This window comes from Podarcis melisellensis, assembly GCF_964234715.1.
Source record: "Podarcis melisellensis genome assembly, chromosome: 13".
Taxonomy (NCBI): domain Eukaryota; kingdom Metazoa; phylum Chordata; class Lepidosauria; order Squamata; family Lacertidae; genus Podarcis; species Podarcis melisellensis.
The window spans coordinates 5591185-5732307 of record NC_138545.1 but is presented as its reverse complement, the minus strand read 5'-3'; the positions used below and the strand labels follow the sequence as shown (position 1 = coordinate 5732307).

Genomic DNA, 141123 nt, shown 5'->3' with positions numbered 1-141123 from the left:
TTCCCCTTTTTGTTTTGGAGCCCCCATGGTGGGCGGAGCCACAGGCAAAAAAAAAATAAAGCATGAGAAATGAAGTGTGGCTCACGCACCTTTTGTGCAGCAGGCTATGTTGCAGCCACACAAAGTTCGTTGTGCACAATCATGCACATAACTTTCCACCCAGACAAGGAAAAGGCTCAAAGATCGTTTCAGCCAAGCCAAAGCATTCAAGGAGGGTGCTGAGGAGTGGTGTGGCCAGAGGTGCAGCAGGGGGGGGAGGGTACTGGGCCCCACATTTCTCCTGGGAGTGATGCAATGGCTCAGGCACCAACAGGCTCCACACAGCTGAAAAAAAGCAACGCGGGCCTGCAGGGCGCCAGAGTGGAATGGGGCTCGGGCACTGGGATTCTGGCATGCCCTGTCTCATCCTGCAGCACCTCGCCCTGCCCCTGCAGGTGTCTCATCCCCTCATGCGCAGCACGCATGTGCAGGGCGCATGAGCCACCCCAAGCCACTAGCTATGGCATCACTGGGTGTGGCCTGGGAAGAGTACTGAGGGCCGGAAAGATAGGGCTAAGGGCCAGAGGGACCCAGCCCTGAGGCCTCTCCCTTCACTTACAGAGTGCTGAGTGGGCAACATTACATTTCCGTGCCCAGGTGATGCTCAGTGCCAAGTTGTTTCACCTGGACTTTCAATATTCAAAGGGTGTTCCAATTTTTGTGGAATCGGAAGGAAACGCAAAACTCACATGAAGGGGCAGAAGGATTACACTCACAATTCAAACAGCAAATATTCATTTTCTAAATTTTATTTTATTTATAACCCTCTTTTCCCTTTCCCATTTGTTAAATGTGCAAATAAAACATTAATTTATAAAAAAAAACTCAAATAAGAAAGAAAATAAAACAGAACAACAAATATTATTGCCTTTCAGTTTAGTAGCACAAACACCTGGTGCAGTGAGGTGCTGGGCACAACTGCTAGAAGCCAGCATGGGGCACATAAAATATTGACTGGCTGTATTATCTGGCCATCACGCTTCCTTACTTTCTGGTGATAAGGCCACGGCACTGGATGCCTTTTTCTGCCCCAGGCAGCCTGCCAGCTGCCAGAGGGATCAGTATTTTGTTAGCAGATAACATGCAAAACAGAAAGGCTGCCAGGTCCCTCTTCCTCCTCCCCCCTCATCTCCAGTATGCCTCTTGTTTTGGCTGTCAACCAAGGATTCATAGTACTGTACAGCTTAAAATGCACCCCTTGCTCCCTGAAACTTGAAACGGGTAATTGTGGCTCCTATGCCTCCCATAACTCTCTGGCGGGCAGAAAATTCAGTAAGTACCACTGAACATTCAACCATTGTTACTAGATTTACTAGCCTGCTCACCCACAAATAAGCCTGCTTATTTACAGCTGTTACGAACAAAAATTTAAAAGAACACAGTCTGCCATACCTAGTCACCTGGAGCAGATTCTTCTTCACCACGAGCAAGCAAGGAGAGCAGCTATATCCAAGCTTGACATAACTCTGCCCCTTGCTGCCCTGAAAACTCTCGCGAAACAATCTCACATCCTTTTTGCCAACAATGGAAAGCAACTAGTGTAATAATTTCTGTGTCTAAATAGTTGCTTTAAAAAAACTTTATGATATTTTTTTTCTGTTCTTGAATATTTCTGGACAGGGTGTCTCCTGCTCATGTTCCTGTACTATATACTGATGCCTTGATTTATATGTTATGTAATAGTTTATTTTGCGTAATTGTTATGCCACCCGGGAGAGCTGCCTGAATGTACTTGTATTAGTGCTGCGCCTACAAGGTTTGGGTATTAAAAGGGTGCTGCAAGAGGACGCTGACAGCCAGAAACAAGTTGCAGTGGGAGGACTCAAGGGGTGCAAAGAATAATTCCAGAATGCCCAGAAAATAAATGCAGGTAGCCTAATCAATAAATATATCATTGCAAAAAAAGTAAAAATGGGGACTTGGTACTTTCTCAGTTGTCCTGCAGCTTTTGCATTCACTGGTCAGGAAGGTGGAGGCAGTTTAAGTGCTTAATGAACTTTTTGCCAGAATCATTCCTGCAGTAAAATTGCTAAAGACTATTCAAAACTGAAAGCTAAAATTCAGAGGGGTTTGAACTATTCATGGGCTGGGGGGAGGGTCACCCCCACCCCCAGCCTATATATGTGATTTCCTTGGGTTAAGATATGGGGAGAAGCATAAATCAGAATGCTTTTGTCTCTTTTTTTTTAGTTTTCCACAATTATAACAAATATCACATAACAAAACAACAAACAAAAACATGCACTTAACTACATGCAACACAGTTGCCAGCTAAAGCCCTAAAATGTTGCTATTGAATGAAAACGGCAAGTTTGTTTGTTTTTGAAGTTTGTGCTCCGTTTGTGCAGGTGTGGAACTCCCCCTACCCCACACTGGAAACAACAGGGGCAAGCTGCAGACACATAGGCTCAACATGTGCCGGACCTCCACAGAGCCCAGTGCAGTGCTCTCAAGGGCATGTCCTACTGGACCACTGACAGCTGTTTTATTGCCCCAGGGCAGACTTTGCCAATGAGGGCGCCAGGTTGGCAAAGCCTGCCCTAGAGAGACTCTCTAGGCTCTCTTCGATACAGAAAACTGGTGGGCATGAACACATGGAACACCAGTGGGTGTGACATCAGCATGCACAATGTTGGCCATTCAGTAACAGCTTTTTTACACGTCATATATGTCTGTTCCTGCTAGCACTCTAAAAAGGCCTCTTAAATTTTTCCAGCGGCTTTAGCCTGAAAGCTTCAACCGAGGCACCGTAAAACACACACCACCACCACCCCGCAGTTCTCCAGCTGCAGCCAGGGAGATAAAGGCTCGGCGGATGTAATTTTCCACTCGCCTTTGTTTAGCCTGAATTATCCATTCTTGCGTCGACACATGGTCAGGAAGGGAGCAAAAGCAGGCCTCTGGTGGCCCGTTTCCCCCTCCGGATACAAAGGCACAAACACACACAAGCATCAGCGTTATGCTCTCCGAACAAAGGAGCTCTGGCTGGCTTTGTAGCCGCCTTTTGTAATCCTGAACAGTGGGACCCCCCTAACGGCTCCCTCTCTCTATTCTCTCATTCCTTACGCCCGAAGCCACAAAGCGCCAGCGGTAATTGCACTCTCCATTGGTCCTCTAATGCGCACCCACGAGCGCCCTGGGCCTCTCGCTGACCTCTTTCTTACTGGGTGGATGGAGAGCCCTCCTGCGTAGCCACTCATTCAAAGGAAGGTATTACCAACTGCTGAAGAGGGGAACTAGACTGACCAGAGGAAACGTACTCTGCAAAATCTGCCAAGGTGGGGATTTTAAAGATGATTTTAATGCTTTATTGTTTTGTCGCTTGTTGTTTGCCAGCCTGGGCCCCTTTGGGAGGAAGGGCAGGATATAATTTTAATAAATATTTCTTTATCCCTGGGGCTATTCCGGGGGGAATTGCATTTCTGCTCCATAAGCAGCCCACTGATTCCTGAAATCATTTAGGAGAAAATGTACTTCCAAATAAAAAGTTTTAAAAAGTAGACATTTCTGTCCCTTGCTGCAGTGTTTCAGATTTCACAGAACTCTTCATCAGGGATAGAGAGAAACCCAGCATTGAAAAAACATAAATGGAGATAAAACCACTGCTCAGTTTCACAGTGCTCACATGCTCTATATGTCAAAGAGGATGGAAAACAGGGGTAATAAAATAAGCTTCCAACAGACTGGTGGGGAGCCAGAGAGGATGAAGAGAAGACTTCTGACTTTTTGCTCTATTGCAGCCAGTAACACATGCCCCAAATATCCAGGAGAGTTGGCTGGGATTTAAAAAAAAAACCCACCGGGAAGTATAGGAAAAAGGCTGTGCTCAGCTGCAATCAGGGAAAAGCTATTCAGAATCAGGAAGCCCTTTAATGCAGCTGCCTGTAAGAGGGACAAGAGAGACTGATTCAGCAAACCACTGAATGGAACAGGGAGGAAATGACTGCTGTATAATGACTACCACACATGAGTCCACTTGAAACAAAAGTGCAAGCCAGGGGTTCAGCTGGCGGGGGGGAGGCGGACTGACAGACGGACCCTGCAGTGTAGGGACAGAATGGCTTGGCTCCTGAATAAGTGAAAAGAGGGTCTCATGAAGGCTGAGGTGGAGAGTGGAAGGGATAGTGGACTTTTCTTCCCTTTACAGTTACAGGTAAACAGGAGTCTGCTTAAAGATAACCAGGGATTCAGGCTTGCAAAGAACCAGTCTACTGTGGGAAATATGAAGTCCTTCAGAGCCCAAGTAAGGAAAGTGCCTTTCACCCCATTTCAGCACACAGAATTACTCACACTGGGATGTTTTGAGAGATGGGCTAACAGAAAATTCCGTTGGCTAGTAACTTGTGTTGACCTATTTGAAAGGCTGCCTTGACGAATTATGCAGATATGTCTTTGTTTTACAGTGTCAATAATATAGCCATTGAGTTCCCTATAAAATATGCATTGGCACTAATTGAGCAACTTTGAAGTGTACTGGAATGCATGTTGTGGTTAATCATTTAACTGCCACTAGAGGGAACTATTGCATACGTGCTGCAATAACGCTTAAGCAGGACAGCAGCTACAGTAACCCATCCTGCTTAACGTAGCCTTCCTCAAGCTCGTGCCCCTTTGCCCCAGGATTTCCCCACACTTGCCCCTTCCCCTCTTCCCTGTCTCAGGAACATGTGGCCAAAGGACCACAAGTCCTGGTCCTGAGCTCCCCAAAATATCAGCTATAAGGATACCTGAGCATAGGAATCTTTACTCCTGGTCAACATATTTAAGTCAAACTTCCCCTCAAGAGTGAAGCATGGGAGGTAGAAACTGCAGCTTGCAGATCTTCAACTAAAAACACAGCATGCTGAGAGGTCCTGGGGCTACTGCAAAGGGAAGGTCGGCTGGTCCCTTCTCACGTCCAAGGCTGCAATTCTGCTTTGCTCCCTCTCACAGCTCTGTCTCTGCCCTTTGCCGCCTCAGCCTGGCAGGCTGTCAACTGTAATAAGAGCAAGCGGAACTCCCTTCCGGCAAGTGTGGGCCAAATTCTTTCCATAACCAGGTCATCTGCTCCAGCCTGATGGTCGGCCATCATGTCGCTCCTCTCTCATTCAAAGCTCTTATGTAACACTCCCCAGCCAAGCTCACAAGGCAGCTGGAAAGAGCAGCTGCTGCGAGGGGGGAGGAGCCATCTCACAGAAGCTCCTCCCCCTTGCCGCATAGCCGAGGGTTATTTCCACACAGCGAATTTCCAGAGCAGAGGCGGCAGCCTATAAAAGGCAGAAGGGAACATTGTGTTCTTTTGGCTCACTCTACAAGTTCAAGGAACTGACAGCTCCTCCCTGACGCCGCCCGCAGCAACATGTTAATTTCGTCTCCAAACAAAGAGGAGCGATATAATGAAAGCAGTGACGGTGCAAGGAGCAAAACATTTCCTATGAGTCACAGACGCCAAGGAAACTGGCAGGGGCTTTGCCTGCACAGATGGGCACCCCAGAATTAATTGCACCCTGTCTGGATAGATTTGGGGGGAACAGAAAATCATCTCTTCACCCACTCCAATTTCCAAAGGGGTATCTGTATCTACAATGCATCACTGAGCAGCAAACAGAGGAACTTCACTCCGTGGGGCTACCAATCCAAATGCCACATTAAATTCCGGACATTTCTCAAACTTTGGTCTCCAGCTTTTCTTGGACTGCAACTCCCATCATCCCTAACTAGCAGGACCAGCGGTCACGGATTATGGAAGCTGTATTCCAATAACAACCAGAGACCAAATTTTGAGAAACAATTAAAGAATAGAAGCACGGGGTCTAATATTAGTCATCCTCAGAAGTATATGACATGACTAACTTAGATCCATTTATTTTACTGGGTCTATTCTGAGGAGAACTCAGCTGGACACAATCTATTATGTCACACTGCAGGAGCAACCAGTCTTATGATCACCCCTCCTCTTTTTATACCACTGGACTTCCAACAGTTAAGACTTCAAAACACCCAATTTGTTGTGCTTCTGGTTTCTCCAGTTTTGGGAATATGCCGCCCCCTGCTGGATCCACCCAGCCTCTCCAAAGCCCGTGTGCCAGCAGCAGACAGCCTGTTTCTACATGAGTGCCCCGCCCAAATTTACAGAGTCTGACTGAGCCACAGTGTCCCAGAACAGCTCAGCAAAACTGGGGCAGAGCTTCAGCCGGGGCAGTGAGAGATGCTGGGAAATCGCAGGCTGCACGTGGATCAACACTCCGAGATTGGAAGCCCCGCCCAAGAACTCGCGCCCAGGAGCAGTCACTGCTGCACCACACCCAACCTTCCCAATGGCCTTTCCCCTACTGTACACTCTGCTGCTGAAGTGAGGGGAGGCGAGGGAGGGGTTTTCTGTGATTCTACCAGCTTGAACTACAAATCTCTGAAGTCAGCAGGGATATATGTAATCCCACCCACCCAAAGTACCGCCTGTTTCTGGCCACCGGCAGAGCTTTTTTCACCACACAGGACTCCGACTGGTTCAAGGCTAGCTGTCCCAAATGAAGTCTGAAGTCTGTAGCAGCGAAAGCAGAGCAAGGTTGGCTTTTGCTACCAGCTATTTAGCTTTGACAATGGATATTCTGTCCTCCGTGCCCAGCTCCTGGCATTCACACTTGTTTTGGATGGCTTATGAAGATGCCCTTTGGAGTTTCACTCACTGGGCAGTCTCATCTGCATGAAGTCCCTTCCAGTTCCCTGCTCCAGCCTAACTTTTAAACAGTACTGAGAGAATCAAGCAACTCCAACTGGGCCAACTTCTTGGAAGGAACTATCGCCTGCAGGAACCTGTCAAGCTAGCAAAGCTGTTTTCAGGCCAGGATGTTTGCCGTTCCTTCTTTCGGAACACAGCTGACGTTTAAATCTGGGGTTAGTGGCTGCTGATTATAATCGTTTCTGCAAAAGGGACCTTGACCTGCTGGGATGCCTGGCACTCAGATGTTCTCACAGTAATCCAGCCGCTGCGCTCTGCTCTCTGGAGCCCGCTCCCCTCCCTCAGAAGTTAAGCTCCACTTCAGCTGTTCCCTTTTGGTGGCACATTTTGCCTGTCCCAGCAGCACGCCACATAAAGCAGCACTTGTCAGACCTCACCACTCATGCATCTGACTCATTTTCTGGGTCATCTGATGATGAAGGAAACTCATATTCCTGGGGGGGGGGGAAATATCTCTTTGGGGGGGCAGTTATTTGAGAGATAAATACAGCTCTTAGTGTGGAAGCAGCAAGCAGCTCAGGACACTTTCAGAATAATGATGGGATGAATGTGTGTGTTTTCTTAATCAACTTCGTTTTAAAAAGGTGTTTAAAAAGATGAAGGGGGGGAGAGACTCACTGCAAAAGGGTATGACGGGAAAGGAAGAAAACATCAGCCTCAAACAATCATCCTTTTAAGCAAAATGTATAGGGGAATAGAGGGGAAGCAGAAATGGCATTCAGAGACACCAACCTGCTCTGCCAGAAAACACTTCCCACCAGCTCTTTGGAGGAGGGATTTAAATCCTCTGCCTTCTTCCACTGAAGTGCCTTGGCTGCTTCAGAGGAGAAAGAAGCTGCAGAACATCAACAACCAAGCCCCTGCCACGCAGCAGCAGGAGAAAGGGACGGAAGGAGCCCTGCAGTGCAGCAGTCTCTTCTAAAGGATTTATGGGCGGGGGTTATTCTCTCTTTTGCTGGATGATTTGTTATTTTTCGACCTCAAAGTTAAATCATAAAACCCCAATGCTCTGCTAGTGAACGGCAATCTCTCAATACTTCAAAGAAACCTACTAATAAAACATGGAAGGGGAGGAAATCCACAGTGAAGAATGTTCTGAGGGATAGCTGGAAGTTCAGACATCTCCTCTCCTCAAATTGGTTTGAAGGTTTCATCAAGCAAGAGCCACAAACCAGCTCCTGCCCAATTTTCACTTCCAGAAGATCTGAGCATGAGGAATATTCCCAGAAGACGGTCTCAGCTCTTATTTGCTCACCACCTACAGCTCTCTCTGAACTGCAGAGCAAGAAAAAGCATTGAGGACTTGGGGCTCACTGAAAGGTCTGGGAGAACCAGAGATGGCAGCCATGCTGGAGGCTATGCAGGTACGGACCTGATCAGTTCCTAGGAGGACCCCACGTGAAAGTGGGATTTAAGGAGAATACTTAAGTATCCAGCAATATAAAGCAAAGCATGGGTCTCTGAGTGCTGGATTTGGCAAAGTAGTGAAGATCTTAAAATTCAGTTAAATCTAAAGATCTCTCACTGGTGGGCTTTTGGCTACCAAACAGTTACATCTGCCTTGCTCCTTACTTCCTCTGTTATCAGGCTGAGCTGTGCTTCCCCCCTGTAGACCTCTGTGCTCTGAATTTTAATAAGAATATTGTTTATTTAATTTTACATGCAAATGCATACTAGTTACGTCTGCTAAACAGAAAAACTACTGTATTTAATAGAATTGGTAGCTCATTGCATGTGCATGTGACAAACTTTTCACTACATATTCAGCCACCTCCTGCACCCCAGGGATCGTGCTCAGTTGGACAACCTTAGTACTGTACAGCTAAACAGGTGAAGCTTGATGATATAATGATTCACCCTCCCAAGGAATATTACATGAACACAAAACCCCAAGCAGCCTGCAGCTCTCTGCAAGGTGCGCCTTCATCTCAGCACTTATTACATAACTGCCGCCGAGGAACTGTATCGTACTGGGTATTGGTTGGCGCTGGCAGAGTTATCTAATCACCGAGTTCTTACGAAAGACGCATGCAGGCACGTCTGCCTGCCCACTTCCAGATAATGCTATTTTTCAGGGTATTCAGAAGAAAAATTGACCGCAGCAGACCACTCGCTCAAAGGAAAAGCAGTTAGGATTACAATATCTGGCACGTCAGCAGCTCAGAGCTTTTTCAACATTTTGGAGAGACGGAAGAGGGACTTCTCGAGACTTCCGTGCTAAGCCAAACACAGTGGCCAAGGTGGAAAAGCTACTGATGCTCCTATGAGATCTCGCAAAGCAGCAGAAACGTCATCACAAAGGCTGCTTCAGTTTTTACACACGCCTCATAGGACTTCATGTCCTTTCACCAATACAGGAAAGCCCAAGCGCCGTGTATTCACAACCGGACTGTGATACACCTAAGTGCTCTGGCATAACTATGTTCTCATCTCAGTGCCATGTTCCTGCGCAACTTGGCATCTTCCTGTTCCGCCCTTATTTCATTGCATCACCTCAAGCTTCATGGCAAGCTGTTCCTAGCCAAAGACTTCTTCCTAACTTTTGTTCTGTAAAACCCCACCCATTTCCCATCCTGAGTCTCCCACTCTCTACTTCAGACCCATCTCCCAGTACCCAAAAGTGTTCCTCTCATCACCTCGCAAAAGGCAAGCTTCCAACAACTACTACCCCTGACACTCTATTCACGTATGCCTATTCATTTTGCCATTGAACTCTCTTGCCAAATACTTCCCTGTTGCTTTATTTCAGTGCTGAACACCTTTTTATGGCTCCCACTGAGTGTTTTGCTGGAGTCAGCTGTTTCCTCAAACCAATACCCTCCCCGCAATTCAATCTCTTTCTCTCTCTATGTCACCAGAAGTGTAAAACAAAGTAAACGAGGATTTTATTGATATATTTATTGAACACAAGTTAATAAAATAAAACAAATTTGTTCAGACTAAAATAACAGGGAATCACTTCACGGACACCAGCTCAAGAAGTAGACATTTACAACCGGGAATTAGCTTTAATTAGTCACAAAATCTGTTGAAGCCAGAGTTATATATAAAAAAACACCCTTCATATTCCTGCACCGCAGTAGGCTGGATGATCATCAGGGTCCCTTCCAGCTCTACAATTCTATGATTATATGACTACTAGCCCTCCCCACAAAGATTTGTTCAGTACACGCCCACAATCGCCTCTTTCCCAACTCTTTCTATGCCAGCCTTCCCGAACTCAGTGTCCTCTAGATGTTTTGGACTACAGTTCCCATCAGCCCAGCCCATGAAGCTGGGGCTGATGGTAGTTGTAGTCGACAACATCTAGCTAGTGTCACGTAGAGAAGTTTCTTCTTTGCTCTCCAGCAGTGTTTCTTAAACTTGGGTGCCCAGCTGTGTCTCAACATCAGTGGTCAGGCCAAGTTGCTGACCCACATAAATTCCCCCTTTAAATCCCTGCCCAGGCCCCATCCTATACTGTAATTGGAGCCTCTGGTTCAAATCACCCTTCTGGTTTTTTATTCACACTCGTTTTATTTGCTTTCCCCTTTCTTTTGCTCCTCATGTCTCATCCCCACTCAACTTCTTCCTCTGTCCCTCCCTGTTTCCCTTCCCACCCCCCCTTCTTCTCCCTCTCCCCATAATCCTAAACCTCCTGCTTCCCTCCCATTTCCTTTCTGCTCCTCCCTCTGCCACTCTCGCCCTCCCCAACTCCCTATGTGGCATTGCTTCCCCAAAGCTTTTTCCCCACCCACCAACCCTCGCCCCTCCATTCCTACACCCCACACTCCTTCAACAACCCGACCCACCATCAACCCTAACCCCCTCCAGTCTCCCTCCCTCCCAGACCTCCTGCCTTTTCATCCTCTTCACCCCTCCCCTCTCGATACCTCTCCTCAAAACCCCACCCACCCAAAAGAAAACCTCAACCTCGTAATATTGATTCACAGGAGTTTTTAACGAGGGCGACAAACCCCCGATATCGAAATCCCCTCAAAGACCTCAAAGACCCCTCCCCTTAATTCCCAGCCCTCTCTCCTTTCCCCCTCCTTCCATTAACCATCCCGCTGGACACCCCTTCCCTTATCCCGAGGCTGAATTTTATATTTTTTAAAAAATATACATTAAGTTTAGTCAGTCCCTTTATCTCACTGTGTAACCCAGAGGGACTCACAGCCAGCCAGCCCAATTCCTTTCCCCCTCCGCCCTCCACAACCGCCCCTTTCCCCCCCCCCGCTCCCCTTCTCTGCCCACTGTGAGCCCCCAACACCCACCACCAATATTATAATTTTTACTGCCATTATTGTTGTTATTACAATATTATTTCCCACACAGGCGCGGGCTGCCCCCCCACCCCTTGAGAACGCGCCCCCCCCCCCGCCCCTCATTCACTCACCTCAAGCGCGCAGACCCACCGTCCCGTCTAAAGGCTTCTGCCAACTGAGCCTTGCCAAGGGCGCGCGTCCCTCAGCACCATGCACCGGTCCGCGTGAGCCTGCCGCCGGCCTGCCACGCCCCCCCACCCGCTCCTGTCCAATGGCCGCCGCCGCCGCCGCTCTCCCCGCCCACCGCCCGCCCCGCATTGGCCTCTCCTCCCCGGCCCCGCCGCTGCGCGCGGCGCCTCATTGGCCAGACGGCGCCGCAGCATGCACAGGCCCGCGTGACAGCGGGGCCGTGACGCGCCTCCCCCGGCCTCGCCGCTCCTCGCCTCCCCGCCCCCTTCCGCCTCTGATTGGTTCGCTCGGCGGCAGCATGCAAGCGTCCGCGTGCTCTGGACGCGCCCTGGGCGCGATCCCATTGGCTGCGCTGGCGGGGCGCGCTCCTTATTGGGTCTCCGGCAGCCAGCCTTCCGCGAGCGGGGGTACACGTGCGGAGGAGGCTCACGCGGACGCCGCTGCTGTGCTTGTTTACAATGTGCAAGGGGCGAGGGGCGGGGCGAGGGGCGGGGCTTCAGGTGGAAAGCCGTTGGCGGGAAGGGGGCGGGTCGGAAAATGCTGAGGCGGCTTTGCCAGTTTTATGAGGAGATTTAGAACGCCCTTTTCTTATACTGTATATTTTGAACTACGTGTGTGTGTGTGTGTTTGTGTATACATATATATTCAATGCAGGTTTTGGTGTCCTCGGGTGTCTTCCCGTGTAAAAGTTGGGGTGTCTTTTACACGGGAAGACACCCGAGGACACCAAAACCTGCATTCCTGTACCCGTGAAAATCTACGAAAGCATATATATTCAATATATATATATTGAAGGTAGCCATATTGGACTATAATAAAAATTTCTCAAGGTTATTAGGACCTGTTGTATATGTCATTATTATTATTACCTGTATTGGTTTTGAAGGAAGGTGAGGGCAGGTGACCTCACCTAGGCCCGAAGTCACCCCCCACCAAAGCAGGCTCAAAGCTTCTCAAAATCATTTTCTCAGCAGCTAAGCATCAGAAACATTCCCCTCTGCTGTAACAAAAGATAGAGAACAGTCCATTGTTTCTCAGACCTTTCTCCTGCCTTCTGGCCTTGCTAAAGAACCACATTGCAACTTGCTTTCTGTCCGGGAACCATGCCAGAACAAGAGATTGAAACAGATCTGAACACTCTGAAACCCCTTTCCTGGGAAGGGCGCCAAGAGTCCACAATAGTCCCAAGACAGCTTTCTGTTCATGCTCAGAGGAACTCATGGGGCAGGACTCTGGAAGGAGGAGAAAGGAGGAGGGAACTGGAAAGGGAAAGGGAACTGTGCTTGTGCACAGGACTGTGAACTTTGTGCATGCTTTTTGTGACTTATCACACTTGCTCCTTCTACCAGTTCATGGATGGTAGAAATAAAAGCCTTTTCTCCGAAACTATTCCTTGAGTGTCTCTTGACTCCCACTTCCCTTTCCCAGGCGCAATATTTTTCCCACCCGAGGGCAAAGCCTCATAAGGCTACAGTATTCCAATACTGTAGTAAAAAAATAATAATGTGTTGATTCTTGCTGGCGGCTACATGCTTACCATACACTTAAAGTATTATCCCCCCCCCCAGTAAATAAATAAATAATCCTGCACTTTGCTCCCACGCATGGCTACAATTCTTCCCCGGCAACCTTAAAAAAATACAGTTCCCAGAATTCTTGGGAGGGTTTTTTTTTCTTTTAAATATATGGTTGCTACTCTGCTCAAGAGTCTTTTGCGACAGTGCTATACATTTAAAGCAATTTCATGGCTTAGCAACCCTGAGAACTGTAGTTTGCTAAGGGTGCTGAGGGTTGTTTGGAGACGTATCTGTCCCCCCTCCCAGAGCTACAGTTCCCAGAGTCCCCTGGGAAAAGGGATTGATTTGTTAAACCACTGTAGGAATAGGGGTCTACTAACAACTCTCAGCACCTGCAATGAACTACGTTTCCCAGGGTTCTTTGGGCCATGGCCATTTAAAACAGGGTGATGCTGCATTAAATCACTGTAGGATCACATTCACCCGGTGCTATACCAGCTGCACTGGCTCCCGGTGGAGTACAGGATCAGGTTTAAGGTGCTGGTTTTAACCTTTAAAGCCCTATACGGCCTAGGACCCTCGTACCTACGGGACCGCCTCTCCTGGTATGCCCCACAGAGGACCTTACGGTCTTCAAACAAAAACATCTTGGAGGTCCCGGGCCACAGGGAGGTTAGGCTGGCCTCATCCAGAGCCAGGGCTTTTTCGGCTGTGGCCCCAATCTGGTGGAACGCTCTGTCCCAAGAGACTAGGGCCCTGCGGGACTTGACATCTTTCCGCAGGGCCTGCAAGACGGAGCTGTTCCACCAGGCCTTTGGCTAGGGCACAGCCTGACCCCCTCCTTTGGCAATCCCCACAGAACTCTAGCTCAATGGTTGGCATTAATCTGATTTGAATTGATTTTATAATGAAATGATTTTAGAATGTTGTATCATTTTACTGTTGTCAGCTGCTCTGAGCCCGGCTTTGGCTGGGGAAGGCGGGATATAAATAAAATATTATTATTATTATTATTATTATTATTATTATTATTATTATTATTATATTTATATTTATATATTGCAGACAGGGCCTTAATTCCAGCTCTTCCAGTGAAATCCTATACAGGTTTACACAGAAGTGAGCTCCACTGAGTTCAGCAGCAGCAGGTTTCTGGCAGAAGATGCCACATGCATAGCAAAAGAAACATTACGCTCCCTTCCTTCCAAGCTGCACATCAGCACCCATTTTCACATTGCCCTGGAGCCTGTGCAAAGGGCAGGTCCAGAAAGCCTGGTGGGATGAAGGCTCTGGGATTTAGCCCCATTCAGAGGAGTTTGCATCTGAAGAAACCTGCTGTGTGGAGAAGGATTGTCACTGTTTTTGAGATCCCTGTGCTTCTAGTGGCTGCATTTCAAGCAGAAATTCAGAAGATGCTCCATTAGATGTGTGGCTAGGTTGTGGGTTGGCAAACTAAGGGCCGTGGGCTGGATCTGGCCCAATTGCCTTCTAGATCCGGCCCACGGACGGTCAAGGAATCCAGGCAGCCAGCATAGCGTGCGCCTGCCATGGTTTATGCGACTCAGCCAGGCTTGGGGGTCAAAAGCGAGGTAGGCGGTTGCTCGAGACAAGCCCCTTCTCCATCTGTTGCGCATGCGCGCAGCAATCTTTTCTTCCAGGGTGGGGAAGAGGGGAAAGGAGCCACAGTTCGGATTTCCACCATGGAGCTGCCGGTGACTGACCTCAGGAAGGGCAGCTGTGGCGGCAGGGACGCCTGCTGGTGTCTGTGGTGGTGATGCTCCCCGCCATAGGAAGCGGGGAGCGCCTTGGCGACTGTACTCCAAAGCAGTTATGCGCTCTGCAGGGGAGGCCGCTTGTTACCTACATGGTGTGAGCCATGGAAAGGTAAATAGCTGCCGCCTCCGCCTCGTCTTCCCTCATGCGGGGGGGGGGGAACGTTTTTGCTTGAGCTTGAGCGTGACCAACGGTGTTTCCCTTCACCCACGCATGAACGCGCACTTTCCAGGGCTGACGGGAATGGCGCGCTCACCTCAGCCCCCCACCCCGCCTTACGAGAGAAATAATAACTGTCAATGTATAAAACGCAAAGGAAGTAGCGTGGGTGTATGAGGGAACACATCCTTCAAAAAAAAATCATATTTGGGCAACGTTGGGGTTGGTCCTAGTAAGGGTTTTTGTCAAAAATGCAGGTCATAATCATGGCAACACATAGTCCGGCCCCCCACAAGGCTGAGGGACAGTGGACCGGCCCCCTGCTGAAAAAGTTTGCTGACCTCTGGGCTAGGCGATGCTTCCATTTCAGGGCTTGATTTGCAAGGTCACTGAGAGATTGTAAACCAGGCATTTGCAACAGGTTGTGGTTAGTTATAATTTACTAGGTTTAAATAGGTTTAAATTTACTTAAATTTATTTAATTTAAATATATTAAACTTAAAATTATTTAAATTTTATTTAAATAGGTTTAAATTTACTGGATTAAATAGGGGGAAAGGCTTGCACTTTGATGCCCAAAGTGCAGACACTTAGAAAGAAGCCTGCATGTGTGAAGGGTACTGATTCCACAATAAACACTCTCTTCGAAGCATCCACAGCTTGTCTGACATACATCTGTGAAATGGGCAGGTGATAGGAGAAGCAGATGGCAGTCCTAAATGTGCAGCCCAGGACAAATGTGGAGCGGAACACATCTTTCGTTTCCAGAAATGTCACTGCAGTTTTTCTTAAGGTGTCAAAGTGAAGGCTTAATTAAAAAGAAAATCTGTCCCCCACCCCATTTCTTCATTAACTCATAAACTCACAGTCCAGTATGCTGGTGGTGCATCATGTTAGGGTTTGCTCAAGAATATACACAGGAGTAGACATGCATGTGTACGCAAGCAAATGTTTGCCCAGCCTGGAGACGTGGGCACCACTCACATTTTCCATGTTTAAGTGTAAGAGAAGTTCCTAACCCTTATGGCTGTGCAGTGGCATTTGAACAATTCTAATGATGCACCAAAAAGGGATGCGGGTGGTACGGTGGGTTAAACACAGAGCCTAGGGCTTGCTGATCAGAAGGTTGGCGGGTTCGAATCCCCGCGACGGGGTGAGCTCCTGTTGCTTGGTCCCTGCTCCTACCCACCTAGCAGTTTGAAAGCACCTCAAAGTGCAAGTAGATAAATAGGTACCACTCCGGCGGGAAGGTAAACGGCGTTTCCGTGCGCTGCTCTGGTTCGCCAGAAGCGGCTTAGTCATGCTGGCCACATGACCTACAGACAAACGCCGGCTCCCTCGGCCAATAAAGCGAGATGAGCGCCGCACCCCCAGTTGGTCACGACTGAACCTAATGGTCAGGGGTCCCTTTACTTTTAATGATGCACCAAAGACCCTGAAATTATGGCTGATAATGGAGATTAAATCCAGTTGCGAGTGGGGAAGACAGCACCAAGTCCCAAATGATCTTTTTTGTTTTAAACTATGGGTTCTTCCTCCAGAGGTGCTGTTGGGTAATTTTAGATGACAGCCTGTGGTCCCTTAGAACAGGCACCCCCAAACTCGACCCTCCAGATGTTTTGGGACTACAATTCCCATCATCCCTAACCACTGGTCCTGTTAGCTAGGGATGATGGGAGTTGTAGTCCCAAAACATCTGGAGGTCCGAGCTTGGGGGTGCCTGCTTTAGAAGGTAATAGGGCATTGTTTCGTTTATTTCAAAATCCAGTCCTGTTGCATTTGGGGGCCCTCCTGCACATTCCCCAGATCTAGGTAAAGGGTAAAGGGACCCCTGACCATTAGGTCCAGTCGTGGCCGGCTCTGGGGTTGCGGCGCTCATCTCGCTTTATTGGCCGAGGGAGCCGGCGTACAGCTTCCGGGTCATGTGGCCAGCAGGACTAAGCCGCTTCTGGCGAACCAGAGCAGCGCACGGAAATGCCATTTACCTTCCCGCCGGAGCGGTACCTATTTATCTACTTGCACTTTGAGGAGCTTTCGAACTACTAGGTTGGCAGGAGCTGGGACCGAACAACGGGAGTTTACCCCGTTGCGGGGATTCGAACCGCCTTCCTTCTGATTGGCAAGTCCTAGGCTCTGTGGTTTAACCCACAGCGCCACCCGTGTACCCTCCAGATCTAGACACCTGCCCTAATGCTCTGTCTGGATGATACCACTTCCCTGCGGTTCAGTTCCTTATCCAACCAGTCCCTTGGCTCCTTCAAAAAGCACGTTGAACTCCTCCCTGGCCCCATGGCCTGGCACTTAGCTGCTTTTGCTCACCTTGGCAGATAACATGCCACATATCCAGTTTAGGGACCAGCTTATGGCTGCAGTTGGCAACTTCTCCCTGCCCGGGCGAATCACAGCACAGAAAGATGGGTCAGGAGGTGAGGACATTTTGTTCCCGTCAGACTGGAATGTATTAATAGCTGAGCTCCGGGGCCTAGATGTCCTCATCCTCCCACATCAGCTGCAAAAGCAGTTCGGAAGATGCCTCAGCGACACTTTTTTGCAGCTCACACCCACTTCGTAAAGAGAGACAAAAGGCCCACATCCATGCACCAAGGAGACCGATATATCCCCGTCTCAAATTTATTTTTCTTCTCCCTGTTGCCTCTTACCCAACTTGGCCTGAATACAGGCAGCGGTTTCCTGCCCAACACAAGGTGTTAATTAATTCAACAATCAAGGATTATCGTGTTATCACCAATTACTATCGTCACGAAGCTATTGCGCACCAGCAATTATTAGTTTATTTATCCAACCCTTTGCTGTAAGGTAACAGGGAAGAATGCATGTCAAAATCTGCTCTGCCGCAGGAACTGTCAAACCAAATTGGACCAAAGATCTTCGAACTAAACTAAACTAGTGGTTTAGAATGATTAGAGCTGTAATCTTGATTCAAAATGCCCCCCACATGCGATCCAAATCTCCCCCCCTCTTCCTCGTAACTGTAAAGCAGTGGTGTCCAAACTTTTTTTCAAAGAGGGCCGGATTTGATGAAGTGAAGGGCCGTGAGGGTCCTGACCAAAGGGCCAACCAAAGTTGTTGACCTTTTTTATGATTTTTACCTCCGGAAATAAACTGCCACAGGGACCGAATTAGGCCCCCAAAACGGACTTTGGACATGCCTGATATATGGGGTGGGGTTAAAAACCCAGAATTAGAAATTAGCCCCCTCCCCCCGCAGGGTCACAGGTTCAACTTCCCACCTTGAGCAAAAGATCCCTGCGTGGTAGGTTGGAGTAGATCAGGGGTAGGCAACCTAAGGCCCGGGGGCCGGATGTGGCCAAATTGCCTTCTTAATCCGGCCCACAGACGGTCCGGGAATCAGCGTGTTTTCACATGAGTAGAATGTGTCCTTTTAGTTAAAATGCGTCTCTGGGTTATTTGTGGGGTATAGGAATTCGTTCATTTTTTTTCAAAATATAGTCCGGCCCCCCCACATGGTCTGAGGGACGGTGGACAGGCCCCCTGCTGAAAAAGTTTGCCGACCCCAGAACTAGATGACCCTTGTGGTCTCTTCCAAGAATTCTGATTCTATGAAATTACTGAGCACCATTTAGAAATCGAAGGGTTTTCTGGTTTCAGAATTCCCAATCAACACTGGCAACTTTCAGTGTATGTTAGTGCAGAAAATAGTCTGAAGAACCCATTTGAACTCATTTTGATAGCTGCATGTTTTAAAACTCCCAAGAACTCCTTTGTTTGGTGAACTCCAGAAAAAAGGTCATATAATACGGATGCAAAAACTAACAGCAGTTCCGAAGCAGCAACCGGGACCAAGATAATGTGTTGCTGTCTAACAGGCACTGAGGAAATGTGTTTTACTGCAATAGTAGAAATTAAATATTAAAAGTATTTGTTAAATTGTAATGTTTATAATCGGGGACGCAGGTGGCGCTGTGGGTTAAAGCCTCAGCGCCTAGGACTTGCCGATCGAAAGGTCGGCGGTTCAAATCCCTGCGGCGGGGTGCGCTCCCGCTGCTCGGTCCCAGCGCCTGCCAACGTAGCAGTTCGAAAGCACCTCCGGGTGCAAGTAGATAAATAGGGACCGCTTACCAGCGGGAAGGTAAACGGCGTTTCCGTGTGCGGCTCTGGCTCGCCAGAGCAGCGATGTCACACTGGCCACATGACCCGGAAGTGTCTCCGGACAGCGCTGGCCCCTGGCCTCTTAAGTGAGATGGGCGCACAACCCCAGAGTCTGTCAAGACTGGCCCGTACGGGCAGGGGTACCTTTACCTTTACCTTTAATGTTTATAATGGCTGCACGCAATTTTGTTACAGGTTTTCTTTTTCCTATGCCAGGTCCTTAATATCATAATTGATTTTATTTATTCACTATCTCCCTAAAGGGGTGGGTGCATCTATTAAGGAAATGCTTTGTAAACTCAAGTAAATCAATACTTAACTGAGGTTCTGTCCCCCTAACATGAAGCCTGCCACCCCCAACATAAATCCTGGCCACACCCATGCAAAAAGGCAAGCCACATGGTTCAGGGGAAAATGCCAAAGTGTTTCTTCCTTATCAGGCACCTCCCCTCCCAGAAAGTGCTGCAAAACACACCACAGATGTCCCACTGGCAGATATTTGCTTGCAGCAAGTTGAATCTGTGCCACAATTTTTCAGTGTTCCTCCAGATACCTTTTGGTGTTCTGCTCTAGACTTGTGTTTTCATCCAAGCAAAGATGGGGACACCAAACCATAATGTAAACATTAAGGTAAAGGGACCCCTGACCATTAGGTCCAGTCGTGGCTGACTCTGGGGTTGCGGCGCTCATCTTGCTTTACTGGCCAAGGGAGCCGGTGTCCAGCTTCCGGGTCATGTGGCCAGCATGACTAAGTCGCTTCTGGCGAACCAGAGCAGCGCACGGAAATGCTCACCCCATCGCAGGGATTCGAACCGCCGACCTTCTGATCGGCAATTCCTAGGCTCTGTGGTTTAACCCACAGCGCCACCCGCGTCCCTAAATGTGCCTCATCCCAAATTTGATAACGAGCGCCTACTTCAATGGGAGACTAACATAAATCTAATGCTTCAGTGAAAATCAAAAGGTGGGCCTTGTTCAGACCATCACGTGTCACGCTGGCTTTCCCCCCGTAATCGATTAGCACAAACTTCATGACTGGCAGCAAATGTGTATAAACCAGGGGTAGGCAACCTAAGGCCCATGGGCCACAAGTGGCCCACAGGGGTCGTTTAACCGGCCCACGAGCCACCCCAAAACCAAGCCACCCTCTCGGCAAGTCCCCACGCGCTGCGCTAAACCGGCGCAGCGTGGGGACTCGCTTTCCGCAGCGCCAGAAATAGCATCTGCGCAGACGCCGGAAATCACGGGCGCCCGCGCAATCAAGCCCATGGAGGGATCTCCGCTGGAGTGAACCAGCCCAGGCGAGGTAAATCTTTCCGCCCCTGGTATAAACCCTCATGTTTTTGTATTCTTTCTCCTGCTCCTGGATTAGCCTGGCGGCAGAGTCTCACTGCCAAGCCCAAATCATTTCACAAAATGTCCTTTTGTTTACTTGACTCCTGTTTCAAACTGTATTCCCCTTCTCCCGTATTTTACAGCAAAATCAAAAACTTGCCATAGGGGGGAATCCAATTGCTGCTGCTTCATCAGGGCCGTCCACTAACAGAAAAAAAGAGGGTGGCTTTTGCTGGTTCCTACTGGAGTACATAAGGGACACGGGTGGCGCTGTGGGTTAAACCAGAGCCTAGGACTTGCCGATCAGAAGGTCGGCGGTTTGAATCCCCGCGACGGGGTGAGCTCCCGTTGCTCGGTCCCTGCTCCTGCCAACCTAGCAGTTTGAAAGCACGTCAAAGTGCAAGTAGATAAATAGGTACCGCTCCGACAGGAAGGTAAACGGCGTTTCCGTGCGCTGCTCTGGTTCGCCAGAAGCGGCTTAGTCATGCTGGCCACATGACCTGGAAGCTGTACACCGGCTCCCTTGGCCAATAAAGCGAGATGAGCGCTGCAACCCCAGAGTCGGCCACGACTGGACCTAATGGTCAGGGGTCCCTTTACCTTAATAGAGTACATAGAGGTAACCTTTTCTTAAAAATAAAACATAACAAAACAAAAAAAAACCCACACCCCTCAAATATATCCAAAGTCTTTGCACACAACAAAGGGGCAACAGCTGGATATGAAACCTTTAGACTTCCAACAGCTTGGTGCTATGTCGCCAGCCCACCCATGAGGCAAGGTAAGGAAACTGCCTCGGGCGGCAGGATCCACAAGGGCAGCAGATTGGCTTTCAAGGAATGCATTGCCCACTGCTGCTGCTGTGATAGCAGTGAATAGGGGCACCACTTCTGTTTTCCTTCCACCCCTAGAGAGCAGATGGCGAGGGTTGACCTCTAGGATATCCTGGGCTCTGCACAGAGGGCCCCCTTCTCCCACACAACAGACTTTGATTCCCATGCAAACCATCGTATAAGGTTGATTTTACTCTCGCTCGCCGCTGTAGATCTTGACTTACCCCTTCTTCCCTGGGGGGGGGGGGGAGATAGGCCTATTGAGATTTGCACCCAGTGCCAAAATGTCTCGAGACGGCCCTGCTAACTGGACGAGCAAAGGTTGACACACACTTGCATGCCATTTTCATGCCCTTGAAAAGCACGGAAAGGATTGCGTATACTTCTGGGTTTTTTAATGTGCGGTTACCGTATTTTTTGCACCGTAACACTCACTTTTTTCCTCCTAAAAAGTAAGGGGAAATGTCTGTGCGTGTTATGGAGGGAATGCCTACGGGTGGCATGCCTACGGATTTTCCTCCTCTAAAAACTACGTGCGTGTTATGGTCGGGTGCGTGTTATAGAGCGAAAAATATGGTACTTATTACTGATTTTCTTTCAGCCAAGTTATGAGATTCCTTCTGCTGCCCCAGCGAGTGCAGCGGCCAGCCCTTTTTCAAGACAAGACAAGCAAGACAAAGAATAATAATTGGGCGTTCTCCACAGGACATTTATTGTACTATTTTTTTCCCCCCTTCCAAATTTCAGGTATTTTTCACAGCATAGTCATTCCCGGTCATGTCTGTAACAAGTCCAACCCCTTTCCCGCATAACCCAGGCCTGCTGAGGAAGAGGGAAGAGGAGGGGGAGTGGGCAGCAAAGCAAACGACCTTTCCTCACCCCCCCTTGTGCCCTGATCTACCCTACCCCTTAAAATACCCCTTTTCTACCTTTAAATCGTCCCCTTTCCCCACCAGAAGTTTTCTCCAACTAAAAGGGCTGAATCCAGGGAGCTGGAGAGCAGCAGTGACACCTGCTGTCCAGCTGGAGAATTGCAGCCCCTTCTCTTTCCATACCCTAAAGAAACACACCCTTTTCCACAGCATATATGGAAGACAGATGTGTCCAGGACCTCCGCTGCTGTCTGTTGTTCAAAGAGCAACCTCAAAAGCTTCCCCCTCCTCCAAGTGATAGCGCCCCCCTCCCCACGACCGTGGGCTCTCCCTCTTCCCCAGCAGTTCACAATATCCAAGCATCCCCCCTAAGAGAATTGCCAGCAACAGGAGAGAAGGTGCCAGTCATCTAACCTCCTAGCTCCCTTCGTTTCCCTCCGTTGTCGGGAGCTAGGATGTTAATTAGGCTTCTAAGCCTCCCCCCCCCCCACAAACACACGGTGCAAGTTCTGCCCCAACATCTCGCTAGCAAGATGCCCCTTGCCAAGTTTTCCCTCCGAACTGGCAGGGGGCACCCGATTCGCCAAGCCGCGATGGTGATTCTGCGAAACGCCGGCTCCTCTCTTAGTTCCCTCTTGAAATTCCTTGGCCTCGAGAGAGAGAGAGCGCGATCCAGAACCTCTCCTAGTTCCCTCTTGAAATTCCTCGGCCTCAAGAGAGCGATCCGGAACACAGAAGTGGATAAGGGATAATCTTTTTAAACATTTGCCCCCCCCCCACTCTACTTGGGAGAAAGAGGAGGGGGGAAGAGGAGAGGGGAGGGGGAAGATGTACCAAAAAAAATAAAAAAAGAGAGAGTCACACATCGCCGACATTATAAACAGGCCAAGAAATATGGCAGTTTGTGCTAAACAGGAATTCGGGGGGGGGGGGAGAGTTCACTCGTCACAATATCACAATTACGACATTTGCAAAGCGAAACTGGCTGATCTTGGGTGAGGATGGGGAAGTGGGGGCAGAGAGGAGGCGTTTCCCTCCCCACCCCTCACAAAAAACAGCCTGTATTCAAGCCAGCCTCCTCCCTACTCAAGTCTCTCCATCCACACACACACACACACAAATACACACAACACACACCCCTCCCTTGCTAGTAGTTCCATTCAGAAGTTGAGAGAGTAGACACAGAAAAACTATTTTGCTATAGCGCAAAACTGGCCCAAATAGAATTTCCCAAGCATGGGGAAGAAAGATATTTTCTTGCTCCGAGGATTATTAAACAGCAACGCTCCCCGCAATCCCCGTATCACTTGACGTCGAATCTGCTAGTTATCTGTGCTTTCAACACAACACTTAAACACACTTCTGAAAGGAACCAAAGGCAGAACCCTAGCTTGCTTGTTACCCAGACACGAATGAAGATACCCCAATTCCCGGCAAATAGGCAGTGATTGCAAGAAGAGGAGGACTGGGGAGTCATATTTTGGGGTGTGGGCAGCTATCCTGCTTCCCCGATTTCAATAACCTCGGCTCCTTTACCGGGCAGGTCTGGAATGTACACGTTATATTACCTTGTATACTCGTATTTTTATTATTATTATCAAAAAAAGAGAGGCAGTTTTCATTTAGGACATCTATGGCAGGAAAATCGTCCGCCTCTCCCGTAAGTGGCGGGAGGAGGCGAGGAGAGGGCTGTTGTGGGATTCCCAAAACAGAGCTGTTCCCTGCACCGGGGGGGGGGGGGGAGAGGGAATTATAAGGTATAGTGTTGGTTACTTCGAAGACACAGCACACAGCACAACTCCAGGAATGTTACAGAAGATCACGAAGGGTAGAGGTTCTTCCCCGCCACGGAAGGGGCTGGGATCAAAAGAGAGAGCAGGCAAAGAAATTCCCGACACCCTAACACACCGCAATCTAGTCCAATGTTACAGCGGTTTCAAGAGGCAAAGGGTCTTGGGCTGTAAAAGATAGTAGGCTGGGCAGGAAAATCCACAACCCAAGACTGTTGCAACATTAGTATCCGGATGACATATTTTAATTTTTTGCATGGGGAGGAAGTGCGGTGGGCAGAGCGCCTTAGGAGTTTCTGAGCCCAGCTAAGTTGGGAGAAGGGTTAAGGATCACTGGGAGTTATTGGTCCTTGAAGATTTCAGTTAAAAACCAAGACACTGAAAAAACACTGTCAGAGAGAGAAAGAGAGAAGTTGGGGCTTGGCAGGAGAAGAGGAAGGGGGGAAAGATTCCATGACACATGGAAAGTCTAGTAATAAATCTACAAACAGACAAAATATATTATATTATATATATATATATATGTATAAATAACAAATCAGGCTATTTACAAGACACCCACACGCAATGCACACCCACACACACACACCGGAGGGGAGGAGGGGGTTCGGGAGGGTGTAAGGGGCGTATGGAGGGAGGGGAGGCGGGGGGGGGGGCGGCTGGAAGATATGGCTGAGATCTAGAGGAGGGGGAATGCTTTGCCCCTCACGCTGCTCCCGGCCGTTGCTCCTGGATGAGAAATGGCTCCATAAATTCCATTAAGTGCTGAAGTAAACTGCAAAAGGAGGAAGGGGAGAGGGTAAGGGGAGAAAGGACTGTTAATAACCTCACGAGGTTCGGCCGCCCCCAAACTATATCACTCCAACTCAGCTGTTATCAATAAATAAATATATCTGTGCAGCAGAGTTGGTCCAGGAAGCCGGGACGCGGTTGCTAAGGTAACCCACCTCCCAGAACACACACACACCCAGAGGGATGGAGTTACAGATAGGTAGCCGTGTTGGTCTGCCATAGTCAAAACAAAAAAAATTCCTTCCAGTAGCACCTTAAAGACCAACTAAGTTAGTTCTTGGTATGAGCTTGGTATAAATCTGACATCAGGAATCACAAGACAGAGAAACCAGTAGGAGAACACTTCAATCTCCCAGGACATTCTATACAAGATCTCAAAGTAGCTGTTTTACTACAAAGGAATTTCAGAAATAGACTGGAAAGAGAAGCTGCTGAATTGCAACTTATTACCAAACTTAAAACCATGGAGAGACCTGGTCTGAACAAAGACATTGGATTCTTATCTCATTATACATGACAAAGCCATTTTTCACCTTCTCACCCCTTGCTTTTTCCTGTAAGACCTATTGCAGTCGTTAAAGAGTCGTCAACAGGCTCATCACAGCTACCTGCCAATCACCCATTCCCACCACCCTTCTGAGTAATACCCCTCCCCACCTTCTCACTATATAGAAGGGTCTGGTGACTTCTGTTTCAGTGTATCTGAAGAAGTGTGCATGCACACGAAAGCTCATACCAAGAACTAACTTAGTTGGTCTTTAAGGTGCTACTGGAAGGAATTTTTTTTTGTTTTGACAGAGGGATGGATGCTACCACCTTCCAAAGGTGGTCCTTGACTGGAGGAAGAAGCCAGAACGGCCAAGCCAAGTTCCCACCGCCATTCAAGTCTCCTCACCTCTCCCCATCCCCTGCCGACATTTGTGTAACCCTTTCAAAGAGAGCACCAACATGCAACTCCTTGTTGCAGCTCTTTTCACAACCACCCTGTAAGGTATGTCGTTGTCTTGACTGTACTAGCTAAAGAGGTGCCTTGCTGCATCAGAGTTTGGATTTGATATCCCGCTTGATCACTACCCGAAGGAGTCTCAAAGCGGCTCACATTCTCCTTTCCCTTCCTCCCCGACAACAAACACTCTGTGAGGCGAGTGGGGCTGAGAGACTTTAGAGAAGTGTGACTGGCCCAAGGTCACCCAGCAGCTGCAGGTGGAGGAGCAGGGAATCGAACCCGGTTCACCAGATCACGAGTCTACCGCTCTTAACCACTACACCACACTGGCATCAGTGTGGGTTCTTAGGATTCCTGCAGCAGCCAACCTAGTTCCTCTGAGAAGCCTTCCAGCAGGATACGGACCTCACGCCTAAAGGCTAGGCCCTAAACAATATCCACACCGCTCCAGAGCCCTTCTAGAGACCCCAGCAGATGTCAAGGCAATAAGCAACTATTTTAAAAGACAACTGAAGGGAAGTATTTAATGTTTGATGCTGTATTGATTTTAATGTTGGAAGCTGCCCAGAGTGGCTGGGGAAAGCCAGCCAGATGGGCGGGGTATAAATAATAAATTATTATTATTATGAACACGGTCGCATCCAGATTTATGAGCCACCCACATGGCGGCGAACGAGACATCCTTACAATTCAGGAGACACGAAGAAAGGCAAAGTGTTGCCTTAAAGAAAATGACTGGAGTCAGCAGTCTGCCTGAAAACCAAACTCCCTCAGCTCAATTTCTGCACTCTCACGGGGAGCTGAACTCTGCACATGCTCTTTTCTTTTTTGACTGCTTTACTTGCTCCAGCACTGAATGCTGGCATGGGGAAAACAGGCGCAAGCCTCGCTCTGATGGAAGAGTTTGCTCTGTAGAGAACAGACTAGCAGCCCTGAGCCTTTTCTCAAAAGCAGCAATGCTTTTTAAAAAATAGAAACTTTTCCCCCTGTGGCTGTGCAATCCTGTCCGCCAGAGTTGGGGACCCGGACCCAGAACGAGCCCAAATGACTGTAAAGACAAGACAACCCGTCCCACCCCAAAAATATGGCCTTCGCTACGAGAAGGGGAAACTCACCGATGATAACGATCAGGATAATGGTGCATATCACCCCCAGGATTATCATCATCTGCAATTGGGAGAGAAGAGGGAGGGGGAAGCGAGAGCATGAGCTGGGAAAAGCTGCAAGGAGATGCAACCGGTCTCTGGGAACAAGCAAGGGCAGGAGCAGCTGAACCCCACTCCCTGCCTATGGGGACCTTGCAAGTTACTACAGGAGAAGGACCCAGAGCAATATTGGAGGAAGGGGTGTTCTAGGACCATGGGGAAACTGTCAAGCTCCCTTCTTATTTTTGCTGTTGTATGATGGCTGTTGTTTATGTGATCTTCTTGTATTTACAGTACTGAAATGTTGATATATACTGTATATATACACTGTATTTTTCGCTCTATAGGATGCACTTTTCCCCCTCTAAAAATTAAGGGGAAGTGTGTGTGAGTCCTATAGAGCGAATGCAGGCTGTGCGGCTAAGCCCAAAGCCAGAACAGGGAGACGGAGCGCTGACATCTGAAGACTGAAACACCGATTCTTGGGGGCTGGGCAATGCTGAGCCTTCTCATTCCCAGTTAAGACTTGCACGGCCGTTTCGGCAAGGAAGGGCTTTTAGCACCGCATTCAAAGGGCGCCCATGTGCCTGCTGCTCTTTTCAGGTTACCTTTAGATTCTTCCACCAGTACTTGCGCTTGAGCTTGGCTGCACTGGTTTCGAACTGGGAGGCCCCCGCCTGCAGAGCGTCGGCTCGGTCGTCCAGCTCCGAGAGCTTCTGATCCCTCTCGAGAACCTTGTCCACATTCACTCGCATGATGTCCACGACCTGGAATAGGAAGAGAAGCAGGAGAAAGGGCGGCTATTATTATTATTATTCATTTATTTGGATTTATATGCCGCTTTCCCCTCCAAGATGTGCAAGGTTCAGCACGTAGTTCTCCTCCTCACAACGACCCTGCGATGTTGTGACAGGCCCAGGGTCCCCTCTCCCTGGGTGAGGCCACCTCATGGCCGACTGGGGGTGCAAACCCTCCTCTCTCCCAAATTGCACTCTTCAGTGCAGATTGTGATTTTATCATGTGAACTGCCCCACCCTCCGGCCCTGGGATTCTTCATAAGGAAGCTATGCCTGGAGGAAGAACTGTGAGGGGAGAGACTTCATCAGGCAAGGCCTCCTTCCACCTGCCTTGCCCTACCCTCCAATCTCTGCTTCTCATTTTGTATTGTATTACGTTGTGTACTGTGGTTTGCTCTTGTTTTATTGATTGGATTTCAGAAACTACTTGTTGTGACTGTTGAGTAGATTTCTGTTTAATTTGGAAATGCTGATATTTAATATTATTCTATATTGTTTTAATGAATGTTGAACATTATTTTATTTGCATATTGTATATTGTATTGTGCATATTGTCTTATTTAGATGATGTTAGCCGCTCTGAGCCTGGCTTTGGCTGGGGAGAGCGGGATACAAATAAAAATTTACTATTATTATTATTATTATTATTATTATTATTATTATTAATACATCCAGCTGTCCTTTGTCAACAACAAATTGTTGCTGTTTTTTGTGTTTAATAATAATAATTATAATTATTATTTATACCCCGCCCATCTGGCTGGGTCCCCCCGGCCACTCTGGGCGGCTTTCAACAGAATATTAAAATACAATAGTCTATTAAACATTAAAAGCTTCCCTAAACAGGGCTGCCTTCAGATGTCTTCTAAAAGTTTGGTAGTTTTTTCTCTTTGACATCAGGTGGGAGGGCGTTCCACAGGGCGGGTGCCACTACCGAGAAGGCCCTCTGCCTGGTTCCCTGTAACTTGGCTTCTCGCAGGGAGGGAACCGCCAGAAGGCCCTGGGCCTCAGTGTCCGGGCAGAACGATGGAGGTGGAGACGCTTCACCTATATATGCTATATGGTAAAAAAAAAAACCTTCAAAAAATTGGGGGGGGGGGCAAAGTTACAGGGAAGCCAAGTTACAGGGAAGCAGGCAGAGGGCCTTCTCAGTAGTGGCACCCGCCCTGTGGAACGCCCTCCCACCAGATGTCAAAGAGAAAAAGGGCCAAGAGAATGGGGCCCTAAGCTGTAGCTTGTCTAGCTTATACGTAAATCCGGCACTGATTACGCCACACAGCTGCCAGTACAGCTTCACACTTCCTCCTGGAGACCACTGTAAAGACGAGAGGACCACAAGCTTCTGTCGATCACAGGGAACTCTGTAGGAAGACAGAGAATAGGCCAGTCCAATCTGCCCCACCCCAAGATCTCTCACACAAGCACATGGGCTGAAAAGCCGAGAGAGGGAGAGAGAAAATAGATGCAAGACGAACCCCTGGGCTGTCTCTGGATTCCCCCTCAACTCTCACCTTGTGGCAGCCACGCCATCGTGCTATCCGAATTCTTCCCTTTCCCAGCTCACCATTGCAAGGTAAAGGTAAAGGTACCCCTGACCATTAGGTCCAGTCGTGGCCGACTCTGGGGTTGCTCATCTCGCTTTACTGACCGAGTGAGCCGGTGTACAGCTTCTGCTTGACCATGAGACTTACTGGGTGACCTTGAGGCAGTCCTAGTCTCTGGGCCTAACCCCTACCTCACAGGGTTGTTGTGGCGATTGAGGAGGTGAAGAATCATGTACGCCACCAAAAAAAAGGGTGGGACATAATTCAGTTGATAACCAATAATGCTGACAGGCCTTTGCAGTACTTTAATTTTTATTTTGATTAACCGTTCTCCTTAACGGTTATCTGCATTTTTGTTTTTTTAATTGCATCTTACGGTTTTAGCGTTATACGCCGTCGTGCTATTTAATGGTATGGTGGTACAGAAATATTTCTGTAAATAAAATACAACCCTGTGCTGCAAATTTTGGCTGTGCTCATCAGCCAGGCCTTATTAGCAACCGCCAGAAGTCTCCTCTCTCACCCCCTCTGGAAACTTGTGAGAGTTATGCAGAATTAGATAAACTGACAGGAAGGATTCGAAACCGGCGAGACCAGAAATTCACAGAAGACTGGAGTAAATTTACGGACTATTTGAAAAGTAATTGTGAAGAACAGATGACGTTTGTAGGGTTGCAAGAAGTTTTGTGAGGAGTATTATTGGAAGTATTGTAAAAATGGAGAAGGGGGAGGATGATTTGTTAAGATGTAAAGGCAATATAAAGTTAAAAAATGCATAAGAAGTGGTGAAAACGGTGGATCATCAGAGGTGCTGATGATCTTTATACAAAAGATTGTATAAGTGATAAGTTTTGTGGTACATTTTATAATTTATAAGTTAAAATTAATTTAAAAAATTATAAAAAAGGAAACTTGTGAGAGTAGGTGTCTCACTTTTCATACACTTTAGAGATATCATTCGCGCCTCTTTCTTCTGTTGAGAATATTTAAAATACTTCCACCCTGGCTTTCCCGATATTTGTACTCAAGGCTGCTTACAACAGGAGAGTATGAAACAGTCATGAGACTTAAGACTGAGATCAGCAGTGGCCTCAGCCAGCAGCAGAATTCTGCAAAAAGTCATGGTGTCACTTATGCAAAAGCCCAGGGGACTAATTCCATTTATCCAAAGCCATTTTCACCCCACTCTGAAGCGGAAAAGGCTCCCAAGGCAGCTTATGAAGTTCAGTAAAAGTGCAGCTGCTTCTCTACCCTCAGAAAGAAAATGTGATGGGGAGGGAAGAGGAAAAAAGCAGGTTCTCACAAGCAGGGGTCAGAAACCTGCAACTCTCCAGATGGTGCTGGTTTGGTTTGCAACTCCTGTCCTCCCTGCCCTAGCTGATGGGAGTTGGAGTTTGACAAATGGAGGATGTAACATTTCCTTAGGGACATCAGGTGGCGCTGTGGGTTAAACCACAGAGCCTAGGGCTTGCTGATCAGAAGGTTGGCGGTTCGAATCCCCGCGACGGGGTGAGCTCCCGTTGCTCGGTTTCTGCTCCTGCCAACCTAGCAGTTCGAAAGCACGTCAAAGTGCAAGTAGATAAATAGGTACCACTCCAGCAGGAAGGTAAACGGCGTTTCTGTGCACTGCTCTGGTTCGCCAGAAGCGGCTTAGTCATGCTGGCCACATGACCCGGAAGCTGTACACTGGCTCCCTCGGCCAATAAAGCAAGATGAGCGCCGCAACCCCAGAGTTGTCTGCGACTGGACCTAATGGTCAGGGGTCCCTTGACCTTTTTACTCCTCCCATCCTAAGCAATTATGTGGGAAGAGTCACCTTGCAACCCCCCCTCCCTCCCCAATCCAACAGAGGTGGCAAGGAGGAGGCTGCTACTCTCCCCCAAAGTGCCCAGCCCCACACTCATCCTTGCCCACGCGACTGACCTCATCGACTTGAGCTTGAGTTTGCTGCAGCCTTCTGTTGCTGGTGAGGTTGGGGGGTGGGGGAGGAGGGCCACCCCCCTCTCCTCCGGCAGCGGGGGGCGCGGCGGCAGCGGGAGCCGACCTGCGGGAAAGAGAGAAAGCGAAAATGGTGATTATCATCATCATCTGCCCGCCCCGACTTCATCTCACATTAAAAAGTTATAGTTCCCAGCTGTCTTAGTAAGGACAGCTTACACCATAAAAACAAAACATGGAAGACACAGCAAGGCAACTGTCCTCAAAGAACTGTGAAATGTCATTAACAGATTCAAGCCAAAAATATATACAGTGGTACTTTGGTTCTCAAACGCCTTAGAACTCAAACAACTTGGAACCCAAACCCGGAAGTAAGTGTTCCAGTTGCAAACTTTTTTTGGAAGCCAATTGTGCTCCATTTTGAGTGTTATGCTTCCGATTTGAGTGTTACGCTGAGGTCTGTCTGTTTTTGCTATTTATTTTGCCTTTTAGTGGCTTTTTGATTTGTTTTTGTGACTGTGTAGAACCCAGTTCAGCTACTGATTGTGTGACTGCAGTACACTGTTTATTGCTTTCATTTTATGGATCAATGGTCTCGTTAGATAGTAAAATTCATGTTAAATTCCTCTTTATGGGGTTGTTTTTAAAAATTTGGAACGGATTAATCCATTTGGCATTACTTTCTATGGGAGGGCACGCTTTGGTTTTGGAACGCTTTGATTTTGGAACAGACTTCTGGAACGGATTAAGTTTGAGAACTAAGGTACCACTGCATAAAAGAAAGAAATGCAATGAAGGACTGGCCTGGAACCCACTGGCCTAAAGGTCAGATTCAACCTTCACCACAAATCATGCCTCACACAGCCATAATTAGGCTTGCCACCTGAACTGCAACACATGGGGATATTTTAGAAGGGCGTGTCACAGTGAAGAGGGGTTAACACTCCCTGTAACCCCATGCCACAATTCGGTTTGGGGGGTGGAAAGCCTTTATGAGGTTTTGTGATGCATGGGGACAGGCCTGGGGTATTTTTTGAGAGGGGGCGCTCCCTAAAAGGCCATATGTAAATCAGGTAATAAATAGCCATTAAATGTCTATCGCAGGTTATGAGCAAAGAGGTATTTCACCCTCGCAAGGAAAAGCCTCCTCAAAGGTAGTTCTGGGTCCAACACCAGACAGTCAACCTCTAAAAACAAAAGAAAGCATTCTACCAAACAAGCATTGTGGGGGCATTAGCTGAACAAATATTTAAGAAGCATGGCCTTCTTTGTGGTGGCACTACAGCCCTGGGATACCTTCCTGGCGGATACGCGCCTGTCTTGTAGACAGAAACTGAGAGCATCCTTTTGCAGATGCAGACACTGAAATCATAATATTTGCAACTTGCTGCTTGTAGACTCTGCTGCTTATACTGTAATCCATATTATATATTGATTTTTATAGATACAAGTTTCTGTTAACCTTCACTGCATCATCCATTCTCAGTTCCCTACAAGCAAAAAGAACAAAACAAAATAACAATGCCACCAGCCTTGCATTTAAGTTCCCAAAAGTGATGACATAAAGATCTAGCAGCCATCAAAACATTTAGGAACCCGTCTTCCTACATAATTGTGTTACGTCAGTTGTCATTACATTGATGGCCCAGAAAAAAACTAAAAACAAAACAAACAAAAAAGCTTGTTGTGCTGTATTGTTTTTAACACTCAATTGGGAGCCGCCCAGAGTGGCTGGGGAAACTCAGCCAGATAGGCAGGGTATAAATAATAAGTTGTTGTTGTTGTTGTTGTTGTTGTTATAAACTCATACTTGCTACAGGCAACTTAATACATACAGTGGTACCTTGGTTGACGAACTTAATCTGTTCCGGAAGTCCGTTCTTAAACCAAAGCGTTCTTAAACCAAGGCATACATTCCCATAGCAGCGGAGGACTCAATTTACAAATGGAACACGCTCAACAAGAAGCGGAACATGTTCTTATTCCAAAGCAAAGTTCACAAACCAAAACACCTACTTGCGGGTTTGCAGTGTTCCTAATCCAAGTTGTTCATAAACTAAGCTGTTCTTAAAACAAGATACCACTGTACAGGAATTACTCCCACCCCTCAATTGCTCAAAAGGGCTTTATCTCTCTATCTTCAGGGGGAGATTCAGGACTATCTTTCCCAACAAATATGGCCAGCCCTATCAATAATGGCCACTCTGAGCAGCTTCGGGATTCAGCTTCTCTTGGTACGGAATTTGGTTGTCCGTGGCTACAGAGGTTTTTGAAAATCGGCCCCAGTCCTGACATCACACAGGCACCTGGCTGAAGCACCTGACCAAATGGGAGACACACCTTGAGTTCCAGAGTGTGGAAAAGGTGAGATGCAAATGGAATAAACTAAAATAAACACCCACATCGTTGGCTTGCGTCAAAGAAACTGTACAAACAGAGGGCAGGGAATTAACACAACACCTCTTAACTTCTGCCAGAATGATAATTTGTCAAAATGGGTGGGGTCAGGGGAGACAGAACACCATCCTTGAGAAAATGGATAACTAATAGTATACAATGCTCCTTTGGTTCTCAAACGCCAAAAACCTGGAAGTAAGTATTACAGTTTTTTAACGTTTTTTGGAAGCTGGACGTCCAATGTAGCTGTTGGCTATTGTTTCCCAGGCGCCTGCACCAATCAGAAGCCGCGCCTTGGTTTTCTAACATTTTAGAAGTCAAATGGACTTCCGGATCGGATTAAGTTTGGCACTTTTGTTTTTGCTATTTATTTTGTGTTTTTGTTTTTGAAGCTTATTTGGTTAATTTGTTTTTGTGACTGTGTGGAACCCGGTTCAGCTATTGATTGATTGATTGATTGATTGAGACTGTGGAAATGGATAAAAGCCAATCCAAGCAATGACTATCATCAGTGCAGGTAAGAAATTTATTTTTAAAATTTTTATCATCTGCAATACTGTCTTATCTATTTTATATGACAGCACATTGATTATCGCTTTCATTTTATGGATCAATGGTCTTGTTAGATTGTAAAATTCATGTTAGATTGCTGTTTTAGGGGTTTTTTTAAAGTCTGGAACAGATTAATCCATTTTACATTACTTTCTAGGGGAAAGCGTGCCTTGGTTTTGGAACGCTTTGGTTTTGGAATGGACTTCCAAAAAGCATTAAATTTGAGAACCAAGGTGCTACTGTACATGGTTATGCTTACATATACGGTAAGAGAAACAGAGAGGGCGGGCGACAAGACGAAGTCTCTATCGAGAAATCTGAGTCTTTTTATAATGCACTCATGTCACAAAGTAGAGGATAATGAAAACCCATCTGTGTTACTTGCAACCTTGTGTTTAGTTCTAGCTATCTCTTTCTAGTTTTAGTTGGCCTCTGTTATTACACTTTGCTATGTTATAAGTAAATATATGTAAATAATTTATGAATAAATAAATAAATAAACCCCTATATAACCCCACCCACAGCTACCCAAGTGTCCAGCACAAACTTCCCCATCAGCGGTTTTGTTTAAATGCCACAAAAACTGAACAATCTAAAATAAAGACTGTAACTGCAATGCAACGCCCCCCCCCCCAAAAAGACAACCCTTTTTAAAGCAAGAAAACAGCACCCGGCCCCTGCAAGAAAAAAAGAGAGGATCTACTGGGCATTGGGGGGGGGGGTCCTGCACTACAAAAACTCTGGTGGGTTTAAGATAACAGGCTATAATTAGAGGGGGATTAAGAGCAAGGACTCTATATTTAATCCCTGGAAAGGGAGACCTGGACAGCGTCATATCAAGCTTTTACAGGACACAAGGAAGCAGATCTGGGCAGCCAAAAATCCCACGGGACCCTGATTTTCAAACGAAGTATGAAATTGTCTAATTCCCGTGGAATACATCCCACCCACATCAAAACAGCTCAGCTTAGGCAGAACACCTCAAATTCCAGAAACACCCATGTTTTCTGGGTACCTTTTCCAGATTTGATTTGCACCCATAGAAACAAAGGCTTTGGGGGGGGTTTCCCCCAGGTCTGGGCTCAGGAACCTTGGTTTGCACCAACTGAGTCTCGTTTTCGAAACTATAATGAAAGAGGAAAATGTGGAGGAAAGGGACCTGCAATTCCCTGACAGACAGACAGACAGACAGACATGCACACACACATTCCCAAGTGCCTTCTATTTTCAGACGGTGACGCCACTGAAACAATGGCAAGTAAAGGGCTGGGATCATCCGTTGGGGGGAGACAAGGCTAGAGAAACAAAACCAGCAAGAGCTACATAGAATGACACAGAACAAAAAATGAGTTACTAGATCGGATTCCCTCCCTTTCCTTTTTTTTAAAAGAGAGAGAAATCCCAGGCCCTTGGAGACCATGTTGAGGACAGAAATCACGGTTATGTAAAAGGGTCTTGGGAGGGTGTGCGCTGGGGCCCAGCTTTCCCCACAAACCTTTGTCTTTATGGGTTTGCTAACCCACAGAGCTCCTGCCCACCTAGTAGTTCGAAAGCACGTCAAAGTGCAAGTAGATAAATAGGTACCACTCTGGCGGGAAGGTAAACGGCATTTCCGTGCGCTGCTCTGGTTCGCCAGACGCGGCGTAGTCATGCTGGCCACATGTCCGCGGACAAACGCCGCAACCCCAGAGTCGGTCACAACTGGACCTAATGGTCAGGGGTCCCTTTACCTTAACCCATAGAGCAAGTTGAGATGAGCTTCTAAGGCTGCATTCCCCAACTCAGCGCCCTCCAGGTGCTGTAGACCAGTGATGGCCAAACTTGGCCCTCCAGCTGTTTTGGGACCACAATTCCCATCATCCCTGACCACTGGTCCTGTTAGCTGGGGATGATGGGAGTTGTAGTCCCCAAACAGCCAAGTTTGGCCATCACTGCGTAGACTAGTGCTTGCCATCAACCCCAGACACTGGCCACACTGGCTGAAGGGAGTTGTAATGCAAAACATCTGGAGAGCGCCCTTGAAGGCTTCGTTCTGATTAAGTGATGTAACTGGGACTTCTTGCGTCGCAGAATGACTCCTCCTTCCCTCAAAAAAAGAAAGAAAAATGCCCTGCACATAGAGATGCAGCACATCCCATAACCTTTTAAAATGTGGCTCTTTTTTAGGAGGGGTATTACTGGGTTATTGCTTTTATTTTTTATCTCATATACAGTGGTACCTCGGGTTAAGTACTTAATTTGTTCCAGAGGTCTGTACTTAACCTGAAACTGTACTTAACCTGAAACACCACTTTAGCTAATGGGGTCTCCTGCTGCTGCCGCGCTGCTAGAACATGGTTTCTGTTCTCATCTTGAAGCAAAGTTCTTAACCTGAAGCACAATTTCTGGGTTAGTTGAGTCTGTAACCTGAAGTGTATGTAACCCAAGGTACCACTGTACTGTGACCTTTTTATGTAAACCGCCCTGAGACTTCTGGGTATAGGGCGGTATATAAATTAAATAAATTAAAATTTTAAAATTAAATAAATAAAGGAAAGAAGAGGCTCACACCCTTTCCACTTGCACACTACCTTTTCTATATGCAAGAGACTTCCCCCCCAGGCAAGTCACGTGAAATGCTCCCGCCCCAACCCCGAACAGTCTGAAATGGTAAAGCCCGGATCCTGGACTGGCTAAATCTCAGCAGCTGTGGGGAAAGTTGCCAAATGATGCAAAATAAGCTAATGTTGTGGCTTATATGTTAAGCACGTACACACAGCTCCAAGGGCTACGAGGCAGAGCGACAACGCTTTGTCCCCACGGTTGGAGAAAATAAACGCTTCTGAATATCAGGAAGGGAGAAGGTTCCTGTGCTCAGGTCCTGCTGGACTAGATGGGCCCTTAGCCTGATCCAGCAGAACTCTTCTTATGTTCTTAGGCCAATTCAGAAATTTATTCCTTTTGTCCCCCCCCCCCCCGTTGCATTTTTAAGAACACCAGGCCCTGCTCGACGTGTCAAGGACAGAGATATACAGTGGTACCTCGGGTTACATACACTTCAGGTTACAGACGCTTCAGGTTACAGACTCCGCTAACCCAGAAACAGTGCTTCAGGTTAAGAACTTTGCTTCAGGATGAGAACAGAAACCGTGCTCCGGCGGTGTAGCAGCAGCAGGAGGCCCCATTAGCTAAAGTGGTGCTTCAGGTTAAGAACAGTTTCAGGTTAAGTACGGACCTCCGGAACGAATTACAGTGGTGCCCCGCAAGACGAACGCCTCGCAAGACGGAAAACCCGCTAGACGAAAGGGTTTTCCGTTTTGGAGGCGCTTCACAAAACGAATTTCCCTATGGGGTTGCTTCGCAAGACGAAAAAATCTTGCGAGTTCCCGCGGGGTTTTTTCGCTTTCCCCCCCTTTTCCTAAGCCGCTTAGCCACTTAACAGCTGATCCGCTGATAAGCCGCGTAACAGCTGATCGCTAAAAGCCGCTAGACCGCTAATAGCGCTAATCCGCTAAGCTGTCAATGGGCTTGCTTCGCAAGACGAAAAAACCGCTAGACGAAGAGAATCGCGGAACGTCTTGCGAGGCACCACTGTACGTACTTAACCCGAGGTACCACTGTACGTGGAACGAGTTTCGTTTTGTTTCTCTCACTCGCTTGCTATTCTTATGTTTTCATTTTAAAAAGGAAAAAAAGAAACATGTTAAGCCCCAGTAGGAAGGCAACATTGATGATAAATGGAGTAGCTAACGGCTTCAACATCTCTCGAGATAATGAGGTCGGGGTGGTCCATGGACAGAAGGGGAAGCAAATCAGTTACGTGCAGGAAATTTTGACCAAGATGCTAAGTAACCATCGAACCACCTCCAGCTCAGAGCAGCACACCTTGTACCAGCACAAAAAACCCCACCAAGAACGAAAATGAATGATGGGAGAGAGCACCACCCCTCTGACTTTTGAGGGAAGCACTGGCTACCGGAAGACAAAAACTAAAAATAAATAGTATTGCAATTCCATTCTGCTTTTTCCTCCATGGAGTTCAAGGTGCATGAATGGTTCTCCTCTTCTTCATTTAATTTCCCCAGCAACCCTGTGGGGTAGGTTGGGCTGAATGGGGATTTGAAGACTGCTCTTCCAGATCCTGTTGTTGTTGTTGTTTAGTCGTGTCCGCCTCTTCGTGACCCCCTGGACCAGAGCACGCCAGGCACTCCTGTCTTCCACTGCCTCCCGCAGTTTGGTCAAACTCATGCTGGTAGCTTCCAGAACACTGTCCCACCATCTCATCCTCCGTCATCCCCTTCTCCTTGTGCCCTCCATCTTTCCCAACATCAGGGTCTTTTCCAGGGAGTCTTCTCTTCTCATGAGGTGGCCAAAGTACTGGAGCCTCAGCTTCACGATCTGCCCTTCCAGTGAGCACTCAGGGCTGATTTCCTTAAGAATGGAGAGGTTTGATCTTCTTGCGGTCCATGGGACTCTCAAGAGTCTAATCCAACACTAACAACTATACCACACTTGAGGCAGGTTATAGGTGTTCAGCCCAGATAAAAGCTCAAAATCTGAGCAACTGCTGTATAGGCTGCAAAAGTTATCACCTGCTAGTTCAAAGAGAGGGAGGTACCTTCAAGGTTGGCATGTGAGTTTGACTTCACTTCTTTTTTTTCTCCAGCTCAGCTAGCTGCGTGGCAATTTCTGTTTGATGGGAGGGAGGAACTGTGCGGTTCAAGTTACCAGTCCTCAAGAAGGAAAAGCAAGAAGCATGCGCTCCGAAAGGGATAAATCAACGCCCTCCAGCACCTGCTTCTTCCAAAAAGCCATTAGAGACACTTCAGAAAATGGACAGAGCACTCTGTGCATTCAGGATTTGAATTTAATCAACAAAACCCCAGATTTTAAAGTGCTGGTATACATAGAGGGGACGCAGGTGGCGCTGTGGGTTAAACCACAGAGCCTAGGGCTTGCCGATCAGAAGGTCAGTGGTTCGAATCCCTGCGATGGGGTGAGCTCCCATTGCTCAGTCCCTGCTCCTGCCCACCTAGCAGTTCGAAAGCACATCAAAGTGCAAGTAGAAAAATAGGTACCGCTCTGGCGGGAAGGTAAACAGCGTTTCCATGCGCTGCTCTGATTCGCCAGAAGCGGCTTAGTCCTGCTGGCCACATGACCCGGAAGCTGGATGCCGGCTCCCTTGGCCAGTAAAGCGAGATGAGCGTCGCAAACCCAGAGTCGACTGGACCTAATGGTCAGGGGTCCCTTTACCTTTATACATACATAGATAGATACCCTGCTGGTCTCTGTCCCCTTCCTCATCCCATTATTGTGCAGGGAGCAAGACAGCAAAAAAAAAAAAAAAAAATTCACTACTACCAGCTAGCTAGAATTCCAATTGCAGATAGCATTGCACACCTAAATCTAATGGTGCCCTGAGAAAAACAGGAGGCGGAAAATGCAGTACTTTGGCAACACAATGCGTGTGCATGAATGGGAAGGGGCACCAGAAGAGAACAGGTAGCAGGGCACAGACCCGGGAAAAGCTATATAGCTCAGTGGGTCTGAGCATGTGCTTTGCACATGAAAAGTTCCAGGTTTAATCCTCAGGGGGATAACACTATATGAAATCCTAGAGAGCTGCTGCAAATCAATGTGGTCTATAAGAAGCTAGGTGACTCAGGATAAAGTGACTTCTTGAGTTTCTGTCTTCCACCCAGGGAAAAGGTAAAGGGACCCCTGACCATTAGGTCCAGTCGCGGATGACTCTGGGGTTGTGGCGCTCATATCACTTTACTGGCCAAGGGAGACGGCGTACAGCTTCTGGGTCATGTGGCCAGCAGGACTAAGCCGCTTCTGGCAAACCAGAGCACGGAAACGCCGTTTACCTTCCCGCTGGAGCGGTACCTATTTATATACTTGCACTTTGTGCTTTCAAACTGCTAGGTGGGCAGGAGCAGGGACCGAGCAACGGGAGCTCACCCCGTCGCGGGGATTCGAACTGCAGACCTTCTGATCGGCAAGTCCTAGGCTCTGTGGTTTAACCCACAGCGTCACCTGCGTCCCCATCCACCCAGGTGTTCTCCCCAATTCAAAGAATCAGGAAGAGAGAAGAACCTGGAGCTGGCTCTTGCCAGCCAGAGCGGACAGAACTGGGCTGGAGGAATTAAAGGCCTGAGGTCTGTTAAGAGACGGCAACTTCCCTAGGACACAGAGGGGATCTCAGCAGCCGCCTGGCCTCGGAAACAGGAAACGTGCAGAACTGCAGAGATCCTCCGAAAAATAAACCCTTTAAAAACCTTCTTGGCGATAATAAACCGGCCAGGAATTCATCCTCCAATCAAGTGGCACATACCAAGGTAATTTAAGTAATTTATACATCAGATAAAGGACAGGCTTATCGCTTGGAGGCAAAGGCACATCCAAAGTCTGACTTTGTTATGCCAAGTCATTCGGTAAAGACAAGGGTGAAGGTTCAAGGGTCAGGGTCCCAAAGGGGGCTTATAAATGGGCAGTGGGAGGCATTGTTGTTGTTTAGTCATGTCCGACTCTTCGTGACCCCCTGGACCAGAGCAGGCCAGGCACTCCTGTCTTCCACTGCCTCCCGCAGTTTGGTCAAACTCATGCTGGTAGCTTCGAGAACACTGTCCCACCATCTCGTCCTCTGTCGTCCCCTTCTCCTTGTGCCCTCCATCTTTCTCAACATCAGGGTCTTTTCCAGGGAGTCTTCACTTCTCATGAGGTGGCCAAAGTCTTGGAGCCTCAGCTTCAGGATCTGTCCTTCCAGTGAGCACTCAGGGCTGATTTCCTTCAGAATGGAGAGGTTTGATATTCTTGCAGTCCATGGGACTCTCAAGAGTCTCCTCCAGCACCAGAATTCAAAAGCATCCATTCTTCGGCAACCAGCCTTCTTTATGGTCCAGCTCTCACTTTCCACTACTGGGAAAACCATAGCTTTATGGACCTTTATTGGCAAGGTGATGTCTCTGCTTTTTTAGATGCTGTCTAGTTTTGTCATTGCTTTTCTCCCAAGAAGCAGGCGTCTTTTAATTTCGTGGCTGCTGTCACAACTGCAGTGATCATGGAGCCCAAGAAAGTAAAATCTCACTGTCTCCATTTCTTCCCCTTCTATTTGCCAGGTGATGGGACGGATGTGACTGCCTTTGGAAACCCAGGGATTTACATCACAGAGTGGCCCCGCCTACTTTTGCCTCTGGCCCCACCCACCACTCGCACATGGCCCGCAGGAGCGAATGTGGCCCTTGAGCTGGGAGATGTGACAAAAGCTCTCATGAGACAGGAGTTATCTCAGTGGGGTTGGTGGGTGTTATCTGCAAGGCCAAAACATGACTTCACAGCAGATAAGGAGGTGACTTGAATCATCTTCTGACTACCCCTTTGTTTTAAAGGCATAAAGAATGTACTTGTTGTATCAGCTGCTCAGAACAAAAGGTTTTCTTTGTTCTATATTAGGCAATTCCTCTTTTTTCCCCTTTCCCCCCCCCCCTCCGGTCAAGCCATCTGCTGAGGCTCCATGCGGCTAAAGGCACATCTTGACAGGCTGGGGAAGATCGATCAATCAATCGATCAGTTCATTTCCATATAACGTGACACGGATCAGCCACGGATGATCGTCACAATTTAGGCAAGCCCACACTGGCTCCCTGCCTCAGGCCAACAGAAGACAAGCACAGGCAAGGCCGTAAAACATTCCTGTGGTCTAGTAACTTGGTGAGGCTTATTTTCCAAGGCTGCTAAACATCAGGAGAGGGGAAGAAAAAAACGAAGGGCACAAGACAGAGAATCACAGACCCACGTAATGCATACCGGAAATTATTTGCACATCCTGGGACAGCCTCAGAGAGCGTACCCCTGTCTCCTTTACAAAACCCACCTTCCAAATTACGGACTGCCAGAAAAAGGCAGTTTCAAGTAGTGGGAGAAGAGATCAATTCATTGAAAGTAGGGCAGGGGGAGATTGAAGGGCAAAGTGAGGGAGGGGATTTGATCACAGCACTAGGCCTCTCCTCTCTTTGATTCAACCCAACCACACACCCTCAAGAAGAGACCCAGGGGAATTTACAGACCACTCCTAGGATGGGAATGTGTTTCAGGTTCAGAATCACAGCATTGTCGACCTGGATGGGACCACGAGGCTCATCTAGTCCAACCCCCTGCAAATGCAGAAATCGTTTGCCCCACATGGGGCTCAAACCCACAATCCTGTCTTTAACGTGAACACTCTCAAGTCACTCGGATCCATTAAGGTTTTTTGTCACTATCTAGAGGGGGTGTTCACCACAATTACTCTTGGTACAAGGATAAACTTTTTAAGTCCTCAGACCTTTCTTTTTTATATATATATAAATATCTTTATTCATTTTCCAATACAAAATTATACAATCAAAACATCTTATTTATCACCAATTTCTCCTTTTTTACTGCCCTCAGCTTGTCTGATAATCCTCCGTTTTAATTACTTCTTCCACATTTCTTAAATTGATATTGCACTACAATATTATTTTACTTTTTACCTCATTTTTAAACAATATTTCTAACTTACGTTATCACAAAACTCCCTTAAAACTTACAAACGTTATCTGATTAATTTTTGCATATATTCTGTAAAGGTCCTCAGACCTTTCAAAGGAAGAACTGGGAGAATCACTGTCTCCAGGTCTCTCCCTGCCCTTCTAAAAAGAGGGGAATTGTTTTCAAATCAGAGGAAGCTAAGAAGAGTTCAAAAAGGCGGACAGGGAAGAAAGTGGAAAGTATGCCAGTTCATTGGAGGAGAGATTGATAAATGGCCAGATTTGGTATGTCCCCTCACCCAAATCCGTTATTTTACTTGTCTGCACAGATGCTGCGTGACTAGATGTCCCTCCGAGTCCCTTTCCAACGCTACAATTCGATGACTAGAACTCCCATCATCCCCTGGCAGTTTAGTCAAGGACGATGGGAGTTGTGGTCCCACAACATCTGAGGGCAACCCCCCCCTCCCCAAAGTTTAAGAAGGTTGCTTTGAGGCGGGGGTTCCCAAACCTGGGTCTCCAGGCGTTTTTCTCAGACTACAATTCCCATCATCCATGACAACTGGCCTTGCTAGCTGATGGGATTTGTAGTCCAAAAAAACCAGCTGAAAACAGTTTGGGAAACACTGTTTTAAGGTATACAGAGATGGAGGGAAGGGTGATAATACTGCTGGCAATGAGTTATGTTCATTAAAGAGAGAGAGAAAGAGAATATGTTGTTGGACAAGTGTTATGAAGAACTGGCTAATTAGTTTCTCTTTCACATATAAACCTGCTAGTTTTGATACATTTTAAATTCACATGCTGGACACAGGATATTACTGAGCTACAGTATCATCTGATTAAGTACACAAGTCAGGTCGGTAGGCCCATTTTAAAAACCCCCGCTGAAGACTGGAGTAAGCTCACATCAAAATCTGTGGCTCATCTGTGGGATATTGGTGGATTTTTGTGGATAAAATATAGCTGTAGGTCTACACAGCATAAGCTTTATTAATACTCAGGCAGAAAAAAGTACGCATAGTCCAACACAGTGTGGGGGTGGGGGGAAACGATGTAAGTTTATAATTTTTGCACCGGCTGATTTTTATTATTTTAAATCTCATTACAAAATCATCATCTGCTAATTTAGCAGCTGTTCTCTCTGTGTTTGAGCTCACAATATTCCCACAAGGGGGCAGGGAGAAAAGGGAGGACTTTTCTCCACAAGGTACGGAAGCGCCACTTGGAACCTCAGAATGTTTTTGCAATTATTATTATAATTATTATTATGTATTAAATCTGCATACTGCCCTCCACCTGTAGATCTCAGGGCAGCTAACAACGCAGAGAGCCGTGTTCCACCACAGCCCAGCGGTGCCAGCCGTTCCTTCAGGAGCAAAATCCCCAGATTTCACCACCAAAATGCCTGCCCCCCCTCCTTTGAATTCTTCAGCCCCGAACAAATTCTAGACCATCTGTGTGCATGCAGAGTGCAGCTCCCTCGTCAGCCAAGCATGCCTCAAGCATTTCTGCAGCGGACTCAAAATCATCTTGCCCTCCCATCACCCTCTATTTTTAAAGAAATTTGCCAGAAAAATCTCCCAGTCTGGCTGAACATCTGTTCCTGCCTGCCATCCTGACACCCCCCTCAACAACCCTCGATTCTTGGGCATGCACACCACTGTAGCCCCCAAAATGCACCCACAACAAATGCCATATTTTATATATATGTGTGTGTGTGTGTATACACACACACACATATATATACACACACATATATTCATATTCTCATTCCTTTCCCCTCACCTTCCCCCAATCCCTCCACACCTTGTTCCTGCCTCTTTTTCTTTTTACGCACGTACATTTCCTGTCCATAACACACAGACCCGACTCTAAATCTTACCCGCCCCCCCAAATCCAGCCTTACCATCTCCTCCACAATGTCATCCCCCTATCCCCATCTCCAACCCCTTTCAGAGCTTAGGAAGCGTTTTGGGGAAAGACAACACAAAATTCGTGAAGGATCTACATCCCCCAGAAAGAAAAACAGAAAATTTCATTTCATATTGGGGGGGGTGCTGTCTCTACGACTCCTTTCTATGGTGCACACCAAGGGAGCCCACACCACAAAGATGCCAATCACAGCAATGAAAGGAAGCTGAGGTTTTTGCAGAATAAAGGGGGGGCATTCCACTCTCTGCCCTCCTGCCACCACAAAAGAGGAACAAACAGCAAAGGTTGAATGAAAATCAAGGAAGTGACAACTGCCTGGGAATAAAGGGTATTTTTAGCGTCATCTGCTTGCGTTTGCAAAATCTAAAAATACTCAAAAGGGTGAATATGGGAGGGGTGGCAGGTCTTAAACGTGCCCCCCCCCCCGCACATCCCCATTATTTCAAGACGTGGCGAGGGGCTGTATCTAGTGCCTTGCTGAAGAGGAAAAATTGAAAGTGGGGGCGCCGAACACATATATCTGGTCAGATGATGCTTTCAGAACAACCCCCCCTCTGTCGATTTCAACCATAAGAGCATTTGGCATTCACTGGCGTTTGTGGGAAGGGGGGTATCGCTAGGCACCCACCACCACCATATACCTAACACCTGTAACCACGGGTGTGGGGGGGTAATCTGTTAATTTTTTTACACTGACACGGGAATCAGTTTATCGCCTCCAGGTATGCTAATGGAGAAGAAAAAGGGAGGGAGGATTGGAAGCAGGCACTCCCATTAAAAAAAATAACAGCAGAAGCATTATATGCATGCAGAATTTTTTTAAAAATGTATTTAATGCTTGCTTTTTCCTGCAAAATATATTTAAAAAGAAGGAAGAGGGAAGAGGCAATTCTCCATCAAAGCAAGCAGAGATTAAATGGATGGGGACAAGATTAAAGCGGAATGTCCGACTATTTATTAAAATCACCTTCAATAGATCCTGGCTACATCAAGAAGATTTCGGGGGGGGGGAATAAAACAGGGCTCTCCTATACGTCCTCCCCCAAGGAGGGGAAGGATCATACACGATGACCTCATTTATTTCTCGCAATCTTAGGGGAAATGCAACACCGCATGTTGTTTATTTCTCTCCTTGCCTATTTTAGGGGGGCTTTCTCTCTCCCCCCCCCCGATAGAGGTGAGGGGGGGATGAGATGAGAGATGCAACATTGCAACCAGTTGATCCCTTTGCCTAAGGAAAGATGCGAGGTTTGGAGAGGAGGGGAGGGGGGGAAGCTTGGCGGTGGCGGGAGATGCACCCCCCCCGGCCATCTCTTTCAAGGTGGAGGAAGGCTCATCGCCCCCACCCCGCTCGATCTCTTCCAGCCGCCTCACGTCCTTGCCGTGATCCCCCCCTCCTTCCCTAGATCGCCTTAGGCTGATGTGTGGGTGGGCGAAGAGAGACACAAAAGGATAACGCGCTTTGGCGTGGGGGATGGGGGGGGCAGAGCAACGTTTCCACATGCATTTCTCACCATTGCGCTCCCTTCACCCAGCCCAACGCCCTGAAAACCTGGTTGTTGTTTTGCAAAGGACGGCGGCCAAGCCCTTCGCCTCCTCCCCCCCCCTCCTCCCCAAAATGGGGGTCCAAACCTAATGCACAAACACGAATGCAAGCCGGGGGTGATTGCACGCCATCGATCTCCTTGCAATGACCCCCTCCCCTTAAGCACCGATAAAGGAGGAAAAACCACCCGCGGGGGTCCATTGCGTGGGCGGCTCTGAGCCGCCTTCCCTCCCTCGCGCCGGCGAGCAAACGTCAAAACCCTCTTTCTTTTTTCACATGCACCCGCCTCTATGCACCCTGAAGAGCATTGCACGCCCCGCGGCGCTTTGCAAACCGGGCGCTACTCACATCTCCGGGGATGCTGGTCGAGGCGGTTGCGGGGCTCGGAACGGGGCTGGCGGCGGCCGCGGCGGCACCTGCTGCTGGGCTCGCGCTCACTGAATGGTGCGGGACCGCGTCGGCTGAGTCGGGAAGATGGCGGCCGAGCTGCTGGCATCCGGGCACTTCGGAGAAGCGAGCAGGACTGGGGAGGAGGAGGAGGAGGATGAATGGCACTGGGAAAGGGAGGGGCGGGGCAAAGGGAGGGGGAGCACCTGCGCGGCCGCCATGTTGGCTTGCCTCGTTTCCCTCACAGCAGGCCTTGGAATGTGACTCGCTTACCCTCCTTCCCCAACACTGAATGGGGGAATGAAACGAAATAAAATAAAATAAAATGGTGTCCAATACAAAGTGAGGGATGTGTGTGGGAGAGAAAAAGGATAATGACAGGGTCACCTCACAATCTGAGGGAACAACTCGAAGTCACCCCGCACCAAAGCAGGCTCAAAGCTTCTCAGAGCTTTTCAAAATCATTTTCTCAGCAGCTAAGCATCAGAAACATTTGGCTCTGCTGTAACAAAAGGTAGAGAACAGTCCATTGTTTCTCAGGCCTTTCTCATGCCTTCTGGCCTTGCTAAAGAACCACATTGCAACTTACAGATAGGTAGCCGTGTTGGTCTGCCATAGTCAAAACAAAAAAAATTCCTTCCAGTAGCACCTTAAAGACCAACTAAGTTAGTTCTTGGTATGAGCTTTCGTGTGCATGCACACTTCTTCAGATACCCACAGAGTGTATCTGAAGAAGTGTGCATGCACACGAAAGCTCATACCAAGAACTAACTTAGTTGGTCTTTAAGGTGCTACTGGAAGGAATTTTTTTTGTTTTCACATTGCAACTTGCTTTCTGTCCGGGAACCATGCCAGAACAAGAGATTGAAACAGATCTGAACACTCTGAAACCCCTTTCCTGGGAAGGGCGCCAAGAGTCCACAATAGTCCCAAGACAGCTTTCTGTTCATGCTCAGAGGAACTCATGGGGCAGGACTCTGGAAGGAGGAGAAAGGAGGAGGGAACTGGAAAGGGAAAGGGGTATATATGCTTGTGCACAGGACTGTGAACTTTGTGCATGCTTTTTGTGACTTATCACACTTGCTCCTTCTACCAGTTCATGGATGGTAGAAATAAAAGCCTTTTCTCCGAAACTATTCCTTGAGTGTCTCTTGACTCCCACTTCCCTTTCCCAGGCGCAATATTTTTCCCACCCGAGGGCAAAGCCTCATAAGGCTACACTGCCTTGCTGCTTTAAGCCTTGCGGTTTCCATTTAATGAGTGCAAAAACCACCATAAATGCAAATGAGCCGCCTTCCTCCATTAATAAGCTCTTAATACCCCTCTAAAGCCCTCCTGGCTTTCATGAGGGGAGGGGGCTACACCCATCCCCGCTTCTTTTTGCTTGGTTTTAAGTGTGGTATTTATGGGAGGCGCATTTAGGGAAAGCACAACGCCCGCAATGAGCTTAGGAAAAGCGTCATGGCCTGTCAGCCAAGATGGAGTCGCCATGGGCCAAGGAAGCGTGCCTCCTAAGTACTTTGGGGTACCTCACGGAAATAAGATTTATAAATGGAATGGCTCATCTATGGTTACTGCAAGGCACACTGTGGAGAAGGAAACTTCCGGTTCTGCTTGAGAGTTTCCCAGAAGCCCCTAGCCGAGCGACATTTTTTGACAAGATGCTGTGGTCAAGACAGATGCTGGGTTAGACCCAGCAGAGCTTTTACGGCAATATGGCTTTGTCCTGGCTTTGAGGGAAAGAAGCCGCTAGGATTGGGCTATAGACACAATCCCGTATTTGTCCAGCTAAAATTCCCAAAGGGTCAGTGTAGCTTGTTGCAGGAATTTATGTATAGGTGGGGGGTTGCCCCTCCAGCAGATATCACACACATGCAGCCCACTACCAAAACCAGCACAATTGCTTTTGTGGCTTTTGTGATTTGTCCCCACAAAACACCCCATCACAGTTTCTTCCTATCTATTCAAAGGGCCTCAGCTGCAGAACACCAAATGTAACAATTCACTGATAAATGTATCTCTCTACTGGCTCACTGGGAAAACTTCAGAAATTCATATAGACGTGTGCTCAGCTACTCAGCAGCCCCTCTGCTTGAGTGATAACCCCTGGCATCCTGATACCTGAGTGCCAGACAGGTAGCCATTCCAGAAATAACAAACCCAGATGAAGACAAAAGGGTGTGATTAATTTGGCTGGGAAACAGGGAAATGTAAATATCTTTTTTGTTATACTTGATGGGTGTTTGGTGGAGGGCAAGGGGAACCATGGGGCAGGGTCCAGGATACTCAGATTACTGCCACCAGACCTCCCCTTTCATGATGTAACTGTGATGTATGAGTGATGTAGTTTGGGGGGGTGTAACATGGGGATTAGCAGCTAATAAAAGTTTGGGTTCTCTTTTGTTTGGGGCTTCCATCTTGTTCCACCTGGTGGCAGGTGGGAGTCCTGTCACGACAGTCTTCAATAAAGACCAAGCCTACTGGCTGCTGTTTTGCTCTGGTATTCCTGGCTGGTGTCCTAGTTTTTTGTCCAAGGGAGCCCTCAGATTTCTCCGTTAACAAGCTAAAGCAGGTGGATTGAGAAATGAAGGCACGCGGTGCATTGTCAAACTATGGAACTTGTTCCCACAGGAGGCAGGGATGGCCAACTTGGTTTTAAAAGAGGATGAGACAAATTCACGGAGAGGGCTATCGATGGCTACGCTCTTGTCTCCGCAGTCAGAGTCAGCAATGTTTCTGAATACCAGTTGCTGGAAACCACAGGAGGGGAGAAGGCTCTTGTGTTCGAATTCTGCTGGCCTGTTTCCCACAGGCCTCTGATTGGCCACTGTGAGAACAGGATGCTGGACCACAAGAATTTTAAGGTCTTATATATAAATATAAATAGATGTTCATAAATGTACCAAGCAAACACCTACAAATATATAAACCACGTCTGAAACCCACAGAAAAGTCCTGAAACCATTTTCTCTCTCCCAAAACAACCTCAAATATTTCTCTGCAAGGTCAAAAGAAATGGGAAATGTCCCCACTGTCTCTTTCGCAAATCCTGTCTTAAGGCCACATTTAAGATATGAATAGGGTGTGAGCCTGTGAGCTGGATTTAGGAACTGAGTAGCTATCATAACAAGAGTGGCCAGGATGCCCAGGTAATCCAGTCAGGTAACCTGGCAGACAGGAAGAAACAACAAACCCAGATTTCTGCCCCTTCTCTTTTGTATTAAGGGGGTGGTCTTGGGCTACACCCCTTCTGTGATGTATGTATGTTTCTGGGGGTGGTCTTGGACTCCAGGGTGGGCAATTTAAAATGTCTATATAAGGGCTTGGGGTCCCTCCCCCCTCCTGTGTGTGTGGAGGAGCACCCTGTTGCAATAGCTTTAATAAAGATCAGGCTTACTAGCTGCTTTGCTTCTCAGTATTCTCTGGTTGGTCTCTGTTATTTTCTCCTACAGATAGAGAACCTACAAAAGGACTCTATATGGTCTCTAAAGGAAAAGGAGCAGGGTTTTTCACATAACAACCAGGTAGGCCATTGGCCTGAACCTTGCAGGGCTTTCCTCATGTACTTCAAGCCACAGGATATAATGGGGAAAATAGGAATGTCAAGAAAAAACAAACACACACACACACAGACATAAATTCCTTCCAGTAGCACCTTAGAGAGCAACTAAGTTAGCTATATACAGTGGACGCTCAGGTTGTGAACATGATCCTTGCAGGAGGCACATTCACAACCCGCAGCGCCACATCTGTCCATGCGCTGGTCACAATTTGGCACTTCTGCGCATGCGCAAAGCACGATTTAGCATTTCTGCACATGTGCGAGTGCCACAACCCAGAAGTAACCCGTTCGGGTACTTCTGGGTTTCAGTGCATCCATAACCCAAAAAGGCGCAACATGAAGCATCTGTAACCCGAGGTACAGTATGACTGTATTCAGGTATCTGAAGAAGTGTGCATGCACACGAAAGCTCATACCAATAACTAACTTAGTTGGTCTCTAAGGTGCTACTGGAAGGAATTTTTAAATTTAATTTAATTTATTTTACTTTGTTTCAACTACCAACACAGCTACCTACCTGTAAGGAAAACACAGCTAGAGCAAAATTGTCTCCAGGAAACCACCCAAGGGGACGTTGAACCACAGATACTCAGAGTTCAAGTGGCTGAAAAGTTGAAATAAAAGGATCTTTGGGGAAAATTAGACACCTAAAAGCCAGTTAGTGGAGGTGGGTAGTCTCAAAATGACCTGCTGTAGATCTGTACAGTGGTACCTCGGTTCTCGAACGTCTCCGTCGATGAATAGTTCGGAACCCGAATGCTGAAAACCCAAAAGTAAATGTTTCCGTTTTCAAACATGCCTTGAAAGTCTAACTGCTTCCACTGCGTGCTTTTCGGGTTTTTTCAACTGAATTTGTGGACAGCCCTTTGCGCCTTGGCTTTCAAATGTTTCAGAAGTCGAACGGTCTTCTGGAACGGATTACGTTTCAGAACCGAGATATGACTATACTAGGATTCAGCAACCAAGCATGTGCTGAGAGTAAACACACTAAAATGAATGTTTATGACCACGGTCGGCTCATATCAGGGAGCCTACTCAAAGAAGTCCCAATTTATTTCAGCCTCTCTCTCGCCAAGAATATGCTGTGTAGTTTTGGACTAGGACAGAGCTTTCCAAACTTTGCAGCATGACACACCAGTGTGTCGGTTGCAGTGTGTAGGTATGCAAACGTTCTCCCTGCTCCTCCCGGGGCTGGAAAGGGGTTAGTGTAACCTCTTATTTGCTAGTAAAACTGGATTACTGCATCGCGAAATGATGCGTGTTTGGAAAGGTCCAGACTAGGACCTGGGAGACCGGGGTTCAAATTCCATCCAGCCATGCCAGTCTCTCTCGGCCTAATGTACCTTCACAAGGTTGTTGCAAGAATAAAATGAGTCATAGGAACACAGTATTGTAGATTTGGAAGTACTCCAAGGGACATTTAGTCCACCGCCCTGCTGCTCAGAGGGAAGGTGGGGTACAAACACAGTGGTACCTCGGGTTACATGCTCTTCAGGTTACAGACTCTGCTAACCCAGAAATAATGCTTCAGGTTAAGAACTTTGCTTCAGGATGAGAACAGAAATCGTGCAGCGGCAGCAGGAGGCCCCATTAGTTAAAGTGGTGCTTCAGGTTAAGAACAGTTTCAGGTTAAGTACGGACCTCCGGAACGAATTAAGTACTTAACCCGAGGTACCACTGTATAATAAATAGGTAACAAGTGCTAAACATGCATCTGAGCTGTGCTACTTCAAACTGCAAATGATGCACAGGGGAGCACTTTTTAAACCAAAAACTCCATCTTATCTTCATCTTGCAGGAGACAAGTGTTCTTTGAATTTTGGGGCAGGGGAAATCTCACTTTTGTGCTTTGCTTTTGCAAATTCTATCATCTAAACTTGTTAGATGCTCGTTACACAAAAAAATTTTCAAAGCCGCTTATGACATATTTGAGTGCATAAGCCTGGATATAATAAATGTCTTATGCTTGGAATATAGCTTGCATCTTCCTCTCTTCTTTAAACTGATTTTGGCAATATTAGCCACCTCACATACCAATAAAGGCAGAGGCCATTAAAAACCCCAAACTGAATCCTGAGAGCCAGTATTAGCAAGCCTGGAGATGTACTGATCAGGTGCACCTAAAGTAGTTATTGCCCTCCTTTGCCATTATTTCCAAACACCATGAAGCTTTGAAGCTACCATTGAAGGGGGTGTCTAGGAAAGACGTAACCCACTTGCCCCCTGCATTTCCCCACGAGGACACCCCCAGAAACAGTAGGCAGGTTCACCCCCCTCCATTTTCCTGTACGAAGGAAAAAACTGTACTCTGGCAGCTAAAGAAATCAGAGGGCTGCAATTTTAAACGTATAAGTGCCACAAGAGTGGAAATTTTGAGAAGCCTCTCTACCCTATTGCTTTTCGGTTTCCAACTACAATGGTACCTCAGGTTAAGTACTTAATTCGTTCCGGAGGTCCGTACTTAACCTGAAACACCACTTTAGCTAATGGGGCCTCCTGCTGCTGCCGCACCGTCGGAGCACAATTTCTGTTCTCACCCTGAAGCAAAGTTCTTAACCTGAAGCACTATCTCTGGGTTAGCGGAGTGTGTAACCTGAAGCAGATGTACACTTCAGGTTACATACACTTCAGGTTACAGACTCCGCTAACCCAGAAATAGTGCTTCAGGTTAAGAACTTTGCTTCAGGAAAAGAACAGAAATCGGGCTCCGGCGGCACGGCAGCAGCAGGAGGCCCCATTAGCTAAGGTGGTGCTTCAGGTTAAGAACAGTTTCAGGTTAAGAATGGACCTTCGGAAAAAATTAAGTACTTAACCCGAGGTACCACAGCCTCACTGGCTATTTTTATGTCTTATTTTAGAAGGCAGTTGGGCCACTACATGCAACTGCCGTGTTACCCCCCCTCAGTGAGAATTAGCCCTTTCCATTGAATATTCTATTTATGCTTTTAGTTCTTGAAATTCTCTCTCCCATCGTGGAGCTCCATGCAGCATACACGAAATCTCTGCTTTCCTGCACTGACCAACACAGGTCTGCAAGCATAACTTCCACGCCTTGCTTTCCTCTTCTGACCCATTTCCCCAAGCTCTCTTTTGGAAAGTCCAAAGGAAGAGTTTATGGCAGGGCGGGGTGCCTGGGCAGGAAAGTACATGTATACTCAGCCCGCGCCACCGCCCCCAGCATAACAATGAGTCCTCTGTGTCAAGCGCCAAGCCAAACCCCACCCATCTGTTTCTGCGCTTTGAGGAAATCAGAAATAACCATCAAAAGTTTCAGCTGGACGAAGGAAGAGGAGGCACAGCCAATCGAGTATATATAAAAAATAATATTAGTTTTATTAAAGACGCAAACATCTCCGTAGGATAATGCCACAAGATCAATGTCTTAGAACGGTCTGGGTGACTGTGGGCCTGTTAAAAAGAGCTTTTCGGAGAGTAAGGATTAAAGGCCTTCAGTTCCAACTGAAGCAACACCCATTTTTCAATACGGACTCTGAAGCAATCGAAGCCAGCTCCCCCAGAAGCTTCGAGGGGCACGTTTATACCCCAGCAGGCAGAAATACACTACTCGCCTATCAGTTCTTCCAGCAAGGCCCTCCAGGAGAGAAAATAAAAAATTAAAAAAAATTAAGACCCTACAATCATTTGAAAGAAAACCTTAAAACATAACCAAACCAAAATTCTTCCTGGGCCATCGCTCGGTTATGACCAGTCCCTCCCCTCATGTGTCCCTCCTTAGAGCTAGTTCACAGGCCCAGCGTTATAGACCGGAGGCAGCACCCGCCGCGAGTTGGCTTTCACCCAAGGGTGCTCCATCACACCCTGAAGTGGCAGTCGATCAGCCGGGTTGTGGCGCAGCAGCTTTGAAATCAAGTCCCGGGCGCCTTCTGTCACAAACGGGGGGAACTTCAGATCTACCTGTATTTGGGGTACGGGAGAGAGAGAAAAGGGAGTCAAGACCAGGAACCAGAGAAAAGCAGGCATGGGAGGATTTAGCAAGGAACAAACGCTTCCTCGGCTTCTGAACGCATTTCTCTCACACACACACTTGGAAAGACATCTCTGGTACTTGCATTGCTAACATATTTCGGCAGGAAGCAAGCGAGCTCCCGTTGCTCGGTCCCTGCTCCTGCCAACCTAGCAGTTCGAAAGCACGTCAAAGTGCAAGTAGATAAATAGGTACCACTCCGGTGGGAAGGTAAACGGCGTTTCCGTGCCCTACTCTGGTTCGCCAGAAGCGGCTTAGTCATGCCGGCCACATGACCCAGAAGCTGTACACCGGCTCCCTCGGCCAATAAAGCGAGATGAGCGCCGCAACCCCAGAGTTGGTCACGACTAGACCTAATGGTCAGAGCTCCCTGATCAGCAAGTCTTAGATATATAATAAATGTTCATAAATGTACCAAGCAAACACGTACATAAATATATAAAGCACATGTCTGAAGCAGCACAGGAAGACAGTCCTGTGCCATCCGTCATGGCTCGCTTTAAAGCAGCAAAGCGGACTGCTCCTCTCCGCTTTGCTGCTTTAAAATAGAGCCTCAGAGGAGGGAAGGAAGGGGAGCCATGGCTCCCGTCCATCCATCCCTCCTCCACGGCTAGGAAGCAATCACCGTATTTTTTGCTCCATAAGACGCACCTGACCATAAGACGCACCTAGTTTTCAGAGGAAAACACGAAAAAAAAAATCTGAATAAAGGGGAGCCATGGCTCCCGTCCGTCCTCCGTGGCTCGCTTTAAAGCAGCAAAGCGGACTGCTCCGCTCCGCATTGCTGCTTTAAAACAGAGCCTCAGAGGAGGGAAGGAAGGGGAGCTGTAAATACGTCCCTCCTCCATGCAGCATTCGCTTCATAAGACGCATAGACATTTCCCCTTACTTTTTAGGAGGAAAAACGTGCGCCTTACTGAGCCAAAATACGGTAATCAGTGTTGCCGACCACCGGGTGGCCCACTCCATTCTGAAGCCGCAAGAACTGGCCCTATGCTTTTCACCAGTTCTTCTGCCACATAAGCTCCCAGTCCTCATGCTTTTGTCTCTTCCTCTTCCCCCCTCCCTCTTTTGCACCCCTTCTTGGGACAACCCCCTTTGGGGCTAGAGCCCTCCGATGCTAGGACAACCCTCCTGCTGCAACTCAGCAACTCTGCATGGAAATGGCTGGCATGAATGACAATTGTGGACGAACTGTGAAGCCGACTGCGAAGCTCACCGATACAATGCGGCGATACGTCTCTGGGGCGGAGGCGGTCTCGAAGGGCGGGTGCCCCACCAGGAACTCGTAACACAGGATCCCGATGCACCAGTGGTCCACCTTCTCGTTGTGTGGTTTGCCTTCAATCATCTCAGGGGGCAGGTAGTCCATAGTCCCACACATGGTCTTTCTCCTGAGGCAGAGCAGGAGGTCAAGGGCGGTTAAGAGCTGAAGGGATCTGGGGCAGCGCAGTGGAGAACTAGGGCCTCAGATATCCCGAGCCCGCCAGGGCGAATCAAACCAAGGGCGTCCCCCTTACCTGAGCGAGGGGGCATGCACGGACCAGCCGAAATCAGCAATCTTCAGTTCCCCCTTCAGCCCCATAAGCAAGTTCTCCGGCTTGATGTCACGGTGAATGACCTTCTTGCTGTGACAGTAGAGGAGGGCATCAGCCAGCTCTTCCATGTACTGCAGAGGTGAAGCAAAGAAGGCTCCGTTGCGTACACCTTGGGACACCAGTGCCTTGCTATCCGAGAGAGACTTGAACCCACCGCCCTGCTCCTTTGGTGCATTGGGTGACCTCAAACTGCACCCTCTGAATGACAGCCAAACAGACCAGCCACGTACTTACGGGACCGCCTCTCCTGGTATGCCCCGCGGAGGACCTTAAGGTCCACAAATAACAACACTTTGGAGGTTCCGAGCCTCAGGGGAGGTTAGATTGGTTTCAACTAGGGCCAGGGCCTTTTCAGCACTGGCCCCGACGTGGTGGAACGCTCTTTCACAAGACACCACGGCCCTGCGGGACTTGACATCTTTCCGCAGGGCCTGCAAGACAGAGCTGTTCCGCATGGCCTTTGGTTTGGACTCGGTCAGACCCTTATGTTTCCCTCCCCTTATGGTCTTGATTTATCAGCTACTTTAAAATGAGGCTGCATTTTAACCTGTATTTTAAATTGTTTTTTTTTTTCCTTTTCTTTTCTTTTCCTCCCCTCTCTTTTCCTCCTATTATGTTTTTACTGTGATTTTATTGGTGTTAGCCGCCCTGAGCCCGGCTCTGGCTGGGGAGGGAGGGGTATATTATTATTATTATTATTATTATTATTATTATTATTATGCCAGCTCCAGCTGGTGCACCCACGATGACCGTTCTTGGACAGGGGTAGCCTGGCCAGAATGATTCATGCACTGGTAACCTCAAGATTTGATTAATGCGAACAAACTATTGCCAGCACCAGTTCTTAAAAGCTTACACTGGCTGCCCATATATTACTGGGCCCTGTTCAAGATTCTTGTATATAATTTACTAGATTAGTCTTAAGGACACCTTAAAGACAAGCTGATCTCTGCATGTTGATGGAGGACTTCAGGCGAGCTTATTAGTGATCCTCCACGGTTCAAATGTTCGGCTTATAACCACCAAAAACCCAACCCCGTGGTAGCCGTTCCAGACCGAGATTAGGCTAGACCCCTCCCTGAGCTTCAGACCCTTGGCAAATCCTTTTCCATTTCAGCATGAGTGTTAAAAAGGCTTTGGTGACTGGGAGCGGCCGCCGGGACCACATAACACCGGTCCTCAGAGATCTGCATTGGCTCCCAGTATGTTTCCGAGCACTATTCAAAGTGTTGGTGTTGACCTTGAAAGCCCTAAATGGCCTCAAAGGCCCAGTAGACCTGAAGGAGCGTCTCCATCCCCATTTTTCAGCCCAGACACTGAGATCCAGCTCCGAGGGCCTTCTGGCAGTTCCCTCATTGCAAGAAGTGAGGTTACAGGGAACCAGAGAGAGGGCCTTCTCGGTGGTGGCGCCCGCCCTGTGGAACGCCCTCCCATCAGATGTCAAAGCGATAAACAACTACCTGACATTCAGAAGACATCTTAAGGCAGCCCTGTTCAGGCAAGTTTTTAATGTGCGACATTTTAGTGTATTTTTTGTCTCTGTGGAAGCTGCCCAGAGTGGCTGGGGAAACCCAGCTGGATGGGCGGGGTACAAATAAAAAATTATTATTATTTGCCAAGGGCCTCTAAGCCCAGGCGCAGTGATGCGCAAGCTCACCGTGGCGCTCCTCTGCTCATCGAAACGCCGGTGTTTCTGCAGTTCTTTGTAGAGCTCCCCGCGAGGGGCATACTCCAGGATCAGATATACACGCTTCCGGTCGTGGAAGTAGTTGTAAAGGCGCAGGATATTGGGGTGGCTGCAGGAAAGGGGAGGCGCGTTAGAATCTACGACCAGGGAGCGGCAGGAAAGGAAAGAGACATTAAAGGATGGGTAGACAAACTAAGGCCCGGGGGCCGGATCCAGCCCAATCGCCTTCTCAATCTGGCCTGCGGACAGTTCAGTGCTTTTATTTAAAATGCATCTCTGGGTTATTTGTGGGGCATAGGATCCCCCCCCAAAAAAATATAGTCCGGCCCCCCACAAGGTCTGAGGGACAGTGGACTGGCCCCTGCTGAAAAGGTTTGCTGACCCCTGCATTAAAGGAATGAAGATCCATGGGGCCACACAATTGCCAGCTTTTAATTTAATAGCATTCTTTCGCGGCTTTTTTTTCTTTTTGTTTGCCGGCTCTTTGCGAGGGACAGAAATTTAACGAACAACATCATCTGTACAGCCGGAAACTGACATGATTTTAGGGACAACAGCTTCTACACCCAAAGAGATTCCACCATTTCCAAAAACTTCCTTGGCCGTTTTTGTCCTTGATGCTCACAAGAAGGGGGCAAAGCAGGCAAACAGTTAAAACTATTATGAACTTGGAGGCCCAGGGGCCTTTGGTCTTTTGCAGTACCTGAGGTGACACTGGATTTCAATCTCCCGCCGCAGCTGATGTTCCACACACTCCTTCTCCATTTGGGATTTGAAGAGCACCTTCAGCGCCACAATGAACTTGGATTCTTTCTCCCGAGCCAGGTAGACGTTCCCAAACTTGCCTTTGCCCAGAGGACGCCCAATCTCAAAGTCATCAATGGTGAATAAGCGCCTGGGGAGTGGAGAACAAGTTAGCTGCATGACGGCCCAGAGGATTTTGTCATGTTGCAAGGAGGGGACGGGCACCTTGAAACCCTATTGTTCCCCGCAGGGAGACTCTCCTGGCACCATCACTACATTCCTTTAGGTACCAGGCAAAAGCATCCCTCTTCTCCCAGGTCTTTGGCTCATTAAACAATCCATGGCCTTTCGAAGTGGCAGGGTATTGTTGCGGTTTGATATTACAGTCGTACCTTGGAAGTCGAACGGAATCCGTTCCGGAAGTCTGTTCGACTTCCAAAACGTTTGAAAGCCAAATCTCAGCTTCTGATTGGCTGCAGGAAGCTCCTGTTGGGAAACTGTGTACGTGCAGCTACTCACACAGAGTCAGTTAAGGTTTGGCAGATAGCCAGAAGGTCATGTGAAGGAGTAAGTCTTCCTGGTGATAACAGACGCATGGAGACAGCTCCCTGATTGGTCAAGCTCTCTCAAGGGAGTGATAATTCATGGCCTACTAACTGGAATGTGTTAGTTCTGGAGTTCAGTGTTCAGTGGTTCAGTGTGTCAGTGTAAGAGTTGTGTGTGAGAGAGAGCTAGCAAAAGATCTGAGGTTTTTTCCTGTAAATAGTCCACTATATATAATAAACACCTAACTACAAGTTCCTGGTTCCTGCTTCGTCTATCCTGTCGGCAGCCAAGTCACCAATTGCTTCTGTTTCTTTCTGCATGTACTCTGGGCTAAGGTCCTGCAACTAGTCGGAAAGTTGCGAAACACCAAATAGGTTTTGCCAATCAGAAGCCGTGGAAGCCATGTCGGATGTTAGGGTTCCAAAAGAACATTTGGAAACCAGAACAATCACTTCCGGGTTTGCGGCGTTCGGGAACCAAAACGTCTGAGTTCCAGGGCATTCAGGATCCAAGATACAACTGTATATCTTTGTGTTTTTATATTTAAACTGCTCTGGGATCTTCAGATGGAGAGCGGGGTAGAAATTTAGTAAGTAAATAAACATGGCTAGCCCCAACCCATTCCCAAGTCCAGAAACAGATTTGCAACCGCCAGCATTCTGAAACCAGTAACAAGGGAACTCACTCCGGGCCTTCCTTTGGCGGCTGAGCCATGGATCCGGACTCAATAGGGACCCTGCCTGCGACAGCTGTGGAAACAGAAAACAACGTCATCCATAACACAGCAAGACCAAAACAAGCCCCAGCATCCTTTACGACAAGCAGTCTGGGGAAAACCCCAAAGCAATGGGGTGCATCCGAGGCAATTTCAGCAGCACAGGAATCAGTGAGAGGCATTTCCAAAAATTTCCACAAAGCAGACCAGGTCTTACCCATATTCTGGGCACCCGAATCCTTCGGGCCTTTCTTTGTGCTGCTGGAAATAGCTCTGTGGGCCAAAAGCGATCCAGAAGGTGTGATGGAGGATGGAGTGTTGGTATCCTTACAGGCAACCCTCTGAGCACTTGTCATGTTGTTCACCCGGTACTGCAGGAAAGGGACAACGCAATCAAGAAATAGCCCCATTCAAGGTCACATCTCATGGTTTTTAAATGAAGACGTACACACAGCCCTGTGTGCAAAGACAGAAAGTCAGTGCATTTGGTATCAGTAGGTTTTCTGAAACACTCCAGTGATCTGATTTAACTTGTTTATGTACTTGTACTTTTAATCTTTTGTTGGAATCTGGTGTCTGGGGAAACCCAACCAGGTGGGTGGGGTATAAATAACATATTAATTATTATTACTATTATTACTTGTATTTTGTCAGCAGAGCAAATAACTTTGAAACTGCCGGGTTTGTCTAGTATTAATTGTCTTTAAAACTGACATCCATCCACTGTTACCAATGAACTTATGAAATGGGAAAATTTCCATGGAAAAGTAAAATAACAGAGAATGCTCCCCCTCACATAATTGGTTATATACCTTCATTTGAAGCCCCATTAATAAATGTGATACTAGTAAAAGCCACAATTTAGAGCCCACAGGCTACCAGACACACACACACACACACACACACACACACACACAGGACTTTTGTCAAGAGCAGAAGATAAGTTCAAAGACTAGTCATCCAATTTTTGTCTGTTACACATACAGTGGTACCTCAAGTTACGAACTTAATTCGTTCCAGAGGTCCGTTCTTAACCCGAAACCATTCTTAACCTGAGGCGCGCTTTCCCTAATGGGGCCTCCTGCCGCCACGGCGCAATTTTTGTTCTCATCCTGGGGCAAAGTTCTCAACCCGAGGTACTACTTCCGGGTTAGCAGAGTTTGTAACCCGAGGTACCACTGTACTCAATTTAACTCACCACCCCAATAAAGATTCCTTCACCACCCATCACAACAGTTGACACATTCCCACCCCACGTATCGTTTTCCCAGCAGTGGCAGATATAGGCAAAGACTTACTTTGGAAAGGCTATACATACTGCTCAGATTTTCCTTATTTGCCATCTTGGATCACAAGATGATCTGAAAGACCATCGGATCTCAGAATCCTCAGAGGGAGAGACAGAACGGCTCTGGTGTCCAGCACCAAGTCAGAAAGATTGCGACCAAAATTACCGCAGCTCCAGTATTGAATCCCAAGAGTCACTCTGCAAAGGGTAAACAGATATCATGCTGTGGAACTGAACCAATTTTAGGAAATCTAGGTGCCAAATGGCTCCTGGTACATGGGTTGTGGGCGCCAAATCAGAACATCCAGTCACCATTTTTTATTTTAAAAAGCAAGACCTTTTATTTATTTTTCCAGAAAGCATGAACTAATTCGCGATTCACATCAGACACATTGTTAATACCACCCTTTTAACAGAAACTGTTAATACATGTTTAATTTTGTGTTCACGATAAAAATACAGTCGTACCTCCATTTACATAATCAGAGGGTTACATGAACTTTGGGATGCGGCGGGTCAAACCCGGAAGTATTTTACTGGGTTTAGTCACGTGTGCATGCGCAGAAGCGGTCCTCAGGTTGTGGAAACCTCGGATCCCGAGGTTGGACCTCCGGACTGGACCTCCGGAACGGATCCCGTCCACAACTGGAGGTACCACTGTATCGGCACAATACCTCAGTTTTCAAAATACTGTTTTTATTGTTCAATTCTGGCCTTCTAATACGCCCTGTAGCAACATCCACCCACAGCTATACAGTGGTACCTTGGTTTACAAACTTAATCTGTTCCGGAATTCCATTCTTAAACCAAATCGTTCTTAAACCAAGGCGTGCTTTCCCATAGCAGCGGGGGACTCAATTTACAAATGGAACACCCTCAACAGGAAGCAAAACCTGTTCTTATTTCAAGGTAAAGTTCACAAACCAAAACACCTACTTCCGGGTTTGCAGCGTTCTTAATTCAAGTTGTTCATAAACTAAGGTGTTCTTAAACCAAGGCACCACTGTACTATACCGACTGATTCTTTTAAAGTAGCAAGGGAATACCTTTGTATCCCTCCACCTGTTGTCAGCTGAGAGTTACTGAAAGCACTGCTATTGTGTTTGGTTTGGCAGCTTAAAGAGTGTCACACTCTTTAAGCACATTCATATATTTACAATAGAAAGGCACTGGGAAGAAAGAAGAACATTGTTTACTCCTTCTAAACATACAAATGGTTGTTTGCAGCACATGAAACTTTCAGGATAAAAAATAAGGATGTATGCTGCCCCAGTTTAGGCTCCATATTTGATCACACCATTATTAATGTGAGCACAGAACAATTGAATGCCTGAGTACAGGTACATGCATATGTCACAGCTTGCAATATAATTGCCTGAAGGGATGTTCCTGCAAGCTTTATTTTTGTGATAACTTGTTGACTTGACTTGGGTGTGCTCTCGTTTGGGATAGGGGAATAGAGCCCATTGTGCATACAGTCATTAATTTTTGAGAAAAGGTTCTGACAGAGCCTGGCAAAAATATTATTTCACATCCTGAAATATTACTGTGAACAGATTTAGTGTGTGCTTAATGGCATGTCTTCCAGCTGCAAGAGATTTCTCAATCATCTATACCTAACTATACATAAATATCCCTAAAAGTGGCATTTATGAATGCAACACCTAACAGTTATATTCAATTACCTTGAGCATGTGTTGAAAAGCATTTCATACCCGGGGAAGTGCTACAGAAATTACAAGCAAAAAACATACCTCCAAGTTAGTAGTATGATGGCAAAATAATCCCCCCCCTCCCCGTGAGCTACATTTTCCTTCTTGCTTTGAGGGTGTCGTGGGTTTGGGGTTCTTGTTGTTTTTTGATACAATCCAGAAGTTTTTAGACTTTATGAAACAAATATAAATGAAAGCAACCATATGATGCTACTTTCTGCACACTGTTCTGGAATAAAGGTCTCATCTGCGCTATAAACATTAAAAAAAAGCACCATACGCTTTCAAGCGGGGGGACGGGACTGGGAAATGTAGATTGGCTAAGGGTGCTGCTGAATTATTAGGAGACACCCCCCCCCCAAAAAGAGATCTATAATTCCCAGAGCGGTTCAACAACCAATCCCTCCTCGCAGGGAACTCTGGAAGGGGGTCTCCTAACATCTCTCAGCACCCTTAGCAAACTATAGTTCCCAGGATCGGGGAGATCCATGATTGTTTAAAGCACTATGAAGCTGCTTTCCTATGCATAGTGAGGATTGGGCCTTTACCAGCTCTATTCGGGGCTGCCCTTGAAGCTGTCCCAGAAACTCCAGCGGGTGCAGAATGCTGCAGCGAGGCTCCTCACGGGGTCTCTGCCATGGGAGCATATTCACCCAGTGCTTTTCCAGCTGCACTGGCTCCCGGTGGAGTACAGGGTCAGATTTAAGGTGCTGCTTTTGACTTTTAAAGCCCTTCACGGCATAGGACCCTCGTACCTACGGGACCGCCTCTCCCGGTATGCCCCACGGAGAGCCTCAAGGTCCATAAATAGCAACACCCTAGAGGTCCCGGGCCCTAAGGAAGTTAGATTAGCTTCAACCAGAGCCAGGGCCTTTTCAACACTGGCCCCGGCCTGGTGGAACGCTCTGCCTCATGAGACCAGGGCCCTGCAGGATCTGATTTCTTTCCGCAGGGCCTATAAGACAGAGTTGTTCCTCCTGGCCTTTGGCTCGGAATCAATTGGATTCCCTCCCCCTTTTTCTTTTTCCTTTCTCCTCCCATGATGAGATTGCTCCCTAATTGTTTTAATGTTGTAGCTTAAGCTTTTAAATTGTATTTTAATCAACTTGTTTTTATTATTGGTTGTTAGCCGCCCTGAGCCCGGTCTTGGCTGGGGAGGGCGGGGTATAAATTATTTATATATATATATATATATATATATATATATATATATATATATATATGCTTTCGTAGATTTTCACGGGTACAGGAATGCAGGTTTTGGTGTCCTCGGGTGTCTTCCCGTGTAAAAGTTGGGGTGTCTAGGCGACGTTTCGACGAGGTCTCACTCGTCATCTTCAGGCTGGTGCTTTCGGCTTCTTGTTACTGGAACAGAGCAGGATCTCAGTGTTTGAGTTCCTATAAATACTGTTGAGGGGGTGTGGTGTATAGCCTCCAATGTTCTGGGCAGAGAGGAAGTTCCCAGGCTAGTGTGCCTTTTCTTCTTTTGTTCCTTAATTACTTGAGGGATATCTTGAGTGATTTCTTGAGTGATATCCTGAGTACCACTTAGGTGGGTCATTAGGTGTGGATTAGTTGCTAAAGTCTTTGTGTCTTGACCTCTTGAACTTTGTGAAGAGTTTTTCTGAGAAGATGGCTGTACTGCACTCAAGATATCCCTCAAGTAATTAAGGAACAAAAGAAGAAAAGGCACACTAGCCTGGGAACTTCCTCTCTGCCCAGAACATTGGAGGCTATACACCACACCCCCTCAACAGTATTTATAGGAACTCAAACACTGAGATCCTGCTCTGTTCCAGTAACAAGAAGCCGAAAGCACCAGCCTGAAGATGACGAGTGAGACCTCGTCGAAACGTCGCCTAGACACCCCAACTTTTACACGGGAAGACACCCGAGGACACCAATATATATATATATATATATATATATATATATATATATATATATATATATATATATATATGTGTGTGTGTGTGTGTGTGTGTGTATATATATGTATGTATATTTATATATATATGTATATATAGTTATATATATATGTATATATATTTATATATATATATGTGTGTATATATATATATATGTATGTATATATATTTATTTTACCCCGAGATCCACCCAGAGCCATTATCCACCCAACCCCATGCAGCCCTGTGGCTCTCCTTGCAATACCAGATCCCAGTCTCCCCTCAGGTCCGGGAGGGTGGGAGCCGCAGTCCTGAAGGGGGACACGGGGGATCCCCGTCCCTGCCCCGCCGACCCCTTTTTCCTCCCCCCGGCCCGCGGGATTCCCTACCTGCCAGCCAACAGCCTCCCATCCGCGTCGCCGCAAAAACGCCTTTGCCTTCGCTTTTCAAATCTGCCCTCCCGAAGCCCTATTGGCTGCCGCCGCGTTCCAGACGCGCCTCCTAATTGGTTCTCAGAAGCCAGCAGCTCCGCCTCCCCTTCCGAAGGAGCGGGTATCCCGTTTTCTCATTGGCTAATGGAAGGGCCTCTCGCGCGCCTCTCCTGCCCTTTCCATTGGTCAAGTTTCGACGCCTCTCCAGGGGCGGGATTTGCAAAGGAGAGGAAAGGGTACCGATTGGCTGCTTCCCTGCGCCCTTGACGATGCTGGCTCCCGATTGGTTAAGTCGGGAGATGGCCGAGCGCAAGCTCAGTGGTTACGAGGACCTTGTCAATCTCCCCCCCACACCAAAGCCGGCCAATCAGAAACGAGAAGAGGCAACGTAGGGAGGGATATGTCGGCCATTTTGTGAAACGACCAAGCATTGGGAGACGTGAGCCGAAAGAGGGATGGAGGGCCGCCAAGCAAAACAGAGCACCCTGGAAACCAGAAAAGGGGCGGGACCAGTGTAGAAAGAGCGGCCAATGGTCTTCCGCTAGGCGTATTCCACCAATTGCAGACGAATGTGGAAATAGGCGGGCCAACGCGCAACTGATGGACACTTCAGTTGACCAATCACGCGACAATATAGGTGTAAGAGTTGGAAGGGATACCCAAGGATCATCTAGTCCAACCCCGTGCAATGCAGGAATCAGAAAAACAGTAGGATTGAGTATAAAGAAATAAAACTTAATTCTGCTTTTATAACGACTGAGGTTAGAGAAGGATCGTCAGTAAAAATCAGAAAGGAGCAAGCCGGGGCGTTGCTGTTCCCCGGCCAGCGGAGACTCTAATCATGTCTCATGCGCTCTCCGTTCATCATGTTCTGTTCTCCCGGAGGAGGAACAGGTAAGGATATACCTCACTGACGATAGCGAGCGGGTCTGGACGCCGGGGCCGCCATTTTGCGCACAGCCTCTCAGGTCACGGTGGCGCAAAAGTGAGCTGCCTTGGAAACTCTTCGCGAGAGATTAAAACACCTCCCGCTGCGGCAGTCTGCACCGTTTCCCGCAGCAAAGCTCTTTGTGCAGAGCGGCATAGAAACAACCCGGCCGAAGAGCCGCCTGCTTTCCCAGGGTGCCATGCGCCAGCTCATTTGCATGGGGCGGTGACGTCGCTCGAGAAGGTACGAGGGCAGCCCTACCGTATTTACTGGGAGGAGCCGGGCAGAGCCAGGGGCCTCCGGAATTTTGTTTTTTGTAAATAACTTTTATTAATTTTCATTAATAACACTCCAATTGATAGAACATCAACATCAAATCTTGCCACATCATAATACAAAAAGGCAATTATACATTCCAAATTATATATTTTAAAAAAGACTTCTCATGTTCTGGCTGGTCAGCAGAAATATTTTTTTATTTCTTGTTCCTGCTTTTTCTCCTTTATTCCCAATATCATAGTTCCGATCTTAATCCTTTATCTAAGGGGCCTCTGGAATTTTGCACCAATGAAAAATAATGGATTTGATAACCATTTGAGACTATGGAGCGTTTAACTTTAGCCGGTTTTATTTTGAATTTTTTTTGGGGGGACAGGGGACAACTCTCCTCATCTTCATATTTGCCAGAGACCCTCAAGAAAGATTCTGTGAGGATGCCGTCTAATTAGTGTCTAGGATGCAATGGCCTCCATATATTTTTATTTATTGCATTTATAGGCAGAGGGACCCCTGACCATTAGGTCCAGCCGTGGCCGACTCTGGGGTTGCGGTGCTCATCTCGCTTTCTTGGCCGAGAAAGCCGGCGTACAGCTTCCGGGTCCTGTGGCCAGCATGACTAAGCCACTTCTGGTGAACCAGAGCAGCGCACAGAAACGCCTTGTACCTTCCCGCCAGAGTGGTACCTATTTATCTACTTGCACTGGCATGCTTTCGAACTGCTAGGTTGGCAGGAGCTGGGACTAAACAACGGGAGCTCACCCCGTCGCGGGGATTCGAACCGCCGACCTTCTGATTGGCAAACCCTAGGCTCTGTGGTTTAGACCACAGCGCCACCCATGTCCCATTGCATTTATAACCCACCTTTTATTCCAAGGATCTAGAGGTGGTGTGCGCAGTTCTCCTCCTGCTCCTCATTTAATCTGCACACAACAACCCTGTGAGGTAGGTTAGGCTAAGAGAGGCAGTGACGGGCCCAAAGTCGCCCAGTGAATTTCCTTACCAAGTGGGGATTTGAACCCAGGCCTCCCAGGTCCTAGTCCAGCACTTACTCCAAATCATCCACAGCAAGCATGACCAGCGCTAAGGGAGGGCACCATGTTAACTACCAGTGTTCTGTGAGAGACAGCAGACTCCACACATGCTCTGCACATTGAAGCTCCGTGTCCTATCCTGCTTCTGTTATTACTATATTGCATTGCACTGACTTTGAATTCTACGGGAACACCAAGTTGAAAAACAATTAAATGCATCGCAATAAAAGAAACCATTAAAATACAGTTAAAAACCACGCAGCATCTACCACATGGATAGGCAAATTAAGGCCAGGGGGCCGGATCCGGCCCAATCACCTTCTAAATCCAGCCTGTGGACGGTCCGGGAATCAGCGCATTTTTACATGAGTAGAATGTGTCCTTCTATTTAAAATGCATCTCTGGGTTATTTGTGGGGCCTGCCTGGTGTTTTTACATGATTAGAATGTGTGCTTTTATTTAAAATGCATCTCTGGGTTATTTGTGGGGCCTGCCTGGTGTTTTTAAATAAGTAGAATGTGTCCATTTATTTTAAATGCACCTCTGGGTCATTTGTGGGGCACAGGAATTTGTTCGTGTTTTTTTCAAAATATAGTCCGGCCCCCCACAAGGTCTGAGGGACAGTGGACCGGCCCCCTGCTGAAAAAGTTTGCTGACCCTTGATCTAGCACAATACATTACAAGCCCCCCCCCCCACGAAGTCATTGCAAAGAGAATAGTCATCACCAACATATTTGTCATAACCTACCTCAGTGTTGCACGGATGAAACAGGGAGGAGAGCCATGTGCCACACCTTGATCTCCTTGGCAGATAAATAGGGTATATGAATGTAATAATTAAATTTGGTCTCCCAGCCTTCTTCCAGGGTCTTTGTGGCAGAAAAAGGGAGGCTTGGCCTATTCATTGCATCCTCATAACAGCCTTCTGGCATTATCCTGAAATGTCCCAACTGGACCCAGTGAACTTCTTCACGGCTGGGCAGGAATTTGAGCTCCAGGCTCCATGGCCCAGTCCAGTCTATTATCCATTATCCTAGCCATCTTTCCCACAGGCTGGAAGATGAAGTCTCAGAAGAAGCAAAACAGGGCCCAGTGAGGAAGGAGAGGCTATGGGGGAGCTGCAAGACCTTAGAAGCAGGAGAATGGAAATACCGTATTTTTCGCTCTATAAGACGCACCAGACCACAAGACGCACCTAGTTTTTGGAGGAGGATAACAAGAAAAAAAATATTCTGAATCCCAGAAGCCAGAACAGCAAGAGGGATCGTTGCGTAGCGAAAGCAGCAATCCCTCTTGCTGTTCTGGCTTCTGGGATAGCTGCGCAGCCTGCATTCGCTCCATAAGACGCACACACATTTCCCCTTACTTTTTAGGAGGGGAAAAGTGAGTCTTATAGAGCAAAAAATACGGTATTTGGCCCACGAGGTTATCTGGAGCATGCTAGATTTCGCAGCCCTGTTTAGGGAAGATTTTAATGTCTGATGTTTTATTGTATTTTTATTATTTTATTGGAAGCCGCCCAGAGTGGCTGGGGAAACCCAGCCAGATGGGCGGAGTATAACTAATAAATTATTGTTGTTGTTATCCTTGGAATTGAACCACGCAGCCATTAAAGGGCTCTAGTTTCATCTACTAGTTTAACTTGGCCATAGCAGCCAATGCAAGGAGAGTCAGTTGATATCACCTTCCTTCAACCTGCGGCTCTTCAAATGTTTTCAATCCCAGCTGATCTACATAATCCAACAGACTTCATCAACCCTACAGTGGTACCTTGGGTTAAGAACTTAATTTGTTCTGGAGGTCCGTTCTTAACCTGAAACTGTTCTTAACCTGAGGTACTACTTTAGCTAATGGGGTCTGCCGTGCCGCCGCCATGCAATTTCTGTTCTCATCCTGAAGCAAAGTTCTTAACCCGAGGTACTATTTCTGGGTTAGCGGAGTCTGTAACCTGAAGCGTCTGTAACCTGAAGCGTCTGTAACCCGAGGTACCACTGTACTTTAATGACTGCAATCCAAGTGGTGAATTCATAAGAAGGATGCTATTTTATTCAGGTAAAAAAAGTGTAATAAATCTCAGACAGCATTCTCTAACTACAATCAAATGTCCTGAATAAATTTTACACGCCCGTTATGCCCCCTTAGTCTCTTTTGCAGGGCGGCCCATTAGGCCACAGGCACGGGCTTCACCATTTCTTCTGAAGGAGACGTTTTGGCACCGCAGATGCATGACCGGAGGCTGGAAAAAGCATGTGTGAATATAAACGCATGGCTTTGTGCAGCGACAGGGTGCTGTTACCACGATTACCGCTGAGGGGAGGCAGCATGCAGCGCAGGAGACGGATCTGTGTTGCTGGAGCTCTGGGTGGCAGCTGGCAATGTGATACCATCCTACCTGCTCTCCCCAATTGTGCTCAGTCTCTGTTTCCCCGTGCCAGCGCAGCTTGGCTCTGCTCAGTTGGTTTTGTCACCCATCTGGAGTCGTCCCCAACAAAAGTCTCCTCCTGGAGCGACGGGGGGCTTCACAGGGGCTTCTTCTTCAAGCCCAAGACCGAGATGAAAAGCAGTATTTCCACAGCGGCAGGCAAGGCGCTGTCAGGGGGTGAAGACGGACAGAGAGAGGGGAGGGGGTCAGTGCTAAGGAGAAGGGCTTCTTTTTTTCTTTTTTGAAAATAATATTTATTAAAGCTTTTAAAGTTACAAAAAGAAAAAGTAAAAACTCCATATTAAACAAAAACAAAACAGCACATCACAATAAGAAAAAAAAAGAGAGACAAAGAAAAAGAAAAAAAACCCAGAAAAATAGAAACAATTAAAAAACACATCAAACCTTCCCATAACTTATCTTTCATTTGCTTGTTTCCTTGACCTCCTCACACCTCCCTTTTTTGTATTCTAGTTCGGTTAACTATTTCAGCAAATCCTTTCCATCTTTTCCAATTTTTGTCCTGTAATTTATCTTAATATAATGTAACTTTACTTTCCCTCCTTTCACCAGTTAACAGTCTGTTTTTTCCCTAAACCTTTATAACATTTCTGCTAAAACCACATAACTTCATTCCAACATCCTTCTGACATTCATTAATTTTACAATGTTTCTGTAGATAGTCTTTAAATTTCTTCAGGAGAAGGGCTTCCCCCTTCCTGGGGGGAGAAAAACATCAGCTGGGGAACAAACACGTGAAACACACACACACACATATGAAAACATAGGAAGGTTCCTAACATGTTAGGAATCATGTTAGGAATCAAGGAGCCAAGCCAGAAGTTGCAAAAAGACAGTTTGCACTCGCTACGAAGAATCGTATTTGAAAATGCTTGTTTTTGAGGCTTTTTTTTCATTTTCATTGCTGATACGCTTTTTCTTTTTTAATATTCTGATTATTTGATGTGTGTATATGTAAAATCAAAATAAATAAACAATTTAAAAAGGAAGAAAGAAAAGAAAACATAGGAAGGGCCTACTGCCCATCTAGTCCAGAATCCCGTTCTCAAGGTGGCCAAATAAATGCCTGTGGGAAGCCCACAACACACACAACGTAGCAGGCTGTTTTTGACTATGTAACTTCTATTTCAAACACAATTCAACATATAATATCTCACAATGTGCAATTCCATAGACCAACACATCATGCAACCAGAACATATCCTGAAAAATTAAAGTCCAATGATGGTCAGGAGATAAAGTCCACTCAGTTCCTAAATTAGATATCCTAAATTAGGTGACATACCTTCAAGTTTTCCATCTGATATGATATCTACAAACAAGGAACGTTAGAATCCTCAAAGCAGTGACACGTGGAACACCATAAGATAAGCATACCATATTGTGGTTATTGCCAATATGCCAATTTAGGAACTGAATGAACTTTATCTCCTGGCCATCCATTGGACTGTCATAGTCAAAACAAAACAAAAATCCTTCCAGTAGCACCTTAAAGACCAACTAAGTTAGTTCTTGGTATGAGCTTTCGTGTGCATGGTATCTGAAGAAGTGTGCATGCACACAAAAGCTCATACCAAGAACTAATTTAGTTGGTCTTTAAGGTGCTACTGGAAGGATTTTTGTTTTGTTTTTCAGGATATGTTCTGTTTGCATGATGTGTTGGTCTATGGAATTACCGGTACACATTGTGAGATATTATATGTTGAACTGTGTTTGAAATAGAAGTTACATAGTCAAAAACAGCCTGTTACGTTGTGTGTGTTGTTGCTAGGATTGTATTTACGTCAGTGTTTCCCAACCGGTGTTCCGCGGCACACTACTGTGCCGCGAGACTTTGCCTGGTGTGCCGCGGGAAAAATTGGCGGGGGGGGGGGGAATAAAGGGGAAAAAATTTATTCCCCCACCGCCAGGCGTGGGGCTGGGGCGGGGGAAGCCCGAGCTTCCCCCGCCCCCAGAACGGGACCCAGAGCCATGCCGAAGCTGCGCGCAGCTTTGGCATCGCTCTGGGAGCTTGCGGGGCTGGGGGAGGAGGAAGCCCTCCGCCAGCCTCCAAACCATGTCGGGAGACAGCGGGATGGCGCGCTGCGCCTCTCCCGCTGTCCCCCGAGTTTGCAGGGCTGGCGATGGGGAGGAGCAGGCTTCTCCCCCCGCCAGCCTTCCAGCCAAGTCGGGGGGACAGCGGGATGGCGCGCTGCGCCTCTCCCGCTGTCCCCCGAGTTTGCGGGGCTGGCGACAGGAAGGAGCAGGCTTCTCCCCCCGCCAGCCTTCCAGCCAAGTCGGGGGGACAGCGGGATGGCGCGCTGCGCCTCTCCCGCTGTCCCCCGAGTTTGCGGGGCTGGCGACGGGAAGGAGCAGGCTTCTCCCCCCGCCAGCCTTCCAGCCAAGTCGGGGGACAGCGGGATGGCGCACTGCGCCTCTCCCGCTGTCCCCCGAGTTTGCGGGGCTGGCGATGGGGAGGAGCAGGCTTCTCCCCCCGCCAGCCTTCCAGCCAAGTCGGGGGACAGCGGGATGGCGCGCTGCGCCTCTCCCGCTGTCCCCCGAGTTTGCGGGGCTGGCGATGGGGAGGAGCAGGCTTCTCCCCCCGCCAGCCTTCCAGCCAAGTCGGGGGACAGCGGGATGGCGCGCTGCGTCTCTCCCGCTGTCCCCCGAGTTTGCGGGGCTGGCGATGGGGAGGAGCAGGCTTCTCCCCCCGCCAGCCTTCCAGCCAAGTCGGGGGACAGCGGGATGGCGCGCTGCGCCTCTCCCGCTGTTCCCCGAGTTTGCGGGGCTGGCGATGGGGAGGAGCAGGCTTCTCCCCCCGCCAGCCTTCCAGCCAAGTCGGGGGACAGCGGGATGGCGCGCTGCGCCTCTCCCGCTGTTCCCCGAGTTTGCGGGGCTGGCGATGGGGAGGAGCAGGCTTCTCCCCCCGCCAGCCTTCCAGCCAAGTCGGGGGGCAGCGGCAAGGACGCGCTGCGTTTCTCCGCTGTCCCGGACGGCTTTCAAAAGCCTGCCTTCAAAAGCTGTCCGGGACAGCGGAGAAACGCGCTGCCTTTCTCCGCTCTCCCGGGAAGGCAGGCAGGGGGGAGCAAAGGCTTTCGCCCCCGCCCGCCTTCAGAAGAGGTCCAGGACCTCTTCTGAAGGCGGGCGGGGGGCGAAAATCTTTGTCCCCCCTGCCTGCCTTCCCAGGGGCTTTTAAATCGCCCCGGACAGCGGAGAAGTCCTCCGCTGTCCCGGGCGATTTTAAAATGCCGCCCGCCAGCATTTTAAGATTGCCCCGGACAGCGGAGAAGTCCTCCGCTGTCCCGGGGTTTTTTAAAATGCTGGGGGTCGGAAGAAAAGCCCTTGTCCCCCCCCCCAGCCTTCAGAAGAGGTCGGGGGACAGACTGCGGGGAGAAATCAGGGTGGGAGTCACGACCGTGAGGCAGGGCTGCCAAGTGTGGCAGAAGAGGACACGGCCATCGCACCTGTCCTTAGGTAGGAGCTTCTTCCGTGTCGACCTGCTGCCCTAAAGTCTTGGCTTTTTTCTTGGCTTTTTGGCGGTTGGCACAGAAGGAAGGCAAGGGGGAGGGGAAAAAATTGAAACTTACACTTTCGTGCGTCCCTCCCGGCGTGACGCTGCGCGCTGACGTCATGGGGCTGTAATGGTGGTGTGCCTCGATATTTTTTTCATCAAACAAGTGTGCCTTTGCCCAAAAAAGGTTGGGAAACACTGATTTACGTAATCTAAGGTTTAGCAGTGTTTTGCATGTGGGAAGCCCACAAGCAGCATTTGAGCACAAAATGTTTGATGTTGTCACTTTTTTATTATTAATATTCTGTTGGGAGCCACCCAGAGTGGCTAGGGAAACCCAGCCAGATGGGCAAGGTATAAATAATAATAAATTGTTGTTGTTGTTATCATTATCACCCCCATCATCATTATTATTATCATTACTATTAGAGGTACCACTGTATCCACACATATACAGAACTAAGAATCTACCTGCAGAAGCCCATGATGTACCAGTAAGTGACCATCTCCCAGCGCTCAAAGACGAAAAAGGAGAGGCAGATGGAGGCACTGCAGTGGGCAGCCAGAGCTAGTGGGGAGCAGTCAGGGAAACTGGCGTCGTAAAGTGAGGCCTGCAGTAGCAGACAGCTCCACATGAACTGAGCTTCTTGCGCTGGCACAGAAAGGTGCCAGACATTTTGAGCCTGGGGGTGAACTGGGAGAGAGAAGAAACCATCCCAACACCAAGGATGAGAGATCAGCCACTCCCCCCTGAGCATTTGCTGGATCAAATGTGATTTAGGTCCAGAGCTGTCAACTTTTCCCTTTTCTTGCGAGGAATCCTATTCGGAATAAGGGAATTTCCCTTAAAAAAAGGAAAACGTTGACAGCTATGTTTAGGTCACAGAGACCCACACCCCAATAGTCGGGGCAATCCAAGATACCAAAGGCATTTACAATGCTTATTAGTAAATTTGAAGGCTCCTTCGGGGGACAGATCAGGCCAGATATAATTCAGTTGTGAGGAACCTTTGACCACCGGGTGTCGCTGAACTACAACTCCCCAGCAAGCATGGTCCACGACCAAGGATGATGGGAGCTGTAGTTCAGTAACATCTGGAGGGACACCAGCTGGTATATTTTAATGAATAAAACAGCAGTGGGTGCCCCTTCTAGCGGCAGGGACGTCGATCCTACGGAGACCACACACATCCCAAGACAGCCTTCTCCACTTTGAACCCAGCTACCGTATTTTTTGCTCTATAGAACACACTTTCCCCCCTCCAAAAATGATGGGGTAATGTGTGTGCGTCTGTGTGCGTCTTATGGAGCAGATGCAGGCTCTCGCTGAAGCCTGGAGAGCGAGAGGGATTGGTGCGCACTGACCCCTCTCGGTCTCCAGGCTTCAGGCAGCTATCCGCAAGCCTTCTGAGCGCAGTGTCGCCAGGCTCTGAAGGCTTGCGGATAGCAGCCAGTTCTGGGGGGCTGGGGAAGCTCGGCCGTCCCCCGTCCCCAGCCCCGCAAGCTCTGGGAGCGGCGGTGAGGTTGCGCGCAATCTTTCCGCTGCTCCTGGACCTGTTTAGGGGGCTGGGATCGGGGGAAGCTCAGGTTTCGCCCGCCCCAGCCCCGCGGCTAAAAACTAAGCCAAGACAGCGAGCAGGAACCACCCCACTCGCTGTCTTGGCTTCTTTGCTCTTTGGGGCTTGGGGGGAAATAAAAATCCCCCCCTAAAAACTAGGTGCGCCCTATGGTCCGGTGCACCCTATAGAGCCAAAAATACAGTACTTTCTCTGGAGTAGAAATGCCGGCCATTCCTGGCCAATGTAGCCCCAGCTACCGCATTTCTTCTGCTACTCCCACTGCTTGGCGACGGGCAGCCCTTGCCTTGAAAAGCTCTGCCACCAGAGGCGGCTTCCGTCTCGACTGACCTGCAGAAAGCAAAGATCCACCAGTACAGGCTGCTATCCCACTGTTCAAAGAGGAAGAAGAGCAACGTGACGGAGGCAGAGGCGTGGGCGCCTGTGGCTGGAGCGGAAAGGAGGCTCAGTCAGGGAGCAACAACGCATGAAGGGCAGGAACACCTTGGGTCCTCCCGGGGCAGCTGTGGGGCATCGGGGCTGGCCTACACAGGGGACGGCAACAAGCCAGAACGTCCGCGTTCCCACGCGGGAACTGCCTACCAGCCTTCCATCCCCAGATGTCGTAGGACTACAACTCCCATCATCCACTGCTAGCTTAGTCAGTGGGTCAGGGATGATGGGCATTGTAGTCCTACGACATCGGGGGACGCAAGGCTGAAGAACGTTGTCTGATGGACTGAGACGTAAGTGGCTTGGCAAAGCGTCCAGGAACGGGCATCCACTGGGCCTCAGCGCCTTCTGATGCCCATCTGCACGTGCATGAGATAACCTGGGAATCTTCTTTTAGCTCTCAGGTTTGGCTCCCTCACTTTGCAGGTCTGACGAGTCCAAGTTGCCCTCTCTGTGGCTTCCCTCTGCCACCCACCCCACAAAGACCCCACGTAACCTACGACCAGTCTGTCCCCTTTTCAAAGGATACAGAGAAGGCTCTGCACATTGTTGAACATGGACACTCCAGAGAGAAAGCCGGCCAACTCCACCGCAAAAAGCCCGAGCGTCACCGACAGGGCAACCACCATCCTGAAGGGAGGAAAACCACAGGGAGGGTTAGGTCTTGTGTCTCTAGAAAACCTGAAATTCCTTCCTGAGCCCAACCTCTGGTTGCGGTACCTCTGATTGCGGAGGCTCATTCGCAACATGAAAAGAGCGCAACCCGCAGTGGCGCGTCTGTGCACACACGGGTTGCGATTCGCCGCTTCTGTACATGCGCATGACATCATTTTGCGAGTCTGCGCATGCGGTGAAACCCAGAAGTAACCCTTTAACCTTTGCTGGTTTTAACCTTTAAAGCCCTATACGGCCTAGGACCCTCGTACCTACGGGACCGCCTCTCCTGGTATGCCCCACAGAGAAATTTACGGTCTGCAAATAAAAACATCCTAAAGATCCCAGGCCACAGAGAAGTTAGGCTGGCCTCAACTAGAGCCAGGGCTTTCTCGGCCACGGCTCCAATCTGGTGGAACGCTCTGTCACAAGAGACTAGGGCCCTGCGGGACCTGACATCTTTCCGCAGGGCCTGCAAGACAGAGCTGTTCCACCAGGCCTTTGGTCAGGGCGCAGCCTGACCCCCTCCTCTGGCAATCTGCACAGAATTTTGCTTGATGGTTGCCATTAATTTGATCTTAATTTGATTTTAATTAATTTTATAATGAATGTTTTTAGAATGTTGGACTATTTTGATTGTTGTTAACCGCCCTGAGCCCAGCTTCCGCTGGGGAGGGCGGGATATAAATAAAATTTATTATTATTATTTATTATTATTTCCGGTACTTCCAGGTTGCCACGGGACGTAACCTAAAAGAACGTAACATGAAGCAAATGTAACATGAGGTATGACTGTACAGTAATTGGTCTCTATCTCCCCACCAAGCGCCCCAATCCTCCCTCCCTCCCTCCCTCTCTCTCTCTCTCTCTCTCTCTCTCTCTCTCTCTCTCACACACACACACACACACACACACACACACACTCTATTTGTTGTTGACATCCATCTGTCTCAGGAGACAATGGAGGACTGCACCTTTGGCGGTCAAGGCAAACTACTGGAAGGTTACAGCGCCTGTAGTGGCTGTAGAGACCAATGCAGGAGAGACATGTTTCATTGCAGGTGGGGCAGATGAGGGCATCCAATTGTGCCAATATAGATGCATCACGGTGTTCTTCCTCTCTGCGCTCCTCCCAGCAGCCATTCCTCCACACGCAGAGAGAAAAGGCAAGCCACAAAGCGAGGGGTGGGGAACCTGAGGCCTCTGGCTGTTGCTTGGACCACAGCTTCTATCAGTCCCAGCCAGCATGGGCAATGGTGGTCATGGATGATTTGGGACTTGTTAAGTCAGATATGCAGATGACACAACCTTGATGGCAGAAAGTGAGGAGGAATTAAATAACCTTTTAATGAGGGTGAAAGAGGAAAGTGCAAAATAGGGTCTGAAGCTCAACATCAAAAAAATGAAGATCATGGCCACTGGTCCCATCACCTCCTGGCAAATAGAAGGGGAAGAAATGGAGGTAGTGAGAGATTTTACTTTCTTGGGCTCCATGATCACTGCAGGTGGTGACAGCAGTCACAAAATTAAAAGACGCCTGCTCCTTGGGAGAAAGGCGATGGCAAACCTAGAAAGCATCTTAAAAAGCAGAGACATCACCTTGCCAACAAAGGTCCATATAGTAAAAGCTATGGCTTTCCCGGTTGTGATGTAAGGAAGTGAGAGCTGGACCATAAAGAAGGCTGATGGCCGAAGAATGGATGCTTTTGAATTCTGGTGCTGGAGGAGACTCTTGAGAGTCCCATGGACTGCAAGAAGATCGGACCTCTCCATCCTTAAGGAAATCATCCCTAAGTGCTCACTGGAAGGACAGATCCTGAAGCTGAGGCTCCAATACTTTGGCCACCTCATGAGAAGATAAGACTCCCTGGAAAAGACCCTGATGCTGGGAAAGATGGAGGGCGCAAGGAGAAGGGGACGACAGGGGACGAGATAGTTGGATAGTGTTCTCGAAGCTACCAGCATGAGTCTGACCAAACTGCGGGGGGCAGTGGAAGACAGGAGTGCCTGGCGTGCTCTGGTCCATGGGGTCACGAAGAGACGGACAAGACTAAACGACTAAACAACAAGTTGAAAGCAGGCAATAAAAGAGGGGTAGGATAGAGGTTTATAAAATTATGGTGTCATGCATTGGCCGGGAATCGAACCCGGGCCTCCCGCGTGGCAGGCGAGAATTCTACCACTGAACCACCAATGCAATACGATCTGGCCTGGAATTTCTTAGCAAATATGCCAAGTATGAAGGACATTAGAGCCCTAGGCAAACACAAGCTCCTCTTGAAGGCTAATTGTCTGGAATTTCCCACTGCAAAAAAATATAATTGGCCCATCTTGTTGCCTGCCTTTATTTTTAACCCTCCACCACTTTTAAAAAAAGAAGCAGTAGCCTTTCCCTTGAGTGCACATTTAAAGCGCCATCAGCCTTGGCAGCAAGAGGCAACAGACTGATCCGTGGCCAAGTTTGTCAGTCCTCGGATGAGAAGAGGCAGCCTATAATCAGCTCCAGCAGCAGTCCTGCTCCTTCTCTTCTCACGCCATCCCGCCCCCACCCCTTCAGGGCTTTAATCTAAACCTGGATTTACGGCTGCTGTCAACTAGGTGGAGCAGCGGCCACATCTGCTGTGAAGACAGCAAGCTCCCAAGCCTTTTGCGGGACAGAGAGGTGCCATTATCTGGTGCTGTGCTGTTTTTCTTGTATGTTTTAAACAGATTTTTAATAGGTATATGGTCTGAATTCTATCGGTGTCCTTAATGATCACTTTTTCTACGTTTTCAGCAGTTCTCGTTTATAATCTGAAAAGGTTAGGGTATAAATAATTACAGCATCAGCGTCATCCAGCGCTGACGTTTGCTAGATGATGAAAAACATGAGGAGCTGGGAGACATCAGCACTCTCAGCAGCTACAGAGAGAGAAGGGCGATGGAACACCAATGTGAGGTCACACACAGAGAGAGAGAGAGATAGCACAGATTCATAAATCCACATTTTAAAAGGAAACCTTTCAGACTATGAATGTTATTAGATAGCCAAAAGGAACAGGGCAGAGGAAGGCGGGGAACACATATTTCTCTGTCATTATCAGCTTGCTTTTTGGGGCTGATAATATACATATTTTCCTAATATTTATATCCCACCTTTCTGAAAGCAATCAAAGTGCCTTACAAATAAAACAGAACAAAGCAACATTCAGCTAATCTGAAAACCTAACAACTGGGGCAACCCAGTCAGACAGGTGGGGTATAAGTAACAGATTACTATTAATAATATTATTATTAACAAGCTTTAAAAGATGCAGCGGGATCTAAGTCCTTATTTTAAATACATGTTCTGGAAAAGCCTACAAAAATAAATCAGCGTATTTCTCTTGGGCGCCTGCTTCAAGATATGGCCACTGCAACCAAAAACCTTTTTAAAAGCATAAAAAAACACCCGAAGAGCAGCAGAAGCACCCAGAGAAGGGCTGTAGCAGAGAAAGTCCCAGGCAGAGCACTTACTCTGTGTCTTGGTTCTCAAACTCCTCCTGGGTGCACTGGAGAGGCAGGGAAGCGCGGACATTGTTTTCCTGGATTGCAGAAGACAGAGAAACCACCATTTGGACCATGCATTCACCCATCACAAGAACAAGGTAGCAGTAGCCTCATAACCTCTTTACTACTGCACCAGTTCCATTATGCTTTATCTATTTTGTATTTACAGTGATACCTCAGGTTAAGCACTTAATTCGTTCCGGAGGTCCGTTCTTAACCTGAAACTGTTCTTAACCTGAAGCACCACTTTAGCTAATGGGGACTCCTGCTGCTGCTGCACCGCCGGAGCACGATTTCTGTTCTCATCCTGAAGCAAAGTTCTTAACCTGAAGCACTATTTCTGGGTTAGCAGAGTGTGTAACCTGAAGCGTATGTAACCTGAGGTGCCACTGTATTTACATTTATATCCCACCTTTCCTCCTAGGAACTCCAGGTGGTGCACAGAGTTTCCCCCACTTTATCCTCCCAACAAACCCTGTGAGATAGGCTGAGAGGCCGTGACTGGCCCAAGGCCACCCAGTGGGCTTCATGGGCGAGTGGGGATTTGAACCCTGGTCCCCCCTCAGATCCTAGTCCAGGGGTCAGCAGACTTTTTCAGCAGGGGGCCGGTCCACTGTCCCTCAGACCTTGTAGGGAGCTGGACTATATTTTGAACAAAAAAATAATGAATGAATTCCTATGCCCCACAAATAACCCAGCGATGCATTTTAAATAAAAGCACACATTCTATTCATGTAAAAACACCAGGCAGGCCCCACAAATAACCCAGAGATGCATTTTAAATAAAAGCATTGTAAAAACATGCTGATTCCCGGACTGCCCACGGGCCGGATTTAGAAGGCGATTGGGCCAGATCCGGCCGCCAGGCTTTAGTTTCCCTACCCATGTCCTAGTCCAACACTCTAACTACTACACCCACACTGGCTCTCACCCTGTTCCCATCCCGTTCTTCTGTGGCAAGAAATAGAGGTACCCGAAGAAGCAGGAACATTCAGAGGTGTGACAAAATCAAGAGAGGTCAGCAGAATTATTGTGCGGTCCAAATGTTAGGCTGTTCGCTACAACACTTCACATGTGGTGGGAGTGACAATGCCATTCCCTCTCAGTACTTGAACGAGCTCCAGGTTTCTTGCTTCCCAGAATCCCTTTCTCTCTAGAGCAGTTGGAACTCCCAAAATATTATGTATTATGCGTTTTCATTTCATAGTTTTGTGCCATGAACCGCCTTGTAAACGTCAAATCAAGAATAGTACAGTGGTACCTCGGTTTACGAGTCCTGTTTACAAACTACAGTGTTACCTCGGGTTAAGAACTTAATTCGTTCCAGAGGTCCATTCTTAACCTGAAACTGTTCTTAAGCTGAAGCACCACTTTAGCTAATGGGGCCTCCCGCTGCCGCCGCGCCATGATTTCTGTTCTCATCCTGAAGCAAAGTTCTTAACCCGAGGTACTATTTCTGGGTTAGCGGAGTCTGTAACCTGAAGCGTCTATAACCCGAGGTACTACTGTATTCGGTTTACGAACTCCGCAAAACCGGAAGTGATGTTCCATTTTGTGAGCTTTACCTTGGTCTACGAATGGAAGCCGAACGGTCGAAGGGCACCGGCGGCGGGAGGCCTCATTAGGGAAAGAGTGCCTTGGTTTATGAACAGATTTGGTTTAAGAACAGATTTGGTTTAAGAACGGATTTGGTTTAAGAACGGACTTCAGGAACGGATTAAGTTCGTAAACCAAGGTACAACCGTATACAAATTTAATAAATAATAATAAATCATTGCTTCCGTCCAGCATGGCCCTGTGAAGGGCACCAGGTTGGGAAAGGGTTCTCAAAGTGTGGCGTGGCGCCAACTTGAGAAATGCCCAGGGTTGCCAGGGGAAAGAGCAAACTCCTATCTCGCCTCTTCCTGCCACCCCGTGTGCCTCTTAAGGGGGTCAGCACACAAACATGGGCACCCCACCCTCCTCGCATGCCATCTATGAGGGCCAACAATATAATCTCTATTTCACCCACCAATCCTTGAACTAAAATCGCATTCCTGCCCCATCCCTGCGAGGCATTTGCTCTCAGAAGGCCATATTTAACAGCGCCAGGCAAACTGCCCGTCTTGGGCAAAGGCTGGAATCGGGGTCTTATTTTTGTTGACGCTTACCGTATTTTTCGCTCTATAGGACGCACTCGACCATAAGACGCACCTAGTTTTAGAGGGGAAGAACAAGAAAAAAACAATTCTCTCCCTCTCTGTGCAGTGCCTCTCCAGCAAAGCGAGGCCAGGAGAGCAAGAAGGATCGGGCGGCTATCCCTGAAGCCAGGAGAGCGAGAGGGGTCGGTGCGCACTGACCCCTCTCGCTCACCTGGATTCAGCGAAAGCAACGCTGCGCTCCGGAGGCTTCGTGTTGCTTTCACTGAAGCCATGGAGCCTGTATTCGCTCCATAAGATACACACACATTTCGCCTTAATTTTTGGAGGGGGAAAAGTGCGTCTTATAGAGCGAAAAATATGGTACTTGTGGGAGACAGAAGCTCTTCTTTGGAAAGCATAAGGCCCATCACAGTGTTAAAAAAAGAAATAGGAGCACGTTGAGAAGGGGAAGGGATGGAGTTTGGAGGCTGGGATTGGGTTTCTCACCCTGGACCAGAAGATGGTGATGACGATGACCAAATGGGCCGTGAGGGTCAGGAATCGTGAGGGAACCAGTCCGGTGACCAAAGGCATTGTCTCATCCAAAAAGTGAGAAATCCTGGCAGTAAAAGACAAGAGAGAGGCAGGAGAGACATCAGTAGGAACCCAAGAACCTGACTGCTGAATCAAGCAAAAGTCTGTGTGTGTGTGTGTTTGTGTGTATGTTAGTCTAGCATCCATTTCTGACAGTGGCTAACCAAATGCTTATAGGAAACTTGCAAGCAAGACCCTGTTCAGAGGCAGAAAGCCTTCATGACTAGTAGCCACTGATAGCTTTACAATCCTCCATGAATTTGAATCCTCTTTCAAAGCCATCCAATATGATGGCCGTCACTGTCTCTTGTGGGAGCAGATTCTACCATTTACGTGCTAGGTGAAGAAAGTACGGGTTTAGCAACAGAGAGTGCCGAAATAAATAATAATAAATTTTTATTTATATCCCGCCCTTCCCAGTTCAGAAACCGGGCTCAGGGCAGCTAACAACAAATTTAAAACACTTAATTGTAAAAGCAGCATAAAATACAGTATAAAAACATGAATAAGAATAAAATTCAAAGTTCAGAAATCAATATAGGGGAAATCCATCCAATAAACATTAGATAATCACCAGGGCTAGCTGGCTGAATTAGTCCTACTTGGGCCAGTGAGGAGGCCAGGGGAGAATTAGCTGTGGGGTCTCGGAGCGGGTAATCTTCATAAAAAGGGAGTGGGAGGGAAGAGAAGGGAAATAAAAGATCAGGCTGGATTCAAATTCAAGGCCAGGCAGAACAGCTCTCTCTTACAGGCCTGGTGGAAGGAGGTTAAATCCTGAAGGGCCTTAGTCTCATGGGACAGAGCATTCCACCAGGTTGGAGCCATCACTGAGAAGGCCCTGGCCCTGGTGGAGGATAGTCTGACTTCCTTAGGGCCCAGGACCTCTAAACTATAGTTATTCATGGACCTTAAGGTCCTCTGCAAGGCAGACCAGGAGAGGCGGTCCCGTAAATACGAAATCAATTCATTCATTCTGTGACAAAAGAAAGGTATCATCCTTTGTTTGACCCCACCATGCAGAACAGGGATAGCCAACATGTGCCCTCCAGATGTGGAGGGACTCCAACTCCCATCAGCCCCGGCCGGCATGGCCAAATGGTCAAGGATGCTGGGAGCTGGAGTCCCCAAGCATCTGGAGGGTAACGCATTTTCTGCTTCCGATTTAATACGTCCATCTGTAAACAAAGCAAATATTAAGCACTAAAATGGTCCATGAGCAGCACAAAATTAGATCCACAAACCTCAACTGCAGCAAACGACAATAAAATATAGGATTGCTGCAACACAGCAAACAAAACCAGTTTTCCACCAATCACTATGAAAACATAGGTTGTGTTTCCCCCTAAGATCTGTTCTATGCGGTTTTTATAAAAAGTGCCTTGCCAAGTACATTCAGGCAGCATCTTTTATTGCACATAAAACTGTATTTTAAAAGCGGCAAAACTTTTAGAGACCAGGGCCCTGCGGGAATCAGATTTCTTTCCGCAGGGCCTGTAAGACAGAGTTGTTCCGCCTGGCCTTTGGCTTAGAATCAGTTTGATTCCCTCCCCCTCTTTCTTTTTCCTTTCTCCTCCTATGAACAGACTGCATCCTAATGTTTTAATGTTATATCACAATCTTTTAAATTGTATTTTAATCAACTTGTTTTTATTATTGGTTGTTAGCCGCCCTGAGTCCGGTCTTGGCTGGGGAGGGCGGGGTATAAATAAATTATTATTAATTATTATTATTATTATTACAACAAGCAATCTAAAATCCTTTAAAAAGTTGGGGTGGGAGGGTGAGGGGTCCACCCTGCTTGCACCAGAAAGAGGTCATACGCTTCCCCCCCACCATCTCCTTAATTGATTAGACACCAAAAGAGGTGCAAAGAGGGTCGCACGACCCTCGCCCCATGTCAGGTAGGCACAAATGCGCATGCGCCCTTAATCCCGCCTCAAACAATTAATTTGAAAAACGACAGAGCAGTTATACCCCCCCCCCTGAATTTCGCCTACAACGACAATATCAAGCCTCCCCCCACTGCACCCCCGTCACCCGCCAACCATTTCGGCCCCAAGCTCGATATACGCGAGCGCTGCATACCGCCCCTCGGGCTTAGGGCCTCGCCGCTAGGCCTCACCGTTGCCCCTGACAACCGCTTCGGAAGCCTCGAAGCTTCTTTTTCCCATCGCGAGAGCTTGAGATCACGGGCGAGTCTGAGCCGGCCATTTTGCCTGAGGGCAAAAGGCTGCCGTTTAACCCTTTACTTGCCGTATTGTTCTCACCAGCTTTTCTGAACCCGCTCGGAAAAAAGTCGGTTTCTCCCACCGCCTCCGCAGCGACTACGAATATATGTGATAGATTTAGGGCAGGAGCTTAAAAAGCATTCACATATCCAAAGGGGGAGGGTGAAATGAAGCATGATGCTGCATTGCAAAGCAGCCAAGGCCTTCATTGTTATTTTCCCCTTTTCTATGGACCCCCAATGGCCCAGGGGGAAATGCAGGAAAATGCCAGCTTCTGAATATTTGCAATCGTTTTTATTTGCAGCTGTTTTCCCTCTTGCTTAGACATTTTGCAAACCATAGCAGCTCATTTTCCCCTTGCAAAACTTGTCAGAAAGAAAGAGGAAGGAAAAGGAAAGAAAAGAAAAGAAAAGAAAAGAAAAGAAAAGAAAAGAAAAGAAAAGAAAAGGCGATCCAACGAATTTTCTTCCCAACACCGATTATCTACTTTTGGATATGGTAATAGCAGCGGTTATACGGAGCTGTGATGGCCGAGTGGTTAAGGCGTTGGACTTGAAATCCAATGGGGACTCCCTGCGTAGGTTCGAATCCTGCTCACAGCGTGCTTATTTTGCGCGAGGTTTTGCTAGCAGAATCCCATTTAAACCGCTCGCCTTTCTCCTCTCCCCCCTCCAGCTGGAAGAACAGACGACCAACAAGCTGCGCCGATGCGAATTCGCTACCACTAATAATTATTAGCCCACGTTTCCGCTCTCATTTGCCGCAGGTGGTTAAAATGGGGTGTGTTTTTCCATTGCATCTTGCTAGATTAAATCAACGGGTGTCACTGCCCCCCCCCCAGATTTCATGCAGTAGGACAAACATACAGAAAGAGAGCAAAATTCAAAAGCAGAAAAAGCAAAGCTGGAAAACTCCAGCCTTGGAAATTCATCACACCCAACCGGTTTGTTTGCTAGATTTTTATTTCTAGCAAAGCAGCAGCTCCAGCTGCAACGCATTGCAAACCGCGTAAGTCCCCAAACTTCGAGCGGGAATTTCTTTAACCGATTCAAGTAGGTAAACCTATTTTGATTTTTGGAAAACACCCGGAAGGAGAAGCAGCATCCCTGACTTTCATTTTGTTAAATTACGATTATTGTTTGAACGCCAAGCAAAAACACCTGGAGATGCCGGGGATTGAACCCGGGGCCTCGTACATGCGAAGCACGCGCTCTACCACTGAGCTACATCCCCCTCCGGCCTCTTGCAGCTTCCGCTGACGCCTCTTTGTACTGGCAATCTGCAGCCGTCATTGCAACCTTTGCAATCTGCCCTTTGCACAAAGCAGGGGAACTAACGATGTTTTTAACTCTTGTATCCGCCACCCGCCCCTTCCAACCCGCTTCCTCTACATTTGCGTCAAGAAATCCTTTTGTTTTACCCAGCAAAAGGCGGAGAGGAGGCCCAGGTCCCTGAGCAAGTGCAGAGCGCCCTGAACAGGCGTGCACGAAATGGCCATCTTGCAACGGTGCATTGCACGTTTGCAGCCCTTTAGCTGCACGCAATAGTTTTCCACGTAAATGAGAGCACGTAAATAATTCTTGCTCTGCCCGATCTCACTTTTAAGAGTTTCCAGCCCCCTGAAAAGAATCGAACTGCGTTCTTGTTTTGTTTGCATCTATACATAGTGAGATTACAGAGCGGGCAGCCCGTTTGCCAAGTGGCGCCGTGGCTTAGTTGGTTAAAGCGCCTGTCTAGTAAACAGGAGATCCTGGGTTCGAATCCCAGCGGTGCCTTTTTTTTCTTTTTTAAGAAACCTCCCCTGTACCCCAAAATATACTGCTTTAAAACAAACAAAGTTTAAAAAGCACGGCGTGCAGGAAAAAATAATAATACTCAACAGCATTTCATGCTTTCTAACCATCCTTTCGCATTGCTTGCTATTGCACGCCCGTCTTGCAAGAACAACAACTTCTGAGTCTGCTTTGGCGATCGCCTGAAGCCGAGCGGAGCGATCGACAAGGAGTTTTTAAATCCCCTCCTCCTTTCTCCATCCAGACAGTTGTCGAGCTTAAAAAAAGCAAACATAACCAGGATTCAAACCCGGAGATCTGAAAGGAAGGAATTTGCCTGCGATGCACACTTTGCCTGGGGCTACTCGGCGAGGAAATAATGCAAGGTTGGGATTGTGGCGCGTGGGGAATTATTTTGGGGACAGAAAAAGAAACTGAGAATTTTTTTTTAAAAAAAAATGCAAGTTGCATTGGCCGGGAATCGAACCCGGGCCTCCCGCGTGGCAGGCGAGAATTCTACCACTGAACCACCAATGCCATCCGCGGGAAATGCTTTTCCCGAAGCATCTATAAGATCGCTCTCGCTGTCTGCAACAGTAAACTCCCGAGTTTTGAGTTGCAGAGCATGTGAAGGAATGAGCAGGAAGTGGATCTGGATCTACAGGGTGGATCTCTGGGTGGCCTGCCGTACTCACTGGCGAACGTTTCCCCCTTTTAAGCAACAAGCAACCCACCTGCAACAAGCAACCCCACCCACCTGCCTCCCATAACTGTGATAATTGAAGATAATTCGGGGTATCCAGAAAGAGGCATTTGCCTGGGAGGGCTGTGAACTCTGCTTGGTTCAGGTGCAGTGCACAGATCCCTGGATTCAGCAAATTTTTAATCCCAAATGCATGTCTTCTGCACAAAAGCTCTGATTGATGGATCTCAGGACAGAGGCTAAAAGCAGTTCAGAAATGAGTGTTTTTGAATCCCTGTGTGGCCGACCCTCTCCACTAGGCTTGAGCAGAGACTAACTCTGCCTTAAGGAACTGGTGCCCCAGCCCCAATATGTTGATGGACTACAACTCCCATCATGCTGGCCTGGGCTGATGGGACTTGGAGTCCAACAGCATCTGTCCACAGCGCCTCTCCACCACCGCTAACCCTCTCCCTTTGGGGAATTTGCCAGAGACTACTGCAGCCAACACCCACCCATCAAGATGTTTTGGACTACAACTCCCATCAGCCCCTGACTTTGTGGTGCTGGAAGGCCAGATGATTCCGCGGAGAATGCATAGCACTTGAAACAAGTGAATTTTGTGGTGTTGTGATATGTGGGATGGACCGTTTGCACCGCTCAGTGCATGGATGTATTGGGAAGTTTTCATGTTTGATGATGCTTTTATAATTTCTTGGAAGCCGCCCAGAGTGGGTGGGGTACAATTATTATTATTATTATTATTATTATTATTATTATTATTATTATTAAAGCAGCAGATAAGACCAGGGCATTCCTCTGTATTAAAACACACGCCCTACATAGAAAATGAAGACACACACATTTTTTTCCCCTTTTTTTGGTATCAGAGAGAAAACCATTTATTTAAAAATCAAGCCAGGATCCAGAAATATTCTGCCTTGGGTTTCTTCAAAAAGAGAAGCAGCCCTCCGCTCTAGGGAATATACATAAATTCAGCAGACAAGAACATCTTAAGGAAAAGAAAACACCTCGCCAATTTCCCCCACCACCCAGTTGCTGGATTAGGCCACTCCAGGCCTAATCCACAGTTATAGTCCAGGTTCATTGCATTGCAGGGCGTTGAGCCAGATATCCCTTGGGATCCTAATTATGAGATGTCAAAGAGCATTCTTTGTCAATCAGTACAGGGAAAGGAAGGGAATCGAGCGCCACCCCAGAAAAGAGAGGCCCTATCCAAAAAAAAACCCACCACATTGGACAACATACCATATTTTTTTGCTCTATAAGACGCACCAGACCACAAGACGCACCTAGTTTTTGGAGGAGGAAAACAAGAAAAAAAATATTCTGAATGTCAGAAGCCAGAACAGCAAGAGGGATCGCTGCGCAGTGAAAACAGCAATCCCTCTTGCTGTTCTGGCTTCTGGGATAGCTGCGCAGCCTTCATTCGCTCCAGAAGACGCACACACATTTCCCCTTACTTTTTAGGAGGGGAAAAGTGAGTCCTATGGAGCAAAAAATGCGGTAAAACCCATAATATACAATATATAGAGAATATAATATAAATTTATGAGGAGGCGGAAATCTACCACCACCCCAGATAAGAGAGACCCCATCCCAAAAAAAAAACAACACCACATTCGACAACATAAAACCCATAATATACAATATATAGAGAATCTAATATAAATTTACAAGGGGGTTTTAGAGGGGAGGGGAGGACCCTTCAAGGCCAGGGCCTCCATACGTTCAGCGCCTGGGGGGACTGCGGCGAGGAGTTCCGCGTTTCCGAGAGTTTGTTCTGCTGCGCCCGGCTGCAGCTGCCCTGCTGGGCCGACCCCCCGAGTCGGGCCTGCAGTCCTTGGCTGGCCGGGTAGGTGGAGGAAGGTGGGTGCAGGACGTAGGGGGTCCCACCGAGTGGGGGGCTGCACCCGGCGAAGACATCTGGGCTGTATCGCTGCTGCAGCTCGTAGCTGGGGGTGGGGGCGGCCGGTGGGGGCCGGTGGACTTCCCTCCGTGGGCTGGCTGTGATCTTCTCCATGCAATGGCAGATGTGCTCCATCAGGTAGGCCTTTTTCCCCGTGCAGATGCCCGGACTGGCCCGGAGGAAGTGGGTGGCTTGGGTCAGGCATTCCCGGTAGCCGCTGTGATACCTTTGCAGGAGGGCATCTTCCTTGTGTTTGGTCTCTGTGGTGTATGCAGCAAGAAGTGTGGAATAAAGAAAGAGGGAGGAAGAGAAATGACAACAGTTTAGAGATCCGCTGGGCAACTTGCAAGCACACCTCTCAGGGTCCCAGACTGGCAGGGCGGCCCCCGAAAACAGGTTATTTGGTTTCCCTCCCTTTCCTTTTTTTTTTAAGAGAGAAAGAGAAAAATCCCAGGCCATTGGAGACCATGTTGAGGACAGAAATCACGATTGTGTAAAAGGGTTTTGAGAGGTGGGGGCCCAGAAATTCACCACAAACCTTCGTCTTTATGGGTTTGCTAACCCATAAACCTAGAAAGCATCTTAAAAAGCAGAGACATCACCTTGCCAGCAAAGATCCGTATAGTTAAAGCTATGGTTTTCCCAGTAGTGATGTATGGAATTGAGAGCTGGACCATAAAGAAGGCTGATCGCCCAAGAATGGATGCTTTTGAATTCTGGTCCTGGGGGAGACCCTTGAGAGTCCCATGGACTGCAAGAAGATCAGACCTCTCCATTCTGAAGGAAATCAGCCCTGAGTGCTCACTGGAAGGACAGATCCTGAAGCTGAGGCTCCAGTACTTTGGCCACCTCATGAGAAGAGAAGACTCTCTGGAAAAGACCCTGATGTTGGGAAAGATGGAGGGCACAAGGAGAAGGGGACGATGGAGGACGAGATGGTTGGACAGTGTTCTCGAAGCTACCAGCATGAGTTTGACCAAACTGCAGGAGGCAGCGGAAGACAGGAGTGCCTGGCGTGCTCTGGTCCAGGGGGTCACGAAGAGGCGGACACGACTAAACAACAACAGGAATATAGCCAAAGGCTTTGTTGTGCCAATGGTCCATCTAGCTTAGTAGTGGCTGGCAGCAGCTCTCCAGGGTTTTGAGCAGTAAGTCTCCTCCCAACCATACCTGGAATTCGAACTCAGGACCGTCTGCATGCAAGGCAGATGTTCTGCCGCTCAGCTACAGCCCTTGCTCGACACTGAGGTCCAGCGCCGAGGGCCTTCTGGCGGTTCCCTCACTGCGAGAAGCCAAGCTACAGGGAACCAGGCAGAGGGCCTTCTCGGTGGTGGCGCCCGCCCTGTGGAACGCTCTCCCACCAGATGTCAAAGAGATAACTACTTGACATTTAGAAGATATCTGAAGGCAGCCCTATTCAGGGAAATTTTTAATGTGTGGCATTTTGATGTATTTTGAATCTTCGTTGGAAGTTGCCCAGAGTGGCTGGGGAAGCCCAGCCAGATGGGCGGGGTACAAAAAATAAATTATTATTATTATCCGCACCAGAAATGTCAACTACCTTGGAGAGTGATGCGGAAGGGAGACCCATTAAAATATGCTCATACATTAGATAGGGTTTCCAAGAGGTTTCCCCGGTGCTGGGGCCTGTTTCCTCATGATACCTGTGCCTTAAACAGTTAGGAAGGAAGCTGAAATTCAGGAGAGGGCATATTGCTACACCTTTGTGCCGGGAAAATATTTTCTCCAATAGATTTATTGGCAGCTGTAGTTCAAAACATCTGATTATGGCAGGGCCCGATGGATCTAGCTGGTGTGCCTCACAGCCAGCCGAGAATTCCACACAGGGATTCTACAACCCCTCACCCACGCATCAGAGCTCTTTTGAAACAACGGGATATGGAGTTGACTGACCCACCATACATTTAAAGCACATAGCTTCATCCCCCCACGTGCCCCCTAAAATATCCTGGAGTCTGTAGTTCACCCCCCACAGAACAACAATTCCCAGCACCCTTTGCAAACTACAGTTCCCAGGATTCCTTGGGGAAAGGGTAGTACTTTAAATGCCTAATGTGCAAACCACTTGACAACACTCATTGAGTGTCAGATTTCCAAATAGGCACTGAAGGCACCGGTTTATGGGCTCCATGCCTTTTTAGAGGTGTTGCGACGATGGATCAAAATATAACACCGGTCTTGAAAGACCTACATTGGCTCCCAGTACGTTTCCGAGCACAATTCAAAGTGTTGGTGCTGACCTTGAAAGCCCTAAACGGCCTCAAAGGCCCAGGATACCTGAAGCAGCGTCTCCACCCCCATTGTTCAGCCTGGACACTGAGGTCCAGCACTGGCGGTTCCCTCCCTGCGAGAAGTCAAGTTACAGGGAGCCAGGCAGAGGGCCTTCTCCGTGGTGGCGCCCGCCCTGTGGAACACCCTCCCACCAGATGTCAAAGAGAACAACAACTACCAGACTTTTAGAAGACATCTGAAGGCAGCCCTGTTTAGGGAAGCTTTTAATGTTTGATGTATTACAGTATTTTAATATATATTTTTTGGAAGCCGCCCAGAGTGGCTGGGGAAGCCCAGCCAGATGGGTGGGGTATAAATAATAAATTATTATGATTATTATATTGATTTGATCATGGAAGAAAATTACAATCAAGCCAAGCAGAAGCTTCAAGATGATTTGCGAGGGGGCCTCTCGAGATTTCGACTGCCCCAGGGCAAATTCAACTACTAGGAAGTTAAACCTGTTTTAAAAAAAGCAACCTGGGGAGACTGTTATTCCACACCTAAGTCCCTCACTCCCTTTCCCGAAAAGCCTTTCCATTTCTCCGGAGGGTTGTTTTCTAAAGTAGCAACAATAATAAAAGTAAAAAAAAGTAAAAACAACAACAACAACAACAACAATAATAAAATAAATAATAAAACAACGATACAAGAAACGTTATACCTGATAAAGGCTGTGTCTTCAAAAACTGAACTGTTTTTTGCAAAATTTCTGCCTTTTCCACTTTGGGGTTTTTAAGTCTCTGCAGTGGGGAGAAAAAAACAAGACAAAAGAAGAGGGTGGGAGAAAAAAACGGGGAAGGAAAGTAGGGGTGAAAATAAAATATTCTTTGTTTGATTTGCGGGGGGCGGGTTGGGGCTTTAAAACAGGAGGCGGGCAACGAGAGAGTTAGGCTTCAGCTAGCTGGGTCTCAAACTCTTGGTGAGTTAGGGACCTGCGGAAAGACAGGCTCCAGGCCCAGCCTCCACAGCTTTGCAGGATATCTTCAGGAGAAGAAAAGGCTCCGGTGGAAACCCTACACAAATCCGGAGTGGAGTCCCTAAAACTGTTGGATGGAGCCTTGTTCGCCTCCTTCCGGCAACTCCTGCAGCCAGGCTGGTGCCAAACGTCTTGCTCTCTTTTCTTTTGGACCACATCAGCCAAGCCGAGAGGGGGGGTCTTGTCATATGAGCAGCCCGGGACCTCCAGACACACACACTGCCCAGACTTGCGCACTTTGGTGCTGCAACGCAGCAGTTTGGCTTCACCCCCGGAGGCGCACTCCATTGCCTCCCCAGACAGACCGATGCCAACGACAACGACAAACCAAAACCCTGCATTCACAGCACATTTCCACCCCATTCCCCTTCCCAGAGAATCCTGGGAACCATCCTTTCCCTCCCACCCATCCCTGCAGAACTACAATTCCCAGCACCCGGTACGAACTACAGTTCCCAGGCTTCCTTGAGCGGGTGCTTTAAATGTGCTGCATATAAGCAGCCTGAGAGAGGGAGAGATGGGGCCACTCCCCTTCCCAAAATATCCTGGGAACCATCGTTTCCCTCCCTGCAAAACTACAATTCCCAGCACCCAGTATGAACTACAGTTCCCAGGCTTCCTTGAGCGAGCGCTTTAAATGTGCTGCATATAAGCAGCCCGAGAGAGGGAGAGATGGGGGCCACTCCCCTTCCCAAAAAATCCTGGGAACCATCCTTTCCCTCCCTGCAAAACTACAATTCCCAGCACCCAGTACGAACTACAGTTCCCAGGCTTTCTTGAACTGATGCTTTAAAAATGTGCTGCATGTGAGCAGCCCGAGAGAGGGAGAGATGGGTCCCTTGCCCTTACCTCGTCCTGGGTGGCTTCGAAAAGCAAGACCCGCAGCCGGTCGAGGCTTTGATTCATCCTGTCCCTACGCCTCTTCTCCATCAGGGGCTTCAGCAACTGCAGAAAGAGAGAGGTTGTGGGGCAGGAGGGGCAGGCCAGGCGGTGGGGAAGGAGGAGAGGCGTGGCGGGGCAGGGGATGGAGGAGAAGGGAGAGAACAGAGAGAGCTTTTGAAACAGAAAAGCGGATTCCCACGCCGAGAGAGGGCCCGATTCTGCTCTGAGCTCCAGCTTTTGGTGGGGGCAGAGTTGGAAGGGGGGGGAAAGGGACCCCCGAATGTCATCCATCCGAACCCCCCGCTGCCAGGCAGGGAGAGGAAGCGAGCCTCTCCACCGAGAGGGGAGTTGAGAGCAGAATCCTGCCCTCGCGGGGCCCACCTGCCTGCCAGCCAGCCAGCCCGGGTGCAACTGGTACCTTCTTCTCGTCTTTGCGGTCCCACTTTTGGCTAGTCATGGTCATCACTTGCAGGAGCCAAAAGGATTGAGGACTTGGGTCTCTCCTGCGCGCTGGGCTTCTTCTTGGCTTGTGGATCCGGGACAGAAACACGAATCCCCTCTCTTTCTCTCTCTCCTATCCCGCTCTTCAAAGGCACCGGGGTCCCTTTTATATCCTCCCTTCCCGCCCCTCCCACGCCCAACCTCCCCCGCATCCCAATTCGAAAGGAAAGTTCGCACCTTCATCCTTCCTTTGATCTCCGCGTTCCATCCTGGGAGATGGAGCGTGTCGCGCACACTTGCAACTCCAGCCGCTGCTAGGAGGGGGGAAAGGGAAAGTTGGGAGATTCTCCTCCACATTTCCTTATCTCTTTCTGAGTTGAAGAGAAGAGGAACCCTTCTATAGATCTTTTAAATTCTACTGCTAGGGAAAACCTAGCAGGTACCCAGGAGAGGAGATGCCTGGAACCACGTTGGGGAAGTTTTTCTTAAAATATATATTCATTTTACTTTTTCAGTCATTACATACATCTCAATTTCTTAATATTCCTTCCTCCCTCCTCTCCAGGCCTTCCCCCAATTTCTGGTTTGTTTCTCTTTTCACCCGCTTTGCTATCTCCTAACAGGAAAAAGTTATTCATAACATAACATCAAGCCTAAAAAACATAAAAATAAAATTAAATACACTATAATGTATTGCAGGTACCCAGGAGAGGAGCCACTTTCGGGAAGTTAAAAAATAAATTTAAAAATTACATTTTTCTTTTTCATTCATTACATACATCTCAATTTCTTAACGTTCACTATATATTCCTCCCTCCCTCCTCTCCAGGGCTTCCCCCAATTTCTGGTTTGTTTCTCTTTTCACCCACTTCGCTATCTCCTAACAAGAAAAAAGTTATTAATAACATAACATCAAGCCTCAAAACATAAAAATAAATTTAAATACATTATAATATTTCCCTATTTTCTAAACATTTTCTAATGCTAATAATGTGAATGTTTCTTTAAATCCTGCCATCAAGTCATAGCTGTCAAGTTTTCCCTTTTCTTGCGAGGAATCCTATTTGGAATAAGGGAATTTCCCTTTAAAAAAGGGAAACATTGACAGCTATGAGTCTAATATAAATGGTTCCCATTCTTTTTCAAAGTCACTGTCGTCCTTTTTCTCTTAATTTATCTGTCATAAATTTGCCAGTTCTGCATGGTTCATCAACTTCTATTTTTTTAATTTTTTTGCCAGCTCTTCTTCAAACGACCAGGCGATCAAGGGGCTTGAGCCCTGATATTCAAGAGTTGGAGGGGACCCCAGGGGCCATCTAGTCCAACACGCTACAATGCCGGAATCACAGCTAAAGGATTCCTCTAAGGTAAAAACCTCTAAGGTAGGAGAGTCCATTCTGAACCATGAACTCTTCGTTTTTATGACATTTTCTATTTGGAGAGTCTATTGATACACGTTACAAAGACACCATGAATTCTAAGTCATATTCTCTGCACACCCAATGAAATCAATGGACTTAAGGTGGTTTTGTTCAGTGGGTCTCTTCTGAGTAGGACTTCCTTCCTTCCACTGCCTTTCCTTTCCTTACATTTAGATCCCACCTTCAAGGACTTAAAAGTGGTTAACCTCTTCCCCAGTTTAATCCTGGCTAAACCAAGAGGCGGAGCTTAGACCATGGGTAGGCAAACTAAGGCCTGGGGGCCAGATCCGGCCCAATCGCCTTCTCAATCCGGCCTGCCGACGGTCCAGGAATCAGCATGTTTTTACCTGAGTAGAATGTGCCCTTTTACTTAAAATGCATCTCTGGGTTATGTGTGGGACCTGCCTGGTGTTTTTACATGAGTAGAATGTGTCCTTTTATTTAAAATACATCTCTGGGTTATTTGTGGGACATAAGAATTCGGTCTCTCCCCCCCCTCAAAATATAGTCTGGACCCCCACAAGGTCTGAGGGGCAGTGGACTGGCCCCCTGCTGAAAAAGTTTGCCGACCCCTGGCTTAGACAACCATCTGCCAGAGGTGCTAAGGGTCGCATCCTGCCCTCAGCAAGGGACTGAGTGAGATGAGCTCCAATGTCCTTTACAACTCTGCAATTATATGACTCTAAAACGCACGCACAAAACTCACCATATTTATAGCTTTTACACCCTAGTGTCCAACACTGTAACTGTTATATGCCACACTGGTTCTCAGAAGAAACCTACAGTGGTACCTCGGGTTACATACGCTTCAGGTTACAGACTCCGTTAACCCAGAAATAGTGCTTCAGGTTAAGAACTTTGCTTCAGGATGAGAACAGAAAACGTGCTCCAGCGGCGCGGTGGCAGCAGGAGGCCCCATTAGCTAAAGTGGTGCTTCAGGTTAAGAACAGTTTCAGGTTAAGAACAGGCCTCCGGAACGAATTAAATACTTAACCTGAGGTACTGTATTTTCAAACATAAAGCATATATATTTGGGCAAAACCTGCACCCAGTTCATTTTGAAGGCAAAACACATTCCCTGACCAGGAATCGAACCCGGGCCGCGGCGGTGAGAGCGCCGAATCCTAACCACTAGACCACCAGGGAATTTGGCACCAGTGTTCAACCTGATATCTCTCAACCAAGCTGTCTTACTTGTTTTCTTTCTTTCTTTCTTTCTTTCTTTCTTTCTTTCTTTCTTTCTTTCTTTCTTTCTTTCTTTCTTTCTTTCTTTCTTTATATGACATTGTACAATTTATATGCCCCTTTTTTATAGATGGGACGCGGGTGGCGCTGTGGGTTAAACCACAGAGCCTAGGACTTGCCGATTAGAAGGTCAGCAGTTCGAATCCCCGTGACGGGGTGAGCTCCTGTTGCTCGGTCCCAGCTCCTGCCCACCTAGCAGTTCGGAAGCACGTCAAAGTGCAAGTAGATAAATAAATACCACTCCGGCGGGAAGGTAAACAGCGTTTCCGTGCACTGCTCTAGTTCGCCAGAAGCGGCTTAGTCATGCTGGTCACGTGACCTGGAAGCTGTACGCCGGCTCCCTCGGCCAATAAAGCAAGATGAGCGCCGCAACCCCAGAGTCATCCACGACTGGACCTAATGGTCAGGGGTCCCTTTACCTTTACCTTTTTATAGGCAAAGCCCACCAAAGGCAGCCCACAATATTCTACAGAGCACACAGAACAAAGCCACCTGAAGCAGCCTTTTGCCCGGGCTGATGGGCATGGGACTCTTAATGTCAGGGCCGTGGGTTCGAGCCCCGCGTTGAGCAAAAGATCACTGCATAGCAGGGGGTTGGATTAGATGACCTCTGGGGGATCCCTTCCATCTCGACAATTCTATGAATCTATTCGATGAACCTCTGAAGGGCATCAGGATGGCCAAAGCTGATCCAAAATAATCGAAGCTGACCCAATGCAGCAACATCAACAATTACTAAAACAAAATAAAAAATAAAAATAAAGCTGCTTTTAAACAGTTTGACAGAAATTAGCAGGAAGACAGCTAAACAGAGTTCTATGGTACAGATTTCTCTGAAATGCTGAAGACGCGCCTCTTTATCCCCCTGGCCTCCTTTGACAGGTGAAGAGTTTAGTTTTCTGGGATCGACCTCTTTTTGCATTTATAGAGTTCTGCTCCATTTGGAATGGATCCATGTGTCTTATCATTCTAATGCTTTTATCTGTTGTGTGTGTGTGTGTGTATCTGTCTATCTATCTATCTATCTATCTATCTATCTATCTATCTATGTAAATGACTGTATTTTTCGCTCTATTAGATGCACCGGACGATTGGACACACCTAGTTTTTAGGGGAGGAAAACAAGAAATAAGAAGGAACGCAAAGCATCGATTCACGGTTCTTTTCAGAAAGTGCCAATTAAGTGAGTCTGTCTTTAAATGGAAACTGAATTGAATTTATGCCCTGCTACCACCCCACTTGCCGATCACATGGTCGGCGGTTCGAATCCCCGTGGCGGGGTGCGCTCCCGTTGTTCGGTCCCAGCGCCTGCCAACCTAGCAGTTCGAAAGCACCCCCGGGTGCAAGTAGATAAATAGGGACCGCTTACCAGCGGGAAGGTAAACGGCTTTCCGTGTGCTGCGCTGGCTCGCCAGATGCAGCTTGTCACGCTGGCCACGTGACCCGGAAGTGTCTGCGGACAGCGCTGGCTCCCGGCCTATAGAGGGAGATGAGCGCACAACCCTAGAGTCTGGCAAGACTGACCCGTACGGGCAGGGGCACCTTTACCTTTACCTTACCACCCCACACAATCCCAGCAAGCATCCAGGATTTTTCCTGCCAGCTTCACCAGTTCTGCAAAGTCCATCATCTTCGTCTGCCAATCTTCTTTCATTGGTCCTTCTTGTTGTTTCCGTTTTGGGGCTAAAATAATTCTTGCCACCATTTTTGCATACGTAAACAGTATTTTATCTTCCCTTGGTATCTCTTCACCCACTATACCCAGTAGAAAGGCTTTTGGCTTTTTAACAAAAGTATCTTTCAACACTTTCTTTAACTCATTATATACCATTTCCCAGAAAGCCTTTACCTCTTTGCAAGTCCACCATATAACAACAACAACAATGCCGTTTCCACTGGGACCAAAGCATTATTCAGCAGCGACGTTAACTTAAAAACTCCGCCTGAAATGAGTCAGTTTAGATCAATGGAGGTGCCCCCCCTTTAATTTAGCTAACCCCTGGGGAAAGTCCATTCATTTACTAATGTCTGGGGCTCAATTACCGCAGGGATTATGCAGACACAGTATCTAATTTATAGAGGCTCCCTCTCCATCATTTGGGTAACAAAGACCCCCCAGACTTGCATATTTTATCCTTCCCCCCAACCCAGCATCAAACAAGTTGAGTTGTGGAGAGTGGAAGCAGTTCCCTGCCATTTAATCCAAGGTCAGGACCTCAGTTATTGTCAGTCAACAGCCTTCCACTTAAATTAGTATGGCTATGACAACTAATACCAGTGTACCGGAAGAAGCAAAGATCACCAGTGTCAAAGCGATGATTCTTCAACATCCACTTCGTTGGACTGGTCATGTTGTGCGGGTGCCTGATGATCGTCTTCCAAAGCAACTGCTCTATTCCCAACTTAAAAATGGAAAGCGTAATGCTGGTGGTCAACAAAAGAGGTTTAAAGACTCTCTCAAGGCAAATCTAAAAAAATGTAGTATAAACACCGACAACTGGGAAACACAGGCCTGCAAGAGCTCCAGTTGGAGAACAGCCTTTCCCAAAGGTGTTGTGGTGGTTTGAAGACACTCAAACTCAGGATGCAAGGGAGAAGCGTGCTAAGAGGAAGGCATGCTTGGCAAATCCACATGGTGATCAACTCCCGCCAGGAAACCAATGTCTCCACTGTGGAAGGACATGTGGGTCCAGAATTGGCCTCCACAGTCACTTATGGACTCATTGTTAAAACCGTGTTTATGGAAGACAATCTTACTCAGCTACGAGTGATTGCCAAAGGAGAAGAATGATTATGGAGACATGTGCGTGCAGCCCCCTAAATCCAGTTTGCCCCCCTTTTTTCCTGGTGCCTTTTCATAGCACGTCAGGCACTCAGTCCAGCAGCAGGTACCGTTTTCCCTAGGGCACAGAGATGGGGAAAGCTTCACCTGCCAGATTTCTGCCTGACACACAAAGATTGAAGGGTGAAGGCAGGGTTTTTAAAGTGTGGGGAAGTTATTCCAGAGTAACTGGGCAGGCACCCGGGTCTTTATTTTTAACGTACACATGTTATTTTATTATTGAATTTAAACCCCACATTTTCCTCCAGGGAGTTCAGTGTGGGATATACTTTGTTCTCTCTGCCTTCTGCATTTTATTTAAGCAGAGGGCGAACAACCGCCTGCCAGGGGTGCTACGGTCACATCCTGCCTTCAACAAGGGAGTGGATGAGATGAGCGCCATTGTCCTTTCCAACTCTATGATTATATGACTCTAGACACTCATACATACAAACATTCTCAAAACTCATCCTACCTCTACAGGTATTTATTTACTTCCTTTATCTCCAATGAACACAAGGTGGTGCAAACATGGTTCTCATACACACACACACACACACACACACACACACACACACACACATATACACATATAATATACACATATACTATGGAACTCCCTGCCACAGGAAGCCGTGATGCCCACTAGGTAAGATTGTGTTAAAAGAGGACTGGGGAAATTCATGGAGGAGGAAGCTATTGATCGCTACTCGCCAGAATGACTACGCTCTGCCTACACAGCTGCAAGGCAGTAAAGGCTTGTTGTTGGAAACCGCAGGAGGGGAGAGGGGGTCTTGTGTTCGAATTCTGCTCGTGGGTTTCCCATTTGGGCACCTGGCGAACAGGAGGCTGGTCTAGGTGGGCCGCTATATTTTTCTGTTTTAATTTTTTTAGAACTACAGGTAGACACGCTCACTTGGACGGAACATTTAAGGGATGGGCGTTTGCTCTGAAATTCCCTGGGGTGGCTGGAGGGAATCTGAGGGGGTGGGGACACACAACAGGCCTTTTACGACTTTTTATTGTGGCCCTAGAGATTGTAAGATGGTGACCAGCTTGTGGGAAACGGCAGGCAACAGCGATTCTCACCGCCATAAAAAGGCAGAGGTGTCAGAAATGGCCGGCAGCCCTCCTGCCACCCTCTCACACCCCACAGCCCCAATAAGCCAGAAGGGGGAGGCACTCCCTGGATGAGAAAAAGAAGAAGATGAGAAGTTTCCCATCGGCAAAAAAGACTGGAGGTGCCACCCCCAAGCCAGACATTTGGAGGTGGGGGCGAAGAGAAGAAGCCATGGCAGACTTTTTCAATACAGTGGTACCTCAGGTTAAGTATTTAATTCATTCCGGAGGTCTGTTCTTAACCTGAAACTGTTCTTAACCTGAAGCACCACTTTAGCTAATGGGGCCTCCTGCTGCCGCTGTACCACCGGAGCACGATTTCTGTTCTCATGCTGAAGCAAAGTTATTAACCTGAAGCACTATTTCTGAGTTAGTGGAGTATGTAACCTGAAGCGTATGTAACCTGAAGCGTATGTAACCTGAGGTACCACTGTAATTATGAATGGTGGGGAAGGGGAAAGAATTATCCACCCGCTTGCGTAAATGCTACACCTCCCTCTCAATTCTGAAATTCAGTGCTGCAAGACAGGGTGGCAAAATTTGCCAGAGAGAGGTGTTTTTTTGCTCCCTCTTTCCCAGAACCCAATGAAGGCCCAGGACAGATAATTCTTCACACAGCACATATTTGTTGCTGTCGTCGTTTTTTTGAGTTTTATTTATTAACGTTCTTATATTACATCGGTAAACATTATCATATTACATCACAAGGCTTATTATAATATAATTTTCAGCATGTATACAAATATACCTAAAGAAAAGAAGCAAGAACAAAAAATGATTCCAAAATCATATATGTACCAACATTTTGGATTTCCTGTCTATCCCGTTGTATATTCCTTTTTTTTACAAATGAATGTACTCTTATTATTGTATATTTCTTTACATTTTATCTCATACATTCCTATATATACCCTTGGTCTTATTTCTCAACTCAGTCTCTCTCCAATGTCAATCGATGCTAGCATGGATAGCAAAACTTTACTGTATTTATGAACATGTATCTTATATCTATCCCACTTTTCCATACGGCAATTCAAAACACACAGCACATAGTTAAACTATGGAACTCATTAGGCGACATCTGAAGGCAGCCCTGTTTAGGGAAGCTTTTAATGTTTAATAGGTTATTGTATTTTAGTGTTCTGTTGGAAGCCGCCCAGAGTGGCTGGGGAAACCCAGCCAGATGGGTGGGGTATAAATAATAAATTATTATTATTATTATTATTATTATTATTATTATTATTATTAGCAATGGTGGCCACCCATCTGGACGTCTATAAGAGAGAAACGGACAAATTCATAGACAACGATAAAGTTCTCAATGGCTACAAGCCGCCATCAGTTGATGTGAGTCTTAGGCAGGGAGAACGCTGTCATGCTCACATCCTGACTGAGGGGTTTTCCGTGGAGACATCTTGGTTGGCCACGGGGAGAACAGGAAACTGGGCAAGTCGGGCCCTTGACTTGATCCAGCAAGCAAGGCTCGTGTTTTGTTCAGGTGTTATTTTATATCTTAAAGAGTAGAGACATCACCTTGCCAACAAAGGTCCATATAGTAAAAGCTCTGGTTTTCCCAGTAGTGATGTATGGAAGTGAGAGCTGGACCATAAAGAAGGCTGATCGCCCAAGAATTGATGCTTTTGAACTCTGGTGCTGGAGGAGACTCTGGAGAGTCCCATGGACTGTAAGAAGATCAAACCTTTCCATTCTGAAGGAAATCAGCCCTGAGTGCTCACTGGAAAGACGGATCCTGAAGCTGAGGCTCCAAGACTTTGGCCTCCTCATGAGAAGAGAAGACTCCCTGGAAAAGACCCTGATGTTGGGAAAGATGGAGGGCACAAGGAGAAGGGGACAACAGAGGGCCAGATGGTGGGACAGTGTTCTCGAAGCAACCAGCATGAGTTTGACCAAACTGCGGGAGGCAGTGGAAGACAGGAGTGCCTGGCCTGCTCTGGTCCAGGGGGTCACGAAGAGTCGGACACGACTAGACGACTAAACAACAACATACCCCCTTTATCTCCCAAGGGCCTCAGGGTGTTGTACATGGTTTGACTCTTTCCCATTTCGTCCTCACAACAACCCTGTGAGGTAGGTTAGACTATGAGATTGGCCCAAGGTCACCCAGTGATTTTCATGGCTGAGTGGGGATTCAAGCCCTGCTCTCTCCCAGATACCAGTTCAACATTTTAACCCAGGAGCCAGCAAAAATTTTCAGCAGGGGGCCGGTCCACTGTCCCTCACATCTATATTTTTTGGGGGAAATGAACGAATTCCTATGCCCCACAAATAACCCAGAGGTGCATTTTAAATAAAAGGACACATTCTACTCATGGAAAAACATGCTGATTCCCGGACTGTCTGCGGGCCGGATTTAGAAGGTGATTGGGCCGGATCCGGCCCCTGGGCCTTAGTTTGCCTACCCATGGGTTAAAGCATGTTTTTACATGAGTAGAATGTGTCCTTTTATTTAAAATGCATCTAAACGACTAAACAACAACAACAAAGGCTCAGGCCCAGAACCCGATTCCAACGCAGAGGGCTTTGGGGAAGTAATATCAAACAGGAGAGTGTTTTTGTGCATGCTCAGAGTGCGTCTGTGTGGACCCTGCCTGGAAATTGAAGAATATGATTTCTGACATGACTGAGAATCGCAGAACCAGGGATGGAGAACTTTAAAGCATCAAGATTGGGATGTGGAAAATATGAAAACAACAAGAAGAGGCAGGATCGAAGATAGTGGAGATACAGTTCAAAGGTCCAGACTGCGGGGAGCTGGAAAAGGACTGGGTGAATATGCTCCCAATGGCAGAGACCCCATGAGGAGTCTCGCTGCAGCATTCTGCACCCGCTGGAGTTTCTGGGACAGCTTCAAGGGCTGCCCCGCGTAGAGCGAATTACAGTAGTCAAGCCTGAAGGTGACCGTCGCATGGATCATTGTGGAAGAAGAAACCTTTCTCTGCTTACGCACTCTTTGCTCTGGAGAAGCAGAATTCTGGACTCGATGGGGAGCCCTTTGGCAGTTTGATTCGGCACCAGCGGATGTCCTCCCCTTAGCCAGGGGTCCCCAAATTAAGGCCCGCTTATCCGGCCAGCAGCGACCCCCACCACCTGCTGCCGCCGCCCGCTCTTGCCAGCGCTGCACTGCTGCCCATTTCTGGGTCGGAGGAGCACTAGAAATAGCTTATGCGCATGTGCAAGTCTTATTTGCGCATGCACAAGCGTATTTCCATGGGACGCGGGTGGCGCTGTGGGTTAAACCACAGAGCCTAGGACTTGCTGATCAGAAGGTCGGCGGTTCGAATCCCCGCGACGGGGTGAGCTCCTGTTGCTCAGTCCCTGCTTCTGCCAACCTAGCAGTTCGAAAGCATGTCAAAGTGCATGTAGATAAATAGGTACCACTCCGGCAGGAAAGTAAACGGCGTTTCCGTGCGCTGCTCTGGTTCGCCAGAAGCAGCTTAGTCCTGCTGGCCACATGACCCGGAAGCTGTACGCCGCCTCCCTTGGCCAAGAAAGCGAGATGAGCGCCGCAACCCCAGAGTTGGCCACGACTGGACCTAATGGTCAGGGGTCCCTTTACCTTTAAGCGTTATTTCCAGGGCACATCTGGGTCACACAAGCTATTTCCGGTGCTCCTCCGACCTGGAAGTGCGCCAGAAATAGTGCGTGTGCATGCGTATGGGCATGTGCGCCCCCACCCTCCAGCCCGCCGCGCGGTCGGCGCTGGAGGCACCGGCCCAAAATGCGGCATTTTTGCTGACCCCTGCCTTAGCCCTTCTCCTGGCAGGAGTTGTCCACCTTTGAGACCCCTCCCCTGGGCCTTTTGTCTCTAGAGAGAGGTGAACATCTGTCTGGGCAGCTACTCACCAACCCCAATCTTGCCTCTAACAAAGAGAGGCTTATAAAAACCAGAGAGGGGTGTTGACTGGCCATAAAGAGAAGAGTCACAGGTCCTTTCAAAGAGGGAAGGTGAGGAAAGGGACACTCCAAACAGGTGTGATTCCCACATCCTCAGACTCTTCCCAGACACATACCTTTTTCTTTCTTTCTTTCTTTCTTTCTTTCTTTCTTTCTTTCTTTCTTTCTTTCTTTCTTTCTTTCTTTCTTTCTTTCTTTCTCTCTCTCTCTCTCTCTCTCTCTCTCTCATTACCTTCATGGGATCTTTAACATCTGTGCAACCCAGGTAGAAACTAATTGCTGCAACTTTTCCCACCACGGATGATACCTGGAGGTTAAAGTTCAGGGTGCACGGGTTGGTGGGAAGATCGGGGGCCCGAAAGGGAATCCCGGTTTTATTTTAGATTTTAAACATCTTTATTGAAAGTTCAAAAAATTTCATAATTATACGTGCACTAAACATGGCGAGATGGAAATAAAAGAGAAGAAAAAGAGAATTGAACCAGTTCAGAAGTGGAAATAAAGGGGGAAGGGGGGAAAACCCAAAACTGTATACTTTACAAAGTTGTTATTGTACTTCACAAGATCTTAACCTATTAAACTATTTGCAAGAATGGATTCAAAATATTGTTGAATTTGTCCATGGCAAGTCTGCATTTTTATGCAAGGGGGAGGGGTAGGACTACGTAGTACAACACGATAGAAATTGAGAAACCTTATGTTGCTGAGTTGTAATTTTTTCTTGATTTTATTGTTTTATCCCTTGGTAAACTGCTTTGAGGTTTTCGTTTTACAATCAAGCAGTGTATAAACTTTACGAAATAAACGCATAAATAAAATGTTCTTGTGTGCATACCATACATTTAAAGCAGAATCCTGGGAACCATAGTTTTCTAACAACGGAGCTATAATTCCCAGTACCATTAACAAATTACAGAGGGAAGGCCATGTCCTTTAAATGTACAGCATGTAACGCAGTCTCAGGCAAGAGGAATTCTACCAGGATATTGGGGCCTGGGAGATTATTTTTGCCCGCAAACCCTTTGCCAAAAAGCTCGGCTGCGTTGGCCGGGAATCGAACCCGGGTCAACTGCTTGGAAGGCAGCTATGCTCACCACTATACCACCAACGCTGGCGACTGAGGCTGCCTCCAGCATCACCTTGCCTGGGAACCTCTCCACAAACATCTGGCACTCCCTGTAGCGTCACAGGCAGATTTCTGGCCTCATCTAGCAAGGCTGCTCTTCTGAGCATCTTGGAAAACGGGCTCTGCAATATTGCACCATGGTTTCTGAAATGCTGGAACTGGTAGGTCTGGAGCAGGGCCAGCCCTCCTGTGAGACAAGCTGAGACAACCGCCTCAGGCGGCAGGATCCCCAGGGGCAGCAGATCTGGCCTCCAAGTTCCTGACAACATTAGATCTTCACTCCCTCCCTTCTTTCCTAGCCAGTGTTGCAGTTTGCCTCAGGGGTCAAAACATCCTGGCCCAGCCCTGGTCTGGGGGCAGCTCCAAAATGTCCCTTTGGTCACCTGAATTTTCATCTATTTTCTACTGCTCCCTCTCTCCAGCGCTTCCGTTCTAAACAAATAGGTCCTGGAGCTCAAAGCCGCAATCTTGCCAATGGAAGCCCTTCTTCCTAATATTGAACACACTTGGGGCTGGGGATTGACTGTGACTTCTCATGGTGATGGGAAAACACTCTGCACATGCTTAAAAGGCACTCTCCCTCTCGCCATTCCCTCACCTGAGTGAAACCTATGGTTGAAAACAACTTCTGGCACAATTAATCCAGATTCCACGCTGTAGCCTCGGAGGCAGATTCCTCTTCCAGGAACCGTACAGTGGTACCTCGGGTTAAGTACTTAATTCGTTCCGGACGTCCGTTCTTAACCTGAAACTGTTCTTAACCTGAAGCACCACTTTAGCTAATGGGGCCTCCTGCTGCTGCCGCGCCGCTGGAGCACAATTTCTGTTCTCATACTGAAGCAAAGTTCTTAACCTGAAGCGCTATTTCTGGGTTAGCGGAGTCTGTAACCTAAAGCGTATGTAACCTGAAGCGTATATAACCCGAGGTACAACTATACTTTGCTTCTCCCAGAGCTACAATTCCCAGCGCTCTTAAGAAACTATGTTTCCCAGGATTCTTTGGGAGAAAGCCGTGCTCTTTCAAACATGTGGGGTGTATGAGTTGTGGGGATGTAGATTTGTCCTAGAAGTAGCGTTAACAGTGGTTGGACTTGTAAAAGGGTGAAAGAGTATTGGGAGATGATCCATAACGAATTGGGGGGGAAATGTTTAAAAGTACTTCTCCCCCCCAAAACCAGAATCCTTTCTGTTGCAGATACTTCAGATGGAAATTCCCAGGTGTCGAAAAGAGTTATTTATGTCACTACTGTGGCCCGTGTTTCGTTAGCCCAAAAATGGAAAAGGAGCGAGGTCCCAACCGAAGAAAAGTGGCAACTTAAGCTGACAGAATATGCACCACTTGCAGAGATAACATAGAGAATAAGAGAACAAGGAGAAAATACATTTAAGGAAGATTGGAAATCGTTTATTGATTTTATGGGAAATAACTGTGTACAGATGAAAACGCGGGCAGCATTGAGATAAATTCAACCGTGCAAACAAGTTTGGGTGGATGCAATAATGGAATACTGAATTTTTTGTAAAATGTGCAGGGATTTATGATATGTAAAATGATCCGTGGAAAGAGATGAAGGGAAGTCACTGATATCTTAAGGATGTATAAATGAGTACTTTAAATTCTAAAACTTAAAATTTTATAAAAACTATAAAAAAGCCCAGCGGTCAGGTGGCCATCAGGTGGGGGTTTAGGACGTGCCCCTCTCAAGTGGCCTGCTGTGCAGTCCTATAGCCTCCCCCCGCCCTCAGCCCCCCTCAGCACCATCTATGGGTCTCTTCATCTTCAAGGGCAGGAATGCCTTTCCATACCAGTTCCTGGAAGCCACAGATCTCCTCTGCTCTGATCCTGCTTGCAAACATCCCATAGGCTCCACTTGGCCACTGTGAGAATAGGATGCTGATTCAATAGGCTCTCCTTTTATTCAAAACCATACATTAAAAGCAGACACACCCCAAGAATCCTGGGAATTGCAGTTTGCCCCATCACAGAACTACAACTCCCAGCACCCTTAACAAACTACAATTCCCAAGATAGTTAGAGGGAAGGTCGTGTCCTTTAAATGTACAGCAGGTGACACAGTCTCAGGCAAAGAGGCACCCCCAGCCCCTCACAGAGACTCAGCCTGGGAGATTATTTTTGCCCGCAAAGCATTAGCCCTTTGCCAAAAAGCTCGGCTGCGTTGGCCGGGAATCAAACCCGGGTCAACTGCTTGGAAGGCAGCTATGCTCACCACTATACCACCAACGCTGGTGACTGAGGCTGCCTCCAGCCTCACCTTGGCTGGGAACCTCTCCACAAACATCTGGCACTCCCTGTAGCGTCACAGGCAGATTTCTGGCCTCATCCAGCAAGGCTGCTCTTCTGAGCATCTTGGAAAACGGGCTCTGCAATATTGCACCATGGTTTCTGAAATGCTGGAACTGGTAGGTCTGGCGCAGGGCCGGCCCTCCTGTGAGACAAGCTGAGACAACCGCCTTGGGCGGCAGGATCCCCAGGGGCAGCAGATCTGGCCTCCAAGTTCCCGACACCATTAGATCTTCACTCCCTCCCTTCTTTCCTAGCCAGTGTTGCAGTTTGCCTCAGGGGTCAAAACATCTTGGCCAAGCCCTGGTCCGGGGGCAGCTCCAAAATGTCCCTTTGGTCACCTGAATTTTCATCTATTTTCTACTGCTCCCTCTCTCCAGCGCTTCCGTTCTAAACAAATAGGTCCTGGAGCTCAAAGCCCCACTCTTGCCAATGGAAGCCCTTCTTCCTAATATTGAACACACTTGGGGCTGGGGATTGACTGTGACTTCTCATGGTGATGGGAAAACACTCTGCACATGCTTAAAAGGCACTCTCCCTCCCGCCATTCCTTCACCTGAGTGAAACCTATGGTTGAAAACAGCTTCTGGCACAATTAAGTCCAGATTCCACGCTCCATTTAAGTCAAATCTACTGGGAGATTAGAAAGTATGATAAGAGTCTCAGAAACAGAATTTGGCCTTCCCTCCAACCCATTTTTTTTTAGAGTAGGTGAGATCACAGCTTTTATTGCGTGAACTAGAATTGAAAAGGCTTTTAAGTCACACCAGCCTCTCCTTCAAATGTTGGTACATAAGCTTGTTACAGCCATGGAACATGCTGGTGGGGTTGCCATCATCTCCCCTTAGCCCTGCTCTTGCCCCTTAACTTGCAGTAGAACATGCTAGTTGTTGTTGTTGTTGTTGTTTAGTAGTTTAGTCGTGTCCGCCTCTTTGTGACCCCCTGGACCAGAGCACGCCAGGCACTCCTGTCTTCCGCTGCCTCCCACAGTTTGGTCAAACTCATGCTGGGAGCTTCGAGAACACTGTCCAACCATCTCGTCCTCCGTCCTCCCCTTCTCCTTGCGCCCTCCATCTTTCCCAACATCAGGGTCTTTTCCAGGGAGTCTTCTCATGAGGTGGCCAAAGTCTTGGAGCCTCAGCTTCAGGATCTGTCCTTCCAGTGAGCACTCAGGGCTGATTTCCTTCAGAATGGAGAGGTTTGATCTCCTTGCAGTCCATGGGATTCTCAAGAGTCTCCTCCAGCACCAGAATTCAAAAGCATCCATTCTTGGGCGATCAGCCTTCTTTATGGTCCAGCTCTCACTTCCATACATCACTACTGGGAAAACCATGGCTTTAACTATACGGACCTTTGTTGGCAAGGTGATGCTAGTAGGGTTTGCTAACCTTTCTCCCTGCCCTTGAGCCTGCACCCCAGAAACTTCTGTGGCACTTTATCTCGAGTAAAATATTTACTTTTATTTTAGAGCAGGGGTCAGCAAACTTTTTCAGCAGGGGGCCAGTCCACTGTCCCTCAGACCTTGTGGGGGGGCCGGACAATATTTTTTTTGGGGGGGGGGAATGACGAATTCCTAAGCCCCACAAATAACGCAGAAATGCATTTTAAATAAAAGGGCACATTCTACTCATGTAAAAACACACTGATTCCTGGACTGTCCGCAGGCCGGATTTAGAAGGCGATTGGGCCTGATTCGGCCCCCGGGCCTTAGTTTGCCTACCCATGTTTTAGAGGCACATTCAAAAGCACAGGTGCATCGTCAATTTTTTATGTTTAGCTGGCCACCCTATGTGGAGTTATAACACTGGGAAATCAAGTGGTTGAGAGTGATTTTATTTTATTTTTTCTAGGTGCAAAGGTTTTCACAAGAGTTTTCCTTCCCCTCTCGCCCCACAAAGCAAATCCAATCTGATCTTGGCTTTGCTTTGCTGAACACACTGGGGATAAAGGAGGCAGCGGAATGAACTATTTAATTTAGCACTAATCGGATAATCCTCCCCCCCCAAAAAGCCCAACATCCGCAAGAGCCACTAAAGGAACAATCCCCTTAAAGGGATTCGCCCCTCTCAATGCCCCCTAATCCAGTTTTCAAAGGTCCCTTCCTCCTATTCAGTGGTGGGGTTTAAGTTTTCCTCCTGATCTCCCAAGCCTGTCTCCCCATCCCTGCAGGTCAAACTGGCCTCCAAACAGGATTTCAGAACAAGCGGTGTGTATGTTTGCAGGAATATTGCGCACGCCGCAGGCAGAAATTCAAGCGGTGAGGAGGCTGCACCGGTTGGATCTCTGCCTGCTGTGCAGGGGGTGAAAAGGACAGGGCTTTCAAAACATTGCTTGGAAGCACAAAAGCCAGCCTGCCTGGAGGAAGGTGGTGGGGAGCAACCGGACTGCTTTGAAATTCGAGAAATTTAAACCACCCCCCCTCTCCTGCCAGGTACCCCAGTCGCGTGGACAGCAGAAGGTGGCAAGGGAGGGGGCGCAGCCAATTTGTAAACACACGGCAAGGTGCTAAAAATCCGGATCAAAGACTTCTTTTGCAATTCCACCATAAAAGGGGGCAGAGGCGGAGGAGGGAATGGCTCTTTTTCCCAAGGGAAAAAGGACACCTCCAGCCCCCTAAGTGAACAGCTGGGCTTGCCATGAGCAGGGGAGGGCAGCCTCGTGGATCCATTTGCAGATCTCCGCCTCCCAGAACCCCACGATCCTCTACACATGTTAATTCCAAGGGTTTTGCATTAGCAAGGCTTTGTTGTTCAGATCCCCGGCCCCCCCCCCATACACGTGTGTCCGATCCCAGCCCATGGCGCGATGCTGGAGCCGGTTGCTGGTTGCCTGTTCGCTCCAAAGTTCCCCCGGGAAACTTTAAAGTATAAATTGATACGCCCAAGCCCCCAAAGAATTTTGGCCTTGCCCAGATCATCAAACATACCCGTGTGGCCAAGGCACTGCGCCCTTAGAGACGCGCAACTATTTTCTCCAAGCGTAACTCTCGTGTTGGCACGCTCACACGTGCGCGATGATCGCAGGTGGTGGTTCAGAGCACGTGCAGAGAGTTCCCCCCCTTTTTTCTTTGCACTAGAGTAGCTGCAGTAATCTAAAACCCCAGGGTTCAGCTCTTAATGAAAAAGAGAAATAATTCCTGCCTGGAAACCTTGACCAGAGAATCTGCTCCCTTCCTCCCAGAGGTGTGAGGTTAGCTGGAGTTCTTTGTCAGTGAGGGCAAAGGCACTCTGTACATGACCAGAGGCATTCTCCAAGGTTTAGCCCTGAGGCTGACTCTTGGGTGAGGCAGGATTCGAATTGTGTCCCGGGAGGAGTGCAAAAGGGATGAAGCTTCAGTTCCCACGCCAATCCCAAACTGCCCATAAAAAAATTCCAAGAAGCTGAATCTGAGCATGTGCAGAGTGCATTTCTCCTTGCCACGCAGTAACGACAAGCAGCCTGCACTTTCTGGAACCCCAGACGGTTTACCAATGGAAGAGGCGGGTGCTGCTGTTGCTCAAATGCGGATTATTTGAAACTGCGGATTTATTTATAGAAACCAGCAGGGTGAAAATAGCTCAGAGCTTATCTGCCGAGATGAAGATGCACCTCCTGGGAAACCGAGCCAAGATCAGAATTGTGCATCATCGCTCCAGATGTGTGGATGCGTTGCTTCCTTCTAACATCTGGAATGTGAGAAAGGGGGGCGGGGAGAGGGTTGATCAGATCATTCAGCCGCTTCTTCCCGTGTCTCTTCCGTGTCAGAAGCGGAGATGCTCCTTTGCGAGATAGAGAAAGTGAAGACATCTAAAAGGGTCAAAAGGAAAGCTTGCAGGGAAAAGACTGGCCTCGCGCTGTGAGCAGGATTCGAACCTGCGCAGGGAAACCCTATTGGATTTCGAGTCCAACGCCTTAACCACTCGGCCATCACAGCCACCTGGCTTGCAAGTCTGAACACATCGCTCTTCTGCTCAGGGAAACTTCTCCCTCCAAATACGCAACTTGGATCTGGGCTGCAGGTGGGGATTGTGCGTCTGAATGGTTCTCTCTCCCCGCTCCCGATCTCTCTCCTCCCTCCGCACAGAATAATGTCACCGCCCAGGAAACATGCAAGTTGCAGGCAAAAGCCCAGGCACAAAATAAAAACATTGCAAAGTTTGCAACATGCAAGGAATTGCTTGCATTATCCATTATGCTTGCATTGGTGGTTCAGTGGTAGAATTCTCGCCTGCCACGCGGGAGGCCCGGGTTCGATTCCCGGCCAATGCAAACACCCTAATTTTTGGGAGAGGGTTGTAGGAGAAACATGCTTCTTTTGCAAAAAGGTGGCAGGTTCAGTTCCCAAGCATCTCCAGAGAAAGCCCTTTTCTGAAATCTTGCCAGTCAGAGTAGTAGGGTATACTGAGCAAAATATGCCATTAAGGCAAATTCCCAACCTTTCTAATATTTTGGTGCAGAACAGCTTTCATTTAAGTGAGGCCAGTCTGAAACTGGTCCAAACCAGAAAGCACAGGTTTATGTCCTCAATGAGAACTAGACTCTTGTTGCCAGAACCCTTGCTGTATCCCCCATCCCCCTGATTTTGCATTATTTAATTTTGTTCGGACAGCAAAGGTATTCAGAACACATCTGCTAGACTGTGGTATATTTTTTTTCATACGGATGATTTGGTTGAGACAAGGACTATATGCTACAAGTGGATTCATGAATTCAGTTGAAAATCAGGAGGTCTGCGAGGCCGAGTTAAGGGTCTTCTTAGGCGCAAACGGAGTTTTCTTTTCTTTTTTAAATTTTTAATGTATGCTTTTCAGATTTATGCATTTCACTAATTTTACAATCATTTTAACATTTCAAAGCTTGACATCCTACCCCCCTTCAAAAAGTCAGATAGTTGTTTATTTCCTTGACATCTGATGGCAGGGCTATAGTGCCTAGAATTCTCTCAGGAGAGGGGAATGGCATTCTGAATGTGCTTTACAGATCTTATACTTTTAAAGCACATTCACAACAAAGGCCGTACACACAGCCTTTGACAGGTAGGCAGGCAGGCAGGTAGGTAGACAGACAGACAGATAAAATTATTACTATTAGATGTCACATCAATGAAATAAACAACTATTTGACGTTTCAAATACATCTGAAGGCAGCCCTTTATAGGGAAGTTTTTGATATTTGATGTTTTATTGTGTTTTTCATATTTCATTGGGAGCTGCTCAGAATGGCTGGGGCAAGATAGCCAGAACAAAATTGTTGTTGTTGTTGTATTTTTAATCCTTGTATATATATTTTTATCCTTGTATATATTTTTTATCCTTGTATATATTTTTAATCCTTGTTGGAAGATGCCCAGAGTGGCTGAGGAAACCCAGCCAGATGGGCGGGGTACAAATAATAAATTATTATTGTTGCTGTTGTTGTTGTTGTTGTTGTTTTTATAATACCTAGATAGGTGAGCGAGCTCCATGATCACTACAGATGGAGACAGCAGCCACGAAATTAAAAGACGCCTGCTTCTTGGGAGAAAAGCAATGACAAACCTAGACAGCATCTTAAAAAGCAGAGACATCACCTTACCAACAAAGGTCCGTATAGTTAAAGCTGTGGTTTCCCCAGTAGTGATGTATGGAAGTGAGAGCTGGACCCTAAAGAAGGCTGATCGCCCAAGAATGGATGCTTTTGAATTCTGGTCCTGGGGGAGACTCTTGAGAGTCCCCTGGACTGCAAGAAGATCAAACCTCTCCAATCTGAAGGAAATCAGCCCTGAGTGCTCACTGGAAGGACAGATCGTGAAGCTGAGGCTCCAAGACTTTGGCCACCTCAGGAGAAGAGAAAACTCCCTGGAAAAGACCCTGATGCTGGGAAAGATGGAGGGCACAAGGAGAAGGGGACGATGGAAGACGAGATGGTGGGACAGTGTTCTCGAAGCTACCAGCATGAGTTTGACCAAACTGTGGGAGGCAGTGGAAGACAGGAGTGCCTGGCGTGCTCTGGCCCAGGGGGTCACGAAGAGTCGGACATGACTAAACGACAACAACAACAGATAGGTAAGCCTATTCCATGTGAGGTCTCTAGCCCTAGCATGGCAGCAAAGGCTTCAGGTGAGAAGCCAGGCCAAGGGTGGTGAGTCAAGGACAGGCCTCCGTTGTGTGTCCCGAATCCCCATTCAGCCCCAACGGAGCCCCCCGGAGGCGGACTCTTAATGGGGCTGTCCCCCTTCCTTTTAATTAAACCCCTGACGGCGCTCGCACCCAGGGCAGGCTTCACTGCCAGCACCTGGGAGCTGGGCCAAAAGCAGCCTTTGTTCAGGGCCCTGGCAATAATGGCGGGAGGGGGGAGGCCTTTGTCCCAGGCAAGGGTCCCTTCACGGGGGTTGCAACCCATCCCATCCCACCCCACCCCTACACCTCCTCACTTTCATTAGGCACGCGTAGCTGCCCCCCTAATCCCCTGGCGTCCCCACCCACTGATCCCTTCTTTGCTTGGGTGCCCCTGAAAACCTGCGTTTCTCATCACTGATGGATAACAAGGAGGTGCCTCAGGGCGTTGGACCCCCCAAAAAAATTCACGCGTGCTTGAAACAAAAAGTAAAAATTGCATCCCCGTAGAGATTTTACTTTCTTGGGCTCCATGATCACTGTGACAGCAGCCGCAAAATTAAAAGACGCCTGCTTCTTGGGAGAAAGGCAATGCCAAACCTAGACAGCATCTTAAAAAGCAGAGACATCACCTTGCCAACAAAGGTCCGTATAGTTAAAGCTGTGGTTTCCCCAGTAGTGATGAATGGAAGTGAGAGCTGGACCCTAAAGAAGGCTGATCGCCAAAGAATTGATGCTTTTGAATTCTGGTGCTGGAGGAGACTCTTGAGAGTCCCGCGGACTACAAGAAGATCAAACCTCTCCATTCTGAAGGAAATCAGCCCTGAGCGCTCACTGGAAGGACAGATCCAAGACTTTGGCCACCTCATGAGAAGAGAAGACTCCCTGGAAAAGACCCTGATGTTGGGAAAGATGGAGGGCACAAGGAGAAGGGGACGACGGAGGACGAGATGGTGGGGCAGTGTTCTGGATGCTACCAGCATGAGTCTGACCAAACTGCGGGAGGCAGTGGAAGACAGGAGGGCCTGGCGTACTCTGGTCCAGGGGGTCACAAAGAGTCAGACACGACTAAACAACAACAACAAAGTGCACCATCACTACACAGCATGTGGGATATTTTCAATCTCCCTGGTATGTCCAAACCACAATCTCAACCTGTTTGTGAGCAACTTAACCACCATCCTTCTCTCTCAAAGAATTGCTGTGAGCCGAAACTCCTTCAGGGGTTGTGGAGGCTGCCCTGACAGTCGAACCAGATCAAGTAAGTGGTGTGAACTAAAGTGCCCTCTCGTCCACCTTCCTGTTGTGCCTCCAGATTTGGACCGCCGTTAACACTACTTCTAGGACAAATCTACATCCCCACAACTCATACACCCCATACGTTTGAAAGAGCATGGCTTTCTCCCAAAGAATCCTGGGAAACAGAGTTTCCTAAGAGCGCTGGGAATTGTAGCTCTGGGAGAAGCAAAGTACGGTTTCTGGAAGAGGAATCTGCCTCCGAGGCTCCAGCGTGGAATCTGGGCTTAATTGTGCCAGAAGCTGTTTTCAGCCATAGGTTTCACTCAGGTGAGGGAATGGCGAGAGGGAGAGAGCCTTTTAAGCATGTGCAGAGTGTTTTCCCATCACCATGAGAAGTCACAGTCAATCCCGCCCCCCCAAGTGTGTTCAATATTAGGAAGAAGGGCTTCCATTGGCAAGAGTGGGGCTTTGAGCTCCAGGATGTATTTGTTTAGAACTGAAGTGCTGGAGGGAGGGAGCAGTAGAAAACAGATGAAAATTCAGGTGACCAAAGGGACATTTTGGGGCTGCCCCAAGACCAGGGCTTGGCCAAGATATTTTGACCCCTGAGGCAAACTGCAACACTGGCTAGGAAAGAAGGGAGGGAGTGAAGATCTAATGGTGTCGGGAACTTGGAGGCCAGATCTGCTGCCCCTGGGGATCCTGCCGCCCAAGGCGGTTGTCTCAGCTTGTCTGACAGGAGGGCCGGCCCTGCGCCAGACCTACCAGTTCCAGCATTTCAGAAACCATGGTGCAATATTGCAGAGCCCGTTTTCCAAGATGCTCAGAAGAGCAGCCTTGCTAGATGAGGCCAGAAATCTGCCTGTGACGCTACAGGGAGTGCCAGATGTTTGTGGAGAAGTTCCCAGGCAAGGTGATGCTGGAGGCAGCCTCAGTCACCAGCGTTGGTGGTATAGTGGTGAGCATAGCTGCCTTCCAAGCAGTTGACCCGGGTTCGATTCCCGGCCAACGCAGCCGAGCTTTTTGGCAAAGGATTAATGCTTTGCGGGCAAAAATAATCTCCCAGGCTGAGTCTCTGTGAGGGGCTGGGGGTGCCTCTTTGCCTGAGACTGTGTCACCTGCTGTACATTTAAAGGACACAACCTTCCCTCTAACTATCCTGGGAATTGTAGTTTGTTAAGGGTGCTGGGAGTTGTAGTTCTGCGATGGGGTAAACTACAGTTCCCAGGATTCTTGGGGTGTGTCTGCTTTTAATGTATGGTTTTGAATAAAAGGAGAGCCTACTGAATCAGCATCCTATTCTCACAGTGGCCAAGTGGAGCCTATGGGACGTTTGCAAGCAGGATCAGAGCAGAGGAGATCTGTGGCTTCCAGGAACTGGTATGGAAAGGCATTCCTGCCCTTGAAGATGAAGAGACCCATAGATGGCGCTGGGGGGGGGCTGAGGGTGGGGGGAGGCTATAGGACTGCACAGCAGGCCACTTGAGGGGGGCACGTCCTAAACCCCCACCTGATGGCCACCTGGCCACTGGGCTTTTTTATAGTTGTAATAAAAATTTCAGTTTTAGAATTTAAAGTACTAATTTATACATCAGTGACTTCCCTTCTTCTCTTTCCACAGATCATTTTACATATCCTAAATCCCTTCATATTTTACAAAAACTGTACCATTCAGTATTCCATTATTGCATCCACCCAAACTTGTTTGCACGGTTGAATTTATCTCAGTGCTGCCTGCGTTTTCATCTGTACACAGTTATTTCCGATATATTCAATAAACGATTTCCAATCTTCCTTAAATGTATGTTCTCCTTGTTCTCTTATTCTCTATGTTATCTCTGCAAGTGGTGCATATTCTGTCAGCTTCAGATGCCACTTTTCTTCGGTTAGGACCTCGCTCCTTTTCCATTTTTGGGCTAACGAAACATGGGCCGCAGTAGTGACATAAATAACTCTTTTCGACACCTGGGAATTTCAGCCTGAATTATCCACAATAGAAAGGACTCTGTTTTTTTTGGGGGGGGGAGAAGTACTTTTAAACATTTCTCCCCAATTTGTTATGGATCATTTCCGAATACTCTTTCACCCGTTTACAAGTCCAACCACCGGACCACTGTTAACGCTACTTCTAGGACAAAGCAAAAACCCCACAACTCATACACCCCAAATGTTTGAAAGAGCACGGCTTTCTCCCAAAGAATCCTGGGAAACATAGTTTCCTAAGAGCGCTGGGAATTGTAGCTCTGTGAGAAGCAAAGTACAGTTCCTGGAAGAGGAACCTGCCTCCGAGGCTCCAGCGTGAAATCTGGGCTTAATTGTGCCAGAAGCTGTTTTCAACCATAGGTTTCACTCAGGTGAAGGAATGGCGGGAGGGAGAGAGCCTTTTAAGCATGTGCAGAGTGTTTTCCCATCACCTTGAGTAGTCACAGTCAATCCCCAGCCCCAAGTGTGTTCAATATTAGGAAAATAGGCTTCCATTGGCAAGAGTGGGGCTTTGAGCTCCAGGACCTATTTGTTTAGAACTGAAGTGCTGGAGGGAGGGAGCAGTAGAAAAGAGATGAAAATTCAGGTGACCAAAGGGACATTTTGGAGCTGCCCCCAGACCAGGGCTGGGCCAGGATGTTTTGACACCTGAGGCAAACTGCAACATTGGCTAGGAAAGAAGAGAGGAGACCTGCTGCCCCTGGGGATCCTGCCGCCCGAGGCGGTTGTCTCAGCTTGTCTCACAGGAGGGCCGGCCCTGCGCCAGACCTACCAGTTCCAGCATTTCAGAAACCATGGTGCAATATTGCAGAGCCCGTTTTCCAAGATGCTCAGAAGAGCAGCCTTGCTAGATGAGGCCAGAAATCTGCCTGTGACGCTACAGGGAGTGCCAGATGTTTGTGGAGAAGTTCCCAGGCAAGGAGATGCTGGAGGCAGCCTCAGTCACCAGCGTTGGTGGTATAGTGGTGAGCATAGCTGCCTTCCAAGCAGTTGACCCGGGTTCGATTCCCGGCCAATGCAGCACATCTTTTGGTAAAGAGCTAAAGCTTTGTGTGTAAAAATAAGCTCCCAGGCCCTAATTCCCAGGTAGAATTCCTCTCGCCTGAGACTGTGTTAAATGCTGTACATTTAAAGGACATGACCTTCCCTCTAACAATCCTGGGAACTGTAGTTTGCTAAGGGTGCTGGGAGTTGTAGTTCTGTGATGGGGTAAACTACAGTTCCCAGGATTCTTGGGGTGTGTCTGCTTTTAATTTATGGCATCTACATAAGACCATAAGAGGAGCCCACCAGAGCAGGCCAATGGCGGCCCACCTAGACCCTTCTTGCTGTGGTCAACCGGAACTTGTGGGTATCTTGCCAGCAGGATCCGAACATAAGAGACTCAGCCCACCTCTGCCTTCCAAACACTGGTACGCAGAAGTGTTTCTGCCCCTGAATTCAGACACACACTGAAGTTACCAATCTAGAGGCATGGCAGAGCAGTAGAAGGTGCAGAGCAAGATGTTTGGCACCAGCTTGGCTGCAGCAGTTGCCAACAAGAAGCCTACAAGGTGCCGTCCAACTGCCTTAGGGACTCCGTTCATGAATTGTGGACAAACCTATGACAAACCTAGACAGCATCTTAAAAAGCAGAGACATCACCTTGCCAACAAAGGTCTGTATAGTCAAAGCTCTGGTTTTCCCAGTAGTGATGTATGGAAGTGAGAGCTGGACCCTAAAGAAGGCTGATCGCCCAAGAATGGATGCTTTTGAATTCTGGTGCTGGAGGAGACTCTGGATAGTCCCATGGACTGCAAGATGATCAAACCTTTCCATGCTGAAGGAAATCAGCCCTGAGTGCTCACTGGAAGGACAGATCCTGAAGCTGAGGCTCCAAGACTTTGGCCACCTCATGAGAAGAGAAGAAGACTCCCTGGAAAAGACCTTGATGTTGGGAAGGATGGAGGGCACAAGGAGAAGGGGACGACCGAGGACGAGATGGTTGGACAGTGTTCTCGAAGCTACCGGCATGAGTTTGACCAAACTGCGGGAGGCAGGGGAAGACAGGAGGGCCTGGCGTGCTCTGGTCCAGGGGGTCACGAAGATGCGAACATGACTAAACGACTAAACAACAACAACAACAGGTTATTGTATTTTAGTGTTCTGTTGGAAGCCACCCAGAGTGGCTGGGGATACCCAGCCAGATGGGCGGGGTATAAATAATATATTATTATTATTATTATTATTATTATTATTATTATTATTATTATTATTATTATTATTATTATATTATTATATTATTATATTATTATTATTATTATTATTATTATTATTATTATTATTATTATTATTACACAGCAGCTCTCCGGAGCCCCTAATCTCCGCCACCCTCCAGGTTGGGAGGAACTCTCAGCGCCCCCATTTGCTGAGCCACGTCAAATGGGGTGGGGGTGGCGCTCTTGGGCGTTGGGAGCTGTGAAACTCCCCACTCCTGCCCTCCACCCCCGAAAAAGAAGGTGTGACTCTGAATAGGCCGGCCTTTGAAGCTAGATCTTGTTCCCACGGAATAAAAGGAAAGAGGCGATGGATGTTTTAGAAGCACGCAACGTGGCAGGCTCTTGCATTCCTGCTTAAAGCGGGGCGGGGAGATGGGGAGGAACGCACCCCTCCCAAAACCTTGCATCCAATCGAGGCGAAGCTTTTTGCAGAAAAACATAACTGCACCACGCTCACGAATCTTGCACAATCTTGCAAAAAAAAGAACGCCCAGGCGGTGCCTCAAATCTTGCCTGCACTTGGGAAGTCTGGATTTGACCCCCGGCTTCCACTTCCCTGCCAAATCTCCCCCTTTTTCACTCTCCCCTGATTTATTTTGTCAGTGAAAACCTCAGCGATATTGGATGCCATCCTATCTGTGAAAAGCCCCATTGAGTGCAATGGGAGCCACTTCTGGGCGTGTACAGGATTCAGGAGGCTGGATACTTTCCATGCTCCCATATTTGAAAGCTCCTTTAGGTTATGTGGGGGGTGAGAAGGCCAGAAGGAAATCCCGGTGCTCCTTTGAAGTGGCTCCCTAACCAAAAAGTTCCACCATTCTTATACACAGAGAGAGAAAATTAAACCAAAAAGTCAAGTTGCATTGGCCGGGAATCGAACCCGGGCCTCCCGCGTGGCAGGCGAGAATTCTACCACTGAACCACCAATGCTGTGCATAACATCTGGATTTTCCCCCTTGAGATTCTTGCAAGTCAGGATGGACTCTTAACCATTTTATTGCCGGTGCACTGCCTCTTTTTCATTTTTCTACCTTTTGTTGGGTGTGTGGGGTTGCAATGATTTAAAGCGCTTATCTGCTGAAATGAGGCTGCATTTTAATGTTGTATCTTAATCTTGTTTTTAAGTTGTATTTTAATCAATTGTTTTTATACCTGGTGTTGGCCGCCCTGAGCCCAGTCTTGGCTGGGGAGGGTGGGGTAAAAAATAATAATAATAATAATAATAATAATAATAATAATAATAATAATAATAAAATAATAATAAAAATAAATAATAATAATAATTTCTTTATACCCCGCCCATCTGGCTGAGTTTCCCCAGCCACTCTGGGCGGCTCCCAATCAAGTGTTAAAAACAGTAAAGCATTAAATATTAAAAACCTCCCTAAACTGGGCTGCCTTCAGATGTCTTTGAAAGATAGGATAGCTGCTTATTTCCTTCACATCTGAAGGGAGGGTGTTCCACAGGGTGGGTGCCACTACCGAGAAGGCCCTCTGTCTGGTTCCCTGTAACCTCGCTTCTCGCAGTGAGGGAACCGCCAGAAGGCCCTCGGAGCTGGACCTCAGTGTCCGGGCAGAACGATGGGGGTGGAGACGCTCCTTCAGATCTACTGGGCCTTTGAGGCCGTTTGGGGCTTTCAAGGTCAGCACCAACACTTTGAATTGTGCTCAGAAACTTACTGGGAGCCAATGTAGGTCTTTCAGGACCGGTGTTATGTGGTCTCGGCAGCCACTCCCAGTCACCAGTCTGGCTGCCACAATAATGGATTAGTTGTAGTTTCTGGGTCACCTTCAAAGGTAGCCCCACGTAGAGCGCATTGCAGCAGTCCAAGCGAGAGATAACCAGAGCATGCACCACTCTGGTGAGACAGTCCGTAGGCAGGGAGGGTCTTATCCTATGTACCAGATGGAGCTGATAAACAACTGCTGTGGACACAGAATTGACCTGTGCCTTCATGCAGTGGCGTAGCGTGGGGGGTGCAGGGGGGCCGGCCGCACCGAGTGTAACATCTGGGGGTTAGGGTTAGGGGGTGCAAATCCATGGGTTAGGGGGCGCAAATCCACGGGTTTGGGGGCGCAAATTACTTGCCTTGCCCCGGGTGGTGACAACCCACGCTACGCCACTGCCTCCATGGACAGCTGTGAGTCCAGAATGACTCCCAGGCTGCGCACCTGGTCCTTCAGGGGCACAGTTACCCCATTCAGGACCAGGGACTCCCCCACCCCGCCCACCCCCTGTCCCCCCAAAGCAGTACTTCTAGCAGAAAAGTTAGAAGGAATTAAGAAAGGAATTACAGCAGAAAGGTTATAAGGAATTAAGTATAAATGGATTTTTAATGTATTAAAGGGGAAAAATAAGGTTAAAATAAGTTAAGATAAAATACAGGACAGAAAACTGAGGAAGATGGAAAGGATTTGCTGAAACAGTTATTTGAAGTGGAATACAAAAAGGGAGGTGTGAGGAGGTCGTGGAAACAAGTGAATGAAAGATAAGATACTGAAATTATGGATGTGTTTTAAATTGTGTTTGTTGTATTTTGTTAATTTAATGTTTTTAATGTCAGTGTTATGTAGTGTTTTTGTTTTTGTTTTGTTTTGTTGAATTATTTTTCTTTCTTTTATACTCTTTAAACTGTTAATAAATATTACTTTTTTTACAAACAGTACTTCTAATAGCAGTATTATTATTATTATTATTATTATTATTATTGTCACACGTGGCACTCAAAGCTCTGGGAGAACTTTGGCCTCTGCATCTCACAAACGCTCCCCGGTTCGGAGGAGGAGGCGCAGATAGACACCCTGCGGGTTGAAGCCGGCAGATCGATCGCTCTCTCCTCCCGCTGCGCCTCGGGGGTCTCCGGCAGGTGCCCGGAGGTGCCAAGGCTCGTGGGCCGCCGGTTTGGCCAGAGGTGCCATTTGACACCTCCGCGGGGGGTCCGGGGATCTACAAGTGGCGCTAGGGAGGCGGATCAAAGGGCAGGCGGGCGTGGGAGGCAATTGGCACCTGGGCGTGTGGAAGACTTTCCCAGGCTCGTAAAGCGGGGCGGGAGGGAGGGAGGGGAGGGGGCGGGGCGGGGGCACGACAGAAGGGGGGGGGAGACGGAAGGACAAGACCAGCCTTGCTTCCCCCCCCTTCCCTAATTAACAACCCTCGCCAGCAGCTGGATGGAGGTGGATGGAGGACAATGTCCCCCCCCCCCATGCTCCACAATTTAGGGATTTGTACAGATTAGAGCAGACACCCCCAAACTTGACCCTCCAGTTGTTTTGGGACTACAATTCCCATCATCCCTGACCATTGGTCCTGTTGTAATAATAATAATAATAATAATAATAATAATAATAATAATAATAATAATTTTTAAACCAATTGCAATTCTGGTTTTGAACGCAGTACAGTGGTACCTCGGGTTACATACGCTTCAGCTTACAGACTCCGCTAACCAGAAATAGTATCTCGGGTTAAGAACTTTGCTTCAGGATGAGAACAGAAATCGTGCTCTGGCGGAGTGGCGGCAGATTTCTGTAGATTTCTCAATTTCATTGTTCTGTATGGGACAATGAGAATAAAGATATTGGATTGTGTCATATCGTATTTACAGTGGTACCTCGGGTTACAGATGCTTCAGGTTACAGACTCCGCTAACCCAGAAATAGTGCTTCAGGTTAAGAACTTTGCTTCAGGATGAGAACAGAAATCGTGCTCTGGCGGAGTGGCGTCAGCAGGAGGCCCCATTTGCTAAAGTGGTGCTTCAGTTTCAGGTTAAGAACGGACCTCCGGAACAAATTAAGTACTTAAACTGAGTACCACTGTATAAGGAGTCTCTATAGTGTATTGTATTTTAAAATGGGGTTTCAGAGTTTTTAGGGGGTTTTGAATGTCTTATGTAGATTTCTCAATTTCATTGTTCTGTATGGGACAATGAGAATAAAGATATTGGATTGTGTCATATCGTATTTACAGTGGTACCTCGAGTTACAGATGCTTCAGGTTACAGACTCCGCTAACCCAGAAATAGTGCTTCAGGTTAAGAACTTTGCTTCAGGATGAGAACAGAAATTGTGCTCCGGCGGCGCGGCAGCAGCAGGAGGCCTCATTAGCTTCAGGTTAAGAACAGTTTCAGGTTAAGAACGGACCTCCGGAACAAATTAAGTACTTAACCCGAGGTACCACTGTATACCCCACCCTCCCCGGCCAGAGTCGGGCTCAGGGCTGCTAACACCAGTAGAATTCCAACAACGACAACAACAATAATAATAATAATAAAGCAATTTAAAATACAGGTTAAAATATAATTTAAAATGCAGCCTCATTTCAATAGTAGCTCATAGATCAAAACCGTAAGGGGAGGGAAACATAAGGGTCAGACTGAGTCCAAACCAAAGGCCAGGCGGAAGAGCTCTGTCTTGCAGGCCATGCGGAAAGATGTCAAGTCCCGCAGGGCCCTAGTCTCTTGTGACAGAGCGTTCCACCAAGTTGGGGCCAGTACTGAAAAGGCCCTGGCCCTAGTTGAGACCAATCTAGCCACCTTGCGACTTGGGACCTCCGAAGTGTTGCCATTTGTGGACCTTAAGGTCCTCCGTGGGGCATACCAGGAGAGGCGGTCCCGTAGGTCCCGTTAGCTAGAGATGATGGGAGTTGCAGTCCCAAAACATCTGGAGGGCCAAGTTTGGGGGTGCTTGGATTAAAGGGATCTTGTCAAAAGAGAAACCAGACTTCTGCAAATGGTGCCCCTCTCGCCGCCACCTCACACAGTGGCTGTGCACCTCATCCAACCCATTTATATTCGGATCGGGTCAAGTGGTGTTGAATCTTCCAATATTATGTGGATGCGGCAGAGGCCGTACTAAAAGCAGTTTTCAATTAAAAAGAAGAAGATTGCGTTGTTTGCACTCACAGAAACATCTGTACAGTGGTACCTCGGGTTATGTACTTAATTCATTCCGGAGGTCCGTTCTTAACCTGAAACTGCTCTTAACCTGAAGCACCACTTTAGCTAATGGGGCCTCCTGCTGCCGCCGCTCCGCCGGAGCACGATTTCTGTTCTCATCCTGAAGCAAAGTTCTTAACCTGAAGCACTATTTCTGGGCTAGTGGAGTCTGTAACCTGAAGCGTATGTAACCTGAAGCGTATGTAACCCGAGGTACCACAGAATCTGCAAAATGGGCTGCTCCCGGCAACCCGATATAGATGTTACTCATATTTAAAGTTAAATAGAACCGTCTAAATGAATGGACAGGAGTTAGGTCTGTTAATTTCAGTGGGTCTATACTCTGAGTTAGTAGTTAGGTGGATATAAACCCAGAGAGTTGTCTCCACTTAAACCTTCAGGTCTAGCCCATAGGCATTGAATGGGGCAACATCTGGATGTGTGAAGGTTGTAATAATAAACCAATAAATACAGATGAAGAGCATATACTGTAAATAAATCAAAACAAAAACACTGTTGCATTGGCCGGGAATCGAACCCGGGCCTCCCGCGTGGCAGGCGAGAATTCTACCACTGAACCACCAATGCATCTGTGTGCATCTGTCTCTATATACAATTTTCATATTATTCCTCCACAAGCTGTTGTTGGTTCTTGAAATAAAAACATGGGCCGGGCCTGAAACTCATGCTCTTGCACAACCCCAACCTCAGATGAACTGGGGGAAGTTGGAGGCTCTCTGCACACCCTCAGAGGCACTCTCGCCTTGCATTCAGCCAGCCTCCAGCACATGTCTCCAGGGCCAGGCCCTGAGCTTGCTCCATGCTTGTCCAAAGGCAGAGAGGTTTTCTCCACTTTTCCTTCCGGATTGGGCTGGGTGGGGGAGGGGAACCCTGGGAAACCCTTCCACACGCCAAGGTGTCAATGACCTCCTGGGCTTCGCCTGCTCTTTGATGGGACTGGAGGCCACACGAGCTGTCACACCCCCAGCGCCTGCCAGAAAACTCCCACTGGGGGTGGGGTGTGTGTCATAAACAGGGGGAGGGGTGAGAGAGAGGATGGAAGGCATTCCAAGAAACAAAGGAATCAAACATACACGTGGAGCACATGCGGGGTGTACTCTGCACATGCTCAGAGGCACACTGTTCTTCTCTCATCAGCAGCAACCCACGCGTGTATATTAGATAGACAGATATCTTTATTGTCATTGTCCCATACAGAACAAAATCGAAAAACTATATAAAACATTCAAATCCCCCTAAAAACTCTGAAACCCCATTTTAAAATGCACTATACTATACTATAAAAACCCCTAAAAACTCGGAAACCCCAATTTTAAAATACACTATACTATACTATAAAAACCCCTAAAAACTCGGAAACCCCAATTTTAAAATACACTATACTATAAAATACACTATACTGTACTATAAAATACACTATACTATAGAGACCCCTTATGCTGCGTTTAGAACCAGAATTGCATTTGCATAGAAACTGTTTCTCAGTTTCTTATTGTGTTAAGAATCGGATTTAGTTGTTTGTTTTTACATCACAGATAGAATATTAACAATACAGTGGTACCTCGGGTTACATACACTTCAGGTTACATACGCTTCAGGTTACAGATTCCACTGGCCCCACTGGTTAAGAACTTTGCTTCAGGATGAGAACAGAAATCGTGGTCCGGCGCAGTGGCAGCAGCAGGAGGCCCCATTAGCTAAAGTGGTGCTTCAGGTTAAGAACAATTTCAGGTTAAGAATGGACCTCCGGAACGAATTAAGTACTTAACCCAAGGTACCACTGTACTCGCAATATCCGTGGTGACGTTCAGCGTAAAAAGTGCCTCTATGGCAGGCACCCCCAAACTCGGCCCTCCAGATGTTTTGGGACAACAACTCCCATCATCCCTAGCTAACAGGACCAGTGGTCAGGGATGATGGGAATTGTAGTCCCAAAACAGCTGGAGGGTCAGATTTGGGGACACCTGCTCTATGGTCTTTTAAATATTTCTGAATTGTTGGCTTATTTCGTTCTCGCTTTTTAAAAATTACGTATATTGTGTTTTCCTTTTTTGTATATTTTTAACGTTGGAAACCGCGCTGTTTAATAAAACCAAGTTTTAATGGGAGATGTAAGCTTAGAGCTGGTGCCATTAAAAGCAAAGGACTTAAATTGCTTTAAACCCATTTGTTTCAATGGGATTGACTTCGATTAGGTCTGATTTTGGTTGTAGCTTATTATTCGTAAGCGGCGCATTGGCGACTCTCAGAAACATGCCTCTGTATAGACAGGAAAATAAATAAATAAAACCCCATCTCAGGAAGGAGGAAACCTGCTTGCTTTTTAGAACATATTTGTGCAGCATCACCGCCAAACGCTGGGAATTTTCCTTCATCAAAGGACCCATCCAGCTGTTTTCAACGGCGCATTGGTGGTTCAGTGGTAGAATTCTCGCCTGCCACGCGGGAGGCCCGGGTTCGATTCCCGGCCAATGCAACACACGTTTTGTTTTCCTCTCGTTTAATGGGTCCCAGTTCTCCCCACACCTAATGTTCCCCCCACCCCGCCTCACATGCTTCTTTCTTTCTTTCTTTCTTTCTTTCTTTCTTTCTTTCTTTCTTTCTTTCTTTCTTTCTTTCTTTCTTTCTTTCACTTTATTAATCTGGCCATTCTCTTTGTGCCTGTTTGCAGAAGCAAGGAGATTAAGTAAAATAATTAAAAAAATCTTTTTAAAACTGCCTGTTTGAGATTTATATTTATTCTCCGTTCAAGTCAGCAAAAAGAAAAAAGAAAAGATGAAGTTGCATTGGCCGGGAATCGAACCCGGGCCTCCCGCGTGGCAGGCGAGAATTCTACCACTGAACCACCAATGCTTCCTTAGGAAATCCCCCTCTCCGTATCGTTTTTGCAGCCGCTCCTCTCTGTCTCTCTCTTCCATTCCTCTTCCATTTGCAAGAGGCGCCTTGCAATTCACTTGCAAAAATGGGTGGGAGGTGGAGGAGTGGAATGGGGAAAGATATTGATACTGTACCAATATCGGTTGAAAGTGCAGAGTTCCTCAGATTCCAAAAGGAAAGGAAAAAAGAAAGAGGTTGTGGAAGTTGCACCCACATTAAAAATAAAATAAAAACAGCTCACGCCGTCCAGGCCCAACGCATCACCTTTTTAGCAGTGAGATCTAGTGGTTAAAGCGCTGGTTTTTTTTTAAAAAAAACACCACCATCTCGACTCGGCCATGGAGCTTCGCCACTGCCTCTCTTTAAAAAATAAAAATTAAAAATTAAAACAAAACATGTTATCCAAAAACATATCATCCTTATTTCCAACCCATTTTTCCTCCCTCCCCCCGACTTCCCCCAGTTCCAGTCTTTGATTTCTCTGAGAATGCTGTTTTCTGCATGTTACACAGTTGTATAGATCCTCAAACTGTTTAGTTGATTATTATCAATAAAAAGTTTGTGAATGTTTATTCAAAGCCAGCCAAGGAGTCCTGTTCGCTTTGTTGCCTCTTCAGGTACTTTGTCAAGGGTTCCCATTCATCCTTAAAATCACAGTTATCCTTGTCCCGTAGCTTATATGCCAGTTTTGCCAGTTCCGCATAGTCCATCAATTTTTCTTGCCATGATTCTTTAGTTGGGGTTTCTTCAGTCTTCCATCCTTGTGCTATTAAAACTCTCGCGGCCGTTGTCGCAAAAAAACACCACCATCTCGACTCAGCCATGGAGCTTCGCCACTGCCTCTTTTTTAAAAATAATAATAATAATAATAATAAATATTCAAAATTAAAACAAAACATATTATCCAAAAACATATCATCCTTATTCCCCCCCCCCATTTTTCCTCCCTCCCCCCGCCCTCCCACACAAAACCCATCCACACACCCCACTTCCCTCAGTTCCAGTCCTTGGTTTCTCTTAGAATGCTGATTTTTGCATGTTACAAAGTTGTCTAGATCCTCAAACTATTTAGCTGATTATTATCAATAAAAAGTTGGTGAATGTTTATTCAAAGCCAGCCAAGGAGTCCTGTTCGCTTTGTTGCCTCTTCAAATACTTTGTCAAGGGTTCCCATTCATCCTTAAAGTCACAGTTATCCTTGTCCTGTAGTTTATGTGTCAGTTTTGCCAGTTCTGCCACTGCCTCTCGGCCTAACCTAAAAATGTTTCGATATTTTAATGTTGCATTTTAATCTTGTTTCTAAGTTGTATTCATTCAACTTGATTTTATTATTGCTTGTTAGCCGCCCTGAGCCTGGCCTTGGCTTGGGGAGGGCGGCGTATAAATAAAAAAATATTATTATTATCAACCTACATCGCAGGGTTGTTGTTGCGTGGGGGGAAATGGCTTTGGAGAAGAAGGTGGGACGTGATTGCAATAAGTACAATAAATAAATAAACACACTTCCGCCCCCTAAGGAGAGCAGAGGGTGGTCTTTAGTGATTCTGGGAGTTTGATCTGGAGATGTGATGCTCAGGCCCATAAACCAAGGGCCCAAATGGGACCCTGGGACATTGGGAGGTGAGAAGAATTCCGATTCCTTCCTCTCCAGCCAGCCAGCTATAAACTCATTATCAGAGCCCAGGTGGGGCAGTAATTCACCGCCCTTTCTCTCTGCAGGGCTTTCAGGGGATTGCTAAGGAATTTGTCAGGAATTCGAAATGCTAAAATCGAAGGCAGCCATCCTTGCTTTTGCTTCTGTGCTGAATGAAAGGGATCTTGCAAGTGGAGGAAAGATATCCTACCTATATATTCCCCCCTCCGCCAGTGCTGGATTTACGTATAATAATAAAAATAATTTTATTTCTACCCTGCCTTCTCCCGAGCCAAGGCTGGGCTCAGGGCGGCTAACAAGCAATAATAAAAAACAAGTTGAATGAATACAAGATTAAAATGCAACATTAAAACACTGAAACATTAAAAAGCAGCCTCATCACAGGAGGAGAAAGGAAAAAAGAAAGAGGGGGAGGGAATCAAGTTGATTCCAAGCCAAAGGCCAGGCGGAACAACTCTGTCTTACAGGCCCTGCGGAAAGAAATCAGATCCTGCAGGGCCCTGGTCTCATGAGGCAGAGTTCCACCAGGCCAGAGCCATCACTGAGAAGGCCCTGGCTCTGGTTGAGGCTAATCTAATTTCCTTAGGGCCCGGGACCTCTAGGGTGTTGCTATTTATGGACCTTGAGGCTCTCCGTGGGGCAGACCGGGAGAGGCGGTCCCGTAGGTACGAGGGTCCTAGGCCGTGAAGGGCTTTAAAGGTCAAAAGCAGCACCTTAAATCTGACCCGATACTCCACCGGGAGCCAGTGCAGCTGGAAAAGCACTGGGTGAATATGCTCCCATGGCAGAGACCCCGTGAGGAGCCTCGCTGCAGCATTCTGCACCTGCTGGAGTTTCTGGGACAGCTTCAAGGGCAGCCCCGCGTAGAGCGAATTACAGTAGTCAAGTCTGGAGGTGACCGTTGCATGGATCACTGTGGCCAGGTCGGGGCGGGAAAGGTAAGGGACCAACTGCTTGATGCGGCAAAGGTGGAAAAATGTCGCTAGAGTTAAACAAGCTATAGCTTAGGGCCCAAGTCTCTTGGGGACCCCCCCCCCAAAAAAAAATTAAACAAAAAAACAACTGGATGTAGGTTTCCAAAATATAAGATAAAAAACAAATAAAATAAAACCAACATACAGCAACAATGTTTTGTGTTGTGTAGGCTCCTATGATGTAAGTCATGGGCCCCGCCTGCTAGCCTGCTCCCTAAAATATCACTGGTTTGCTCCTTTCTATATATAGGGTGCCTACATTCTGCATGGACTTTGCATTCTCCATGGAGTTCTCAACAATTACTTTGTTAAAATACATATTTTGTTATGTGCAAATAGCTTCAGATACCTGTTGTTGTTGTTGAGTCGTTTAGTCGTGTCCGACTCTTCGTGACCCCATGGACCAGAGCACGCCAGGCACACCTGTCTTCCACTGCCTCCCGCAGTTTGGTCAAACTCATGTTTGTAGCTTCGAGAACACTGTCCCACCATCTCGTCCTCAGTCGTCCCCTTCTCCTTGTGCCCTCCATCTTTCCCAGCATCAGGGTCTTTTCCAGGGAGTCTTCTCTTCTCATGAGGTGGCCAAAGTCTTGGAGCCTCAGCTTCAGGATCTGTCCTTCCAGTGAGCATTCAGGGCTGATTTCCTTAAGAATGGAGAGGTTTGATTTTATTGCAGTCCATGGGACTCTCAAGAGTCTCTCAGATACCTATTAGGTCCATCAATTACGGTACCATATAGCATATATTCAACACAAAAAACAGCGACAATTTGTTGTTGGCAAAGGACAGCTGGACATATAAAGAGCCCCATTGCCTTCAGTAGCTGAGGGCCTCATCAAACCTAAATCCGCCCCTGTTTCCAACGCACACAAATTGGCAAAACCCTTCCCAATTTCCCTTAATTCTGCACACCCCTTCCTCACCCCCCACTTCATTTTCGAAAAGTAGAATTGTAGAAGTGGAAAGGACCCCTCCCCAGACATCTAGCCCAACGCCCTGCGATGCAGGAATCAGAGGTGAGCATCCAGAATTTATTAGCGCCCTTTCTCACACAAAGAACTGCCTACCTCCCAGGGTTGTTGTGTAGTGTGTTGTAGTGGGTGCTAAGCAGTTCGGCCAGTGTAGTCTATCAGAAATAGGTCTTTCTTCCTTCCAACATATCAGGGGGCTGTCTGTGCTCGTTCCCTTGAAAAATAAACCCCTTTTGCCACTTTTTTTGACCCCTCCTGCGTCCCTCTGCTTTCACGCCAAATTTCAGGGCCTATTTTTACTGGTCCCCATTTGGCAGACTTTCACAGTTCCTGATGTGTAGGGTGGGGGGAGACGGGGGGGGGTAATGACTTTTCCCCACAGCTGCTGTTGGTCCTATTCCCCCCTAGCTCACCCCCCAACCACCACATTCCCTAGTCTTCGTTAACATTTCCCACTTCTGCTTAGTTAATGGGCTTAATAAGAGTTGCAGGGGCTCAAGCACACCCCTCCACTGTCTCCCCCCACCGCAGTTCTACACTAGTCAAACGCCCCTTTTCCCCAAACCCAGATGGGTCACAGGAAGGACTTGGGGTTGTTTAGTGATGAGGTGAAAGCACTCTGTGTGTGCCCAGAGACATGGATGAGGGGAAAGTATTCTGTGCGTGCTCATAGACCATGGGTTGGCAAACTAAGGCCCGGGGGCCGGATCCAGCCCAATTGCCTTCTCAATCCAGCCCACGGACGGTCCAGGAATCAGCATGTTTATCCATGAGTAGAATGTGTCCTTTTATTTAAAATGCATCTCTGGATTATTTGTGGGGCCTGCCTGGTGTTTTTCCATGAGTGGAATGTGTGCTTTTATTTAAAATGTATCTCTGGGTTATTTGTGGGGCATAGGAATTCGTTCATTATTATTTTTCAAGATATACAGTGTGGCCCCCCACAAGGTCTGAGGGACAGTGGACCGGCCCCCCTGCTGAAAAATTTTGCTGACCCCTGTGACATAGACCATATTTTATAGAGAAAAAATGAACGAATTCCTATGCCCCACAAATAACCCAGGGCTGCATTTTAAATAAAAGGACACATTCTACTCATGGAAAGACATGCAGATTCCCAGACCGTCCATGGGCCGGATTTAGAAGGTGATTGGGCCGGATCCGGTCCCCGGATCTTAGTTTGCCTACCCATGACATAGCTATCTACTATTGTGGTCTCTCCTTCCTTGGAGGTTTATAAGCAGAGGTCGGATGGCCATCTGTCATGGATGCTCTAGCTGAGATTCCTGTATTGTAGGGGGTTGGACTAGATGACCCGTGGGTCCCTTCCAACTCGACAATTCTCCAATTCTCAAGAAAATTGGCTTCCAGGTGGAAAAATCAAAATTGGAAACAGAACTGTTAGATCCCAGAACTAAGATTTTGTTAAGAATGTATAACTTGCTGTTGAAATGGAACACTCAGGATGAAACGGTGAAATCTGCTATGATTAAATGGGCACAAGATGTTGGACATAATATTATGATGGCTGACTGGGAACAGTTATGGACCACAGGTATGAAGTTTACGGCATGTAATGCCTTAAGAGAGAATATTATGAAAATGATCTACAGGTGGTACATGACACCAGTCAAGCTTGCAAAAATATATCATTTGCCTGATAATAAATGCTGGAAATGTAAAGAGACCGAAGGTACATTCTTTCACCTTTGGTGGACGTGCCCTAAGATTAAGGCCTTCTGGGAGATAATCTATAATGAAATGAAAAAGGTATTTAAATATACCTTCCTGAAGAAACCAGAGGCCTTTCTCCTGGGCATGGTCGGCCAATTGGTGTCAAAGAGGGACAGAACCTTTTTTATGTATGCTACAGCAGCAGCAAGAATACTCATCGCAAAGTATTGGAAGACACAAGATCTACCCACCAAGGAAGAATGGCAGATGAAGGTAATGGACTACATGGAACTGGCAGAAATGACTGGCAGAATCCGAGACCAGGGAGAAGAACCGGTAGAAGAAGGCTGGAAGAAATTTAAAGACTATTTACAGAAACATTGTAAAATTAAGGAATGTTAGAAGGATGCTGGAATGAAGTTAATGTGGTTTTAGAAGTAATGTTATAAAGGAGTATGTAAAAATGGGTTGTTAACAGGTGAGAATGTAAAGGTACAATATATTAAGATAAATGACTAAGATAAAAACAAAGATGGAAAGGATTTGCTGAATTAACTAATTGAACTAGAATACAAAAAAGGGAGGTGTGAGGAGGTCAAGGAAACAAGTAAATGAAAGATAAGTCATGGAAAAATTGATTTGTTTTTTAAATGTTTTTATTTTTCAGTTTTTTGTAATTTTTTGTTTTATTATGTTTTTCTTACTTTTGTAACTTTTTGAAATTTTAACAAATATTACTTTTTAAAAAAAAAGACAATTCTCCAATTCTATGCTTCAAACAGCAGTGCGTGCAGCTGAGCCCTGGCTCTGATTCCGCCCGCTATTTTCTCGGAATATGAGGCCTTTTCTTCTTCAGGGCCCTTTAATCAGCTTGCGGCTTCCCAACAGGCGGAATCGACTTGCAGGATCCGCCCCGCCCTCCCTAAGCATGGAAAAGATGCCATAAAGGGAAAGGCTTAACTGGGTGATTTTTACAGCTTGGTATAGAAACATCAGGAATTGTGGGTGGGAATATCTAAATTAATGGTTCTTATTAGTCTGTGTAGCACCGAGTTAAAAACGAAAGAGGAATGTAAATGGGCAAAACTGATGGTAACTGCAGCCAGGCAGGTTATAGAGAATAACTGGAAAAATACAGAAGAGCTAGGGGTGAACCAATTGAGGAAAAAACTGAATGATATTATAATTTTAGAATATCTAACTGTGAAGATACACAGGGTTTAAGGTCAGTGAGAAAGAGGAGGGTTGGTTTGAGTAGATATTGAATTATATTGAGAAGATATATTCTCAGTAATTATACTGAGAAGATATTGAATTATTTGGGTAGGTTTGAACAATTTGGGGCAATAAAAATGTTGAAAGTTAAATAAACCTTGTGGATGGAGGAGTACTAACGTATATAAAATTGTACATATGGTTGACTGCTGGAGCTATTGACTGCTTGTGAAAGTTTTAACATTTGGGTGTCGTCCCCCCCCCCCCCCATTTCACACCCATTGTGTGTGTGCGCGCGCGTGCTGCTGAAAGGAACAGAGCCAAACTCACTCCCCCGCGCCCCCAGATGTGGGCTGCGCCTGATGGGTCATTAAAGGAGAAGGCGGAGGGAAAGGAGGGCGGGGGTAACAGGGGGGCTGGCTCACTTTGACCATCGTCCCGGGAGGAAAGGCAGGCTTGCCAGGAGAGAAGAGCCCGGAGGCGATGGTGACTACGGAGAGCTCTGAGCCAGGAGGGGTGAGAAAGGTATATGGGCTGCATCAGGGGAAGGAAAGTGGGGGGCAGGGGGGGTTTGGGGGGCTCAGTGTAGACAGCTAAGAGGGTGGGTGTGTATGGAGGAGTGACCCAGAGAAAGTGGATCTATCTATCTAATTATATCTATCTATCTATCTATCTATCTATCTATCTATCTATCTATCTATCTATATCATCATCTATCTATCATCTATCTATCATCTATCTATCTATCATCTATCTATCTATCATCTATCTATCTATCATCTATCTATCTATCTATATCTATCTATCATCTATCTATCTCTATCCCTTCTATCATCTATCTATCATCTATCTATCTATCATCATCATTATCTATCTATCTATCTATCTATCTGTCTATCTATTTATTATCTATCTATCTGTCTGTCTGTCTATCTATCTATCTATCTATCTATCTATCTATCTATTTATTATCTATCTATCATCTATCTATCTATCTATCTATCTATCTATCTATCTATCTATCTATCTATTTATCATCTATCTATCATCTATCTATCTATCTATCTAGCTATCTATCCATCCTTCAAGGAGCTCAATGTGGTCCTCTCCATTGTGTCCCTACAACAACCCCGCGAGGTAGGTTGGGCTGACCGGGTGCCACCGGCCCAGGGTCACCCGGCGACTGAGTGGGAGGATTTGAACCCAGGCCCTCGCCTACACACCGCCATCCAGGCTCGCCAGGCGCTGCTCCTGCGCCCCGCCGGCTCCCACCAGCCCTGACCATTGGCCACACTCCGGGAATAACCCAGGGGGGGGGGCTGGGATGCAGATCTTCCCCTCCCCGGGAAGAGAGGACCGGCTGCTTAGCCACAGAAGTGCGCTGGCTTGCTTCGCGTGGTCTTTTCTGGAGGGAGGTGTGCGGAGATGGCGCATCTCTTGCGCAAGGGCTGCGCGCAGATCAGGGGAGGGGACGGCATTCGGGATCGGGGGTGAGGGGAGCCGTGGAGCCCCACACTTTCTGGAGGGTACCGCCTTGGCTACCCCCCTGGAGGAAGAACTCGCCCTCTGCCCTTCCCTGGGGGGCGCCTGTCTCCGCTTGGTGGACTTTTTTTGGAGAGGATTAAAAATAAATAAATCCCTTTCCATCCAGGCACTCGGCTGAGGTTTTGATCTTGGCAACCATGAATTTATTTAGCTGTGAGATGTGATTGTCTTTAAATGTTTGTCTTGTAATGTTTTGAATTTCTGTTGTTTTGTTGCTGGCGTCTCCTGGGGGCGGCGGCGCAATTGAATGAATGAATGAATGAGAATGTGAATGAATGAATGATTATATCAGTTTTGCAGCAGCGCAGACCACTCTCCCCCTTTCTTCTTGCACGGGTGCGTCACAATACTGTACACACACAGGCAGTAGACCCACTGAAACGAATGGAGCTAAGCTCGACGTGCCCTTAATTTCCAATGGGTATACTCTTGAGTAGGACTAACTTTCGCTGCAACCCTCAGGAGCTTATATCTTGTGCCAGGGCGCTGAGTCCGCGGTGAAAGTGCCGGTATTAGCTACGGAAAACATACAGACGGTCATCGCAATAATTAACAAACAACAACGCCAACACGTGATGCTCTGAAACAAAGTAACGTGTGTATATGTTGGAGGAGGGGGGGTATTTATTTTTTTGGCCTGATCGGTGGTTGTGCCAAAAGGAGTTGCAGAATTCTGGGAAGGAGCTGCAAAATGATGAAGATGATGCTCTTTTGTTTTCTTTTAACTGGGCGAAATAATTTCACGTGCAGTGTGGCAAACTTTTCTTAATGCTGTCTCTAAAGGCCTGGCGGGTTTTGGATCTGGTGGGATGGGTTTGTGGGTGCAGTTTGGGGCTGGCTGGATTAAGGGAGAATTGAAGGGGTGGGCCGAGGAAAGCGATTTTGCAACCAAGAAGTTGCAAATTCTTCCAGGCAGAAACAAGTCCTGGCTGCTCCAGGCTCCTCCCATTTTGCCAGGGGAAGCGGGAGGGAGGGGGCTTTATGGAAATTACTTCCTGGGCATTTGGGGTGGGGGCGGTTTTCAAGTAGGATCCGGGAGGGCTCAGCTGAAAGAGAAAGTGTGTTCCTTATCCAGTGGATTTTGCAGAAGATGCCTAACCTGGGCAGGAGGCAGCTGTGATGGGCAGGAGATCAAGGAAACCACAGATGCGTTTTAGATTTGCCCCCACATTAGATAAAGAACAACGGATTTCACATTAATGCTCCGATGCTCGACACGTTTTACAGTGGTACCTCGGGTTAAGTACTTAATTCCTTCCGGAGGTCCGTACTTAAACTGAAACTGTTCTTAACCTGAAGCACCACGATTTCTGTTCTCATCCTGAAGCAAAGTTCTTAACCTGAAGCACTATTTCTGGGTTAGCGGAGTCTGTAACCTGAAGCGTATGTAACCTGAAGCGTATGTAACCCGAGGTACCACTGTATTTCATTTCATAAAATTTATACACCGCTTCATTGAAATACAGGCAAACAAACAAACCCATCTCAAAGTGGTTTGCAGCTGGAATAAAACAATACAGTGGTACATTGGGTTATATACACTTCAGGTTACAGACTCCGCTAATCCAGAAATAGTGCTTCAGGTTAAGAAATTTGCTTCAGGATGAGAACAGAAATTGTGCTCCAGCGGCGCGGCGGCGGCAGGAGGCCCCATTAGCTAAAGTGGTGCTTCAGGTTAAGAACAGTTTCATGTTAAAAACGGACCTTCAGAACAAATTAAGTACTTAACCAGAGGTACCACTGTACAATTATCATAGCTGTCAACGTTTCCCTTTTTTTAAGGGAAATTCCCTTATTCCGAATAGGATTCCTCGCAAGAAAAGGGAAAAGTTGACAGCCATGACAATTATGGGTGACAACAACTATTTTAAACATTCAACAATTTCAAATTGGCTATGAACTTAAACAAAAAAAACCAAAACAGATGAAAACAGGCACGTCGAAATTCTACCTAACCGGGTAGGCTTGCTTAAACCCAAAGGCGCCAAGAAGAACAGAGCTATGTGGATTTTGACAGAAACCTTTCCAAGAAAGCAGGCCTGGGATTGCAGCCTGATGTTAATGTTGAGGTTAAAGGGTTTGGTTCCCTTTTTTATTGTGAAATGAAGGGCCGTTCATCCAAGAAAAAATAGCACCCCCCAGCTATTTGCCTCGCTGCCTCTAGGTAAAGGTAAAGGTAAAGGGACCCCTGACCATTAGGTCCAGTCGCGGATGACTCTGGGGTTGCAGCACTCATCTTGCTTTATCGGCCGAGGGAGCCGGCGTACAGCTTCCGGGTCATGTGGCCAGCATGACTAAGCCGCTTCTGGCGAACCAGAGCAGTGCATGGAAACACCGTTTACCTTTCCGCCGGAGCAGTACCTATTTATCTACTTGCACTTTGACGTGCTTTCAAACTGCTAGGTTGGCAGGAGCAGGGACCGAGCAATGGGAGCTCACCCCGTGGCAGGGATTCGAACCACCAACCTTCTGATCGGCAAGCCCTAGGCTCTGTGGTTTAACCTACAGTGCCACCTGCGTCCCTCTAGGGGGCAGCAAAAGCACTACCTACAAGGTATAGCTTAGGGCCCCACTCTCTTGGGGAAAAAAACTCTCTTGGGGGAAAAAACTGGATGTACATTTCCAAAATATAAGATAAAAAACAAATAAAATAAAACCTACATACAGCAACAGTGTTGTGTATTGTGTAGGCTCCTATGATGTGAGCTAGCCTGCTCCTTAATATATCACTGGTTTGCTCCTTTCTATATATAGGGTGCCTACATTCTGCATGGACTGGTTGCATGGCAACATGGGCAAATGGCTTGAGATACCTATTAGGCCCATAAATGACCATAGAGCATATATTCAACACAAAAAACAGTGACAATTTGTTGCTGACAAAGGACCGCTGGACATATAAAGGGCCCCGTTACCTCCAATAACTTAGGGCCTCTTCAAACCTAAATCCAGCCCTGGCTCCATCTAACCTAGATAATTTATCTGCCTGGTGGGATAAGGAGTGGAATAGAGAGGTGGGGCTGTAGCATCTAAAATGGGAAAGGCAAGTGGGTGTGGGAAGAGGGGAGGAGAGTGGGGGCTGGCAAGGAACAAGGCGGCCATTGGTTCAGCTCTGTGTTGTCTTTACTACCCCCCAGCCCCCTTTTTTTTAGTGGGGTGGTTGATGGGTACATTTGGAGATCTAAACTTCTTGGCAAAACCTGTTCATTGGAAAGCGAAGATCCTGCTCTGCAATGGAGTGTATCAGTGCCTATCTATCAAAGCGGCTGCCCACCCCACCCAGGGGTCAACCCCCCCAATTGTTTGTCTATTCAGATGCTGAAGCCCCTGGCGGAGAAGCGTCGCCGCGACCGCATCAATCGGAGCCTGGAGGAACTGCGCCTGCTGCTCCTGCAGAGGACCCATAGCCAGGTCAGTGAGGAGGTGCCCCCCCTGCTCCCCACAGCCGCCCCCACTCCCCATTCCCTGCAAGTCCTAGCTCTCCCTGAGAACGTAACCGCTGCCGTTTGGGATAGTGTCAGACCCGTGGGTCTGCGTCAACTTTGTGGCCTTCCGATTTCCCGAGGAGGCCTTAGCGTTAATTGAACCCCCTTAAAGTGCATTGAAGTGGATTGTGCGTTTATTTCTTCAACTGCCAGCAGGTGGAGCTATTGCTCTACATGACTCTGCTCTAAAAGGAAGGCTTTGGTTAAAAGGAACTGGCAGAGAAATAGGTGGCCCCGGAGACTTGATCAGGTATTCTCTACCGTTATTCCTGTCTTGTCTACCCTGTCCATGTTCCCCAAGAGTAAGATGGCACTTGCGCAGTGATTTGCAAAATCCCTGTTGTTGGTTAGCAGCAGTAGATCCTGGGCGGGGTGGGGGGTCGGCGAGGTGAGAAGGATCTGCGCGTGGGAGGTGTCCTTCGCAGTCCCAGCCCTCCCTAGCATAGCTGTCAACCGTCCCTTATTTGGCGGGAAAGTCCCTTATCCCAGCGCCGTGTCCCGCTGCTGTCCCTTATTGATGATGTCCCTTAAATTTCCCGGGTTTCAAAGGAAGCAGCTCCTCTCCCTCCCTCCCTGCCGGCCAGGGAGGAGGGAGGCTCCAACTGTGTTGCTTGGCGGCGTTGCTCACCCAATAAGGAGTCTAAGAACGACTGGGGGGTGGAGCTTGCATGCCTTGTGCCGATCAAATCGGTCGCGTTGCCTGGGGACTCGCCTTTGCTCAGCGCTTCCCAGCAGAGAGGTGACGGTGGTTTCCCTTGCTGCATCCCCTTTGCCGGGTTGCTGCGCTGTGGGAACCACCGCTTGAGGCTTCATTTGTCTGCTGGCTGGGCTTTCTGCCTTTGGCTCGGAGGGGCTCAGAAGTCGAACATACCTGTGCTTGGAAAATCCCTTATTTTGGCTGCTGGTCCCTTATTTTCAAATCTGTAAGTTGACAGCTATGCTCCCTAGACCTGCTGATAGCTGAACCCGGGCCTGTCAGCACGCTGATCCCTTGCTCTGCCCCCCAGCCACTGCCTATTCCCTGCAAAAGTTTCCCCTTCAGCCCCCTTCTTCTCGGGTCTCTTTCTTTACAGACTCTGAAGAACCCCAAGGTGGAGAAAGCGGAGATCTTGGAGATTGCTGTAGGATACCTGCGGGAGATGAACGCAGCTAAACCCCAGGGTACAAATGACCTGCATGGTGGGTGTTGGGGGTGGGGCGGTGGTATGTGGCTGTATCAGAGAGACCTGGGCAGGCCAGGTCCGTGAGAGTGTTTGTGAGTTGCTCAAATGCTTTGCTCCCTGTTCTTCAATGCATGGGGAGTCCCCATTCTCACCTTGCCAAAGCCAGAAATTTCCACACCCACCCTCTATCCAGACAGGGATGCTCAAGGAGGGATGGAGATGGGTGTGGCCTGGGGGAGGGAGGAGCTTAAGCGTCCCGGGGGGGGGGCAGGTGGATTGGCCCAGAGGGCTGACACCACCTCCTGAGTGTTTGGAATGTTGCAGATAGTAAAAGGTAAAGGTAAAGGTACCCCTGCCCGTACGGGCCAGTCTTGACAGACTCTGGGGTTGTGCGCCCATCTCACTTAAGAGGCCAGGGGCCAGCGCTGTCCGGAGACACTTCCGGGTCACATGGCCAGCGTGACAAAGCTGCATTTGGCGAGCCAGAGCCGCACACGGAAACGCCGTTTACCTTCCCGCTGGTAAGCGGTCCCTATTTATCTACTTGCACCCGGAGGTGCTTTCGAACTGCTAGGTTGGCAGGCGCTGGGACCGAGCAGCGGGAGCGCACCCCGCCGCAGGGATTCGAACCGCCGACCTTTCGATCGGCAAGTCCTAGGCGCTGAGGCTTTAACCCACAGCGCCACCTGCAGATAGTAGGAGAGGACATATTGATTAAATATTATCCTTCCTCACTCGTGCTAGTGAGTTAGTAGCAGAGTACCATATTTTTTGCTCTATAAGACTCACTTTTTCCCTCCTAAAAAGTAAGGGGAAATGTGTGTGCGTCTTATGGAGCGAATGCAGGCTGCGCAGCTATCCCAGAAGCCAGAACAGCAAGAGGGATTGCTGCTTTCACTGCGCAGCGATCCCTCTTGCTGTTCTGGCATCTGAGATTCAGAATATTTTTTTTCTTGCTTTCCTCCTCCAAAAACTAGGTGTGTCTTATGGTCTAGTGCGTCTTATAGAGTGAAAAATACGGGTACATTCACGAGTAGATAGCACAAAGCTAGTTGGTTGATTCATTTGAATCTCTTTACTTAAGAGGGACATGGGTGGCGCTCTGGGTTAAACCACAGAGCCTAGGACTTGCCGATCAGAAGGTTGGCGGTTTGAATCCCTGCGACGGGGTGAGCTCCCATTGCTCGGTCCCTGCTCCTGCCAACCTAGCAGTTTGAAAGCAAGTTGAATGTTTCCAATAATAACAACAGGGACGCGGGTGGCACTGTGGTCTAAACCACTGAGCCTCTTGGGCTTGCCGATCAGAAAGTCAGCGGTTCGAATCACCGCGACGGGGTGGGCTCCTGTTGCTCGGTCCCAGCTCCTGCCAACCTAGCAGTTCGAAAAACGTCAAAGTGCAAGTAGATAAATAGGTACCACTCTGGCGGGAAGGTAAACGGCGTTTCCGTGCGCTGCTCTGGTTCGCCAGAAGCGGATTAGTCATGCTGGCCACATGACCCAGAAGCTGTCTGCAGACAAACGCCAGCTCCCTCGGCCAATAAAGCGAGATGAGCGCCGCAACCCCAGAGTCGGCCACGACTGGACCTAATGGTCAGGGGTCCCTTTACTTTTACTTAAGCAGTCCAATCTGGCTTTGTCCAGCTTGGGTTTGTTCCTGGCAAATTCCCCTTTTATCCCCTCTCGAAAAGAATAAAGGCGCAACCGCCTTCTTTGAAAAGCAACAACAAGAAGCTCACTCACATTCAGCTCGCAGTAGGTTCCCTGAAGGCAGGCTTTAGCTGGGAGTTACTGAAGAGAGTTTGAGGTCATCCCATATGGGAATGAGCCCGTGTGTTGCTGGCTGAGAGCCAGCAGACAGCAAAATACGCCAGTATCAGAAGTGAGGAGCGATAGAGGAAGGTGGCTGCGTGTCTGGCCCTTTTACGGGGTCTCCTGGGGCCACGGCCATCTACCTGGCAGAGGGAGGATGCTCCAGACCAGGTGTGACAGGAAGTCCTCCTGGCTGGAGGAACGTCCCCCTGTCTGCGTCCACTCTAGGCAAACAGGAAGTGTTGGGCTCGACTGCTTAGGTTCCATCCCACACTGAACATCCCCTGGTTCTATGGACTCTAGAGCCACAGCCTTGCAGAGTTGAGATCTGACCCGACTCCCTGCAAGGCTGTGGAGGCCCACCTCCCTAGGGTTTGAGTGACCAGCCTTCTCCCTGGCTCCCCAATTCTGCCCCTCCAGGAGCCGACCCCTCAGAAGACGGGACCCTCCAGACCTGCTACATGATGGGCTTCCGGGAGTGTCTCCTGGGTTTGGCCGCCTTCATCCAGCAAACCCACCCGTCCGTCCAAAGCCACCTGCTGGACACTTTGCACCTCTACCTGGCCTCCAAGCCGGAGCCCCAGAGCCAAGACTGGACCCTCGCCGTCTTCTCCCCTAGCCCTTCGCTGGAGGAATTGCCTCCCCGGACCCCCGAGGGCTTCTGCTCACCCGTGAAGCCGCTGAGCGAATCCTCACGGAGCCCGGACCCCGCTTGCTCCAGCGCGGGCCAACAGAGACACAGCCGAGACGGCGTCGCCTCAGCCAAG

The 141123-nt window shown here is 47.8% G+C and overlaps 6 protein-coding genes across 18 annotated transcripts in view; 1 reads left to right on the top strand and 5 right to left on the bottom strand.

The window, feature by feature from the left end:
• The window catches only part of PER1 (period circadian regulator 1), a 34470-nt gene extending 23226 nt beyond the window's left edge, over positions 1–11244 (bottom strand). The window contains exon 1 of one of the 2 annotated variants that reach the window (XM_081886713.1): positions 11136–11244. The gene's annotated coding sequence lies outside the window, so the exon portion shown is untranslated. Of the gene's footprint in view, positions 1–4766; positions 4913–11135 lie in introns of those variants that run through there. The other variant, XM_081886712.1, reaches the window with a different exon arrangement.
• Positions 11245–21629: 10385 nt separating this feature from the next.
• Positions 21630–46207, bottom strand: VAMP2 (vesicle associated membrane protein 2). 2 transcript variants are annotated; one of them, XM_081887114.1, is made up of 5 exons: positions 46036–46207; positions 30751–30871; positions 27095–27253; positions 26457–26508; positions 21630–24378 (listed from the first exon to the last, which is right to left on the bottom strand). In XM_081887114.1, coding segments are annotated over exons 1-5 (351 nt in total). In that variant the 5' UTR covers positions 46038–46207; the 3' UTR covers positions 21630–24361. The 2 variants fall into 2 exon arrangements, with proteins under 2 accessions (XP_081743240.1, XP_081743239.1); XM_081887113.1 differs by lacking the exon at positions 46036–46207 and having other exon boundaries at positions 30751–30930.
• Positions 46208–52944: 6737 nt separating this feature from the next.
• Positions 52945–64440, bottom strand: AURKB (aurora kinase B). 4 transcript variants are annotated; one of them, XM_081886968.1, is made up of 10 exons: positions 64208–64440; positions 61885–61925; positions 60210–60397; positions 59129–59367; positions 58882–58945; positions 57610–57801; positions 56877–57015; positions 55142–55290; positions 54841–55015; positions 52945–53551 (listed from the first exon to the last, which is right to left on the bottom strand). In XM_081886968.1, the coding sequence occupies exons 4-10, from the start codon at positions 59319–59321 to the stop codon at positions 53375–53377; spliced, it is 1089 nt and encodes a 362-aa protein (XP_081743094.1). In that variant the 5' UTR covers positions 59322–59367; positions 60210–60397; positions 61885–61925; positions 64208–64440; the 3' UTR covers positions 52945–53374. The 4 variants fall into 4 exon arrangements, with proteins under 4 accessions (XP_081743094.1, XP_081743091.1, XP_081743092.1 ...); XM_081886965.1 differs by having other exon boundaries at positions 59129–59282; positions 64208–64435; XM_081886966.1 differs by lacking the exon at positions 64208–64440 and adding an exon at positions 64084–64196 and having other exon boundaries at positions 59129–59282.
• A 4437-nt stretch (positions 64441–68877) lies between these two features.
• Positions 68878–91796, bottom strand: TMEM107 (transmembrane protein 107). Of its 4 annotated transcripts, none has more exons than XM_081887078.1 (6): positions 91788–91796; positions 81239–81328; positions 78579–78646; positions 74959–75059; positions 74328–74424; positions 68878–69076 (listed from the first exon to the last, which is right to left on the bottom strand). In XM_081887078.1, the coding sequence occupies exons 2-6, from the start codon at positions 81323–81325 to the stop codon at positions 69007–69009; spliced, it is 423 nt and encodes a 140-aa protein (XP_081743204.1). In that variant the 5' UTR covers positions 81326–81328; positions 91788–91796; the 3' UTR covers positions 68878–69006. The 4 variants fall into 4 exon arrangements, with proteins under 4 accessions (XP_081743204.1, XP_081743205.1, XP_081743202.1 ...); XM_081887079.1 differs by lacking the exon at positions 91788–91796 and adding an exon at positions 72892–73011 and having other exon boundaries at positions 81239–81387; XM_081887076.1 differs by lacking the exon at positions 91788–91796 and having other exon boundaries at positions 81239–81387.
• Positions 87604–92645, bottom strand: LOC309355846 (transcription factor HES-4-like). The gene is made up of 4 exons (XM_081887045.1): positions 92509–92645; positions 92058–92153; positions 90894–90972; positions 87604–88197 (listed from the first exon to the last, which is right to left on the bottom strand). Exons 1-4 carry the CDS (start codon positions 92551–92553, stop codon positions 87737–87739), a joined length of 681 nt encoding a protein of 226 aa, XP_081743171.1. The 5' UTR covers positions 92554–92645; the 3' UTR covers positions 87604–87736.
• Positions 92646–132699: 40054 nt separating this feature from the next.
• Positions 132700–141123, top strand: part of HES7 (hes family bHLH transcription factor 7) — a 9110-nt gene continuing 686 nt past the window's right edge. Inside the window, exons 1-4 of one of the 5 annotated variants that reach the window (XM_081887065.1) lie at positions 132700–132870; positions 137215–137310; positions 138458–138563; positions 140777–141123. The exon at positions 140777–141123 is cut by the window's right edge and continues 686 nt beyond it. In XM_081887065.1, coding sequence (XP_081743191.1) covers positions 132838–132870; positions 137215–137310; positions 138458–138563; positions 140777–141123 — 582 coding nt within the window. In that variant the 5' untranslated portion in view covers positions 132700–132837. Of the gene's footprint in view, positions 132880–134223; positions 134495–137214; positions 137311–138457; positions 138564–140776 lie in introns of those variants that run through there. The other 4 variants (XM_081887066.1, XM_081887064.1, XM_081887068.1 and 1 more) reach the window with 4 other exon arrangements.

Coding starts and splice junctions, on each gene's coding strand:
- AURKB (XM_081886965.1), bottom strand. CDS start 60,254: ATGGCAAATAAGGAAAATCTGAGCAGTATGTATAGCCTTTCCAAA. Junction 58,946..59,128: donor TTCGGGTGCCCAGAATATGG/GTAAGACCTGGT, acceptor CTGTTTCCACAG/CTGTCGCAGGCAGGGTCCCT. Junction 57,016..57,609: donor GAAATCCAGTGTCACCTCAG/GTACTGCAAAAG, acceptor CCTTTCCTGCAG/CCACCCCAATATCCTGCGCC.
- LOC309355846 (XM_081887045.1), bottom strand. CDS start 92,553: ATGACCATGACTAGCCAAAAGTGGGACCGCAAAGACGAGAAGAAG. Junction 92,154..92,508: donor ACCGCAAAGACGAGAAGAAG/GTACCAGTTGCA, acceptor CTCTTTCTGCAG/TTGCTGAAGCCCCTGATGGA. Junction 88,198..90,893: donor GAAGACACAGCCTTTATCAG/GTATAACGTTTC, acceptor CATACACCACAG/AGACCAAACACAAGGAAGAT.
- VAMP2 (XM_081887113.1), bottom strand. CDS start 30,915: ATGATGATGATAATCACCATTTTCGCTTTCTCTCTTTCCCGCAGGTCG. Junction 27,254..30,750: donor CTCAAGCTCAAGTCGATGAG/GTCAGTCGCGTG, acceptor TTCCTATTCCAG/GTCGTGGACATCATGCGAGT. Junction 26,509..27,094: donor ACTGGTGGAAGAATCTAAAG/GTAACCTGAAAA, acceptor TCCCAATTGCAG/ATGATGATAATCCTGGGGGT.
- TMEM107 (XM_081887079.1), bottom strand. CDS start 81,325: ATGCCTTTGGTCACCGGACTGGTTCCCTCACGATTCCTGACCCTCACG. Junction 78,647..81,238: donor TCACCATCTTCTGGTCCAGG/GTGAGAAACCCA, acceptor TCTGCAATCCAG/GAAAACAATGTCCGCGCTTC. Junction 69,077..72,891: donor TACATCATGGGCTTCTGCAG/GTAGATTCTTAG, acceptor ACCCCCTGACAG/CGCCTTGCCTGCCGCTGTGG.